The sequence below is a fragment of the Leucopleurus acutus genome (assembly GCF_964270905.1).
Source record: "Leucopleurus acutus genome assembly, chromosome: 5".
Classification (NCBI taxonomy): Eukaryota; Metazoa; Chordata; class Mammalia; order Artiodactyla; family Delphinidae; genus Leucopleurus; species Leucopleurus acutus.
In genome coordinates, this window is record NC_139147.1 from 54,995,888 (window position 1) to 55,140,066 (window position 144,179).

At 41.6% G+C, this 144,179-nt stretch overlaps 2 protein-coding genes across 4 annotated transcripts; one reads left to right on the forward strand and one right to left on the reverse strand.

Annotated features, from left to right (window-relative positions):
- Positions 1–36,447: 36,447 nt before the first annotated feature.
- Positions 36,448–90,244, reverse strand: CD47 (CD47 molecule). Of its 3 annotated transcripts, none has more exons than XM_082839837.1 (10): positions 90,100–90,244; positions 77,138–77,485; positions 66,727–66,816; positions 53,672–53,779; positions 52,390–52,482; positions 51,261–51,353; positions 49,823–49,915; positions 44,217–44,248; positions 42,821–42,845; positions 36,448–40,258 (listed from the first exon to the last, which is right to left on the reverse strand). In XM_082839837.1, exons 1-10 carry the CDS (start codon positions 90,143–90,145, stop codon positions 40,254–40,256), a joined length of 933 nt encoding a protein of 310 aa, XP_082695963.1. In that variant the 5' UTR covers positions 90,146–90,244; the 3' UTR covers positions 36,448–40,253. The 3 variants fall into 3 exon arrangements, with proteins under 3 accessions (XP_082695963.1, XP_082695965.1, XP_082695964.1); XM_082839839.1 differs by lacking the exon at positions 90,100–90,244 and adding an exon at positions 78,413–78,522; XM_082839838.1 differs by lacking the exon at positions 42,821–42,845.
- Positions 70,094–70,543, forward strand: LOC309962194 (mitochondrial intermembrane space import and assembly protein 40-like; the record flags this gene model as incomplete). Its single annotated transcript, XM_082839841.1, has 1 exon — positions 70,094–70,543. The coding sequence occupies one exon, from the start codon at positions 70,094–70,096 to the stop codon at positions 70,541–70,543; it is 450 nt and encodes a 149-aa protein (XP_082695967.1).
- Positions 90,245–144,179: the final 53,935 nt, after the last annotated feature.

Consider the following 144,179-nt stretch of genomic DNA (forward strand, 5'->3'; position numbering starts at 1 on the left):
CCGACAGCTGCCTCCCAGGCTGGAGCCAGAAAAAGAATCTCTCTCTCTACCTCCTGCTCTCATGCAAAAGCCTCCCAAGGGCAGCATCTAAATTGGAACTCTGCTGACAGGGGGGTCTAAGAAATATAGTTTACAGGCTCCTAGCCCTTGTGGTTTGGGGAGCACAGAGAGGTAGGTGCTGAGCATAGCAGGCAGCATGTCACCCAGACCGGTATTGTGGGGGGAGTTGAAACAAGCACCTCCGCACAGACAGGCTGATCTCTGCAGGATGAGACATCCTCGGGCTCGCATGTCAGACAGGCCTGTCTTGCAGCTCTGGGATCATGAGCAATAATAGCAGGAACCATTTACCGGGCCGTTCAGGAAGCAGAGGGTTCTGTGAAGGGCTTTAAACCTCACACCAACAAGCCTGTAGGGAGGTATAAGTTCTGTTTTACAGATAAAAAAAATTAGAGTCAGGGGGACAGGTCACATGGTCACTGAATGGGGGAGCTGGGTTTCAAACCCAGGTCTGAGTTACTTTTCTCTCGGGCTGAACTCTGAGCTTCCATTTCCAACTCACAGTCCTGCTGGGGATTTGATGAGATCCTGGAAATACACCTCTGGTTTTATGTTTCATCCCTCATCCCCAGAAGGGTGGCATTCACCTCTGGCCACTGGCCCCTGCTCTCAGCCAACACCCCTGTGGTAGGCGTGGCTGTGTGGTCACCCTCCCTCTGAAACTCTGCATGGTGGTCTGCACAGAGTGGGTGTTGGTCAATTCCACGGCTGTTTTTTTTTTTTTTTAATTTTTTTAAACATCTTTATTGGAGTATAATTGCTTTCCAGTGGTGTGTTAGTTTCTGCTTTATAGCAAAGTGGATCAGCTATAAGTATACATATATCCTCATATCTCTTCCCTCTTGCATCTCCCTCCCACCCTCCCTATCCCACCCCTCTAGGTGGTCACAAAGCACCGAGCTGATCTCCCTGCGCCATGCGGCTGCTTCCCACTAGCTATCTATTTTACGTTTGGTAGTGTATATATGTCCATGCCACTCTCTCACTTTGTCCCAGCTTCCCCTTCCCCCTCCCCGTGTCCTCAAGTCCATTCTCTAGTAGGTCTGCGTCTATTCCCGTCCTGCCCCTAGCTTCTTCATGACCATTTTTTTTTTTTTAGATTCCATATATATGTTTCAGCATATGGTTCCACGGCTGTTTTGTTCTGGCAAATGGACCCAGTCTTGGACTTTCCCTGAAGAGGGAAGTCGGCAGACTAGGAGGTATTTCTGCTGCTGGGTAATTTTTCCCGTTACAGCCTGCATTAGTTTCCAATGGTTGCTGTAATAAATTACCGCGAACTTGGTGACTTGAAACAATGGAAGTGTATTGTCTCACGGGTCTGGAGGCCAGCAGTCTGAAATCGAGGCGTCAGCAGGGCTGAGCTCCCTCCAGAGGCCCTGGGGGTGAATCCGTCCTCACCTCCTGCAGGTATTGGTGACTCCAGACCTTCCTTCTCATAAGGCCACGTGACTCTAACCTCTACCTCTGTCTTCACACTGACCTCTCTTCTTTGCATCCATTTACTGTCCCTCTTCCTCATTCTCTTAAGGAGACTTGTGATGGCATTTAGGGCCCACCAGGATAATCCAGGATGATCTCCTCATCTCAAGGCCCTTAACGTAACCTTCTCCACAAGGACCATTTCTTGCATAAGGTGATACTGACAGGTTCCATGGCTTAGGATGTGGTCATATCTTTGGGGGCACCATTCAGTCCACTTCACCTCCCTCCCAGGGGAGGAGGGACATTGCAAAGAGGAGCTTTCTGCTTCCACCTCACAGGAGCACATCCTGGGATCCGGGCCTTGTCTCCTTCATTCTGCAGTCACGTCCTCTAGTACCTTTCTGGCAGTGCTATAGAAAAAAGTCAGAAACCTTGAGGCACATATCAAACAGGTGGATACAGCTTTGTGGTCACCTTTAGTTGAGCACCGTTAATAGACAGGCCGGGTAACACTCCCAGGAGCTCCCTGGTCTCCTCCTTTATGGTCCTCACCTCAAAGAAACTGCCCAAATTAGCCTTTCTCATTTCTGGCTTTCTGCTCTCAACAAAAAAAGAGCAAGAGAAGGTTTTCCAACTAACTAACTTATTGCCCTCTGGTTTCTTCTTTCTGGATCTTATTTCACAAAAATGCCTCTTCAGTACCCCCGCCTCGATTTCTCAGTCGAGTCATGTGAATCCTTTGCATGAGAATGGCATCCAAACTTCCTGTTTCCTTCCTCCCAAATCTCCACCCATCCTCCCCCCGCACCCCCAATTCACCACATTTTCACTTCTCACGGTCTTCCGGGGCTGCCATGAATGATGACAGCTCAATGACATGCTCCTGGCCCAGGAAGAAAGGGGGTAATTACCCTTGATTCCCACACAGATTTGGGAGAAGGGGTTTCCACTGTCTGAAACCTCAGTGGGAAGGTGAGTGGCTATCTGCACCTGGGGAAGATGCCCGTGTCAGCAGACTCACCTCCACCACTGGTGTTGATTCGGGGCAGAGCAGGACTTACAGGTTGTCACCCAAGTTGACTCCACATCTGAGGCGGGTGTTCCTCACAGCCCTGTTCACCATTGGTGGATGTTCTCATTCCCTTTATCCTGGGGGCCTGGCCTTCCAAGCCTCATCCATCCTCTAAAGGCCATCTGAAGAGCTTCCATTCGTACAAAACGTCCAGTTATGTAGAACTGCCCGCAGAGCCTTATTTGATCCTGAAGACAAACCAGTGACACAGCTGGCTGCCTGGCCCTGACCTCATTGCACAGATGAAGAGTCTGTGGTGATAGGACTTGTCCCAAGTCACCAGGCTGCATGTGGCAAAGCTTGGAGCCCAGCGCAGGAACTTGACTGTGAAGGTGGTATGCTTTCTGCTTCTGGCCTTTTCCTCTTATTCTTTTTTCCCTATCTTTTTTCTTCTTTCTCTTTTCATCTTCTCTATGTCCCTGACTCAGTTCCTTACACTTTATCTTCCTCTCTATTCTAATTATTTCTGTCACTGTCCTAGACCTGAATTTCTATACTAGCTTCACTACTACGAACTGTGTGACTTTGGGCACATTTCTTACTCAGAGGTTCAGTCTCCTCAGTTGAGCACAGCGATAATACTGACTTCCTTCCACACAGGGCTACGGTGGAGATTTAGTAAGATTATTTATACATAGAGAGAGAGAGGGAGAGAAAGAGATGAGAGAGAGAGAAATAGAGAGAGGAAGGAAGGAAGGAAGGAAGGAAGAAAGAAGGGAAGAAGGGAAGAAAGAAGGAAAGTCTTTGGCACTTGGTTGGCATTAAGCAGACGTTTCCTTCCTCCACTTTTTAAATTTTGTGGACACATGGCTAAGACTGTACACTTTTGTCCCCCATTCACCTGTGTCATCCTTATCATAGAACAGTTGGATTTGATTTATCAGGAGACCCTGGCTGTGCCTCTGTGACTATGAACCGTGGCCAAATGGGAAGAGCCTGATGGATGTGGCCGGCTTGATTAATAACAGCCTGTCTCCAGAGCTCTGAGAATGGCAAGTGACGCGTTGCCCTGATTCCACTTCTAATTCTCTGTTGTCACACACGGTGGTTTGGCCAAGCAGAGGCCCTGTGTCCACAGCACAGTGTCTGGCTGCAAGCCTTGGATCTCCTGGGTCACCAAAACTGATTCTCTGAGTGGAAAAGAAAAGCTTCCGGGCCAGTGGTACATATCCAGAGAAGAGGGCGTGTGCATGGCTGCACTTCTCTCTCTGACGGGACGTTGTGAGCCAGACAGGTGCAGCAAAGACCCACCTGTGCAGGTATCACCCCCCTTCCCGCAATGCTGTTATCTGGTGCTTTCCCAGGGAGAAATTCATCAGCAGGACAATACGCCTAGGAATGGAAGTGCCCAGAAGAAAGATGTGTCTCACTTTCAGACGTTCTGCTGACCTTCATCCATCCTCTGCAAATATGAAGTCATTGTTTTGGAAGCCACGCACTTACCTCCTATTCCGCAGCTCTCCAACTGCCCTAGCATGAGGAGCTTTAAACAGAAGGAAGCTTGCGTTGTATCACTGTTACCTACTAAAGTGAGGATTTTCTCTCCCCACCTTCATGTCTTGAACATTGCTGTCGGGGGTTGGAAATTAATCTTGCGGCAGAGCATTCGCTGATTCCATTCAAGGCGAAAGCAACAGTGAATACGGCTTATTCTTGCCAAGCCAGTGATCTATTTCTTAAGCAATTCTTCTGGGACTGACATCTGTCAGGAACGGGGAAGCTGGGGTCCCGGGCTGTTCCTGATCTCAGCCTAGCCCTGGAGTTGGAGAAAACCCCGCAGTTCCTATTCGAAATTATACACTTGGACGGTGTTTCTCTTGGCTTCAACTATAAAGGCTGGTGCCCAGAGCTAATCTTTGGCAAAACAGAGAAGTTTGAAGTTTTTTTTTTCCCCCTCGAACATTCCCAGTATTCCTCTCAAACACTTTTCTCTTTAGTCCTCTTTGAGTTCCCCAAGATTTCTTTCTTCCTGTACAGCATCCACATGTGAGGTCTGGAAGGATCTGAGACGTATTTTCCATGTGTGTAAGTGGTTGTTAGTGTCTAGAACAGTGCTTCACAGCTTTCAAGTGTTATGCATCTCCGGCAGTGCTAAGATGCAGGTTCTGGTTCGGCAGCCTCAGAGTAAGGGCTGAGACTCTGCAGTCCTAATAAGCTCCCAGGTGATGCTGGTGTGGCTCGTCTGTGGACCGCATTTTGCACTGTGGGTTGAAAATACCTCCAGCCCTCCTCCTGTGTTTCTCCTTTACCCTCACACTACTACTACCACACTCACAACACTTCTGACACCAGATGTGTGGGTTTTCCCCACACCAAGCCATTCTGCCACACCAGCTGGGTGTCCTACAATTTAACTCAATTCTGACACTGTCTACCTGGAGATAGCATCAGATCCCCCTGGCTAAGAGCCCGCTTCCATAAGACTACTCTCCAGCCCCAACGTCAGAGTCAGATCACAAGTAGTAGGTCTCCAGGTTACCCACAACTTCTGTCCAACTTGGCTACAAATTGAAGCTTCCCATGACCTCCTCCCCCTTGGATTCAATATTTTCACAAATAGCTCACAGAACTCAGGGAAACACTTACTGTGCTTATCAGTTTACTAAAAGAGATGGACGAACAGTCAGATGAAGAGATGCATAGGACAAGATATGTGGGAGGGTGCAGAGCATAGGACCTTCCGTCCCCATGGAGTTGGGTGCATCACCCTCCCGGTATGTGGTTGTGTTCACCAGCCTAGAAGCTCCCTGAACCCCATATTTTGGGGCTTTTTATGGAGGCTTCATCACGTTGGCATAATCAGTTATTAACTCCATTTCCAGCTCCTCTCTCCTCTCTGGAGATTACGGGGTGGGGCTGAAGATTCCAAGCTTCTGAGCACTGGTCTAGTGACCAGGGTCATCTGGGAGCCCACCCAGTCTCCTCACTGGAACAAAAGGTGCTCCTAATGCTCTTATACTTCAGCATTTATAAGAGTTTCAGGAGTTCTGTGTCAGGAACTGGGGTGGGGGACAGGGGAGACCAATATATATATTTCTTATTATTTCACAAGTTGCAAAGCCTTAAAGCAATCCTAAAGTGAGCAAATGGGAATAAGAAAGGTCCCTCCTTTCCTCTCTTGTTTAGGGAAGCGTGTGTGTGTCTGTGTGTGTGTGTGTGTGTGTGTGTGTGTGTATGTATGTGGTTTCTCCCCACATTTCCTAGTGACTAGCTTTATCCTTGTGCTGTCTTCAGATCCTGCATAATTATTCGTTTGCTTGATCAAAATTTTAAATGTTCTCATTGATGCATAACCATGAATACAACTTTCAAATTTTTACCTGTAGAAATTCGTCTTCTCTCAAAATACCCTGATCTCTCATTTCGGTAAAACTCAATCAGTTTAAATTGAGTTACGTAATTACAACTTTTTGTCTACTGTGTGTTTAAAGGCAAGGGTGACTAGAGAGGAGTCCAGACATGGGGCCAGAGGAGATGGTCCTGCTTATGTCTAAGCCTTAGCCACCGTTGGGAGTCTACACACCCAGGGGACTGCCGGAAGAAATGATTTGAGTGAGAAATGGAAGAGCCTGCAGATGGGAACTCATCATTGAGGGCAGAACCCAGCCAATTCACCAGACCCAGGGCCAAAGCTTTAGGTCTCAGTAACACAGATGGGTCTTCATCCCAGCCTTCTACTGACTCACTATTCAGGACCTGGAGAAAGAAGTCTGTGAGCAAACATGAGAAGGCTATTTTCATGAATGATTCTCTAAGAAATGAGCTTGCATTGGTACCCTTTTAGCAGAAGGGATGCATAAAGGAGGCCGGTCAACCTCAGGGTCTCCCCACGTCCACTGCACTAGCTGAGTGGTGCCTGTGGAGGGTGGCCGTAGTGCCCAGCAAAGGCAGCAGCAGTGGCTGTGGGATTTAGGAGCAAACTGCCTGCAGCCCAGGAGGGCAGCAAGGGCAGGGAGAGAGGGGAGCAGAGTGGAGACAGCACAGCAGACCCATGTGGGGAGCTGAATGATTTCATTCATGAGCAACTCAGAGAAACTCTCTGGAACCTTCCAAGAATATTCAGGGAAGAGTTGCCTGTGAAGGAGGAGTTTGCTGGGGGCTGAGGCTCTGTGTCACAGATAAGAATAAAAGCCTGGGGCTACAAACCTAATTTATTCAAAATGCCGTGTGTTTAGACGTCCATTCTGTGATCTATAAAACCATGGCACAAGACATGATGAGTGATCGGGGTCTATACACCTGTTTCAGTCTGAGCAGCTCTGTTCCTTCTGTTCTTTCTCATGGGGCATCCATGTATGATTTCATCTGAGGAAAGTATTCCTGGGCTAAAATCCCTGAGCACAGTGCTCTCCAAGGGCCCAGCCAGCACTAGGACCCACAGCTCTTCCTCTATGAACGGGGAAGCAATGGTGGACACTGTGGTGAGGTTTAAGAACACGGCTTCTTGGCGTTTCAAGGTAGTGGTCCAGGAGGGGTTTCCTAGAGACTGAGCGCTTCATACTTAAATAGCTCTGACTGCTGACGAAGTCCAATTCCGTGTAGATACCAAAGCCATCAGGACAGCTGTGGCAGTGTTTCGGGCAGGGAGAGGATCCTTGGGACAAGGGATGAAATCCCTGGAGAAAATGGAGGTGGGCACAGACCTTGCAGGCTATTTTGAGCCAGGAATTAAGAAGCTCTTGCCTACATTCCCAGTGAGCAGTGTTCACATTCAGGTCCCATCACCAGCTGGCCTTAGCAGCTCTCAGTGTCCCCAGGGAAGGAGGCCATTGCTAAACTAACCAGGACCCAAATAAGAGACCTCATTCTACCGTGATTGAAATGTTCCGAGTAATGGGATTTTGAATAAATTAGTTATTCATCATGGAAGAGGTATTAGAGATAAATACCATACCTCATTGCTATTCTGAGCTGTCTACCAGTCATCTACTTTAAGGAGAAAAATAGAAGAATTAATGTGGCTCTGAACAGGGATCTGCTTAATGATTTCAAGGTTTTTATCTGGAGAGGATTTCAATAAACTACTTTAAAAGAAGTGGAATGCAAAAAAAAAAAAAAAAGAAAAAAAGAAATGCCAAGGGCCTGTATGACTGCTGAAAGGTGAGTTCTCTAAGGCTAGAAATCAATGAAAAGGGTGAATGTTACGGAAAGATTTTTAAGTACTTATTCAGGGGAAACTAAATAGAAAATCAATCAGGGAAATAAAAAATTCATAAATCCAGTTGCTTCTAATTGGCTCAGAACATAGTACAGAATTCAAAGTGTTTGCCTATGAGCAGCTCTGTCTCTTGAAATTATGACTCTTATCATAGGAAAGAGCATTTGGGTTACTTTTTTTTTTTTCTATCAAAGAAAATTCATCGGGCCAAAGCAATCCTGCAAATGGCTCAAGCTGAAGAACTCTTCATTATGGACAATCATGGAGAAATTCCTGCTAAAGATTTACTCAAGCTAGAAGGAACATATTTTCCTTTCAAGTCTTTAAACATGTATTAAGCCCCTACTATGTACACAGCATTTAACTGGACCCTGTGGGAGATGTACAGATTAATGAGCTGTGATGCCTGAGTATTCCCAACTTAGAAGGGGAAACAGGCGAATGCCTAATTAACTTTAGGATAAGTACAAATGCAATAAGGGCTTAATAGTAGAGATATCACTACACGGTATGGGAAACACAAGGGGCATAGATGATTTCTGACTAAGGAGATCTGCAAAGGTTTCCTGGAGAAGGTGAAATCTATATCAAGGGGTTAGAAGATATTCCACCCAGAGAGAAGACTTGGAGCTAATGTCCAGTGGAAGTGTGAGCTAGGCTTGGGGAGTGCAGAATATTTTATAATAACTTAGAAGAGTTGGCACAAGGTAAAATCCTGAAGAACATGACAGTTATATTTAGCACCATAACATCTGCCTCTGTGTCTCAAACTTTGGTGGGAGCCCATAATTTATGTGCTGCCCTCATTTCTCTTGTTAGGATGAAAGTGTCCTGATAAACATATACACTCTTAAGTGTTACTGACTTAATAGTTTACCTCTCCCAAGGAGTATTTGCTTTTTAAAAAAATTTTATTATATATTTGTTTAAGGTATAAAAGAACTCAAGATATGGAATTATTCATGATTTAAATAGTAAGGACAAAACTTTAAGAAGTGTCTGGTCCCCTTTTCTTTATCATGAGCATTTTTCAACATTCCAAAGGTTGTTCAGTGTTTGTTTGTGGAAGAGGGCCATGAGGAAAGAACCACACCTTGTTCTAAAGTATTAACCTCTTCCTGGTAGAGGAATTTCAGGTATCAGTGTGAAGACTGTATTTTTTGGGGGGTGGGAGGGGGGGAAGATTGACCAAAAAGACCTCTGGGAGTTACCTTACTGTTGTGGGATGGGCACATATTTTAGAGACACCAAGTCCTGGTCTTAACTCCAGCTCGGCCTCTTGGAGCATTGAGTCTAGGACAAGCTTCTCCACTTCTTGAAGACAAGACCTCCACGTGTGCAAGCTGGAGGTGATCACTGATCCTTTCCAAGCCAGAGAGGAGCATATCATCCCCTCACATCATACCAGGAGGTGGGCTCTGATTTCACCTGAAAGCAAAATCTTTCCCAGTACAGACACATAAGGGTGAGGGGCTGTGAATGTTCCCAGAGCAGCTACAGTTTAGGCCGTGGGGGACCTCGTGCTCCCTAGCTCATCAGGGCCTCATGGCCCTCTCCCACCACCCTACTGAACCCCATATCCCTCTCTTCCTAGTTGTTTCTCCTGGTTGGTCATCTTTCAGATCTCAGAGGACAATTATTTCTTCCAGGAGGCTTTCTCTTGGCTTCCAGACCAGGTTGGATCCAATATATTCTCACTGTCACAGCCACTTCTAGTTTACTAACATTCAATGTCTACATTCCTTGCTAGACTGTAAGATTCACGAGGGTAAGTATCAGAACAATATGGTTTACAGCCTGGCCCTTGGTCGATGGGCTTACATATTCTAGAATGAATTAATAAAGGAAAGGGGAAAGGAAGGAAAGGAGGGGAAAAGGGAGGAGGGAAGGAAGGAAGGAAGGGAGGTAGGGAGGGAGGGAGGGAGGACCCTGTTAAAATTCACTCCATTATCACCATATAGACCATCTAGAGGACTGAAGGATGGTATGTTCAGACTGATGGGGCAACAGCTGAGGAAGAATTAGGAGTAGCTCTGAGTAATATGTTATGATCTTTCTGGAAGAACAAAAAGGCAGCACTGGGGCCCACTCATTCTCACAGATGTCAACTTTGCTCTCAGTGCTATTCTTGCGAATGTTTGAATGCCAACATCACGACCCTGGGGCCTCATGAACTGCACATAATAAATTCCCATGAACTGACACTCTTCTGCTCAACAGAGAAATTCATAACATCTTTCACTTGCTTTGCAAACTGGACTTCTTTTACTAAGTATAGTGGATGAATATTTTTAGAGCCTTTCAGGAAAATAGAATATTCCATCAGAAAACATTCTGCTTCTGTTGGCAATTCAAAATATTTTATGGGATCTAAGAATGGAGAAGCTGGATTATTCCTTTCATTCTTATCTTGACTTCAGATAGTTCTTACAAGGGAGGGAATGAGATTACAGAGAGGTGAGGACACAGTGATAGGAGCCTATTGGCACAGCATTCAATTCAATGCAAGGAACAGCTATGAAGTACTTATTGAGTTGAGTGGTTCAAAGGAATACCAGGTGTTGGACACTGTGTTAATAACTGAAATGTTTTATGCAAGTATTGTGCCGGGTGATGAATTATCTTATTTAATACTATTGAATCTAAAGTTAATATGGTACCACTATTATCCTAACTTTACAGATGAGGAACCAGGCACAGAGATGAATTTTTAAAAAAGAAAAGAGAGACTTCCCTGCTGGTCCAGTGGTTAAGATTCCACACTCCCAATGCAGAGGGTATGGGTTCAATCCCTGGTTGGGAAACTATTCCACATGTCACATGGAGCAGCCTAAAAAAATAAAGAAAATAAAGAAAAAAAAGAAAAGAAAAACAAAACAAAACCATGCCCAGGGACACATAAACATCGAGTGGTGAGGCCAGGTGTCCAACACTGGGATCTAATTCTTCAGTCTTTGTGCTTAGCTGCCGCTGGGAATGGAAGGGCGAGATAGAACCAGGAGATACAGTCTCTATCACTGAGAAGCTCGGGGTCCATAGAGACGCCTCAGAGCAAGAACCCAGATTCCATCATATTTCGTATACTTCTTTGTGGTTCTGGAGGCTTCCTTTTGGAATTGGAGAGAAGGTTATTTTGTCTTGTACCTGCCATCCCTATAACCCTTTCTGTCCCTGAACCTGCCATTGTGCCCACAGCTGATTGGACCACAAATGCCAAAGGAAAGCACTTTCTAGGCAGAGAAAACAGCCTCTGAGAAGTCCCTGAGGTAACTTTTTCCAGGAACTGAGAAAAGGGTGGTATGGAGAGAAAGAGAGAGAGTGTCAGCTGACAGAAAGAGAAAAAAGGGGTGTGCACAGCTGGGCTGAATCACGTCCAGTCTTGCAGTCCAATAACTTGGCACCCTTTAAAGCTTTTTTCTTTAAATATTTACTCGACATTTGCTTACATGAGGGGCTGAGCGCTGCCTGGGAAAAGGGCAGAAGAGGAAGCTGTGCTCATTTATTTCACCATCCTAATTTAGCTCTGACCTCAGCCATCACAGACAACCCAGCCAAGCAGAGGTTCTATGGTAGCTAGGATCTTCCTACTTCGTACTGAGCCTCTCAACTGACCTCAGATCTCACTCTAGCCATCAGCTCTTTTTCCTGCAGTGTACCCTTTGGGGGTCTCATCCTCTCCCCATCAACCATTCTTGAGGGTCATGGTTCCCCTGTCCCCAATCCCAAAGGTCTGAAGCTTCCCCCAAACATGCAGTAATCCCTAAGCAGAGATACTTCTCTGGTAATACTTTGGTGCCTGGTTATATTCTGGTGTCTCTCACAGAGGTTGCTCCAATGGAACTGCTCCAAGCTTGTCCTTAACTTGTCTCTGAGACAAGGACAGGTGAATTGGAGAGTGTCAAGTTCATGATGGCAGGTGGCATTGACCTAAGGATGTTGGGAGCCACTGGAGGGTTTTGAATGGAGTGGTGTGGCTTATGTTCTAAGCAGACTACCCTGGAGGCAGTGGACGGAATCCTAAGCGAGCCATGATTGGTGGGTCTGGAGAACTGAGAGGGGGTAGAGGCGATCATACTAGTACCCCTCAATTTCAAGTCTGCCGAAGTCCCCAGCTCTGTTTCTTTTTCTTTTTCTTTTAAATAGTAATCATTGTTGTCATTGTAATCACCTTCATTATCATGATTTGCAGGGCCCAGTACAAAATAAAAGTGTGAAGTCCCTCTTTTTTTTTTTTAAGTTATCAAGAAGTTTAAGATGATGATAGCCCGTGAGGGGTTTTCTGAGCATGGGGCTGAGAGACTGCACAGGTCACAACCAACCCCCCCCCCCCTCAAGCCTGCCCAGCCAGAAGCCACACCCTCTCTATCCTAACGAAGCCACACCCTCTCTCTCTATCCTAATACGTTCTACCAGGCGACTCAGCTACTCCCTGTTTCAATGTCTCCTTTGACTTTTTTACTGACTCTACTCTGCTTTTTCGGATTTATAGTTTCTGCTTACTGTATGACATTTGGCCTCCGCCTTGCTGCTGACTGATGATTTTCTCTGAATATCTCATTTTCAGACCATACACAAGACAGAGTCTGATAGGTCGAAATGGATACTACACAGATCTCTAGCAGAGATCATTTTTTGTTGGGAAGAGCCCCATCAATAATTCATCTCAAGGTCATAGGCTGACCTTGACTCAGGTGTCCACTCCTGGCCAGGCTGGCAGGTGCACGTGGACAGAAGGGGGTCCTTCTGTTGTGGCCTCTGTGCACCCATGCCTAATCGCATCTCAGAGACAGAGTTTGGGGTGAAGTAGAAAAGAACAGTCTTACTGCTTTGCCAGGCAAAGGGGGACATAGCAGGCTCATGCCCTCAAAACTGTGTGTCCCCAACCCAGGGGGATTTGGTGAGGAGTTTTATAGCAATGGTTCAAATGCAGGGTTGCCGATGAGGATCAGGGTGTGTGCAAGACCTGCATTCCTTTAATCTGGCCTCAGGCAGTCTCCTGATGGGCTTCTGCGGTTTCCGAGGTTATCAAACCATGACCTTGTCTCTGGAATGAAGAATGCTTCATCAAGCAATTAACATCATCCATTTGTTGGGGGTTTTAGTTCTGCAGAAGGGCTCAAAGATATTGTTACGTATATATATCCATTGAGGCAGAACCAGGATCCTGTCCCAAGGCTGCATTATTGTTTCTTCACTGCTCCTCCCTTGTCTCTGCATCCCCTCCCTTCCCTGATTAACAATTGTTTGAACCTGACCTTTAGAACTCAGGGGGGGTCATGGAGGCTGAAGTCTGTTCCCTATGAACCTTAAATGGGGGTGGGGGCACAGAAAGGCGGTTGTGTCCAGGAGCCCCACAGGGTCCTGCCCCGTTTCACTTTGTAGGGAAGGCACAAGTGTATTATAGATTTCTCTCCAGTCAAAAATGTAGGGTTGAGTCCTTGTCCAGGCTCTAGAACTATAACAAATTATAAAAAACTTAATAGAGTCTTTCTTCTTGTGCTCACAGGGCTTATAAATTTACTGGGGAGAAACGAGACAAAAACCTAAGTCATGCTAAGAGGCACCTTTTGGGACTGTGATAGGAAAGGCACTGCACAGGTTATCTGTGCCCCTGCCCCTGTCCTCCCAGGGGTCACTGGGAAGTGGGATTGCCCATGTGGCAGTCCTGGTCCCACCACTCAATTGTCATATGTCTTTGGACCTATTCTTTTATTTCTCTGTGCCTCAGTGTTCTCAGTTGTAAAATTAGGACAATAAGAGTACAGTCCTGATCTCAGAGGGTTTTGTGAGATTATACGAGATCATTTATTCCCTCCTCAGTGAATGATTTGGCCTAATAGTTTCTATTATATATCTTTCTCTTCCTTTTTTCATAAATTTCTCCTCCTCCCTTTCTTGGATGGGCAAATCATATCCCTCTCTATCTAGAAGGTCTATGCTCCTTCCTGCTCCTGTGATTTTGCTTAGAGTGTTTCCACCACGTAAGTGTGTCTTCCCTTCTCTCCCCCCTCCACCCTCCTTTTTAAGCCTGATCTATCTTCACAACCCAGATTCAGTCCAAGGCCTTCATGCAACTTTTCTTGATTATTTAAACCCACATAGGGAAAGGGCTTAGACCTCAGAGTGCAGCTCCTCTTTACAGCTCAGGAAATTGAGGCTGACAGAGCCTGGCCTCTTTTTCTGTCCTAATCTCCTATTTACATCACTCATCTGCACCATGCATCATAGCGCTTAACCATCCACTGCCTCTGTCCCTCCTGCTTCTTGTCTTAACAGGTACTTATTTTAGCCTTTAGATCTTAGTTCAAAGGATTCTTCCTCAGCCTTCCTCTCTCCAGAATAGATAAATCCTACAGGCTGTCCCTTCTGATAGCAATCTGTTCTTTCCCTTGGAAGACGTCATCAAAAAGCAATTCAGGATTTACTGCTGTAGTTAGCTGTTTAACACCCACCTCTCTCACTGGAATGAAAGTGTTTTTAGAAATCAATTACTTATTGGGTGCCTGTTGTCAAACTCAAGTTCCAGTGCCCAACACACAGAAACCAAACAAACCAGAACATAGGAGTTTGGAGAGAGAAAGGTTTATTGTGAAGGCCAAGCAAGGAGAATGGGTGGCTTGTGCCCCAAGGACCCATATTCCCTCATAATCTTCAAGGAAGAGTTTTTTGTTTGTTTGTTTTGTTTGTTTTTTTTTTTGCAGTACATGGGTCTCTCACTGCTGTGGCCTCTCCCGTAGTGGAATACAGGCTCCGGATGCCCAGGCTCAGCGGCCATGGCTCACGGGCCCAGCCGCTCTGCAGTATGCAGGATCCTCCTAGACTGGGGCACGAATCTGTGTCCCCTGCATCGGCAGGTGGACTCTCAACCACTGCGCCACCAGGGAAGCCTCCAAGGAAGAGTTTTTAAAGGCAAAATTTGGGGGGAGGGCTGTAGAGTGTGTGACTTTCTTCTGATTTGTTAGTGATGAGTTAACAGGGTGGAATTCCAGGAATCTCAACCATCAGCCTTCTGGTTCCAACCAGTCTGGGGTCTATGTGATTGTGCTCAGCCTGAAGTTACCATCCTCCACCTGGGCAGGGGCCTTAGTTCCTGTAGAACTCAGAGATATGTATCTGATTGCTATGCTTACCCCTTGAGGAGGAACTAGGAGTTTTTCTTGCTGTCCTATTGTTTCTTGACTGCTTTTCCTTTGTTTCAACATTCCCTCACTTCCCTAATTAGTAACTGTTTAATTCAGGGGAGGTCTGGGAGACTTAAGCCTTTTTCCTACAAACAAGAAATGGGAGACACAGAAAGACTTTTGCACCCGGGAGGGTCCCACAGGGTCCTGCTCAGTTTCCTGCCTACTATGTGCATGGTAGTGTGCTGGTTATTGGGGATTCAGTGGTGAATCAGGCAGATTTGATCACTGCCTTCATGGCTTTTCCATAAAGTTACCAAATTGAGATGTCAGAACGAGTTCTTAGAACTTTTGGGAGCTCTCATGGATGGGAAATAGCTAAAAAAAATCAGCAATACTGGAAATTTTAGCCCCACTAAACTGAAGCAAAATTCTGAAGTTATTTTTACAATCAAACATACGATAAGAGAAATATCTCAAGTACTCCAGGTAGCACAACGAAGAAAACTATTTTGAAAATGAGATACCACCTTCTTTGGGCTAGATTCTTCTCTTAAAGGACAAGAGTCAACATTGACTCTGGTCTTAGATGTCCAAACACTCTAATGCTTTGTGTTTTTCTGACTGTTTGTTTCACAAGAACAGTCTAGTTCCTTTTTATCCAAGAGGCAGAACCCTGAGCACCTGAGTAGTTGTCTTCCTTTGTAAACTAATCTGAGTGCAAACAAAGCACTTCATTTGAAGGTCAAGAGTTTCTTTTGCCCTTTATTTAAAGAAACCACATTCTTGTGAAATGGCACTAAATTATAAGCACCCAATCCATTTAGGAGACTAGTAATTTTCTAGGCTTCAAATTGTCCATTTATGGAAAACACCTTCTGTTGGTCTGTTTGAAAATACTCTCCTTAGAGATTACAACGTTCACACCACCCTTTGACTGCTAGTAGATTTCAATTGCCTAATGTGCATTTCTGCTTAGCTATCTCGTAGGCAACTCAATATCAACAAGTCCCAAATTGAATTATGATCTGGTAACTCCTTTTCCATTCTTAACATCTGTGAGTGACACCTCTGTACTAGAAATCTGAGATGCAGTCTCTTATTCAAATACAAACTCCTGCATTTCTTACCTAAATGTCTCCTGAATTTGCCTCCCAATCCCCTCCCCAACTCTTTCTCCTCCTGCCATCCCTCCCTCCCCTGCTGGCTCAGGTCTTCATCTTTTTCACACCTTCGGGGTACTTGAACTGTGGCCTCCTAATTTTTCTCAGGACTTTACTTCTGTCTTTCTGAGTCTTACACTCCCATTACACCACAGCCATCCGTCTGCAATTCCCAATTTTGTCACTTCCTTGTCTAAACCCCTTCAGTGGTATCCTACTATCACCAGCAGTTTTGCTCAAGATGGTGGGGCTCTTTTGCAAGTTTGGGAGGGACAAGAAGGTCTTCATTGTGCTGGACTATCCATTCACACCGCAAGACATTAAGCATCCCTGTATGCAGGCTACTAAATACTAATAGAAAATCTCGTTGTGATGAGGAGTATTACCAAACTCAGGTTCAGTTGCTTGAGTCTTGAAATCCAGTACTTGAGAGACAAATGCTGGTAGGAATGGAAAGTCACTTTATTCAGAAGGCCAGCTACCTGGGGGGATGGCGGACTTGAGTCCCAAAAGCAACTCTGAAGATTCTGCTCCTCCACGAGTTTTTAAAGGGAGGATCATTTGGGGAGGTGGTGAGAGTCTTCATTATCTTCCACTGTGTGCAGACTTCCTTCTGATTGGTTGGTGGTGAGGTAACAGGGTGGTGTTCCAGGAATCTTGTGCTCAGCCTGGAGTTACCATCCTCCACCTGGGTGGGGGGGTCTTCGTTCCTGCAGAAGAACTCAGAGACATTCTGTTATCTATATATCCCTTGAGGAGGAACCAGGACCCTATCCCAGGGCTGCACTATTGTTTCTTGACTGTTCCTCCTTAGTGTCTGCATTCTCTCCCTTCTCTAATAAGCAAATGTTTGCATCTGCCCTTTGGGACTCAGGGAAGGTCAAGGAGGCTGAATGAAGCCTATTTCTTACATCCAAGAGATGGGGGACACAGAGAGGATCTGTACCCGGGAGGGGCCCACAGAGTCCTGCTCCATTTCAGGGGGAGCAGAATACACCACCACAAAATACGCCATTTTGGCATATTGATTAATTGAATTAAATTTACTTAGGAAACAGCCAGTGTAGGAAAGACACTCTGACCCTCTTTTGTCCGTCTGGAAGCAGGAAATAAATCTCCCATGTGAAAGGTACTCTCCCTGCACCAGGAGGAAGAAAGTTATCTTTATCACCAGAGATAGGAAATATAGGGCAGAGACAGCTATATAAACAAAACTTGTTAATTCTTTACTAATTTACTACCCCAAACTCAAACCCCTTTGTCTGATCAATTCTTCACAAATTTATTGTTTCTTTATATAAAAGATATAAAAGCTGCCTGCTTTGGTCCCTTTGTTGAGTCTCATATTTTTATGAGCTCCTGTATATACACATGCAATTAAATTTGTTTTTCCTCCTGTTAATCTGTCTTACATCAATTTAATTATCTGGCCAGCCAGAGAACCTAGAAGGGAAGAGTTTTCCTCCCCTACAGTGACAACCAAGAAATGTACACACACATTCTCAGACATGCACTGGTACAGTCCCAGCTGCCAATCACCTCTAAGAGAAAAGTCCATACTTCTTACTATGGTCTGCAAAGCCCTCAGAGACCTGACCCCTACCTACACTTCCAACCTCCTTACTGCACACTTGGTTCTCTGTTAACAGTAACTGCTGTGCTCTGCTACCTGCGTGACAGCTCTTCTAGTTCCTCACTCAGCTAACTCCTCATTCTTCAAGGCTCACTTCAGGGTCTCCTCCTTCCAGAAGTCTTCCTTGAATACCTTCCTTTACCTTGTTTCTGTTTGCCTCTTGCCTCTACCCCCATTCCAGCACTGACCGGACAAGAGCTTCTCCTCTGGGTGCACCCTGCACCCTGGGAATACTCTCCCAACATCCGTCCTATCAAGTTACCCGGACCTGTTAATGCTTGACTGCTCCAACATTTTTGTGGACAGTGCAGAAGAGACAGATGTGCTTCCCAGGTCCTTCTTCAAGGAAGAACTTGCTGTCTGTATTAGCTCCCTAAAGCTGCTGAAACAAATTCTCAGGAACTGTTTGGCTTAAAGCAATAGAAATGTATTCTCTCACAGTTCTGCAGGCCAGAAGTCTGAAATCAAGGTTCTCCCTCTGAAGGCTCTAGGGGGCAACTGTCCATGCCTCTTCCAGCTGCTGGTGCTCCAGGCTTTTGTCTGCATAACTCAAATCTGTGCTTCTGTCTTCACATGGCCTTCTCATCTCTGGCTTGTCTGCTCTTCTGTGCCTTATGTGGACACTTGTTATTGGATTTAGTGCCTACCTGCATAATCTAGAATGATTTCATATCATGATCCTTAACTTAATTACATCTGCAAAGGCCCTTTTTTTCCGAAAAAGTCATAACCATAGGTTTAGGAGGTGGACATCCTTTCTTTGGGGGGCCATTATTCAACCCATTGTACTGTCCAGCTGTGAGGAGTGTGCTCAGCAAATAGTCTCCAGCCGTCAGCTCCTCCAGGGGCTGGAGGGTCAGCTTGTAGGAGAGCCATGTTAGACCAGGTTACCTGATGGATGAAAGTTAAGATGGGTCACTGGAGTTAGGTCACCTTGTCACATGGCAATGATTGGAAAATACCCACAGCAAAATTCTTTCCCCTGTCCTTTCATCTCCTTATACCCCCCATGACCCACTTTCCCTGGGTTTCTGTCAACATGAGTATTTATTGAGAACCTTTTAAACGCGTCAGGGAGTGAGATGTTGAGACTGCGACAGAAGAAACCTAATAGATTCCCTTGTCCTCCTGGAGCCAGCCTGCCTGGTCGGGAAGATGGGAAGCAGTGAGAACACAGGCGGGCTGATGACTAAGCACCATGGTGAACTGTAAGGAAAAGTGATGGCTTCAGAAAGGGATCTGGGTCAGGCTCTGTCCGCCTCAATTTCCTGAGCTGCAAAGTGGGGCTGTACTCTGAAGTCCAAGTCCTTTCAACACTCCGTCTGCTTCGGTGAGTCTCTTTATGTGGGGTGAAATAATTAAGGGATGTTTTATGAAAGCCTTGGGACTTAAGTTGGGCTGTGAAGAATAGACAGGGTCAAACGGGAGAAAGAGAAGGGGAGACAGTCCAGCCTGAACAGGAGGCAGGAGGGCCCTGGGCATGTAGAGGGAGAGGGGTAAGATTTGCCTGTTCTTTGGGGGAGGAGAAATGGCTTAGGAATAATGAAGAGGGTCACGGATGAGGCATGAAGCAGCAGGAGATAAGGGTGGATAAAACAGGGCAGAGGTGTGAGGCCTCCGAGACCTGTCTGCTGACAGTGTGGAGTCATAGAGCCTTTAGAGGAGTTTCAGAAAAGGGAAGAGTTGAGATTATAAAAGTGGTATTGGGACTTCCCTGGCAGTCCAGTGGTTAAGACTCCAAGCTTCCACTGCAGGGGTCGCAGGTTCGATCCCTGGTCGGGGAACTAAGATCCCGTGTGCCGTGTTGGCACGTCCAAAAAAAAAAGTGGCATTTGTTTTGAAGAAAAGTGTTTGAGACACAGTATGGGTATGAAAAGGTGAGAGACCAGAAACTGCAAGGCAGCTCAAGATGCCTTTGCGGTTGCCCAAGGTGGGGGACACGATGGGACTTGGAACTCAGAGAGCAGTATTATGAGAAACCCACGTAGGTTGTTGCTTTATCAATTGGTGTGAACTTTAGAGAGAGAGAAATCTTAACTCCAAAGTTAAGATTCTGGGAAACACCCAGAAATAAGAACACTTGGAAGTCGTGGAGATTAAAAAGACTGCGAGCTTGCTCTGGGACCCGTTGAGTTGTGGTAATGTCAGGACATTCAAATAGAAATGTCTGGCTGTTTGTTAGAGACGCCTCATTGCTGCCCTGTCACTGCGGCAGAATTGTCCTGTCACATTCCATCCTAATGGGCTGTCTCTCCACTGCTCCTGGGAAGACAACCTCCTGTTAGCTCGACAAAGGCATTCTCTGCCTTATCTGGAATGTGACTTTTCCCTTAATTTATAATATCTTCTCTTGAATCTTTTGGTGTGTTAACATCCGTTTCCCACTCTCTAGTGGTTCAAAAAGAGGCGTGAGGGGTCATCAGGACAGCATCCATTTATTTATTTTACAATAAGTATTTACTGAGTACCTACTTTGTGCCAGGACCTGTGCTAGGCACTGGGCGTCTAAGAGTGAGTAAAACACCCCTGGTTCCCTTCGTGGTGGGAAAGATGCAGAACAAGGGTGAAGAGTACAAGAAAGGAAAGTGCAGGATTCTTAGAACAAAGAACAGGGAGGTCTGAAGATCCCTGAGGGGTTACAGAAGGCTTTAAAAGAAGCAGCATTTAAGTGAAACCTTGAAGGATGCTGGGGAGCGACTCAGGGCAGCACTGCAGGGTGGCCCAGCTCCAAGGGCACCTTGCACGGCGTGCTCCGTGTGAATGGAGATGCGCAAGGACGTGGCCCAGAGTGAGGGTCAGGGTATATGGTCGGGGTGGGGGTGGGGATGGAGCACGGGACGGTGAGGGACCCCTGATCTGGTCAGCGTTTAGATACTGACACATCCTAAAGAAACTCATGAGGCATTAATAAATATAAACCAGCAGAGCTGTTTGCTAATTTTCATGAGAAATTAGAGTATACATTTGTCACGCAGACAAATGTATTGACAGCTTTGATGTGCTGACTCACGCTAACTAAATTCCCAAGGCATTAATATATGCAAGCCCGCACGCCGGTTTGTTCATTTTCTATGAGAAGCAGAGTGAATCTGTCAAGATTGACAGTTCGTCTTCTCCCTGCGTGGAGGCCCCCTGGGAAGCCCAATTACCCCAGGGTTTCATGGCAAGCCTGGAATCAGAGGAGAGAGCAGTTAGTTACATGACCTGAGGGCTCCAGGACCTTGGGTCTGTGTCTGTTGTGTCCATCTCTTGTCGGGGACAGGCTCAGTGGCTTTGTCAGGGGAAAGAGGAGAGGTGAGTGCTTGGTCCATCCTGACCTCCTTGGCCTCTCTGCTCCAAAGCTTGTTAACCTTCCCAAGTCTCAGTCTTCCTTTAAATGTGTGAACGCTAACTGTAGCTTGGGCGTAACCCACTTACTGCAGCCCTTTATACAATCAGCCGTGCTGTTGATGTTAGTCATTCACTCCAGGAGCACTCCCAGGGCTCACGTCCTCAGTGTCACTTTTCTGCTGTCCTTAGCCCACGTGTACAAGCTAATTTGGTCCCTTGGGTCATTGTAGTAATAGCTACATGAATGGTGTTAGGGCAACTGAATCAAATCAACCTTTAACCGGGTAACAAGCAAGATCAGCCTTGGGAGATAATTTAAGCCAAGATTAGAACTCACACCTCCTGACTTCTCTACCCTCTCCCTGGTGCCTGGTGCAGGCCTAGCTAAACACTGCCCTGCCACTGGGGCAGCCTGGGCCTGGCCTCCACCGGCTTTTTCTCAGTCTGGATCCTTCGTGTGAAAGGCAGAATAAGGGCCCCCCAAGGATGCCCACATCCTAATCTCTGGAACCTGTGAACCAAGGGACTGACATGGTTAAGAATCTCGAGATGGGGAGATTGTTGTGGATCATCTGAACCCAATGTAGCCACAAGGGTTCTTACAAGAAAAACAGGGAAGCAGGAAAGTGAGAGAAAGAGCTTCAATGACAGAAGCAAGAGGTCAGAGAAAGAGAGAGATTGGAAGAGGCTACTCTGTTGGCTTAGAAGGGATGAAGTAGACACAAGCCAAGGCATGTGGCAGCCTCTAGAAGCCGGAGAAGGCCAGGCAATGGCTTGCGCCCTAGTGCATGTAGAAGAAACACAGCCCGGCTGACATCTTGATTTTAGGATTTCTGAAATATAGAACTCTTAGATAATAAGTCTGTGTGCTATCACACCACTAGGTTTGTAGGAATTTGTCATAGCCGCAATAAGAAACTGAAACACTCAGCTTCTCCAGGACCTTCCTGATCACATCCGCCCTCCTGTCTAGAGCCCCATCACTCCGGAGAGCCTGCTGGTGGGAGACAAGTCACCCAGTGCTGGTGCAGGGCAAGGGTTACGCTTCTCAAAGATAGTGCTGCGTTCATAGCTCCGCTCTTTGCTGCCCACGCATAAGTGTTGATTCCGTGCCCTGGGCCCAAAATACAGTTGCGCTGTCACTGTGTGTGCTGTGACACAGCCCTCCTAGGGCGCTGATGAAGGTGCCGCCTTCCTTTGAAGCTAGTTGTTTAGATCAGCTCTACGGGAGCCCCAAGCAAGATGAGAAACAGGTCCAAGGTTCTCATCATGATGCAAGTTTCGTATCAAAAACTCAGTCAACCGACTGGAACAGGAAATAATTAATCAGGACATTACAGAGCAGTTAAGTACAATTAATTCATACAAAAGAATGTGAGTGTGCAGTTTTAGCTGCCAGAGTGATTTTATTTCCCTGCAAATTTAGTTCAAGATAAACAAACATCAGAGTAATCTTTTCAGGTTTTTCATGACTCATGGTTTATTTCCTCCTTTCAGTTACCAAAAATATTATTAAACCCATACACCAACACCTCTAAGTTGATCATATTCTGAAACAACAGCTCCATGCTCCTGGTAAATGGGAAATTAACGCTGACACAGAAATCACTTTCCACACATGTGTGTGTGCGTGTGCGCACGCTCACGTTTGTGTGTTAGGAGGTGGTACTGAATAAAATCTGGAGGGAAATTTGATTTCTGCCCAAATATCTTAAAATCTAAGCAGAAATGCATAAAACATTTATGTTGTGAAAACACTATCTAAGAAAGTGACTTCATCTCAAGGGTAAAGTTATTGATACTGTGTGGGTTTTCCTTTCCTCTTATCCTTTTTTTCCCCTTAGCACTGGGAGCTCTTATAAGGAAAGAGGTGAAACATGTAAGGCAGTATGTGTTGGCTGGAGCAACAAACAGCACTTCTGTTCTTCAGGCCAGTCCTTTTATCATAGCTAAGACATTCAAAAAGACAGGCCTGTAAGCAGGGCTTTATGTAGAGGTGGAAGAATTCATCATGCAGAAAGGTTGGAGGGAATATTTTCTCCCTTTTTGGCTTCAGAGAGCACAGTGAGCCCTGCTGAGCTAGAAAAATAGAGGTGGGTTCACGTGACGGATGATGACTGTTCGGAAGTGCAGATCCGTCACAGCCACAATTAGAGAGGCAGGGCTTCCAGCTGGCTCTCAGGGCGGCTGGACTTTGCTCTTCCTGATAGATTTACTCCCCAGATTAACCTGATCACAAATTACAGCCAAAGGGCTGTCTGGTCACCTAAGGTGGAACTAGTAATGTCCTATTATGTGAAAATATAAACAGCTCCAATTTCTGATCTCATTCACAGTGTAATGATACTCCTATCTCTGAAGAGTCTTCATTCATGCAGTTGGAATCTGTCCACCTTCCAGGAACTTTACTCTGATGTCTTTGATTTCCACCTTTACTGTAGAGGATTTTTTATTTATTTATTTATTTTTATTTATTTTTGGCTGTGTTGAGTCTTCATTGCTGTGTGTGGGCCTTCTCTAGTTGTGGTGAGTGGGGCTGCTCTTTGTTTTGGTGTGCAGGCTTCTCATTGCGGTGGCTTCTCTTGTTGCGGAGCACAGGCTCTAGGTGTGTGGGCTTCAGTAGTTGTGGCATGTGGGCTCAGTAGTTGTGGCATGTGGGCTCAGTAGTTGTGGCTCATGGGCTTAGATGCTCCGTGGCATGTGGGATCTTCCCGGACCAGGGCTTGAACCTGTGTCCCCTGCATTGGCAGGCGGATTCTTAACTACTACACCACCAGTGAAGTCCCAGAGATGGTTTTTTTTTTTTTTTTTTTTGCGGTACGCGGGCCTCTCACTGTTGTGGCCTCTCCCGTTGCGGAGCACAGGCTCCGGACGCGCAGGCTCAGTGGCCAAGGCTCACGGGCCCAGCCGCTCCGCGGCATGTGGGATCTTCCCGGACTGGGGCACGAACCCGTGTCCCCTGCATCGGCAGGCGGACTCTCAACCACTGCGCCACCAGGGAAGCCCCATCGTTGTTTTTTAAAAGGATAGTCTTGGTCGTTTACAAATATATACACATTTACTGATGAAATGCCCTGGCATCTGAGATTTGCTTCAAAATGATCTGGGGCGGGGAGGGAGTGGAGGAGGAAACAAGATCGACCTGAGTTGAAAATACTGACACTGGGTGATGAGAGTTCACTACAATACACTCTATACTTTGGTATATGTCTGAAATTTTTTCAAAAAAAAAAAAAAAATCAGTACCTATTTTATTGAGGTATTTGCCCTTTTAACAAACATATTGAAATCATACTGCTCACTACGTTTTGGGGATATAGAAAAAATTAATGTTCTCCGGGCCAGACTTCTTATCATCACTTCACATTTCCTGTTTCTAAGATGACATTGGTTTTAAGACACACAGTTGTTTTCATTGCACCTTTGATGTCTCCTGACTTAAGGTCAAAGCCTACTTGGGGTGGAGGAGGAGAAATGACAGCCATATTAAATTGCACATTGATTTTCAGATGCCCTGATTTCAGACTATCCAAATGACTTATCTCAGAATCAAGGAAAGATGGGGATTCTTATTTTCTTTTGGTTCTATAGTCAATATTTGGTTGTACAACCTGAAGGTTTCCCAGGAGAAAATTTTATTGTGTTCGGTGTAAATGTGGTTTTGGTCCTTTATATACTTTTTTATCCCCAGTGTGTCAGAATCCAGCCAGCAAGTTGAAATAGGTTAATCTGGTCTTATCAGACGTGTCTCAGTCATCTGGAAGAAGATATTGACACAAGAAGTAACTATGGGTATACTCTTTAGAAACGTGTGTTTGCATCTGGTTTAAAACACTTCCAAGGATTCAAGGTGAATTCAGCAGTCTGAGACCTAAAATGTTTCTGCAGCACCGCCTTCCCGGGCACAGCTGCAGAAAACAGAACCGGGGCTTTGAGCCAGAAGGAACTGGGTTGAATCCTGGTTGTATCAGTTACCAACTGAGTGACCTTGGATGTGTTTCTTACCCTCTCTGAGCCTCACATGCCTCAGGAATAAAATATGTCTGAAGAAACTACTGTTGAGTGTTCTGAGGTTTCCACAGAATAACAACATACAGGAAAGCACGTACTGCAGTATTGGAACATAGAGACTCAAGTTCTTAGCATTGTCCTGGAGCCCAGGTCAGGCTCCTACATACTCTGGATGGAAGATTTTAGCCCAACCTTCTGACTCGTATCCACGGTTAACTGGTCATTCTGCAAAGCAATCATTTGGTGGATTCACTGCCAAAGAATTGAATTTGGGGGATATTTTAGTCAGCTCGGGCTGCCATAACAAAACACCACACACTGGGTGGCTTACATAACAAACGTCTATTTCTCACAGTTCTGGATACCCTGGGAAGTCCAAGGTCAGGGTGCCACCAGATTCCCCAGATTTGCTGTCTAGTCGCAGCCCGCTTCCTGGCTTGCCGAGGCCCTCACCTTCCTCTTTTTATGAGGGCATTAATCCCATCATAAGGGTCCCACCCTCATTAGCTCATCTAACCCTAGTCACCTCCCAAAGGCCCACCTCCAAATGCCATTACAGTGGGATCAAGGTTTCAACATACAAATTTTGGGGAGACACATTCAGGACAGAGGCGGTGAATCAGCTGTTCCACCTTGACTTGGAACTTCAGACACAGAAGCTTCAGAACTTTCTCCAGATCTGATCCATGGTCAGCAAGCAAGCTCCTCTGTGGCTCGTGTGGCCTTATCCAGGGTTGCTGGAGAAACTGTGTATTGTCTGGGTACCTAGCACAGAGTAGGCGCTCACCAGACGGGGATTGAGCGGGTGATTGTAACTGAAGAGAGGCCACCCGGGAATCCACAGCTGGGGCTGTAATTTTGCCCTGTCAACACCAATGCTGCCGGGTTGCTCTTTTGCTAGGGTGTTTATATACCCTCCATGCGTCATGACGGTACTGATCTTGCTTCTGGTCTCAGTTGCATTTCAGAGCTGGGAAGAGCGTTTACCCACTTCCCAATGCTCTCCTGGCTGGGATCCAGGCAGCACTGAGCAGCCCTATGTAGAAAACTGAGAGAGCTTGTGGCCCGTCCTTGTCCATGCCTGCGGAAGGCTCCAGCACCTGGCTCTTCGCCACCAGTATCAGGCGGCGGTGGCTGGCAGGGACCATCCCACGGGCAGCAGGTCCACAGCGTGCAGACACCAGCTGGCTCCTCTCCCGGCACCGCCCCATCTGCTAGATGAGGGTGGCACCAGGAGAGGCTGGGAGAAGCTGGCCGGCTCACAACCTTACAATATGTGTGCGCCCATGTTGAATTTGAACTGGGAGAACAAGGAAGGGTTGTGCTGGAAGGGCACCTCGCTGTCCCCAGGGAAAGAGCAAGGAAAGGTTCCCTTCCCAGCCCCCTTTCTAGACCAGCTGACACTGGGATTCTGTCCTTGGGGTATGTAACTTACCTACCTGAGCCTGAATTTCCTCATCTGGGTCAAAGACAGAGAAAATCATAATAGAAAGCCATGTTGTCAATACCAAGCAAACAAAATAAAAGTTAATTTCCCAAATTCCTACCTGCCCAAAGCCTGATGGATGAGATCTGTTGTTTGCTGCAGATGAGGGATCAAGGGCTAAAGATAACAAGACTCCTGCCAAGGTTAGGTGCCAAGCCCCCCCACCTTGACCTTGCGCACCTCTGGAGGAGGAAGGGCTGCACCAAAGTTGCAGACTATCTGCAGATTCCTATCCCCCAAGTTTTCCAGGGAGAAGACAGGAGGTCAAATGGCTTTGAGAGTCAGGCAGGTATCGTAAATGGATGGAGCATGCTGGGGGTTTGCATAGTAAACATTAACCACAACCCTCACGTCCACAATGATGCTTTCTCTACTTGCTGGTAAAACAAGTGGTCCTCCGGATATGTGTTTTGTTTTCTCATTTTTCGTGGATTCATGATCACAGAAAAATTATTTCACAACTCCAAGCACAATACTAAACTACAGGCTCAAGTTGCACCTGCGGAAGGAGCTGTGGAAACTCGGGAGACTGTGCAACAACAGCCCCTCCCTGGGGGGTGGGCATGGGGACCAGTATGGCCAGATCTTCTACTGTGTTTATTAACAAATGCTGGAAATCCAGATTTTTAAAAAATGTAGAACCTCCTGGTTTTGCTGTTTTGTTTTTTCTCCTTTTCTTTTAATAGTGCAAATGTGGTTTAAAACTTTGTGTACACCAAATAAAACCTACCTGCCTGTGGCCCATTTGTATCCCACCTTCTGCCTAGTACTTGAATCTTGAAGTGTTCTTGCTAAATTATTCCAAATTTAACATTCCACGTGTCCTTCCTCAAGAAGCTGGGACGTTGGGAGGCTTTGGAAACCTCAGTGACCAGGGGAGCTATGTCTTTGACCTTGACTTGGGCCTTGTGTCCTTAGGGGATGCCAGGAGGCTGGTGCAGGCTGGACAGTGGTGCAATCTCCTTTACTCAGCAGAATTTCTTTCCTGGGGTCTTTCTATCGCCCCGAGATGCTGGCCTCTTCTGTGGGCCACCTCCTGACCTCTCCTGGGGTGATATTAAAGAAGAAACACTGTCCAGCTGTCCTCACTGACTTTCTTGGAGAGATGACAGACCAGTAGCGCTAGGGTGAGCCCTTCGGGCATCGAGGTCAAGCCCCTCACTTTACACATAAAGAAGCAGAGATGCAGAAATCTCCCGCCACCTCCCTGGGGTCCACATCTCATGCATGACAGACAGCCAAGGGATGAGATCCTAGGCCTCCTGTCTCAATGCCCAGCACTGTTTACTGTCGTGCACTGCCCCTGCCCGCACTGGGTACGCTCACCCCTCCAGACCTTCTCTGGAGGTTATTGGGCATTGGCGCTGCATAAATGGTGAACTTCAGAGCTGAGGCTGGGAAAAGTGGGGAAGGCCAGAGGGAAACTGAGGAGGGGGAAAATTTGGAATACTCTCTCCTGAAAGTGAGCAGAATTCACCTGAGATCCATCCAAAAAAGGATTCTTGCTTATTTTGTCGCCAGGGTCCGTGGGCACCCACGCCCGTGGAGCCTGTTAGGTCCTGAAAGGCAAATTCGACCTGCAGGCAGCCCTGGCAGAGGTGTTTCACCCACTGGTCTCACTAGCTCACAGAGCTGCTCCCCCAGGACCACAAGGGAGGCGAGCTCGGGCTCTGTGAAGACTCGGGCTCCACATCTCCCAAGGCCTCTCGCTCCCCCCACCCCCGCTCAGAGGGCTCCACTTGCTTGAGATTCAAATCCACACACTTCTCACTCGGCCGAAGGATTTGTTTCCCCCGATGGAATGTATCCTGGGAGGGAAAGAGTGACTTGAAGATTGCTGGTCCTGTGATTTCTAACCTGTGATCTGCTATTTCATCCTAAATGATGCATTCTTTTAAAAAAATCAAGAGCTTCAACTTTCTTTCCAACAACAACCTATTAAAAAAATTGTTACGAAATGGGGAAATGTGTGAATTTAGTTTTTTTTTTCCTTTTCCTGCTTATGATGGGGGTGGGGAAGTAACATTATTAAACTCCTAGTTATATGACACTAGACACTTCCATACCTCGTCTCATGTAGTTCTCAAAATATTTCTTGAAGGTGTGATATCTATTTTAAAAACTTTTTTTCCTATGTTACAAATGAGGGGATCAAGGGTCAGAGAAAGCGAGAAACTTACTAAATATATACCCCACCCTGGAGGGACTGTCTGTCTAATCCCGGCTACTTTCTTAGGCTTTTGCACAGTGCCTGGCTTGATAAATAGTTGCCGATAATGTTATTTCCCTGGGTGGAAGCCAGTGAGTGATGGCATTCATGAAAGATGAAAAAAGACCTTGCGAGATGAAGAAGAAAAGGAAGAGATTTGCATAATAAATAGTGAAATAAGAAATGACTTTGATTTATACCACAGCATCTTTCTTACAAGGATTTTGAGGTATTTGACAGTTATCTCACTTGCCTTTTCACCAGTCCTGGCGATATTCCTGTCAAGTGAGGGGACATGAAGCACCGAATGATTTAGAAAGGGTCACACGTGCAGCCCAAGGGCCAGACTCGGTTACGTCCTCCTCCGCGCGCACGCCAACAGGTCCCACTGGAATCTTCAGGGCACTCCCTCTTCAGGCACCTCTGGGGAAAGGACCTTCTGCCCCTATCCCAACCCCATCACCTAAGAGCAGACAGTCACTAAACTCAGCAAAGAGGAGTAACTTAACTTCACCTTGGGTTCTTAGCAGGTGGAGAGAAAACAACTTAGAAGAATATGGAGAAGCGTTTAGACAACGCAGATGGGGACAACCTCCCAAATCTGTCTTCTTCCCCAAATCTGATCTTTAATGCTTACTGCGATACCTAGAACATTCCAGGAAATTGAGTTGAATTGAAGCAGAACCTCAAGTAAATACTTTGCTGACCATTTCTGTGTTGCTTTTATTACTAGAGAAAAGAACATACCAATAATTCTAGCTATAGTACAGACTTTGCTTATATTAGTTTGATATGGTATCTTTTCATCAGAATCACAAAACGAAGGTTATAGAGGAAGTAGCTTTACAGTCACAATACTTAGGAGATTTCTGTACCCAAACTGGAAATCTAGAGACCTGTGAACTGGAAGGTGAGGGGAGTTCACGAGACTCCTAAGTACACGCTTGTTACTACCTGTCTCAAAAGCTTGTCTGAGACACAGAAGTCTTAATTAAATGCAGATGAAAAGGTATCCTGAGTTGATTTTCTCATTTAACATTAGACTTTCTTGATTTAAGCAGCTCAGTAAGAAATGAGACATAATTGAGTCTTGCTTTTAATTAAACATATAGATATATTTATTTATTTACTAGTTCCACTAAGATATTGCTTAATTTTCATTAATGCTGTTGATTTTTTTTTCTTTCCATAGAGCAATACTCTTGTTAATCTTGCTTGGATGCAGTTAATTGTTCTGTGTTTATCTTCCTGGTTTCACCATTAATTCCAGCGTAGAACCAATTATTTTTATATTTTTCACTGCTCAGAACATCCTTCCTACTGAACACTCATCAATAATGTCATGACTCACAGTATACTGTAATTCTGGGTGGAAGGAATTGAGGAATTGGTTTGGAAGAAGAAATGAGAGGGAGGTGTCTATAAAAGATTCTTCATTGGGAAGCACGGAATGGAAATGTTCCTAATGAAGGACACAAGTGCCCCCTTTTTGATATAATTATGGTTCTGTGATCGGCTTTCTGCATTCCTTTTTGTTCCCTCAGAGACAGATGACAGACTAAGAAAAGACTCCTGCATAGTTATTGCATCTCTAAACCCCCAACAAACATAAACAGCAACATACCTTAATGGACTGTGACATATTGATTCACTACACACCTCTGGCCAAGAGTCAGGAGTTGAAACATGACATATGAGAATAGTTCAGATTCCCTCTCTGTGGAAAGTATATAATAGTCTAAGCGTCCAAGGCTTAATAGAAAACTAATCCTTCAAATGAATCGGGGGCCTTTAATCAAGCGCTCTCTGAAGCAGGTTCTGCACTCCACTCAGAGGACTTCAGCCAAGCGGCCCCACTTGGCTTCTGATTCCCCCTTGAACTGGGCATCACCCGTGGCCGTACGAGTAGGTGGAGAAGGAATAAATAGAAGCCACTTCCAATTCACAGCACGTCTCCAGCTGCCTGTTTTGCTTTCTATAGACACCCAGGAGCACTGGTGGAGCAGAGACTCTAATCATTTTAGAGAAGAGAGTGAGCTGATTACATATAACCTAAGCCTGATCAAAACTTCCCACTGAAATACTTGCATCGGTGAAAGAATATTTACCAGGACTCAGTATTTTCAACATCAACTTTCACTCCTGTGTACTTGGATTTAGTCTCTGCTAGTTATTAGCCTAAAGGCTCTACATTCTCCATCAAATTCTATCTACAGTGATTAGAGGGCCTGCTCTTAACACGTTTTTAGAGCCTCGAGCATCAGCCCCTGACATGAATGAGTAAATGGGTGACTTGAGTATTGCTGGCAGGAGAAGCGGGTTCCAAAGACTCCATGTGCTATGAGGACAAGCTCCCGTCTTCCATTCCAGGAAAGGGCAAATCCACTCATCCGTTGCCTTTCTCTAATGTCACCTCCTGCCCTCTTGTTTCACTGAGGGAACCAGAAGGTGTCCTAACAGAACGCTGTGCTTGGAGGAATCAGGTCTGCAGTGTAGCAGCAATTGCATTAGTTTATACACCAATTCAGTTTATGTTTGATTTGCTTTTTCGGTAATAACCCAACATAGGTAAATCCAAATTCCAGCATATGTTATGTTCATCTCTAGACTATCATGCTAAGTTTTTTCCTTCTGGGCAAAAGTTTAATAAGAAGAGGAAAAAGAGAAATAGTTGACAGTTCCTGAGTGCTTATCTTGGGCCAGGTACTGTGCTAAGTACTTCACATGCATTATCTTTCGTCAGCTTCATTTGTAAAACAAAGACACAGAGGCCCAGAGAAGTTAAGTTACTTGCACAGGGTCACGCAGCTGGTGAAGCGCAGGGCGTGGGCGCTCTGACTCTGTGCGTGTTGCCGCTCCTCTAAGTTCCTGCTTGGGGAGCCGGCTCCAAGGTTTACCAGGTCCTCAGAAGAGATGAAATCTAGAAGCATAGGCAGCATCTCTACTCCACAGAAAAAGGAACTATTGTCAGAAAACACTGAAACCTCTGTGGCCTTCTTTCCAGGGTAAGAATAAATTTGCTGAACTATCCTTTAAGGCACTAATGACTAGGCTGCTGAACACCACCAGCTATTATTATTTTCCAGGCTGACACTTAGCCGGTTCTTTCTCTTCTTTACTTTCAGGCTAATAATTAGATCTAAATCCCTGACAGGACTCTAACCGTCACCCCAGGGGGTTCTAGATTTCTTTACTATTGCTTGCAAAGATATCATTAAAAAAAAAAGCCCTTTGAAACTATAAGTTACACTCAGCCACAGCTTTAAAAAAAAAATCTATTATCTATTTGAGTCTTTTGAAGAATACATGCTGCTGTCTCTCTCCTCATCTTGAGAGATCAAACCTTATTTTTATCGCCAATTTGAAGACTAAAGATCCCCAGGAGGACCAGAGAAGGTAGCCTCGTAAAATGTTTCCATCGGCACCTGTGTCATTGCCAGGTTCACTTGGACAGCATCCAGGCTCTTAGAATGTTATTGACTTGGGTATTTTTGTTTTTGTTTTTAATATAAATTTGTTTTCTACATATAGTGAAAATTATGGCTTTGCTTCTCAGGGAAAAATATAAAACTGGGCTTTATATGAATAAATTTATCTCTTGGCCTCCGCGTGAAGTCGCTTTGAGCAAGAGGGTTAGAGGCAAGGTGTTGCTGTCTAGACCCAGCGGTTGCCCTGCTCTCCTCCACTCCCACGCCTATCTGTGACAGGCGCTCAAGTGGTTGTGATCCTGGAAAGCAGCTTTTCTCTGTGTAAGCATACCTGACCCAAATGGGGCACTTTAAATCCTTTGAGGGGCTAGAGGAGTCACATAAATAAGTAACTGGCTCAGGTGGGGATCGCTGGTCTCATTAACGTCTGTTAAAGAAATTGAGTGGCCTCTCAGGGGACCCAGTCGCTCAGGAAAAATCTGTTCCGAGACCTTCCTATCACTTGATATTATGACTCTTTGGAGAATCCCAGTTCCTTTGAGGAGCGAGGCAAAGAGCTGACTGGTCTCTACTAAGCCTAGTCTATTCACACAATCAAGAAAATGATTCTAGCCAGAAGGCCCCAAAATGATATTTGGTGACTATTCCAGCCAAACGCTTTAGCCAAATATTTTCCGGGAGACTGTATCGAATACTTTTTCAGAGATATAAAATTAATGCAAGAGCATTTAATTTTACTAAACTTGAGCTTCTGAAAAAATTGTTTTGTATAATTTCGAGCACAATTATTTTAAGGCAATTACTAAATGCCCCACAATCCGTCCATCAGCTTAAAGCTTAAAGAAAGATTCTATAATTTTCTAACAACTTTCTTTGAATGGGAGTGAGAACTGATACTTGTTGATGCTTTCAAATATATTCCTGCATAGGACCCAGGGAAATATTTTCTGTTCCACTTAGTAATAGTTGTTACCAGAATCACTCCCTGTTTATAGCTAGACATATAGCTAAAGATATGAGGAGACATGGGTTCTATTGAATTCAGGCTAAAGTTTTAAAAATCCAACATATATGCCTACCAATTCAACTCTGAGAATTGAACAACTGGTAACATTGCAATAAAGAAAGGTTTCTTGGGGTAACCAAATATATGCATCCTCTGACTTACAAGGAGACTTACAAACATTACATTAAAAAAATATCTGGTTGAGCTGGGGGTGTAAACTCCCCAGAAGGCGAGCAGCATCCCTAGAATAAGCTACCTGGGAGGTGCAGTTGGAGTTGTTCCAGCCCAGTGCTCGCGCCTGAGGCGGTGCAGCAGCTATTCCTACAACTGCTGGGAAAGAGGCATAGCAGTGGGGAAAGCAAAGGTTCCAATACTTTCCACTTGCCCTCAACATGAGAGCACGAGAGAAAAATTTCCCCGCAGAATCTACACAATGATTGGTATGTACACAAAATTCACTTCACCCATAATGCAGCCTAACCACAGTACCCCGCCCCCACCCCCCAACAAACAATGCTTTTAATAAAAATGACTCAGAAAGTCTTTATGGACTGACCTGAAGAATTAATTACCGTTTATTTTTAAAATGAATAAGTAGAGCGCTTCCATGGAAGATAAAATCCATGTTTTAAACAAATATGCTTAAACTTTGCAAACAATCCATTTGTTTAGAATGGAAGTCCACCAGATATTATGTTGTCAGTTTAACCTTGAGGAATTTTTCAGGCAATGCAAAGAAAATCAGGAAGCATATGATAGTTGTCTTTTTTGGAAGGCAGGTCTATGATTAAATAAGAGTATTTTTTAAAAATAAATTTATTTATTTTTGGCTGTGTTGGGTCTTTGTTGCTGCGTGCGGGCTTTCTCTAGTTGCGGTGAGGGGGGCTACGCTTTGCTGCAGTGCGTGGGCTTCTCATTCCGGTGGCTTCTCTTGTTGCGGAGCACGGGCTCTAGGGGGTGTGGGCTTCAGTAGTGGTGGCGCACGGGCTCAGTAGTTGTGGCTCGCGGGCTGTAGAGTGCAGGCTCAGGAGTTGTGGCGCACGGGCTTAGTTGCTCCGCGGCATGTGGGATCTTCCTGGACCAGGGCTCGAACCCTTGTCCCCTGCACTGGCAGGAAGATTCTTTTTTTTTTTTTTTTTTTTTTTTTTTGCGGTACGCGGGCCTCTCACTGTTGTGGCCTCTCCCGTTGCGGAGCACAGGCTCCGGGCGCGCAGGCTCAGCGGCCATGGCTCACGGGCCCAGCCGCTCCGCGGCATGTGGGATCCTCCCAGACCGGGGCACGAACCCGTGTCCCCTGCATCGGCAGGCAGACTCTCAACCACTGCACCACCAGGGAAGCCCAGGAAGATTCTTAACCACTGCATCACCAGGGAAGTCCCAATAAGAGTATTTTAAGAGGAGGCTCCCAGCACCTGGTACTATGCCATGGTGTTACAACATCTGTAAGAGAACAGCAGCTGCAGGTTTGTAAATCTGCCAAACTCACCTGCTATCTGACCTCCAGATTGACATCAGATGGCGGTTTTCAGAACTATAAATCATTTTCTCTTCAAATTGGACTCTTTACCAAGCATTCCTCATCATCCAAATTGGGAAAAGATACCTGGTCTTCCACAAGTGACTATTAACAGAGCTGAAAAGCTGCCGTCTTACAGCCAAATGACTAAATCAATAAATGACTGCTGAATAAGTGGAGTTCTAGTGATTAAATCCATGATCACTTCTATGCAGTCTGCAGTGCTATCTTCGGCATTAAATAATCAATCCAATTATCCATAACTTAGGGTTAAATACACTTCATTTCCCTCTGATCTGATGGATGGGTACTTGAGCATGAAGCTTAAATACTCAAACTAAACACTGGGGGTATAGTTCCGGCACAGTCTCACTTCTAACCCCAAACACTGTAAATTGTGCTGAAATCTCTGAGCTACTGGTGAAATCGTGTCCTACGCGGATGGTGTTACCATAATCCATTATTTTCTAAAGCTGTCAAACTTGAGCCCTTGAGCTGGAAAGGTTGCTGCGCAAAAATGAAATCCAGTTGCATCTGGAAGCCTACACCTCCGTGGGAGTTCGAATCAGGTTGAGTGCAGTTCTGTGCTACACAGAACAGCTTTCCGTGCAGGAGGCAGGATAGTAAATGCTTTCTGAACTTCATTAGTTACTCCTGCTGAGAGTGAAAAAAAGTCCGCATAAATGCATAAAAATTGAATTGCCTACGAGGTAAGGAATGAGGCGGTCCTTTGCCGCCAAATATTATTTTCCGTTCAAATGGTTTACGATCACACATACAATGCAGAATCCGAGTACATACCTGCAAGGAAGGTGCCTAAAACCTAACGCCGTCTCGATCCGGCTACAATCCCGAGTTTGCTTCAGTTAACTCCCACTCTGTCCCCCAGCCCCGCCCCAGATGGAACCCACAACTCCATTCCAGGCCAGACAGACATGTGGCTCAGGCTGGCCCAGTCGGGGTGTCAGAGATGCTCAGGCTCAGTGGCTGAGCGAGAGGTGCATGGCCCAGGCAGAGAACCGAGCTGCAATCTGGGGTGGATGGGACTATTCAGAAAGGGGGAGGCACTCTTTTTTTCTCCCCTCTACCCTCCCTGAACTCAGGAGAAGGTGGGTCTGGGATTGAGGTCAGTCATTCTGCCATCACACGCAATCTCTGAAGGAAGGCAACAGGGAGGAGAGAGAATAAAGCTGAAAGCTGGAGAGACGCTGATCCTGAGGACGCTGCTTGGAGACCCACTAGCCAGCTGTACGTCTACATTTTCAGTTATATTAGCCAATAAATCCCACTTTTCTTCGATTTAGGTTTACTTTCATTTGTAATCAAAATAGTCCTAACTGGTAACCAATTGAAGTGGAGAACCATTTCAATGTACATTTCAGTCTTGAAGAGGCTTATCTCATTCTACAGATAAGGAGGCACACTGAGAGGCAGGTAAGTGCCTTGCTGAGGTCCTCTGCTAGTCAGTAGTACAGCCGGGACTAGAAAAGTGATGTTTTCACTCTACCAGGGGGAAAATTAATGCATTGGACTTGCTTAGAGGTTTTCATTAAAACTTTGCTCTGATCAAAAGTTTACTTATTGGATATTGTTATACTTTCAAAAAGAATTTATAAATTAACATTTTAAGTCATCCTTTGCATTGTTACCCAGGATATGGGCTCGAAAATACATTGATAAACTAAATTTCTCGGTAATGCGCCTGTGGTCTGCTGAAGCAGCGATAGAAAGAAGCCCAACGAAAATAGCTTAAAATGTTTTATTAAGTATATATAATATTACAGGGTAATATTTACAAAGTTATGTTTTTTAAATAAAAAAGTATCTTGGCAAAGATTGCAGATATTCAAAGCTTCAAACAGTGATAAATTGATTTAATACATATAAAAAAAACCTTTAACGGTAACACAGCTGTAAAACAACTTTGGTCTTTAAATCACTGCAAAAAATGGCTGACAAATAGCACACCTTTCATTGCTATGGGAGAAAGCCCCCAAGAGAGGATCTTGCACATAGCAACGCTGGAGTTTTCTTTAGAATGGTTAATGGATATTTCTATGGTGTGGGATCTAATTCTCAGCAATGGCTTTTTGTAAATAATGCTCCGTTTAATAGAAACAAAAATGCTTCCCTCTCTCACCAACGCTGACAACAACACTTTTAAGATTCCACTGATGTTGCCTTACAGAGAAGTTTATTACGAATGCTCTCTTTTTTTTCAAAAGGCTAAATTTATGGAAAAGCTGGTCTTAAATGTTAAGAGCTGTCGAAAGCCAAAGACAGGAAAACTTCCTGTTCGCTGCGCATGTTTTAAAAGTTACCTGGATTCTCCTTATTAGCCACAGAAAATGACTTAACAAAGGACCCCAGTGGGTGATGGCAGTCAGTGATTTTGAAAATATGACACATGTAAAACTAATGTTTTTAAACAAACGCTCCATCAAATGACACACAATAAAAAGATAAAGGGTTGCCCAACAATCATTTCTCTAGTTTCCACCAACGGGTAAATAAAGGGGTATGCCATTCCACGCATACACCACAGATGTCGTTTTTGAATACCCATGTTAGGACAAGAGAAATCTAGGTGATATAGAGCTTAATTCGTACTAATGAGAAGGAGGAATAAACTCACCACTTTTTAAGCTTTATTGTAACTCAAGCCACAATTTGGTTGGTCACTTACTAAACTGACTACAGCATCTCGAAAAGAGCAATACTCCCAACTATGGGATAGCCCCATTATTTTCATTCTGACATTCTCAGAAATTTTAACAGATTGGACCTGGGGTTTCCAGGTGAAAAAAATCATCACCTTTGAAGGTTTTCAGAGCATGTGAAATTTGTCTAAAAAGAAAACTCGCTAGCTCACCCTCTTACAAACACGGGGAAGTCTAAATACAGCCTGCTCTCAGTCATCAAACTTACGGAATGAGCGTCTAATATATGTAAAACACTGCAGGAAGAGAAAGGAAGGAAAAAAAAAAGCCTCCTGCTATATACGGAGGAATTTTTTAATTGAACAAGAGGCAAGACAAAAACCCAACAAAGTTAGGCAGAGACACGTGAAGTACTAGGAAAGGTAAGTAAGAGATGAAAGAGGCAGCTGGACAGATAGGCACAGATCGCAAAGGAGAGCCAGTCAGGGAGGAAGGGAGGGAGGATGTTTTGAAGGAGAAAGAAATTTGATTTGGCCGAAAAGGTTGGAAAGGTTTGTTGCCAAAATGACAAACGGTGTCATGCTGAGAACATACAGTAAATAAAACTGGATGGAAGAGTCGATGGAAAAATTGGGATCACTAAGTGAAAAAGCAGATTATGGGGGGAACAGATATATGATGCTCAAAACATTGTTAGCAACTTTAATTTGGTGTGACAGAAAACTTCCTGCCATTATAAGTCTAATTTAAAGAGAATGAACTGGCCCAACGATGCCCAAGTAAGAGGGTTCCTGCTGCTGTGGGTCCCTTTTCCAGAGAAGCTGACGAGGAACAGCAAGGGTGGACTTCATCTGGCGTTTCTCCTGCTACCTCTGTGTGTTGTCTAGGGCAGTGAATGCCTCAAAAGACAGGCAGTGTTAAAGAGAACACAAAGGATGGGTAAGTTCCAAGACTGAACTCCAAATCAATGAGAGCTGACTACATATTAAAGGTTCAACTTTGGTTCATAAAAAAGTTTACTATAAAGATTTCAGACCTGACTTTTTCTTAATAGAGAATAGGAATTTGGATCTTTTTCAAGTCCAACTGCTTTTGCCCTCCTTTCATCAAAGTTGATTTCTAAAGGAACAAACAATATTAGTGAAATATAAATATTTTCAGAAGGAAAGAGAGCAGAGGGAGCCAACAAATTTGTATAAAGGAATACAGCTCCCTCTACGTATGAGAATATTTTGGACAGGAACACAATTAGGGAAGAACTTTTTTTTTTCTTTAAGAAGAGCTGTCTTCATAGTGTGTTCACTTTTCTGAGGCATCAGCAGGTTATAAATTTTGGTTTGCCACGGGCAAACCACTTGGTCCCAACGTAAAATATGACAAGTAATTTGGCATAAAAGAGGCACGTGGGAACATTCAGTGGACTAAGAGATAACTATTGATAATGCAACTACAAATATGAATGTCTTATTACACAAACAGGAAGAATAACTAGTATTTTTAGAGGGCATTGGTGAGCAGTCAGAAAGCTTGGCAAATTACCTAGAATTTTTAAAAGTTTTAAGTGATCAAATATTCACATCAAATATAAGTCCACCCAATAAAGATCTTTGTTTTTAAATGTTTTCACTAAAAGCATGAAATTAACATTTGCTCTCCTGTAGGTACCCCACTGTTGTCCATACAGAAGATACATGTGCCTATCTTATACATGAGCGCATACACACACACACCCACAAGGGAAGAAAATCTAATAATCTAAAAGTACTCCAGGCGATCACAACTGTCAGAATGTTAATTTTCTTCTAATGGGGGTAGGAAACGTGGGTTTTGTTTTACTTTTCAATCTTAGAGTAAGGTGAATATGAGGCAGGACTACAGGAGGAAGATGAGGGGTGTTTATCATGCAACACAGATACAACAGTAATAAAATCACCCGTTCAGGGTTGGCCTGTTGGCCTGACGGTGACACACATTATGTTGCCATGCAGAAGACTCATAATTCAAATCTCAATCTTGGTTTTTCATGCCCCAGATCAGAAAAGAAGCGAAGAAACACTGTAGATTGTGCCTTCAAATCCGAGGAAGGGAATATGTATGTTACAACCATCGCTATTTCTGCTGAAAAGTGTGAACATAGTTCTCTGAGAATAAGTCTGGCTCCTTTCTGCAGTGATGCTACCGTGTCACTGGACCATGTTCAAAGAGGAGAAAAAGTGCTACATCTCATACAGCAGCAGAAGCAAATAACAGAAGGACAAGACAGGATGTAAAGGGTTGTGTGAAGAAAAGAAGAAAACATCCATCAGTAAAATTACCCTCAATCTGGAAAGGGTCTGGTACACTGTATGTCGAAGGAACAATGTGTGAGTGGCAACCCCCAAGAATGAAGACCATGATCCCCATCAGTATCACATCCCACGGATGTTCCCAACCGAATTCCTGTCTGTGCTTAATGTTATTCCCTTGACCTGGAAGTGGCAGACACATTATTCAGCTAACACCATAATTGCCACAGTGGCTGTGAACCTGAATTTTCTAAGGCTTGACGGAAGCCACAGTTTTCATAGATAGCTCCGGGTAACCAGGTTAGTGTCAGGAAATTTTCACCTTGAACCAATTTAAACTGGTGACCTAGAGTCAAGAGGCCCCAGGATCTGAAAGGCATCATTCTTGTAAGTTGCCCACTCTACTTTGCCCCTAATTGAATAAAAATAACAACAGAAAACTGGATATCAATTGGGCACACAACACAGATCATAATTCTTTTATTAACTAAATTAAAAATGCTTTGAATAAAAACTTAACTGTAACAATCATTGAAAGGTCAATTATTTACTTTTTCCCATAGATGGAAACCAGTTACTTTTCTTGTTTTCTTCTCCAAAACAATGAATCAAGGCCACGGTGCTTAAACACAAGTGTACTTCTTTCATGTCGTACTACTCTCCAAATCAGAGTCCATCACTTTACTTCAGTTACTCTGGAAAATTGAAAAATGAACATATAATTGCTATGATGTCTATTTTCTATGCCTTAACAAGTTGCTGTATTTTAAAATTTGAAAATCGTTTCAGGTATATGGCATCTAAAAATAAAGAAAAATTATTTAACCTTAGCTTTGCAAAGGTCACAGACATAAACCAGGCAAATCATTAGCCTTTTTAGTTGCAGTAAGTAAAAGGCCAATGTCAAACGGAAATAAAAACCAACAAAATCTGATAATCTCCGTTTGCTGGGTTGGCGGAGAAGCTAAGAGACATTGATTCTTCCAAAGCAAAAGATATTTATCCTAGAACAATATTCTATCACTTTCACTTTAGATCGACACCATTCATTTAAGGTAAGAGAATTAAAAATGTGATTAGGTATAAGTGAAAGAGGAAATGGAACTGTGGTCCCAAGAGGGTACCTGGAACCTCACTCACCAACAAGGCAGTTACACTATGGGCATTGTGCACTGCCAGTAGGAAGAGCCCACCACAGACATTTGGAAAAAACCCACAAATTCTGAACAGCTAAAAATTAGCAAAATTAAGGGAATTTCAAAGGTCATTATAGATTTCATGCACTATGAACACGCAAAAACTGCTGTCTAACTTCTGATACAATGGTGCAAAAAAAGTCACATCTTAAAGGAAATTAACAAAGGAAGAGGCACTCAAGGTTCTCCTACTGGTTTTCTGAAAATGAAGAAGTGTTTAGTTTTTTCATACAACGACAGAGGAATAACACCACAGTAGAAAAGGAAAAAAAAACAACGAAATTAAAAAATAAAACACCAGAATGCAAACACGGACAAACCATGCCACACTTTCAGGTACCAGTTCTTTTTTAAATGCCATTTAATGTATTCCTGCTAATCATGTTTTTTTTAGGAGGGCAGTGGTTAGCAGAGCATGCATTTTTTTGTAATAAAGGCTGTGACACAAAGTTACAAAAGTGGGATCATTCTGTGACTGCTTACTGAACACAGTCTAAGCATTGTTTTAAACTTAGTCCACTAGACACAGTCAGCGTGTTTTTAATCGTACACAAAAATTAATTGCACTCAGGGGAATACAGCCTCTTGAGATAAATGCTGCATTTTGCTGTAGAGGTGAGCAGGCAGGTCACAGACTTTAAACAGTGAAATACGAAGCAGCCTATTCACATGATCAAGGAATGACTGTGAATAGCAAAGGTATGGAGAAAGTTTTGATAAAATGAAAACATAGTTTTTAAAATGTTAACAGAACTAAGTATCAGAACATGTTAAGGTGAAATCAAAATGAATGCTTACAGCACTCAATATCTCAGACTTACTTATCTTTAAGAACTAATAAATATAGGTCTTTGAAAGTCAATAAAAATTAGAAGTTACTAGCCCAGAGTCCCCCCTCCCAAGAGCTGAAGTGACTAAACATTTCTCTCTCTCTTTTTAAATCCTTTCCCAAAAGGTTAGAACCCAGTTCCTGTTTGGAAAAGCAGAGATATTAAGTCTCCATGGGTTAAATGCGACAAAATCACACAAGCACAAAAGAAACCCTGTCAAGATGATAAAGATTTGTGCCAAATTATCTAGGTGTCGTATAAAAAGCATTTTAAAGTTACAGTCACCAGACATTGCATCTGAAAAATACCTTTTTAAAAAAAGAAGTAATTCCTCTTTGTTGTGAGCAATGAGACTGGTGAGTCTGATCAGTGACACCCTACAGTTTTTATATTACTAGTTTTGCAACTTTTAACAGAGTAGATTGAAGTTTTAGAAACCAAGAAATGTAGGCCTTTATGATTTGACAGTGTCCCTTTTATTTAAAAAAAGCCATACTTTCAAGAATCAATTTTATTTCTTTTCAATGTCCATATTTTAACCCACCTATAATTGTGGGTGCATTTTATACTTACCATCATTCATCATTCCTTTTGATTCTTTAAATGCTAAGAATTAGTAACAAGCCAAGCAGTTAGTAAGATTCCTCAATTAGAAATCATTTCTAGACAAACAAATATGCAGTAATATCATGCCAACTATTCCACAGCTATAAAGCCAAATTAATTTTAAGGTTATTATTTGATTACAAAAGACTTTCTGTGGATCATACCCACAGGCTCCACAAAGGGACACAAAGTTGGGAATACAGATCTAGATTTAGGGAGAAAGAAAGTGAGATGTTTTGGTCTCACTCCAAGATGACAACCTGTGTCTTCCTGAAATTTATAATTAGAAATTGAAATTAACTGAGATTCTTCTCTACCGGGGGTGTTACATTTCATCTTGGCCAATTAAAAAGGCAACAGTCCCCTCACCCAGATATCACCTGGCTAGCACAAGCAACTAGTGGAGAGACACAGAACAGTGCATTTTTCTCAGAGGTGAAAATGTTACAAAAGCAATACTCTTAATTCTTGATGAATAATCAAGAAAAGAGAGGTTAAGGCAATAAAAAAACCTAGATTCTTCCCAAGGCACAGACAGCATTCTAACTACTTTGGGGACCAATTCAAATTATTATGAACTGGTAATGGATCAAGAAGAATTTATAAATTTGTAATAACCACATACCATTAAGGGGTTCCTCTACAGCTTTCTGGAAAATATTTAAAATATATTTACATAAAATAGAATTTATTTCATATCCTTTTCTACTAAAATTTATATATGCTAACATTTAAACTATAAACAGTGAATATATATAGTCAAAAACCAAAGTAAAGCAATAAAAGTTAGTTAGAAAAGCAAAGCTTGCCAAGTCTAGCTATTAGTTTTATAATAACTGAATTATTCTCTTAATATTCTTTTTTTATGCAGAATTTCCCACCCCACCCTGCCTCTCTCAGTTCAAGAAGTCCTAACGGAGAAGCACAGATACAGATAGCAACATAATAAATAATACAATTAAGCCAGAGATGAGAACAAAACAATCATTTTCAAGTCGCGCAAATTGAACTCAGTAACAGGGAAAGCAAAAGTGTTATGATTTTAGGGTCTAATGGCTGGATTACGTCTAACAGAGGCACTTTTAAAACTTCGGGCTGTTTGTGACCAGTGTAGCTACGGCACCAATGTTTTTAGAGTGAACACCTGGGGTAAGGTGCAACCCCACTTCCCTCGCCTCTCGAGCACGTCTGTTGAGGCTTATCAGCTTTAGGGGTATATGTAATCTCCACTTCCTGCCACAGACAGGAGTCTTGCTTTTGGCGTTCCAGACAGAGCTATTATTAATCCTTTATAGGAAGAGGAGTACAATACAGTCCTTTCAAGATCTTATTTCCATAAAGTAGCTCTTGTGCTTGTCACCAGGATGAGTCTCTATCTACAAAGGTTTTTTTCACCCCCCCCCCCTCATTAATCCCTCTCGGTGTATCTCCTAAATTTGCTCCTTTTCTTGGAATTTTCTCAGGTAGCTTATTAAGGTAGCCAAGATAGAGTAAAAACTACAGTACAGTTTGCAGGAAGAAAAATGCTTATAAAATGGGGGAAGGAGGGAAATGAATCAATTCAGAACAGCTATTTTTCGGCCATATTTCCATTTACTTTATAGATTATCATTTTTAATGAAATCAACTTAATATAAACTTCTCTCCCTCATTTTTAAGCCTGAAATATCATTCTGTATATGCACATCAAATGGATCCAACAGGTGAGGCAATATACTGGAATCGGCTTCCTTCCGCAGATAACGACCATTATTCTTACACATAAACTTTTCAGTTCTGGGTGTGAGAAGACAGCACAATCTTAAGGAATCATTTATTCTATCCCATTGCCAGTAAATGACCAAACAGAAGTTTTAAAATAGATTGGATCTATCCATGCAAAGGTCATGAAATGACTTCAGTGTTCTCTTAATTTTATGTCACACCAAGCAGAGAGCAATGGGGTTCAACATCTCAATCACCATTCCTCAGACTAAACCATCAATGACCATACCCAATTCATTGAAGAAATTTTAACTTACCCTAGGAGGTTGTATAGTCTTGTGATTGGAAGCTGATGAAATTAAAAAATAAGAAAATGAATTTAATAAATGAAAGAAATTGAGGCTACATTATGTTTAATTTTAAGATAAAATGTTTACGGCTAAAACTAAAGGTGCCAGAAACTCCACTGAAAGATTTCTGGCTTTGACAGACTATGAAAAAATACAGAACACTCTTAATTATATACATCGACAGAATAAAATGATGCAAATAGTCCACCCCGATCAAATAATAAACACACACACTCTCTCATTTTGCATGCCATATCTCCTCCCAAATCAGCCACTTGTTCCACTTTGTGGTGGAAAAACTTTGGCATCGACTCAGCCCCTCTGTAGGCTCTACACCCCTGCCTACTTGACCCAGCTGGAATGTGGAAAGAATAGGGCAATGACCACTCCATCGCCCACCCAACGAGAGCTCACTGCTCTCGTTCCCTGTAGCCCAGTCTTCTTTTTTTCTTCTTCCATCTTTCCAGTTTTCAAAGCTCCACCTAGCTAACAAACTAAAGAAAATATCAGATCCCTCTGAGTGGAGAGAATTATTCTAGGCAGCTAATTTTAGCTACAATCAAGCCCTTCTCTGTAACCCTTCTTAGATTTTCAAGTTACCCTTCGCTGCTGCTCAACGGATTGGTTAATGAAGATGAAGGAATACAGGGCATGAAGAAAGTGACAAAAGGGAAAAGAGCCGCTCTAGTTGCATAGGAAAGAAAAGAGAACTTCCTTACAAAAACCAAGTGAGAAGGTCCCGGAGCAGCTAAAACCAGTCCTAAATACAGAATCAGAGTCCTACAGATATAAGCATCAAGGGGCAACATCCTGCGAGCGACTCTGTAGGAAGGTGATGCTACTGGATAGTCAGTTCCACTGGTCTATGGATTGGATGATGGCACTGGATTTACTCATGAGCAGACTGAGGCAGGCCCCCAGAACTGCTCTGGTTTTCTGTGCTAATTATGTCCTACCACTCCTCCATGTCCGCTCTACCAAGCTTCTAAAACTGATGGGAAATGCGGGTGACACCTGACCCAAGCCAATTTATAGAGGAGTCAGAAGCAGGTAAGGCTCACTCCAACGGGGGGAATGGCAACTGACTGGCCTGAAAAGTTTCTCTCTCCCATTGGAACCTGGAGAGGAGACACAGAAAGAAGACTAGAAAGGTGGTGAAGGGAAAGAAAGGTGAAAAGGAGACAGAAAGTAAGCAAAGAGAAGCTCAAAGCTTAGAGACAAAGGTAAGAAAATATACCAGTGAGAAGACATGAATAGGATCAAAAAAATAAAAACATTAAGGAGAGGATGAGCTGGCTGGCTAGCAGGTAAAGAACCAAAGAGAGAGGAGCTAAGTAACTACACTGGCAGGAGGGCATCCGCTAACTCTTGTTACTGAGAGGGCAAATGATGACTCAGTCTTTAGAGATGTACTGGATTCTTCCAATTCCTAAACTACTTACTGTACTTACTCTGTGAGGCCCAGTTATAGATCTGCTCTCATGAGATTCCCGTCTCTGTTAGTGTCATGTGTGGCTTGAAAGTAAATCTCCTTTACTGGAGGCACCTGGGGAGTGGTTTGGTCCTTGCAACCAAACAAGAAGGAAACCTCTTTTCAAAGTACTATGGAGTGAAATGTGTTGGGAATATGGGTAAATCACATTTAGCAACCTCCCAAATAAACCAAGCAGAATTACACAACTTTATTAGGGACAATCTTGATAGTTACATGTATATACAACTTACTTTAACTAAACCACGTCCTGTGTCTATGTTCTATCAAGGAAAAGAGCTCTGAACAGCTATGTAAATTTCTGATTGGCAATGTGAAGGGTCAGAGGTAAGATTTTAGAGCTATATTTTCGAGCTCATAAATTATTTATCAGAATTAGTATTAAGAACCGCCAAGCAACTCCTTTAATAACCCTAATAATGTGTAAAGAAGAGTTTCTGAGTTCTGATTCTCAGGTCCAAGGAACATCACATTTGGCTAGCCCATTCTGAAACAAAGATATCTATAAAGAACAGGGATTCAAAGGGCACCAGTCAGCTGTGATTCCTCAAATATTATAAAACCAAACAGTGTAGAAGTGAATTTTGCTTGAGTTAATCCTCTCCAATAGGCATGTGACCTATGTGACTAAAGAATGATTGTGATTTATCTGCTGCTACCATGGGCCTAAGGCATTGACAGCCATGTATATATATATATTTTTAAATCACAAGCCTTAAGCATTCCATATGAGCTCACTTGCAATGCTTCGTCTGGATTTGTTCTTCTCTCCCAGAAACACTTGACCCATGCTATAAATATATTTCCAGGTTTTGAATTTTCAGGGACAACTTTTTCTATTGATTCCAGATTCACCTCTCCTCTACAATGGGGAAGAAATTATCACTGAGTTTTATATACCTATTTCATGTCATTCTAAAATATCTGAGATGTGGTAAATATAGTTTCTGACTGCTAGTATGTTGAGTCATATCAAAACATGACTATATTCCCTTATACTTAACTAGATAGCAATGGCTTAGGAAAATTAAAAAGTATTGACCCTTACGAAGAATGGACATAGGCATCCTACATAGGTAACACACCCAACTTCAATGAGCTTAGTTAGTTCTTTGTAATCTTCTATATTTTCTCACATTCTTATTGTTCTCAGCCCTTGATTTCATTTTATGAAATTTAAATGTTTCAGTAAACAAACAAACAAAAAACCCCAACACAGTTTAAAAAGAACAACAGAGAAAATTAAACTTAAAATCCTACTGTTTAAAGTAATAATTAAGGCTACAAATTTAAACTGGGAAATAATGAAAATGATAAAAGTTAAATCTCTCATAGGGACATAAATGTACTCCAAGATAGCTTGGATTTTTTAAAAAAAAAAACTATCTGAGGATTTTATTACATTTAAATCAAGACACACTCTTTAGACTTTTCCAAAATAGAGCCTCTGCAACAAGTAAAAGTTACATTGGAAGTATTTACAATTTTTACTCAAATTTGCAACCTTAATGTTATATATTTGCTCAAATTTGCAACCTTAATGTTATATATACTCAGATTTACACATTCAGATTATATATGAAAAACACATCAACTTTTCTAGTCTACCACGGTATCTAAAGAGCTACTTTCCTGTACCTTTTCTCTTCTTGCCCTTTAACTGACCGAAGGTATTCCTCTGAACTCTGGTATCAGACAAGTTGATTGGAATAGTTAATTTAGAATAGTCTCAAAATGTAAATAAAACTGGACTAAATTCTTAACTTACATATGGTATATTTATATGTCAAACTATCATAAAGAAAAAATAATCTGGGGAACTTTCCAGGATTTCAGTTTCACTTTGAATTTGATGTGAGAATAATACGGTTGTAATTATATTATACTGGTTTCACAGGCTTCTTAGGGATGTAGCGGTGGAGAAGGGGGGAGAGCAAGGTCAAGGGGGTAACAGCTAGACAATGCCTATCTCCACTGAGTCAGCATCTCCAGACCTGCTGGTCTTCGTGAGACATGGAAGGCATGTGGGAGCATGGGAATAAAAGGGAGCGTGATCCAGATAAGGAGGGAAGAAAAAGAACAAAGACCTGACCATCAGTCAAAGACACCTAATACTACATCACGCTGTATGGACACTGCAGGTCACATACTGTTCTCAAGTATTCATAGGGAGCAACATCAGCAGCAGTGTCATCTTCAAGAACCAGACAAATGGTGATTAGAAGACTCAACAAAAATAGAATCTGTATCAGCATTCATAATGTGATACTCACAATGCCTACAAATGAATGCCATTCTGCTTTAGAAGTCTTAATTGTGCTTTATGGCTTGAACTAAGAAAATTTCATTGAGGAGACAACTCTGATTTATGAACACATAAACTAAAGGTAAGTAAATTTTAGTTAAGTATTTTACTTGTTTATCTAATAAGCATTAATTAAAGGGGGGCAAAAATATACAAAATAATTGAACTCAATGATTAGTCAGCAAAAGCTGAGGTTCATAAATAAAGGTAAAATTTCTTTGAAAGTACTATACAAGTCATGTGGGGAATTCTTTGACTGTAACAATTCAAAGTTTATGTTAATTTTTAGAAACATATAAGGTTTACCTAAAGCAAAGCAGAAAGACTGACTTTTTTACTCCATTAATTTGTAACTTTTGATTATTCTGACAAATGTTTAAGAGTTTGCTTTACTTCATAAATAAAAACCAGAAATCTTTTATTTAAGGGAGATTAATATAACCAGATTGTAGGAAATATCTTTAGCTTAAGTAGGACATCACACTAGTTTTAGGTACTTAATATTAAAGGCATCTATCTCCATAAACATATTAAAAATAAGAATTTACACAGAGATCTGTTATTTGAAAATTGGAAGACTAAATACAAAGTTTAGAAACAATAAGCTAAGTCCACACTTACAACTGATTTTAAGAGTAATAAAAGCCTAAAATTTAAAACTCAATGTTCTGATTATACTGGTTTTAACTAAAAATATTTTAAAGTCAAATGTCAGAGGACACTGCCCTTTAATTAACAAAAGTGACAGATTTTGAATTTCAATTCTGTCTACTAGGGGAGTCAAGGTCTGTAAATAGTCTGCAAGAAGAGCAACAAGACAAATAGGTCTCTGTGAAAGGACTCTACACAGAAACAACGGGCCAATTAAAAATCTTTTCTATTAATTAAAATGAACCCTCGGGGCTTCCCTGGTGGCGCAGTGGTTAAGAATCTGCCTGCCAATGCAGGGGACACGGGCTCAAGCCCTGGCCCGGGAAGATCCCACATGTAGCAACTAAGCCCATGCGCTACAACTACAGAGCCTGCACTCTAGACCCCGCAAGCCACAACTACTGAGCCTGCGTGCCACAACTACTGAAGCCCGTGCACCTAAAGCCAGTGTTCGGCAACCAGAGAAGCCACGACAATGAGAAGCCCGAGCACCGCAAAGGAGAGTAGGCTCTGGGGCTTCCCTGGTGACACAGTGGTTGAGAGTCCACCTGCCGATGCAGGGGACACGGGTTCGTGCCCCGGTCTGGGAAGATCCCACATGCTGTGGAGCGGCTGGGCCCGTGAGCCGTGGCTGCTGAGCCTGCGTGTCCAGAGCCTGTGCTCTGCAACGGGAGAGGCCACAACAGTGAGAGGCCCACGTACCGCAAAAAAAAAAAAAAACGTAGGCCCTGCTCACCGCAACTAGAGAAAGCCCGCACACAGCAACGAAGACCCAACACAGCCAAAATAAAAACCAAAACAAAACTAACAAATAAATAAATTAATTTAAAAAAAAGAATCCTCAACAATCTCTCCTTTTATTTAGTATAAAAAAGTTTATACATTCTAAAACATACAGCTGTTTTCTTTTTAACTAGTTAATAATCTAAACTTTTCATTAGTTCATATGATTTCTACCCTCTTTTATCGCCCCCCAAATAATTCCAAATTTATTTTAAAAATACAGCAGCATTCACTGTATTTTCTCATTTTTGGAGTTACCAATGCATTTCTTTGGTCCTAAACAGTAAGAATTAACCAAAAGCATTTTCCTGGCATAGGCTAATAACAATAAGGTTGACTTACCAACACATTTCATATAAACTAATCCAAGTAATTCTGCTAGCGCTAAAATACCCAAACCTGAAATCAGAAGAGGACCATGTACTGGGGTACACTCTGAAAAAACAAATGAAATTCTATATTAGAAATTCACATGAAATAATTGAACTTTTAAAAAAGAACTAGCAATAACAGTAATAATATTCAGTTTTAAGGAGATTCTTTTTCTAATTATCAAGAAACAAAAATTATCTACATATGTTCATCACTATTAAGTCAGTCAGTGAAATGACTCCCAATTACTAAAAGAAAAAAGCCTTTGTCTGTATAATATGTACCTTATCACACCAAGACTAACGGAAAATAGTGTGTAAAGCTAAGGCTCCAACCAACTGGATGGAGCCTGGTTATTTTAAAAGCTCTCCCACAAATACAGGCATAGCAGTTTGACTGCTGGAACAATCAGCCCACAAGCCATATACAGCCAATATTCTTATGGCAATGTGGAAAGCACTGTTCTCAGTGGGGTGAAAACGAGAGTTCTAAAAGAAAGCTCACAGCACCAAATGGCTGGCAAGGATGTGGAGCGACAGGAATTTTCATCCACTGCTGGTGGTAATGCAAAATGGTACAGCCACCTTGGAAGACACTTTGGCAATTTGTTAAAAAACTAAATATATTCTTAACATACAACCCAGCAAATGCGCTCCTTGGTATTGACCCAAATGGAGTTGAAACTTTTGTCCACACAAAAAAATGCACATGGATGTCTAGAGCAACTTATTCTTAATTGCCCCGAACCAGAAGCAACCAAGCTGTCCCTCAATAGGTGAATGGATAAACAAACTGTGGTACATACATACAATGGAATGTTATTCAGTGCTAAAAAGAAAAGAGCTATCAAGACACAAAAAGACACGGTTACTAAGTAAAAGAAGCCAATCTGAAAAGGCAAAATATCGTATGATTCCAACTATAAGACATTCTGGAAAACGCAAAACTATGAAGACAGTAAAAAGAACAGTGGTTGCTAGGGGTTTAGGGGGAGGGAGGATGAATAGGCAGAGCACAGAGGATTTTTAGGGCAGTGAAACTTTATTGTATGATATTATATCTATGACTGTAATCCACGCCATTATACATTTATCAAAATCGTGGCATGTACAACACTAAGAATGAACCCTAATGTAAACTATGGATTCTGGGTGGTAATATGTCAATGCTGGTTCAACAACTGTAACACATTTACCACTGCTGGGGGATAGCGGAGGAGGCTGTTATGTGGGGTATATGGGAACTCTCTGTACTTTCTACTCAATTTTGCTGTGAGCCTAAAACTGCTCTAAAAAATAAAGTCTATATATTAAAAAAAAGAAGAAGAAAGAAAAAGAAACAGAAAGAAGAACTCTAAGAGAAATCCCTGGCAAGACGAAGTGAGACTAGAGAAGGATGAGACTTTTACCTGAGACACAGAGGCTGAATCCAACCACAGAGAGCACGTGGCCCAGTACTTGAAGGATCAATATGGCAATGGTGAAGAAGGACATCCCCACAGCTGGAGAGAGGAAAAGTGGGTTGAGAGTGTTTAAAAAGCAATCACTCCTACTTGTATTCTGTGCAATCAAGAATAATATCCCATGACCAAAGACTGCCTCTGGAGTTCCTTGTCAGATGGTAGATTCTTTTCCAGTGATCTAAACCTTGCCTTTCCATACAAGCGGTCAGCTCCAGATACCACATTCAGCAATCTCTCATTGTCACAGTGAGTTGAGGTGGACTGGTAGTTTTTACCCCGAATCTTAAAACAGTGCTGCTTTTACCACCCTTGTGCATTTTACCACGTGAATGGCTATTATGCCTGCCTTTGCCACAGGCACGCAGAATTGCTCTGGTGGAGAGAACCGTTACACAAACACGCCACTGTAAGCATCCGAACCTCTATCCGTGTGCCTAGATCTGTGATTTTATAGCAAATCAATACCCCTCCAGTGTACAGCAAGCCAGAGATAGGCTCTAAGGCTGAGAGTTAAACATGTAAACAGAAAAAAATAGACTCTAATGATATAAAAAATACATTAATGATTTACTCCCAAAATGCAGTGAAAATGACATCAATTATAGTTGGATATCTACATCATTTTTTAAAACTACAATGTAAAGATTTGCCAGTAACAACAAAAAAAAATAAATCTATTATTTGTTATTTATAATCCTGTTTTGTAGAATTTTAAACAGAGAGGCTTAGCAAAAGAAGAGAAAGGGCATGTTTAATATCTACTTATAGCTTCAAAAAACTGAAATAAAAATATGAAGATAATCATTAAGAAATTATGTAGCATAATTTTAAAAACCACTGATATCAAGTGTATATGAAAATCATTTTTGACAAGATAACTGAATGCCTTGAAAACCGAAGTTAACCTTAAAATTAATCCATATGGGGAAAATATCACTAAGAATAGCCTGTGAAATCTTTTAATAAACCAACTTCTATTGAGTTGTTAAAAAAAATCATACAAGAATATTTTAACCAAAACTGCTGCTTTATAAATGAAAAAGGTGGGCAAAATCATGCTATAACAAATACTCACCTATCATAAACACACAGTACTGAAGTAATATTAATATTGCTGTAGGAATTACAATTAAACCAAGTCCACAAGCATTCTTTGTTGAATATTCACCTGTTAAAAATTAAAAATACTAATTAATATTTTCCTACGTACTTCCTATTCTTATGGGATATTAAAGTATTTAATTTATTAAATGTATTAATTTCAATACTACTCTTATAAACTACAAAAGGTTTAAAAATATATATTTCCCCAAAAACTTCACATAAAATAAATGACTTTTTTTTGATTATTCAAGACCAAACTTAAGACATTTAAATGTCAACATATAAGTCTCAACACGTCAAACCTTGAATTGGCTCTACCCCCTTCTTACCTACCTTACATAATTCCAGTGAGAAACTCTGGAATCTCTTACCATTCCCTTCATTTGCTATATTCAACCTGTCCCAAAGTCAAAGCAGTTGTTCTTTCAAGTTGTCTTCTGATTCATATCCTTCCTCCCCATGTCTTTACTAACTCCAGTTGCAAACAGAGGTGCCAAATTTATGTTCCTAAACATTACACCTATACTGTATTCTGCTCAAAAAACAACAAAGGCTTTCTACAGTTTACACTTGTGAGTCCCAGCCTGTCTCTGCTGTTCTTTCCATGTGCTGCAGACCCTTATTTCCCACTCACACTGCCATCCTTCACAGGCAACTGCAATTTCAGATAGATCTGCTTCCCACATTTGTCCCCACTTCCAGGTATTGGCCAATGAAGTGTGCCTCTGGAGTGCGTTGAATGGTGGCCCTAAAGATATGTCCACCTCCAAATCCCCCGAATCTGTGACTATTAACTTATATAGTAAAAGATATGATTAAGCTAAGGATCTGAAAGAAGGAGCTTACCCCGGATTATCCAGGTGGGTCCTGAATCCAATGACAGGTATTTTTGTAACAGAGAGACAGAGGGAAATTAAGTGGAGACATGGAGCGGAGGAGGAGACAATGTGACCACGGAGGAAATCAGAGTTATGCTGCCACAAGCCAAGGAGCTGCACAGATTGCCAGATACACCAGAAGGTAGAAGAGGCAAGGAATGGATTCTCCCCTAGAGTGTCCGAGGGTGTATGGCCCCGATAACATCTTTATTTCAGATTTATGGCCTTCAGAACTGTGAGAGAATTTCTATTGTTTTAGAATACCCAGTTTGTGACAATTTGTTACAGCAGCCCTAGGAAACTAATATGCACCTCCCCAGAAATGCCCTCAACCTTATCAATCTTGCTTTCCCTCATAATAACTTTATATCTTACCTGAGATGAAAAGAATGGCTCCAACAATGACAACGATAGTGAGCACTAGTCCAGTAACTAATAGAAAAATGGTTTTCTCCTTCGTATAACTGGATTTATATTTAAGCGCTTAAAAAAAAACACAAAGAATTACATGAACTCAATCACAAGAAGTAAAGCCATTTCTGTAACTTACAAGGTGCAAAGATTAAACTGATAACTTACTACAATTGAATAACCTTTGAGGAACAAGTCCTTCACATCATGTCAAGCCATGTCAAATCTTTTCCACAATATGTCAGTGGCTAAATGGTGTCATGGCAGTATAAATATGGATGCTGAATTTATGGGTGACACTTTATTGCCCTAGAATGAAGTTATATATATCAGGCTTTTTTTTTTTTTTTTTTTTTTTTTTTTTTTTTTTGCGGCACGTGGGCCTCTCAGTGCTGTGGCCTCTCCTGTTGTGGAGCACAGGCTCCGGACGCACAGGCTTAGCGGCCATGGCTCACGGGCCTAGCCGCTCCACGGCATGTGGGATCTTCCCGGACCGGGGCACGAACCCGCGTCCTCTGCATCGGCAGGCGGTCTCTCAACCACTGCGCCACCAGGGAAGCCCTATCAGCCTTTCTTAATCGTGGCATTATTAATATTTTGGGTCAGATAAGTTGTTGTTGTTAGGGACTGCTCTGTGCATTACAGAATGTTTAGTACCATCCCTGGCCTCTGCACACTACATGCCAGTAACAGCCTCCAAGCTGCGTCAATCAAAAATATCTCCCGACATTGTCATATGTCCCCTGAGAAGCAGAACTGCCTCAGGTTTACAACTAATATACACATTGCTGATGAGAAATAACCGGCTAATTAGTAATAGTGGCAAAAACAGAACTTTCTCCACCTTACATAAAATTAGTAAAGCATCAGGAAATCTAGACATTTTGTTTTGAAAAAGTAGCGTAAACATTGGACAAATCACACCCTCTTGAAATCCTGAGGTGGGGGGAAATGCTTTAATTGTTCAAGTAAAACAATTTCATAAAAATAAACTACAAATAGGCCTTAACGTATGTGTTACGCTTTTGTCAAGTATCCAGCTTCCCTAAAAGAATAATGTAATGCATAAGCCTAAAAGTGTTATATTTTTATCATATATTCACCTTTTGGGTTTTGTTTTGGTTAATATTAACACTAATTTTTCACCAAGAAAGTTGTTAAAAGCAACCTAAAAGCAGACTGAGTAGCAGAGAGAAATAGAGTGCATGATGAAATTCTGCTGTTTCCTCTACACACGGTACTCTCCATGCCATTTATCAATGGGCGATGGTCCTGAGGGGGAAATTTTAAATAATTTTATGTTTAGCATTTAATTTGCATCCACTAAAATGACAAACAGATCAATTATAGTAAAAACAACAAATAAACTCCTAAATGACCATGACAAAATCTATGTTTAAGGTATTATAACCTAGGGTTAGATTATAACCTGTGGTTAAGGTACTTAAAGTATAATACAGGCACTTGAATTTAAAACCTCTACTCATACTTTAGATTGTAACCTCAACTTCTTCCTCTTTAGAGGGAGATGGAGGGCCAATCAGTAATCAGTCCTGAAGGTAAGTGAAATCCACATTAATCAGAAAAGAGTGAGAAACAATACAGCAAGCTCCCCAAACTTTCATTTGATCCATCCAGCCTCGAAATTTATGTGACTGTGACTCAGTCATGTCCCTGCCTTCATACAGGGCAAAGATTTGGGGCTTCCCTATTTTCTAGGGTCAAACACTGGCTAGGATGAAATTCAGTGTAGAGGTCGCAAAAGGCACAGACACAGAAAAAGAAACTTTCTCTAGACATGTGTCCATTCTAATCCCATGTTTCCATTTTAATCCCATGTATACTATTATTTAAAGAGAGTCTGAAAGTTCTGCAAAAGGGTTATAAAATAGAAGCTGTTTCAAATGTACTTCACAATCAATCAAACATTCATAAGAGACTCTTCTAGGTTTAATTCAGTACATAAAAGAGCTACAAAGATCAAGCAACAAGAATTCACCTTAGAGTCCCGTATAAATTCACACAAAAAGTCTGACTTACACCATGCTTAAGAAAAATAAGAGTTTGAACCTCATATAAAATTCAATCTCTTCAGGCTTACAAGAGCTGTAGGAGAAAAATAATATCAACAATACAAACAAAAATAAAATGCCACAAAATGCTATTATTGACAGGGTTGTTATCATAGAATGGTCTTTTCAAAACCTTTTGGAGGTAGCTTTCATTCCTGTTGATTGGTTCAACTACTAATTTTCAAGGCTACCTAACCTCTTCCTCAAAATTAAGCAGCAATTTCTAACAAACATTCTAGTGGGGTCTACTTAAGTAACCACAGGCAATGAAAGGTTATCTTCATGTTTTCTTTTGTAAACCTTTAAAAAGGGTTTCTTTTCACTCATTTTCTTTGCTTACAATGGCCACATTTTAGCAGGTCCCATAGCAAGTTTGGAGAAAGTATCTTGTTGCTAGGTTCAGATGTCATGTTTCCAGCTAGCTAAATGGTCAGGAATCTGATATAGATGCCACAGAACCCACTAATCTTAAGGATTTTTGTGTGTGTGTGTGATCTGTTCTTGTCCTTTAATAAGTGGATTTGTTCTTATTTATCAAACCTATCAAAACTTTAAATGTAACAATGAAAATAAATTCAAGTAACTCCCCGAACATTTAGCATTAAGATAATTTAATGTGTTCTTAACTGCAGGCTCTTATCAAACTTCCTGGTATGATTTTCTGGCAAAAATCCCCATGCTTTCAACGATAGACCTTAGCTAAAAGTACTGAAATAAATGCACAAAATAAAATAGGGGAAATACAGTATTTACATTTTTTAAAGACTTTTTTTTAAGCGCAGTTTCAGGTTTACAACAAAATTGAGAGGGAGGTACAGAGAATTACCATATACTCCCTTCCCCCACATATGCATAGCCTTCCTAATTATCAACTTCACTCACAAGAATGATACTTTTTTTTTTTTTTTTTTTTTACTAAGGATGAACCTGCATTGACCCATCATAATCACCCAAAGTCCATAGTTTACATTAGGGTTCACTCTTGGTGCTGTACATTCTATGGGTTTGGACAAATTTATAATGCCATATATCCAATATTGTATATTATACAGAGTATCTTCACTGCCTAAAAATCCTTTGTGCTCTGCCTGTGCATCTCTCCTCCCCACCACCCACTCCTAGCAACCACTGACCTTTTTTTTTTTTTTTAACATCTTTATTGGAGTATAATTGCTTTACAATGTTGTGTTAGTTTCTGCTTTATAATGAAGTGAATCAGCTATACATATACATATATCCCCATATCCCCTCCCTCTTGCGTCTCCCTCCCACCCTCCCTATCCCACCCCTCTAGGTGGTCTCAAAGCACCGAGCTGATCTCCCTGTGCTATACAGCTGCTTCCCACTAGCTATCTGTCTTATATTTGGTAGTGTATATATGTCCATGCCACTCTCTCACTTCGTCCCAGCTTCCCCTTCCCCTTCCCCGATGTTATCCAGTTCTTGATATGAAGTTGAACCTTAATCCTATAAAAACTACAGGTCTCGATGGGCAGCAATTGAAATCATTCATCAAACATCTAAATGATAGAAAATACCTGTTATATTGTCAAAGAGTAAGGAAGGACAACCCTGAAAATCAGCCAGAAACATAATTGTCAGTGCAGTGGAAAACTGAGTTGGTACAGTTTTCAGAACAAAAACAAAATACCTGAAATGCAATACTATTAAGAAAATTGTTACTTTGGTTAAGGCTCAGTGTTTGATTCGAGGATTCTCTGAGCTGTGTGCTAAACATAAGATTCTGCTTAAAAGCTTGTAAGTTAAAGCTAAAGGCAAAGGTATTTAGGAACATTTTCCTGTGAGAGACCTTTGTCTTCAAAATGTGGTCTAAGGCTCACCACGTTTGGGACCCCTTGGCTTGGCTTCCAGAGTTTAGAAGTCTTCTCAAGGCTTCTTTCTCAGTAGGATCGATGGCATCCTGAGATACAGTTCAAGATACAGTTCTGGTATAAAGAAACTCTTTCTCCTCAAAGTGAAAGCATAATCTGCTGTCATAACTGGATGTTTAGCTGACACAGGGTTTAGGTTTTATCTTGGATCACCAAAAAGAATGACACTCAGAGCTAGAAAAACCAGAGAGAAACCCCCTGAGGTCAAGTACAGAAAAAGTTAAAAGGAACTAGAAACTTAGAAAGTCATGGGTCTGAGTTACTATTAATACTTTAGAGCATGTAAAGACTTGATTCAAGTCTTTTTTTTTTCTTTTTGCGGTATGCGGGCCTCTCACTGTTGTGGCCTCTCCCGTTGCGGAGCACAGGCTCCGGACGCGCAGGCTCAGCGGCCATGGCTCATCGGCCCAGCCGCTCCGCGGCATGTGGGATCCGACCGGGTCACGAACCCGTGTCCCCTGCATCGGCAGGCGGACTCTCAACCACTGCGCCACCAGGGAAGCCCCAAGTCTTTTTCTTGATATAAAAAATGCAAAACCAAGCAGCAAGTGGGGAAAAAGGGGGCTTTCCTGTTGGTGGAATCCCCAGGCCATAAACAGGAGGCCTCCTACAAAGCGTACCAAGGGAGAAGTAGATTTAGATTCACATCTATCCTGAAGATGTGACAGAAGGCACAGAGCAGTGCTACAAAGCCAGGGGCAATTTACATTTCACTTCTACATCTCTAGCATACCGCCCAGTGCCTAGTAATCAGTAGGTACCCTGTCAAAAGACATTTATTGAATAAATAAAGTGGGTCCACATTCTACTCTATAAATAACAGTTTCTTTTACTCAGTGTCTATATCCAGATATAGGTTCACCCTTCTTGGGAAAAGAAAACAAAAACACATTCCAAATAATTTCAAGACAGGGAGGCACTATAATGTAGTGGTAAATAGCACTGTTTCAAATCCCAGTACTACCAAGAAACAGTTGGGTGATGGTGGGCAAATTGCCTAACCAATCTGTGCCTCTGTCTCTTGTCTATAAAATGGGAATGATAACAACAGTATCTATCCCCATAGAGTTCCTGAAAGAAGTAAATGTGATTTCAGATGTAGAGTACTTTGCATAGTGCTTATCACACAAAGCAAGAGCTCTACAAATATTTAGGTACTATTATCAAAAACACCTTTAAATGTGAGCGCAGGCTGGGTGAATCAAGTATATAGGTACCTCCTACACACACACACACACACACACACACACACACACACACACACACACACACACTACATTTACTTGTTCTAAGATGAGCCTAATTAAAAAATTGCCACTATGTGGACATATATACACTACCAAATGTAAAATAGATAGCTAGTGGGAAGCAGCGGCACAGCACAGGGAGATCAGCTCGGTGTTTTGTGACCACCTAGAGGGGTGGGATAGGGAGGGTGGGAGGGAGACGCAAGAGGGAGGGGATAAAGGGATATATGTTGAGGTATAGCTGATTCAGTTTGTTATACAGCAGAAACTATCACACCATTGTAAAGCAATTATACTCCAATAAAGATGTTAAAAAATTATTTACAAAAAAAAATTGCCACTAAAATATTTTTTTGGGTTTATGATCACATTCCTTAAAATATGATCAATAGAAGGGAGTTCCCTGCTGGTCCAGTGTTTAGGACTCCGTGCTTCCACTGCAGGGGGCACGGGTTTGATCCTAGGTCAGGGAACCAAGATCCCACAAGGCATGGCCCCCCAAAAAATATGACCAATAGAATACATATAAAAAAGAACATTTACCCTAACACAAAAATGAAAATTAAGATGATGTTTTTTAACCATCGAATTACCAAAGATTTTAGAATTATAATGATGTCAAGCTTGTGAGGTGAAAGACAGGTATTCTCACCTGCAGTAGTAATTGATACAATGGTGCTGGAAAACATGTTGGCAACATGTATCATGAGGCGTAAAATACCGTCTCTGCCATTTCTAGTGTTACATACCTTTAGCATGTACTAAAGGTATGTAACACTAGATACTTTCATAGTATCAAGAAAAATTGGAAATATCCTTAATATCCATCAAGATGAGAGTTAAGTAAATTATAGTACATCCATAAAAGTAGAGCACAGGCAACTACAAAAAGATTTCTGAAAACACGGAAGGCAAATCAGCATTTACAAGTATGTAAGCTATATGAGTCCATTTATGGTTTTTCCTTTTTCAAGAAAAAAGAAAGAAAGGGAAGGAGAAATTCACTAGAATACCTCAATAGTTTATTTCCAGGCTGTGAGACTCTAGATGATTTTTGTTTTTTCTCTAGACTTCCTATGTTGTATAAGGTATCCTAAAGTGATACGTATTACTTTTTTTTAAGTCAGAAAAACAATGGTAAAGCTTATTTTGTAAGAATATGGCTGATAGTGAATACACTCCTGGTTCAGTCCACTAAAAATAATATGTTACTAATGGTAATGTCACGATCAGCACAGTTCAATCAATCCAAATGCAACAAATCACACTTCAGCGAAATGATTTCATGATCTTAGAAAAAGGCTATTGCCTATTTAAATCATATGACGTAGGCCTTAAGGCCTGAGGCTGCCAATAGGGATAAAGACTTTCCCTAACATCAGTGGACAAGGTCTTCGTGCTGTACCAGTCTTTTTCTTAATATAAAAGACTTACTGAAATTCTAAGAAAATTTCCACAAGAATTTTAGACACTGTTTTGAAAGTAAGAGTTGTGAAATATCTTGACAGTTTTCTCCCTTAGCCCTTTCTCCCTCTTTTTTGCCCTCTTATACAAAAGTTGAGAACAGATTTGAAATCACAAAGCATTTCCAGAGTGCCATACATTGAAAAGAATCCTTAGAATACATAATCAGTCATTTCCCTTCCATTTTTATGTATCACTTTAGATACACATGACTTAAACTTCTGAGTAAAATTCATGAAATATATAATAGGTCAATCCACTACAATATTTTACTAGCTTTCATTTTATAAGGGTTGTACTAGTGAATAAAATAAATAAATGAAATCAGCCATTAATTACTCCTTGCCTTATATAAATGTTTACTAGCCTTCAATGACTATTTCAGTGTGCTATAGGGAGATGAGAAATAAATCTTACATTTTAAAAGTTTAAAAGTTTTGGGACTTCCCTGGTACCATGGTTAAGAATCTGCCTGCCAATGCAGGGGACACGGGTTTAAGCCCTGGTCTGGGAAGATCCCACATGCCGTGGAGCAACTAACCCATGCACCACAACTACTGAGCCTGCGCTTTAGAGCCCGTGAGCCACAACTACTGAGCCCATGTGCCACAACTACTGAAGCCTGTGCACCTAGAGCCCATGCTCCACAACAAGAGAAGCCACCGCAATGAGAAGCCTGCGTACCACAACGAAGAGTAGCCCCCACTCACTGCAACTAGAGAAAGCCCGCACGCAGCAACGAAGACCCAACACAGCCAATAAACAAACAAACAAATAAATAAATAAATGAAGTTTAAAAGTTTAGACTACTAAAAGTAGTCCAGTTTCATGCTTTTCCACATACCTGTCCAGTTTTACCAACACCATTTATTGAAGAGAGACTGTCTTTCCCCCACTGTATAGTCTTGGCTCCTTTATTGTAAATTAGTTGACCATAAGTGTGTGGGTTTCTTTCTGGGCTCTCTATTCTGTTCCATTGATCTGTGTGTCTGTTTTTGTGCCAGTAACATACAGTTTTGATTACTAAAGCTTTGTGGTATAGTTTGAAATCAAAGAGAGTGATAACCTGCAGCTTTGTTTTTCTTTCTTTTTTTTTTTTTTTTTTGTTCTTCTTTCTTAAGATTGTTTATACAGGGTCTTTTGTGTTTCCATGAAAATTTTAAGATTATGTGTTCCAGTTCTTTAAAAAATGCCATTGGTATTTTGATAGGGATTCATTAAATCTGTAGATTGCTTTGGGTAGTATGGACAATTTAACGATATTAATTCTTTCAATCTATGAGCACAGAATATATTTCCATTTGTCTGTGTTGTCTTCAATTTCTTTCATCAGTGTCTTATAGTTTTCAGATTATAGGTCTTTCACCTCCTTGGTTAAATTTATTTTTTTTGATGCAATTGTAAATGGGATTGCTTTCTTAATTTCTCTTTCTGATAGTTCATTCTTAATATATATACAACAGATTTCTGTATATTGATTTTGTATGCTACCACTTACTGAACTCATTTACCAGTTCTAACATTTTTTCCATGGAGTCTTTAGGCTTTTCTATATGTAGCATCATGTTATACGTAAATATGACAGTTTTACTTTTGCCTTTCCAATTTGGATGCCTTTTACCTCTTTTCTTGTCTGATAGCTGTGGCTAGGACTTCCTATACAATGTTGAATAAAAGTGGTGAGAGTGGGCATCCTGTCTTGTTTCTAACCTTAGAGGAAAAGACTTCAGTTTTTCTCCATTGAATATGATGTTAGCTGTGGGTTTGTTATACGTGGCTTTATTATCTTGGGTACACCTACTTTGTTGAGTGTTTATCATAAATGGATGTTGGATTTTGTCAACTGCTCTTTCTGCATCAATTGAGGTAATCAAATGATATTTTTCTTTTGTCTTGCTAATGTGGCGTATCATGTTAAATTAATTTGTGGATATTGAAACATCCTTGCGTTCCTGGGATAAATCCCACGTGATTGTAGCCTATGATCCTTTTAATGTACTGCTGAATTCATTTTGCTAGTATTTTGTCAAGGATTTTTGCATCTATGTTCATCAGGGACATTGTCCTGTATTTTTTTTTTCCTAGTGTCTTTGACTGGTTTTAGTATCAGGGTAAATCTGGCCTCACAGAACAAATTTGAGGGTATTCCTTCTTCTATTTTTTTGGAATAGCTTGAGAAGGATAGGTAATAACTCTTCTTTAAATGTTTAGTAGATTCACCTGTGAAACTATCTGCTCCCAGACTTTTGTCTGTTCAGAGTTTTTTGATTACTAATTCAATTTCCCTTCCAGTAATTGGACTGCTCAGATTTTCTATCTCTTCCTGATTCAGTCTTGGAAGATTGTGTGTTTTTAAGAATTTATGTATCTCTTCTAGGTTGTCTAATTTGCTGGTGTATAACTGTTAGTAATAATCTCTTATGATCCTTTGTATTTTTGTGGTGTCAATTGTAACTTCTCTTTCATTTCTTATTCCATTTACTTGGGCCCTTTCTCTTTTTTTCTTGATGAGTATGGCTTAAAGGTTCACAAAATTTTATCTTTTCAAAAAGCCAGCTCTTAGTTTCACTGATCTTTTTTTACTGTTTTTTTTTAAGTCTTTTTTTTCATTTATTTTTGCTCTGATCCTTACTATTTCCTTCTTTCTACTACTTTTGGGCTTTATTGGTTCCTCTTTTCTAGTTCCTTTAGGTATAAGGTTATATTGTTTATTTGAGATTTTTCTTATTTCTTGATGTAGGCCTGTATCACCATAAACTCCCCTCTTAGAACTGCTTTTGCTGCAATGCAAAGATTTTGGATCATTGTGTTTCCATTTTCATTTGTCCCAGGTATTTTTTAATTTCCTCTTTGATTTCTTCAGTGACCCAATGGTTGTTTAGTAGCATGTTGTTTAGCCTCCACTTGTTTGTGTTTTTTCCATTTTTCTTCTTGTAACTGATTTCTAGTTTCATACTGTTGTGATAGGAAAAGATGCTTGATATGATTTCAATCCTTTTAAATTTACTGAGACTGGTTTTGTGGCTTAGCATGTGATCTATCTTGGAGAGTATTTCACGTGCACTTGAAAAGAGTGTGTATTCTGTTGGTTTTGAATGGAATGTTCTATATATGTCTATTAATTCTATCAAGTCTGATGTGTCATTTAAGGCCAATATTTTCTTATTAATTTTCTGTGTAGATGATCTATCCACTGACGTAAGTGGACTATCAAAGTCCCCAGCTATTGTATTATTGTCAATTTTCCTATACTACTTGCTTTATATATTTAGGTGCTCCTTTGTTGAGTGCATAAATACTTATGAATGTTATATCCTCTTCTTGGATTGATCCCTTTATCCTTATGTAACACTTTTTTTTTTGTCTTCTCTTAAAGTCTTTGTTTTAAAGTCTATTTTCCTTGATATGAGAACTGCTACCTCAGCTTTCTTTTTGTTTTCATTTGTAAGGAACATATTTTTCCATCCTTTCACTTTCAGTGCATGTATGTCTTTAGGTTTGCAGTGAATCTTTTGTAGGCAGCATATATAGATGGGTCTTGTTCTTGTGTCCATTCAGCCATCCCGTGTCTTTTGATTGGAGCATTTAGTCCATTTACATTGAAAGTGGTTATTGATAGGTATGCACTTTTATTGTCATTTTGTTAATTGTTTTCTGGTTGCTTTTGTAGTTCTTGTCTGTTCCTTTCATCTTTTAGTCTCTTCCCTCATGGTTTGATGATTTTCTTTAGTTTTGTGTTTCGGTTCCTTTCCCTTTTTGTGTACTTTTTGTGTAGCTATTATAGGTTTTTGGTTTGTGGTTACCATGAGGTTTACATACATGAACCTATATACACAGCAGATTGCTTTAAGCTGATAGTCACTTAAGTTCAAACACATTCTGAAAACTATGTTTTTACTCCCCCCAACCCTGTTTTATGTTTTTGATGTCATACTTACATCTTTCTATTTTGTATACACAAATAACACTTACTGTAGTTATACTTGATTTTACAACTTTTGTCATTTAACATTCACTTTTTAAGTGACAATCCACTGCCTTTACTATATATTTGCCTTAGCAGTGAGAGTTTTCCTTTCATATACTTTCTTATCTCCAGTTATGACCTTGTCTTCTCCACTTAAAGAAGACCCTTTAACATTTATTGTAAGGCTGGTTTATGAACCAGCTTGTAAGGTGGTGATGAACTCTTAGTTTTTGCTTGTCTGGGAAATTCTTTCTCTCTCCTTCATTTATGAATGATAATGTTGCCAGGTAGAATATTTTTGGTGGTAAGATTTTTCCTTTCAGCATTTTAAATACAGCATGTCATTCCCTTCTGGCCTGTAAAATTCCTGCTGAAAAATTGGCTGATAACATTATGGGAATTCCCACGATTGTGACTAGTGTTGCTTTTCTTTTGCTGCCTTTAAAACTCTCTTACCTTTAACTTATGTCATTTTAATCATGATATGTCTTGGTGTGGATCTCTTTGAGTTCATCTTTCCTGGGACTCTCTATGCTTCCTGGACCTGAATATCTCTTTCATCCCCCAGATTAGGGAAGTTTTAGCCATTATTTCTTCAAATATATTTTCTGCCCCTTTCTCTCTCTCTCCTCCTTCTGGGACCCCTATAATGTGAATGTTAGTATACTTGATGTTGTCTCAAAAGTCCCTCAAACTATCCTCATTTTAAAAATTCTTTTTTTCTGTTCAGTTTGAGTGATTTATAGTACTCTGTATTCTAGATCACTGATCTGTCCTTCTGTATCATCTAATCTACTGTTGATCCCCTCTAATGTATTTTTCACTTCAGTTATTGTATTCTTCAGTTCTGATGGATTCTTTTTTCTATTTTCTAACTCTTTGTTGAAGTTCTCACTGTGTTCATCCACTCTTCTCCAGAGTTCAGTAAGCATCTTTATGATCATTACCTTAAACTCTTTATCAGGTAGATTGCTTATCTCTGTTTCATTTAGCTCTTTTTCTGAGAGTTTTTCTTGTTCTTTCATTTGAAACATATTCCTCTGTCTCCTCATACTGCTTAATTCTCTGTTTATTTCTATGTATTAGGTAGGTCCATTACATCTCCCAATCTTAGAAAAGTGGCCTTATGTAGATGTCCTATGGGGCCCAGCAGCAAGCTTCCCTATGGCTACCAGAGCCAGATGCTCCAGGGGTATCCCCTATGTGGACTCTTTGTGCCCTTTTATTGTGTGTGAGGCCAACTCCTGTGGGCACACTGGTGGGCATGATAGGCTCCCCAGCACTGTTGGCTGTGCAACCTGTCAGCATGCAAATGCTACAAGTTGCATGATTGCTGGTAGGCTGTGCCGGTCCCCAGAGCTAATATGCTAGAGGGAGGATTCCAATATGGTGCCCTCCAGTGAAGGTGTTGGAGTGGTAGAACGAGATCACAAAAATGGCTGCCGCCAGCATCTCCCTTCCGGGGGGAATTCCAGCTGCCTCCTGTCTCTCAGTGAGGCTCTCCAAGATAAGCAAGTGGGTCTGACTCAGACACCTGTCAAACTGCTGTCTCTGTGCTGGGACTTGGAGCAAGTAAGTTTCTGTGCACACCTTTAAGAGCAAAGTCTTGGTATCCTACAGCTCTCTGGCTCTCCCAAACATAAGTTCCACAGGTATTCAAAGTCAGACATTTTGGGCACTTGTATTCATGGTTTAGGACCCCCAGGATGGGGAGGTGGATGTGGGGCTTGACCCCTCAGTCCTCGGGGAGGATTTCCATTGTTGTGATTTTCCTCCTACTTAAGGACCCTTAAGTGTGGGTCCTGACAAGACCACACCTCTGCCCCTCTTACTCATCTTGTTGTGGTTTCTTCTTTATATCTTTAATTGTAGAGTACCTTCTCTGTTAGTCTTTAGGTCGTTCTCAGAGACAGTTGCTCTGTAAATAGTTGTAACTTTGGTGTGCCATGGGAGCAGGTAAGCTCAGGGGCTTCCTACTCCGCCATCTTGATCGCTCCTTCTACGTCATCCTATCTTGTCAACACCAATGTAGGCTGTAACCATCTCTTTACCAAAGAAAATAATGTATGTGTAAATGCTCTATAAATATTAAAACCAGTTGAGTCAAAGGTATTGTTATTATCAGGATTCCCAATGTTCATTCTTAAGAAGCTAAGGAAAAAAAAACCTTCTTAGGAATTAAAAGTGAACTGAAGCAAAGTATGAGGAACAATATAGACTTCAAGGAGAATATTAATAGTGACTGTATATTCTTATTTACCATGTTATCATGCTTGCTAATACAATTTGGTTAAATAAAATATTTCACCAGCATTGTCTGCCAGAAATAGCAATTTAACCAGTATAACATAAATGAAAAATAGAAGTAAGTACTTACTCACAACACCAAACTGTCCCCAGAATAGAAGTATAGCCAAAATTGGGAAAATAACAGTGAGGATATTTTCATTTGGAGAAAACCATGAAACTGGGAAAAGAGAAAACAAAAATCACAATTAACATTTACTATAATCACTGTAGCTCCTGCCCACGAATAGTGAACAATATATTTTATTGTGGAGATGGAAAATAAAAACAATTAATTGAAACTTTGGTCTTAGGGCTTCCCTGGTGGCGCAGTGGTTGACAGTCTGCCTGCCGATGCAGGAGACAGGGGTTCGTGCCCCGGTCCGGGAGGATCCCACATGCCACGGAGCGGCTGGGCCCGTGAGCCATGGCCGCTGAGCCTGCATGTCCGGAGCCTGTGCTCCGCAACGGGAGAGGCCACAACAGTGAGACGCCCGCGTAACGCAAAAAAAAAAAAAAAAAAAAAAAAACCAAAAAAAAAACCCCCAAAAAAAACCTTTGGTCTTAAAATAATTAAGTAACAAATTATACATATAATTTAACTTATACAGCAAATTTTACTTATGAAACAAGAAACTAGTTCTTTAAGTGCTTTTCACCACATTTTCCCTAACCTATGACTTCTGGAAGGAGGTAATATGGTACAGGAGCTTAGAACAAGGTTCTGTAGCTATAGCGCCTGGCTTTGAAACCCAACCCTAACTTACAATCTCTGTGATCTTGGACAAAGTCTTAACACCCCTCTGTTCTTCAGTGTCCTCATTGTTACACTGGGATAACTGGACTGTTGTGATAGTTAACGAAGTTAATATATGAAAAGGGCCTAAAACAAATCTTGGCACTTACCAAGTGCTCAGTAAACATTAACTTCAATTATTATTATGTGCTCCTACAGTGAACACCTGTATGTGTAACATGCCAAGAATTTACCTTAAACCAACAATGAAGTCTTTCTGTAAAGAGTTACTCAGGGTATCAAAGTGTGGAAGTTGTACAACTGGGTACCTTCACCTTACTCTGACTAAAACCAAGACAGATGTGAGCCCTGGCTTTTCTCAAACTTACTCTGGAATAGAAGACGTATTTATGAATAATTAGGCTTCAAATGATTGTTTAGATATAAAGTAACATGAGGGGCTTTAGGTATTAAGTGGTTTACAAGTTACCTAGAGAATGATAATATGAAATGATATGTTCTATATAAAGGAAATTGTGATTTTAAGTCTTCAGAAAGATTTGTTGAGAACTTTTGAAAAATTAAGTTTAATTGCATGCTATCAACTCTTAAGACGATAATTTTGCCTGTGAAATTTCTTCTCTAACAATAAAGCCAAGTAAATGCACTGAAAGCATTTCAAAGTTTGCCTGTGAAGAGGGAATGCACTGTGCACATTTTCAAATCTTCCACTGCTCTGCCTCTGTATCAGCATGCAAGAAGACTTGTGGGATTTCCTACAGTAATACTAGCCATGCATTTCTTGTGTTAGCTTATAATGTTAAGCTCTGGTAAATGTTCACAACAATCCACAGAATATAATATTATGAATTCTATCTCACAGATATTGACTTTCCATAATCTAGCATTTTGCACTACACATAGTAGAGACTCAGTTGGTTTGTTGCTGAAGGTTCCGATAGTCAAAAAATAGTGAGTGAATGAGAGTTTTTTGGGGTTGGGGGGTGGATGCTCTCATGGTTGCAGATCTCTACCAAGAGACAGATGTCTTCAGATACTCTGAATTCATATCTTAATTTCCAACTGAATTACTGAGCCTCTTCCTATACCAAAGAAAACCCATTTCAATTCAGTCTAAAATCCTACCAGGAAAAACCTTCATGAATCATCTTTAGTTTTTCGTATCTAACGCCCAGAGGATTTGGTAAAAGCTCAATGATCTAATGACTATTCTTAACCTATTTTTCTCTACGTGCTTTATTATTTTTTTTGAGTTGTGTACATTAACTCCTCAAATCCTCACAACTATTACATGCCTCCTATCATTGAGGAAACTGAGGCCTAGAGAATTAAGGGTCTTAAGTATCTTAAATCTTCATGTCCCAAACTGACTCCTGAAACTCCTCCCCCTACTCCTTCAGCAAACTTACCCTCTCAGTTTTCCCCATTTCAGTAGTGGTGACCCCATTTCTCCAGTTGCTCAAGCTAAAAACCTTGGGGTCATCCTTGACTCCTTGACTTCTCTCACATCTCACTTCTGGCCTGACACTAAATCCTGTGGTTGCTACCTTCAAGATACAGCCAGAATCTGATCTCATGTTCAACATGGGCTGACAATGAAATGTTCTTTCTTCACTGGCCTCCCTCCTTACACAACAGAACAATCTTCAACAGTCTTAGCATATATTAATAGAAATCTACCAGTGAAAATAAGAAGTGTGTTTGACCTGGTCTGACCACTCATTTTTCACTTACTACACAAACATTTATTAAAAGCCCACCATGGGTAGGGTACTCTTCTAGGTACCTGAGATCTAGCAGTGAATAAGCCAGGTGGGGCTACCGGCTTGAGGAGGGGGAGGGTCTGAAGAACAGACTCTTGTGGGTAGTAAGGCCTCATGGGGAGAGGAACTGGCTCTGAGCCTTGGACTGGAAAGAGCCTGCCATGTGAGGACAGGGGAGAAGATATGCCAAAGGAACAGCAAGTTGGAGCAACTGAATGATGGCCAGTGTAACTAGAATTTAATGATACAAGATAAGATGGAAAGAGATTGCTGGGATTAAGAACTCTCTAATTACCTGTTACCTCTCTCTAATTTGTTAAGGTGGGAAAAGTCTTCTCAGCTTTTTAAGAAAGTTTGGATTTTATTCTATAAGCAATGAAAAGTGATCGGAAACCTTCAAGTAGGGAAGAAATGTGACCTGATTTATTTAAAATCTTCTTTGGCAGCCTTGAAGGGAATGGATTATAGAGAAGCAGGACGTACCAGAAAGTTAATGCAGCCATCAGGTAGTAGCAGGAAGGTAGGACACGGCCCACAAATGCAGTCCTGAGTTCAGTTTTACTCATCAAATTTAAAGACATAATAGGGAATCGTCCCAAAGGAAAATGACTAGAATAGGGATGCTGAAACCATGAGCAATGGCTGAAGAAACTGGGGATTTTTACCTTAGAGAAGAATAAACTTGGAAGAGAAATACCATACCTCCTAGTGAGTGAGAAATTGCAGGGTTGCAAGTTTTAGCTTGACTTCAGGAAGAACTGGAACTGCCTGATAATAGACTAAAATCCTCTGGGCAGTAAAAGTCTCTTCCTGTCATGCGCTTAGGTAAATATTTGGGAGGGGCGGGTCCGCGCGGGCCTCCAAGCCGCCCGCCCCTCAGCAGAGAGGCCGCAGCAGAGAGGTCACAGCGAGAGGTCGCAGCGAGAGGCCGCCCCCCAATGCTTCAATCGCCCGAGGTCGGAGCGCCGGGCTGCACCGTGGCCTACTGCTGGCAAGAAGGGAAGGATCGAATCATATTTGTGACCAAAGAAGACCATGAAACTCCAAGCAACGTGGAGCTGGCGTCCGACGACCCCAATGATCCGTACGAGGAGCACGGACTGATCCTGCCCCACGGAGACCTCAGCTGGAACTGCCCGTGCCTTGGGGGCATGGCCAGCGGGGCGTGTGAGGAACAGTTCAAGGCGGCCTTTTCCTGCTTCCACTGCAGCACAGAGGATGTCAAGGGGTCGGACTGTGTAGACCAGTTCCGGGCCATGCAGGAGTGCATGCAGAAGTACCCGGACCTCTATCCCCAGGAGGAGGAGAAGGAGAAGCCAGCGGATCGATTAGAGGAAATGGCTGCCTCTGAGGCCATCACAACCAAAAAAGAGGAGGGCTCCAGCTGATGAAGGCCCCGGGGCGCGCTGGGCTCCAGACTCCTTCAGAGAGGACGAACCTCTCCAAGAAAGTGTCTCTCCCTCTGTTGTTCTGTGCACTGTACTCTACAAAATAACGTACTGTGCTGATCAGGGGTCTTGGCCCCTTGACATATACACTGAAAAATGGGTTGTGAGTATGTGTGTCTCACATAACCTATCAGCGAATGTAGCTGCCACTTTTGAATTCTCTTCTCATATTGTCCTGAATTTTGCCTCTTTGAAATAACGTGCTGAATAATCTCAGCAACCCAAACTCATTATCTGGGAGTGTCTCTTGTGAGTGAGCAGATTTATTGTGATTCCTCGTATCCCTTTTAGTAGACTTTATACCTAGTTGGAAAGCGAAAGAGAAACATCTTCCTTTAAAGATGCTGGAGCGGGGCCATTCCTTGTAGAAGAGGCAGGACGATCAGCCCTTGAGTATTTGACGAAGCGCTATGCTTCATTTCTGATATATTTTGCTTTCCAGTTTGCATTGAGCTCCAGGTTTTCTACATTTGGAAAACAGAGCTTTGTACCCTCTGAGTGACTCCCTTTGTAAGTGAAGAGAAAGGCTGTTTATTTCTGTTCTTGTTATTCCAAAAGCCCTGGTTTGGGGTCTGTGTTCACATTGGCTCTGTCTCAGCCTGTTCAGATACAATGTTCTTGAGAGGTGGGAACCTAATCATTGCCAAAGTAGCACCCGAGAGACGAAACGGTGTCAATTAAAAGGAAAGCATGATTTTTACCTGAAAGAAAAATTTTTTTGAATGACCAACTACCTGGGGTGTGATAGAAGTAATTCAGGAATTATATGGGCAGATAGACTAGATGACTAATAGCTGACTCTATACCTCTATGCAGAAATAATAATAAGAGCTATTTCAAAGACAGAGGGTGGGATTATAGAACAAAAAATATTATTGTCTAAGTGATTCTTAACTGGAGCTTATCAGAATTACCTGGAGTTTATCCAAACGCCACATACTCTCCCCTTTCAGCTTCTACCCCAATAACTGTGTGTGTGTGTGGGGGGGGCAGGCGTGGGGTGACCCACGAGACTCTCAATTTAAAATCACTGCTGCATCTCCCTGCTGTAATTTGTCTTCTCTCACTGACATGAACATGTTACCTCTCTCTAATTTGTTACGGTGCAAAAAGTTTGAGGATCACTGAATTGGATCTTTGAGTAGCAAATGAGATGCTAGGGAAAAACCCAATGTTTTATATAAAACTATGTATATGCCCATTAAGCTACTGATTTGTTAGAGTAATTAGTACTGTCAGACGACTAACTCTTTGTCTCCCGAGGGGAGAGGGAGACAAGATACTTCTCTAAGGTCCCTTTCAGTTCTGAGTTTCTATGGCACTAAGAAAATAAATTAAGCTTAAAATGGACTAAGAAAAATATTAGATATTTTTCCAGTCCAGGATTAAGAAAGACGATCCAAAGTCAGCCAAACTCTTACTCCACCCAAGCTACCTCTGACAACTATGCCCATTATTCTCCAATTCCTGGGCAGGTAGAGTGGCTCGCAGGAAAATAAACTTACTAGTGGAAAGGCAATGAAATGATACTAAGAGGATGTGGTCTGTGGATAAGTGCTTACATTTTGCTTCCAAGTTTAAACATTATAAAAACCTAGGACCTCATTTCTCTTATCATTGTATACAAAATGGAATGACCTGAAAGAGCCAAGGAATCACTCTCATCCATTAAGCGTGCCTCTCCTTCAAATATATACAAGCTATACCTCCATGCACAGAGAACACATTTCCACAGAGAATGATCACGATAAAATTTCTGACACTAAAATTCAAGCCAAATTTTTACTTGATGCTTCAGGACTGTGATGGGGTTTTTTTTTTTTTTTTTTTTTTTTTTTGATGTATTGACTTGGCTAGGGTATAGTCCCCAGTTATTTAATCAAAGCCAGAATTCTAAGGTAGCCCCCAAACACCCTGCCCCCTGAAAGCAGCCTTTTTAAATTCCCTCCCCTGGAGGGAGGGATGGGACTGTGAGTATGATGGATTTCATTCCCGTGATTATATTGTTTCATATGGCAAAGAGATTTTGCTAAATGTAATTAAGGCCCCCAATCAGTTGACTTTGAAAGAGTGATTATTCTTGAGGGAGAGGGGGCAGACCAAATAAGAACTTAAAAGGGTTTGGGATTGTTCTAGCAAAAGAAATTCAACATGTTCGAGAGGGATTCAACAAGAGGAGGATTCTCCTTAGCTGGCTTTAAATATGGAAGAGGCTGTGTGGCAAGGAATGGGAGCAACCTCTAGGAGCTAAGAGAAGCCCCCATCAGACATCCAGCAGAGAAACAGGGACCTCAGTCCTACAATCACATGGAATTGAATTCTGCCAAAACCATGTGTGCTTGGAACAAGACCCAGAGCTCCTGATGAGAACACAGCCTGCTAATATCTTGATTTTAGCCTCGTAAGATTGGAGAACCCAGTCATACCATGACCAGAATTGTGATCTACAAAGTGGTGAGCTAATAAATGGGTGCTGTTTAAAGCTGCTACATTTGTGGTTGTTTGTACATGCACTTGAAAACTAACACGAGGATCTCAAAATGCCTTCATGTCAACATTATGAACATAACGTATCTCATGATGATGGTAATGGAAATGGCAACTTTGCTAAACTTGAACAGACCTTTTAAAACAAAACCCTAATAGCTTACTCAGAAAAAAGTAAAATTTTAAGCCTCCAAGTTTTTGTATCATTAATACTATAAGTATAAATATTAATAACACATTTTATAACTATTATTATTTACATTTAGTAATCTTGTTGTTTACAAGGTGTTTCCACAGAAACTATATACAGGGGTGGTAAACATACTGGTTTTAAAGACAGACAGATCTAGGTTAAAATCCTGGCTATGACTCTGGTCTTGAACAACTACCCTAAATCTCTCATGCTTCCTCATCTGTTAAATGGTAAGACCTATACCTACCTCCTAGAGTTCTTGAGTTCAGGACACAATATACATAAACTGTCTGGCACATATACATAAACTATCTGTACCCTAATAAATGTAAGATTATTTTACTGTTCTTTTGTACTATCACTTCCTTGAAAGTAGGGATTATGTCTTCATCATCAATGAATCCATAGTGCCTAACATAGCACCTGACACATAGTAGGTGCTCAATAAATCTTTGTTAAGTAAGCAAGATATTTTGAACAAACCTGTGATGGAAATGGTATTCCCATCTTACAGATAAAAAACAGAGGACCAGACAGGTTGAGTTTTTTTATCCAAATTTTCTTAAACTAGAAAATGGTAATGTATTGAAAAAGCTTTCTAAATTCAAGTCCTGTGCTCTGTCCATGGTACTATACTATATGTAGGCACCAGAGGTATATAAAATCTCATAGAGAGGTATACTTATCTCACAGGTAGTATTTCTAAAATACTGTGCTCCAAAAAAAGGGCACAAAGAATGGCCACTCTTAATTCACATTCTACTAAGTGGAATTCTCTATTACACAATTTCTATTCCTCACTTATGCCTATATTTGTGAAAAAGTACCACATTGTAAAAATGGTTTCTATTGCCTAAATCCCCAAAGTCCCCATGATGGGTAAGTCTCATTATCATAATACATTTGTATTCCACTACAAGAGCCCTGCTCCAATTAACTTTTTGTGCAGAGAGAAGGTTTTTTTTTTTTTTCCCCAGTAAAAAATGGGTACAAAATAATGACATGACAACAGGAGATGCTGGCAAGGATGTGAAGAAACTAGATCACTCATATGTTGCTGATGGGAATGTAAAATGGTACAACCACTCTGCAAAACAGTTTGGCAGTTTCCTTCACTTTGTTATACAGCAGACACTAACACACCATTGTAAAGCAATTATACTCCAATGGAGATGTTAAAACAAACAAACAAACAACTAAGCATACACTTGCATACAGCTGAGTAATTGTACTTCTGGGCATTTGTTCAGCGGAATGAAGATTATGTGCACCTAAAAACCACTATATGGTAGTTCACAGCAACTCCATTTGTAACAGCCAAAAACTGGAAACACCCAAAATGTCCTACGATAGGTGAACAGTTAAACAAGCTGTGATATACCCATACCATGGGATACTACTCAGCCAAAAAAGAGAGAGAAAGAGAACAAACTATTGATACAGGCACAACTTGGATAGATCTCAAGGGTACTGTGCTGAGTGTAAAAAGCCAATCTCAAAAGATTACATACTATATGATTCCATTTACATTACACTGTTGAAATGACCAAAGTATAGACATGGAGAACAAATTAGTGCTTGTCAGGTTAGCATGAGGGAGAGCTTTGTGCAAATGAAATAGCTTTATATGATTATGGTGGTAGTTACATAAATATACATATCATAAAATGACAAAGAATATACGTACATTGTACCATTGTCAACTTCCAAGTTTTGATTTTTTTTTTTTTTTTTTTTGTGCAATACGCGGGCCTCTCACTGTTGTGGCCTCTCCCGTTGCGGAGCACAGGCTCTGGACGCACAGGCTCAGCAGCCATGGCTCATGGGCCTAGCCACTCCGCGGTATGTGGAATCTTCCCGGACCAGGGCACGAACCCGTGTCCCCTCCATCGGCAGGCGGACTCTTAACCACTGTGCCACCAGGGAAGCCCCAGGTTTTGATATTTTAGTATCATTATATAAGAGGTAACCAACCACTGGGGTAACTGAGTGAAGAGTACCCAGCACCCCTAAGCACCACTCTGTTCTATCTTTGCAAATTCCTGTGAATCTATAAGTATTTCAAAAAATAAAAATGAATGCAAAGCCAAATGTCTGAGACCTCTGGTAGAATTTTCTACGTTCTCTACAGTGAAACAGTACTTCCTCATTTGAATGGTCCCAGAGTAAACACAGTTCATATTTTTATAGGGTACTTTGAAAACAAAGAAAGATGAAACAATCACACACAAAATTATAAACTTTCTCTTCATCTCAGATGTTGGCATTACTTTCTCATCCATCTTCATTCCATCTTCTGGCCTTTCAAGTCTCATATCTTGAGTTTACCGCTCAGTGACCTACACTACACTAAAAAATTACTGGTCCCTATGCCTTGTTTTTTCATTCCAATGAAGCTGTACATTCCTTCAGAAATTTCAACTAGATATTCGGTTATCCAACTCCAGATTAGACTCCTGATGAAAGGTATACTCTAAAATAAAGAAAAAAAGCTCTTCAGCCCAAATTAATATCAAATTAATAAAAGTTACAGTGTAAGAGAGATTTCTGAGCAGAAAAGCTTTCCAGATTCTGCTAGCCTACTCTAAGCCATCTCCTGCCCTCCCTCTCACAACACCCCAGGCCAGCTTCAGCAACCTGATACCTTCCTTCATAAAACAAACACCCCCAAAACACAATTTACATCTGCAAAGCACTTTGGTTCACAAAGCACTTGTACACAAGGGATCTCATCTGGTGCTCATTAGACTGTAGAATACATAAAAGCAAGTATCTATTTTCATTCCCATTTTAGAGATGAGGTAACTTGACTTGGCAAAGTAACTTCTCCATACCATAAAGGTGAACAGTTAAGTTGCAGAATAGGGGATATAACTCAGATCTGTTGATTCCTAATCCTAAGCAATGTCAAAATATTCTATCAACCTAAGCACCCCATTCCCAATGTGGTAACAGATATTTAGTAACAGTAAATGCGAGAAGAACAGAGGCAAACAGCAGATCCAATTGAACTGATCTGATCCCATTGAAAGCAGAGGTTCTTAAAGTATGATCTAATCCTGAGATCAGTAATATGTCTAGTGATTCTAAATACAGCTTTTAAAATAGGAGGTTGAAATGTACTTCTATGTGGTTGAAGAACTCAGCTGGCACAGCAAAGAATAGAAACAAAGGAGACTTTAAATTTACTCCAGGTAACTACTGCTTTATGCAACTCACCAACTCAAGTTTGTCAAGAAAGGGCAGAATAACGGTGCTATAATTTAAGTAATTATAAATAAATAAATTAAATTGGATCCCTAGCTCTCCCACATCTTGGCCAAGGGAAAAAATAACAAAGCAAGGCTAAGCACAGGAAACCTCAAGGAATCATCTATGATAACCTGATTTTTAATATTCTGATTCTCCTCCTAATCTGTTCTTTCCAGAGGAAGCATGGCTGGGACTTGTCAACCATTGATCAAAGCGTAAGGTTAAAAAAAAGGCAAAATAATTGGAAAAAGCCTTGAAAATTAATCACATGAAAGAAAGTACTTTTGATGGCAGCAAACAGAAATGCAGAGGAGATGACCCCCCGGACTGCTCACCGCAATATAACAGTCCTCAGACAAAAAGTTTGAGAACCACACAATGTACAAATTAACCAACAACAAAGGAGATTTACTGTGAAAAGCAGAAGAGCATATAAGATAAAACTCGTGATCTTAAAGCTGCTAAACATTCCATCAACATTTATTATTAATAGTCTGCTTTTTGATTCAAACGAGTTGGTGGCCCCATGTTACCCCCCCCCCTTTCTAACAGGATCATGTTGCTTCAGGAGAAATAAAAGGGAAACTTTATAGAAGTCTTACCAACACGATATTTTAGTTCTACGATGGTTTCGCCTTCTCTGCTTAATTCTGTTACTTCACAAGTGTAGTTTCCTAAGACGGCTTCACGTTTATCCATCGTCAAAGAGGCAATGCCATTTAGTAATTCTGATGGTGAGATTTTTGCACTAGTAAAGATATCGCTGGAATTGGACCTTTGCTGAACTCCATTAAAGATGAAAATGTCTTTTCCTTTAAATTTCCACCTGACATACAATTCAGCGATGCTCTTCGCCTCCATGTTATTAACAAAACATGGGATGACAACAGTTTGATTGCAAACGGTGTATTCTACAGATTTGGTTGTATTGAATAGTAGCTGAGCTGAACCTGGAAAAGAGAAATAAAATGGTTTCATTTCATTACAGAATTCTATACTATGAGATTTTACGTATGTTACAAATCCTTAAGATAAAGAGAAATACTTCTATTGTTCACTTAAGCAAGCAAGCAGCTATAGAGAAGAGAAGATGGGCAAGGTTAAAAAAAGAAACAAATTATTTTAATATTAACATGCACAGCTGATAGACAATACTGTACACTTCTTGCTTATTCATTCCCAGTAAAACAAAATATACATTCTCACACATCTTGGGAATAAATTCAGCAACTGTGTTAGAACATGCAGGTGTAGTATCTGGCTTTGGAAGCTTTGAAGTAATCATTACTGTCTTCTGATATATGTAGAAAAATACTATCCTTACTATGAGAAAATTTTAAACAGAAAATAAAACCAAATATTATATTCAGTCTTAACTTCTATACACTCCTCCAAATAGAACTTGCTAAACTGATATGAAGTTTATCTCTATCCCTATGTTGCATTTCCGAAAATGGTGTCAGGCTCTACTGTACTTAAATATAAAAAGTAAATCACATGAGTCACATCACATCTTTCCACTAGGATGGAAAGTCTTAGAATGCTAAGGAGAAAAAAAACATTCTCTATGGTTATTTTCCCTTTGCAAAATACAGACAGCAAGAGACATTTTGTATGCAAGTATTATAAAAGATTGTACACAATTGAATGGTATTTTCCCACTCCCACATTTCATTGAAACTAAGGAACAACTTCCAAATGTATATTACAGGTATCCCTTCCTTCTAGAAACCAAAAACCACCCAAAATAAAGCTAAGATGCAAGTTGAAACCAAGAGCAGATACTGCTAATAAGTAGCATATATTCCATCAACTCTTTTCAATAGGATAAACTACTGGTTGTTGCCTTATAAAAGAGGGATTGAGAAATGCATCACCTTTCATCTAGAATGTGTAAAAATGTGGAGAAATTGTAGTTGTCTTCCATATTCTTCAGCCATTTATCAACTCTTTCATCTAAGTAGTTCCTTGGTGTTTCTCTCAAAAAAAGCACTAACAAATATAAATAAAACCTCAAGTTTAATCATTCATCTTTAAGATTTTTTCCTTCATCGGGGGCATAGGATGGTATTACTCTAGGAACATAATTACTATTCAATAAATGCCCACTGAATTGAATGCTAGGATGCAGAGTGGAATATGAACTGAACAATGTTCAAGAAGCCTGAGAACAAATCCCATCTCTGTCAATTTTCAGTATGCGACCTTAAGCAATTCACTTAACTTCTCTATGCCTTGGTTCTCTTACTCTCTGTAAGTAAGAGGATCAAAAAGGGCTTCCCTGGTGGCGCAGTGGTTGAGAGTCCGCCTGCCGATGCAGGGGACGCGGGTTCGTGCCCTGGTCCGGGAAGATCCCACATGCTGCGGAGCGGAGCGGCTGGGCCCGTGGGCCATGGCCGCTGAGCCTGCGCGTCCGGAGCCTGTGCTCCACAACAGTGAGAGGCCCGCGTACCGCAAAAACAAACAAACAAACAAACAAAAACGAACACTGGGCTGCTTCACAGAATTGTGGTCAGCAACACAGGAGAAAATATATTGGCAAGTGCTCTCTAAACAATACTGTGCTATAAATATGTAGGATGATACTATAAAAACTAAGCACTATACAGCATTTTAATGTAATGTTCCAGACCTTCTCTGACTGGCAGGTCTAAATTGTTACATTTCTGGGAATCTGCAGTCTGAATCAATCCCGTGGGCCTCCATAGCTCACCTCTCCCTAGTTCTTTATATTTCTAGCCACCCAAATATCAGGAAGCCCCAGGCAAAACCTGGACTTCCAACTGCATTCTTCAAAACCTTGGAGTTGTAAATTATTTCCCCTGAGAAATAAGCATTAGTGGGAGACTACAGTGTACAAGGAGAGAAGAAAAGTGGCTATGATGTTGGAATTAGAAAGGAAAGAAAGTGTCAGAAAATATGGTCAACGATTTTGAAATGGACAAAAAGATTACCGGGAGTCCTTTCAGCGGAGTGCTGGGCACTGTCTGAGAGATGCGAGTGCTGGGCACTGTCTGAGAGATGCTTTTGGAATATCTGATTCTATAGGGGCCTGTGCATTTTGCTAAGACTGGGCTGCTTTTACAACTTTGTAAGTTGTAGAAAACTGATGGTAATGCGAATGATTCAGATCCATAGAGATACAAATAAACTTTGTTCTGCCATTGATTTCCACCTGGTGGAAGAGAGGAATTTAAACAATTACATTTTAGGGGCTTCCCTGGAGGTCTAGTGCTTAAGACTCAGTGCTTCCACTTCAGGGGGCACGGGTTTGATCCCTGGTTGGAGAACTAAGATCCTGCATGCCTTGCAGCGTGGCCAAAAATTTAAAAAAAAATTTTTTTTTTAATTACATTTTACTGCGCTGAGGACACTGACCAATTTTGCATTTGCTCACAAATTCATTTCACCATTCCTGATTTCCCATATGTACATGTGTCCATTCTTCGAATTCTCTTTTAAAACCAAGATGGTTGTACCGTCTTGCTGGTTTGCTTATTAATGTGAAATAAAAACTTTGACACATGTTCATTTTATATTTGTTTGAGTCAAGATTTTACCTTCTAAAAATTATCCTTTAATTAAAGAGATACAAGTGAAGAGCTAAGTTATCCCAGCGATCTTTTTTAGAAGTGGTAAGACCGCTTCTAAGTAAGTAAGAAGCAGTCAGCAAGCACTCCACGATTTCATAACTTATGTTTAGAAAATGAATTTTCGAAAGAATACAGAAAGCACTGATTACACTGTTATTTGTTGTAATATTAATGCAAACATTTTTATAGCTGAAGCAATTTAAGTAGAATAAATGCTGTCAATAAACTTCAAAGTGAAATTGACCTGGATAAACTATAATTTGAATAATCCTTGCACTAATAATTAATAAATATAGTCCAAAAATGTTGCTCCATCAGCTGTTAACTACAACTTCATCCTCTATAAACATTTGTTAAAAAGCTATTAAGCAGTAAAATTATCTGATTTGGTTTTTCTCTATTTTGCCTACTGCCTTTTGATGAAACAGCAGAGTGAAGAAATGATCTAAAATAGAGCAAATAAAGGATCATATAGATAATTATCATGAATAAGTAAGTTCTGAATAATCAAGAAATGCCTACAGCAGTCTAAATCAGATAGAAATTGATAAGTATAACCATCAGCCATGCTAGAGTTACAGATAAATTAACAAATGAAATGAGAAAATTAACTTATATCAAATGCCAAAAATATTGGACCTTACAACCTCTGTGAATACAGACCACCAACTCAAACCATCTCATAACACAGCCCTCAAAACAGCTGCTATACACTTTCACAAAAGGCTTAATACATGATACAGTACACAGGTCTAGGTCAGAAATGCTAACATGCAGCAAATGTTTATTGAGAATTACCTGATCTGAAACACTGTGACAGGATGTGGGGATACATTAATGGAAAAAAATGTAGGAATTATCTTTAAGAAGCTTAGAATTCTCACTTGGGGGACTGATACATACTTTTTATAACCCAAGGTCATAAGGGCTGTCCTTCCTGTATGAAGTGCTATGGATGGGCAGGAAAGTAATCAGTCTTACGGATTTCAAGGAAAATATTTGTTGGGTCTTCCCTGGTGGCACAGTGGTTAACAATCTGCCTGCCAATGCAGGGGACACGGGTTTGAGCCCTGGTCGGGGAGGATCCCACATGCCGCGGAGCAACTAAGCCCATGCGCCACAACTACAGAGCCTGTGCTCTAGGGCCCTTGAGCCACAACTACTGAGCCCGTGTGCCACAGCTACTGAAGCCCATGTGCCTAGAGCCCGTGCTCCACAACAAGAGAAGCCACCACAATGAGAAGCCTGCTCATTGCAACAAAAAGTAGCCCCCGCTCACCACAACTAGAGAAAGCCCATGCACAGCAGCGAAGACCCAACGCAGCCAAAAATAAAATAAAATAAATAAATTTATTTAAAAAAAAAAAGAAAATGTTTGCTGCTACTAGGGGAACAACAGAAGATTGCCATAAACCCTGACCATTTAGGCCTTCAATCTTTTATCGTTTCACATGTTCCACATAAAAGTTCTCTCCTTTGTAACAACTCTGAAATCACTCTCCTTTTGGAAGAGGTTATCTTATATTCTCTGAAGGAGCCCTCTCTTCCTATTTCAAGTTGAGTCCTCCAGATAAGAAACCAGAAGCTTCCAATACTTCCACCTATAAATTTTCCTGCTACCCCAACTATCCACACCTCTCTTCCCCTCATTTCCTCCTCTTCAGAAATGAACCCTGTCACCTGAGAGCTAGTTTACATTTCTGCCCCACGCTCATCAATCTCCTCGAGAACTTTCCCTCGTTGACTATCATCCTCCGACATCCCTCAAGTTCATTTACAGTAGGTTTAAAAAAACTTTTGTAAATGCTTGAATATTAGCCAACTGAAAAAAAATCCCTTGTACTTGTCTCTGTTTCCTAGCATCCTAGAAAGATAACCTACATGCATTTCTTCACCTCTTATTCACTTCTTAAATCTCTGCCACCTGGCCTCCACCCTGGCCTTTTTCACTACAACAGCTCTTGCCAAAGTCACCAATCATCCCCTGTGAAAACGGAATGCACATGGTTCACTCTCTATCTTGACTTCTCTACAGTTCTTGAGCCAGTGGGCAGCTCCTTTCTTGCTCTTGTCTCTTGGCTTCTACGTCTCTGGATTTCCTCCTAGAGCCTTCACCACCTCGTGGCAGCATTTTTTCTTTATTGAAATCTATTCCTTGACTCACAATAAATATTAGGTTCCTAAGGACTTCCTGTCCAACGCTGCCCCCCACCCCTCCCCGCCCCAGTATTCTCCCTCACTCCAGGTTTTAACTACCCACTCATTTTATTTAACTAGGCCTCACCTTTCTCCTTAACTGTAGACCTTGGAAAGCCAACTGGCTGCTATGTGTTTCCACTTGGATGCACTACAGTTACTTCAGAGTCAACATGTCCAAAAATCTATTTACCCTCTGCCTACCTTCATTCCAAATCCTCACTTCCCTAAAGTATTTTCTATTATCTACCAGTCAACCAGACCTGGACCTACGAATCACGCTGGATTCTGCCCTCTCCTTAGCCATGGAGAGTTCTTGTTAGGCTCAGCCTCTTTAACAGTTCCTAAATCCAATGTCTGTTGTATGAATTAATTAGACATTCATCATTTCTGCCTTGAACTATTGCCATACCCTCCTAACTAGCTCCCTGCCTTCAGCCTCAATGTTTCCCCATCCCAGCCATGTATTTTCCACAGTTCCCAAAATAACTGTTCCAAATGCAAATATACACTCTTTTGCCTAATATACTTTAACAGCACCCGCCGCCCCCCGACTTTCAGGCTAAATTCTAAGGGTATTAGCATGGAATACAAACTAGGTCCTTCAAGATCCTGTCCAGCTCCACTTCCTGTACTCCCTCATTTCCAAACTAAGCTCCAATCATAATGACCTTGCAATTCCATGGATATGCAAATGCACTCTCTTCTCCATGCCTTTCCCCCCACACACAAGCTGTTCCCCAGCCTAAGGAGGCCTGTACCTTTCACTGGGTGTTCAGGTAAGAGCACAAACTTTGGAGTCAGACCTTGGATGGTGACTTAGCACTTTCTAAGTGTATAACCTTAGGCAAGTTACTTAATTTCTGTATCTCAGTTTCCTCATCTATAAAATGTGAATATTGATAGTGTACACCTCATAGAGATTTTGTTAAGATTTAATCAGATAAAGAACATGGAGTTCTTATTTCAGTGCCTTTCACGTACACAGCAAATGTTCAATAAATGGCAGCTACAGTTCACTAACTTTGGCTCTTCCTGAAAGCACGGTTGAGATGTTCAACCCTGTCCCCTTCGTTGCTACTACTCAACTGTATTCATCCCTTCTTATTGCTCCCACTGCCCCCTCTTCAAGTGCTGTCACTGCATTTACTATCAAATCTTGTAACTACTGTTTTATTTTACTGATCTCTCCTTTAGGATCTAAAGATAGTAATGCACGAACCATGTCTTCATTTGGTATCCTATGGATCTAACCCAGGGTCCAGCAAGTAGGACTTAATACATTTCTTCTGAATGTAAAAATTTAAAGTATGAATCCCAAGAAAGGAAAATCTAAACATCATATCAGGGAAGATTCACTCTTGTTCCATATTTCAGAAGAATGCTCCACTGTGTCTTACTTCTATAGACCTGATTACAGTATCGTGAAGCTACATATTTTAATGAAAAATCTAAATCAAGTCAGTTGCAGATTGGATGGAACAGTTCCTTTAAAATTACTTGTAGTGTCTAAGAATGCTCTTCCTACCAGGTGGTGTTTAAACTGGGTCTGGAAGGAGAAGTAGGAATGTTATAGAAAAGTAAGAGCTTTCTAGGCAGAGTACACAATGAGTACAGAGGAATGAAGAAAGAGAATAACCGCAGGCTGGTGATTATTCAGGTGAGCTCTAGGAAAGGGGGCTGGACAAGATGGTTAAGAAGTATTGTAAAGGCTTCCTTGAATGTCATGCTGAGGAGTGTGGAGTTGAAAACACAAGCAGTAGCAAACCACTCAGACTTACTTACATTAAAAAAAATAATACAGCAGTATGAAGGGTGAATTGCGGCAGGAAAGGAGATGGGAAAGAAGATACATTAAGAGATCACTGCAGTAATCCAGGCAAATGACAACTGAAAAGAAGGCAAAAAATTACAGTAAAAAAACAAAAAAGGAAAATCGACATAAGTCAGATGTGGGAGGTAAAGGAGAAGAAGAAAGAAGAATTGTGAAGTTGTTAACTAAAAAACAAACAACCCAATACAAAAATGGGCAGAAGACCTAAATAGACATTTCTCCAAAGAAGATATACAGATGGCCAACAAACACATGAAAGAATGCTCAACATCATTAATCATTACAGAAATGCAAACCAATACTACAACGAGGTATCACCTCACACCAGTCAGAACGGCCATTATCAAAAAATCTACAAACAATAAATGCTGGAGAGGGTGTGGAGAAAAGGGAACCCTCTTGCACTGTTGGTGGGAACGTAAATTGATACAGCCACTATGGAGAACTGTATGGAGGTTCCTTAAAAAACTAAAAAAAATACCATATGACCCAGCAATCCCACTACTGGGCATATATCCTGAGAAAACCATAATTCAAAGAGTCATGTACCACAATGTTCATTGCAGCTCTATTTACAATAGCCAGGACATGGAAGCAACCTAAGTGTCCACTGACAGATGAATGGATACAGAAGATGTGGCACATATATACAATGGAATATTACTCAGCCATAAAAAGAAATGAAACTGAGTTATCTGTAGTGAGATGGATGGACCTAGAGTCTGTCATACAGAGTGAAGTAAGTCAGAGAGGGAAAAACAAATACTGTATGCTAACACATATATATGGAATCTAAAAAAAAAAAAAAATGGTTCTGAAGAACCTAGGGGCAGGACAGGAATAAAGACGCAGACGTAGAGAATGGACTTGAGGACACAGGGAGGGGGACGGGTAAGCTGGGATGAAGTGAGAGAGTGGCATGCACATATATACACTACCAAACGTAAAATAGATAGTGGGTGGGAAGCAGCCACATAGCACAGGGAGATCAGCTCTGTGCTTTGTGACCACCTAGAGGGGTGTGATAGGGAGGGTGGGAGGGAGACATAAGAGGGAGGGGATATGGGGATTATGTATATGTACAGCTGATTCACTTTGTTATACAGCAGAAACTAACACACCATTGTAAAGCAATTATACTCCAATATAGTTGTTAAAAAATTAAGAAGTAAAATAAAATAAAAATAAAGTTGCTAGCTAAAATATCAATAGTATGCATAACTAGTTAGATTGTGGATTAACTATAGAGAAAAGAGATTTAAGAGATTTAGGGGTGAATGTTCTTTCAATATTTAATAGGCTGAGTATTAAAGGTACCTGTGGTGCAATGAAATGGAGATGTCCAGTAGATCCCAGGATATATCAGTTTGGATTTAAGAAGAAAAGTCTGAGCTACAAAGACTTGGGAAATACCAAGAATATAGGTGGTAATAGAAACTGTGAGCATAAACAGGATCACCCAGAGAGTCCTTGCAAAGCAAACAGAGCAGGTACCAGAGAATAAAGTGTTGGCGAATACCAATATTTATGGAGCAAATAGTTAAAGAGGAGCAAACCAACGATGTGGGAAAAAGAAGTGATAGAAGTAGGTGAGGCAGCAAAGAATGCCACTGCAGACACCAAGGGTCTTAATATGGACAAAACAGATGTCAAGCAGGATGAGTAAAAACAGCCTCTAGAGATTTAAAAATTCACCATTAGCTTCTTTACCTGCAGCAATGTCAGCAGACTAGGGACTCGGCAGTATAAGAAAGCAGAGAAAGAAGGCAGTAATGGAAAGAGCGTGGAGCCTGGGACAAGGCCAAGGTTTTTTTGGTTGTTCTTCTTGTTTGTTTTTAATATGGGGTGAAACTTGAGCATGTCTGCTAGCTAAGACGAAGGAATCAATGAAGAAGGAAAGATCTAAGGTTCAAAGCTTAAGGATTAAGGTGATTAGGCAGGTCTCCGAGATGGTGGAAGTGAAAGAGCTGTAGACAGGGGATCCTTTCCTTGGAAAGTGAATAGGAACACTTCTGACACTGGGTGAAGGAGGAGAATGAGACGAACGTTGCCTAAGATATTATGGACAAGTTTAGTAATGGTGGGCGGGAAGTTGAGAGAGTCCACACCACACATCACTATTTTTTGCAGTAGAGTAGGAAGTTAATTATTTGCTTGGAATGGATGTTCAGGATTGGGGTAAGAAGCCCCAGCAGTCACTAAGGTGAATGAAGCAAAGCTTGTTGAGTAAAGACGCCTGCAAGAAATGAATCCTACTAATATTTGCCATCAGGCTTGGTCTCTGGTAGGAAGAACTGGAGTCTCAAACTGAACTGGGTTAGAATTAGCGTCAAAAGGAGGATTTAGTCGGATCTCTCCTCAACAGAATCTAAATAAAGTCTGGGGTAAAATGGAGGTGTCCACACCTGTTTAGTTCTAACTCAAACTAATCTCCCACTCGGTTTTAAAGTGGCCTCATAGGAACAGAAATGGTCAACCTAGAATTTTAAGGCCCGGGGCAGTTTAAAGTCAGTAACATCCAGAATTACAGCCTTATCAAGCACTTAAAATATATTAAGTATTACTGCGGTATAAAAACAAAAAACTACACTTTAAGTTATTAAGAGGCATACAGTCCGAAATTTGTCTGTATGTCCAAGAGGGCCTTGCAAAATGCTTAGAGCATAACGTGGGCTCATACTTGCTTGAAACAGGAAAAGCAATTTTGATAGACCCTGCACTTGCCAAATCCCTTGCCTTGCTTTTTAACCTGTAAGTGTGACATGTATTCAGATATGCACTTATTCTCCTAATCTAAATCTTAAACCCTGGGATTGACCAGATTCTGAGTCTTATACAACTGCTCCATGGAGATGGAATAAAATATTCAGAGCAGGGTGTAACTTCTAACTCCTGTTGCAACTCCATGTAACCACAAAGAGGGAAAATTCAGGTTCTACTGTCTTAGTCTAGGTATATCAGAATCAAATTTCCTGGGTGCTCTATATTTTTTTTTACTTTACTACTACAATGAGTTTAGCAAAATTGATCCTACACTATCATTCTTGTTCTTTTATCATAGAAGAAATATCGGCACTAGTACACAAAGTGAAAGTTGCTTTATCACAACCCAAGAGTGCATTATATTAGGCTGAGGCACAAGATATAAAAATATAGAAATTTTTCTCTTGTATAAAAAGAGAAAAAAATTTTCTCTTGTATAAAAAGGTATGAGAGCAAAAACCTAAAAGATGGGTAAAATGGTTATATGAAAATTACATCACGAAAAGAACATAAATGTATAGTAGCTAGAGTTGAATTAACATCAAGGAACGCAAACTTAGTTTTAATAATGCATTTTGGATTTAGAATGTTTATCAGTTTTGGGAAAACCACCTATTTTTCCTCTTTAGAACCTGGCCTTTCAAATCTCCATTAACAATTCAGTGGCAAAGATAAAACATCTGCCAAAATACAGATGACAGCATGAGCAAATGTCCTAATGGTAGGCATTTAGTGTAATGCTTTAGCATACTGCCTCTAGACTGCTGGGCGGCCCCGGAAATAAGTATTTTTAAATAGGCATTTACTTCCTCAAAATGGCAAATTGTGGTTAAAAGTAATATATTCTTGAGGAGAGAAGAAAACATTTTTGTTTAAGCAAGCCAAATGACTACTAGACTTACGCAATAAAAATGTTTTTTTAATCATGTGTACCTTTGATTTTAAAAACTCACTTTGAACAAAGAAAAATCATTCAACCACTGATAAGACAGTTCACATCACTGTCCTTATGTGAGTAGCGTTTTATTTACCAGTTAGTGAATACCACTGAAACTGCTGATGTGCTTTTAAACAATGTATAATTGGACATATGGGGGAGGGGGGAGGAAAGGAGAATAGTAACTCATTCTACATCTTGTAAACCAATAAAAGAGGTTGTATTTTTCCTGTAATTAGAAGGAATGGGCATTTTAGACAATTTCCTTTACTACAAAGATCAATGGAAACTGTAGTGGTTACCAGGAAGTAGCATTTGATTAACAATCATTTATAAACGAAAATGAAAGCAAATCAAACCTGAGTACAAATAAACGTACAAATCCATGACTTCCTTACTCATTTTAGAATCTAATTTCAGTCTCCCAAATACTTTGGTTTATAACTACTTGTGTTGTGAGACTGTTAACATCTCTTCATACATGTTCTTTTAAAACTACATATTAAACACACATGCATAAAAATCCATTGTATCCTATGACAAACACTATCCCTTCCTGTTTTATATTCATCAAATGCATAATGCCTCTGTTTTGTTTTTTTTTTCAGGTTATTATTAACTAAGTACAATGAAATACCATAAATTCTGAATTCTAAGACTCTGTAGGGACTTGAGCACACTACTATTGTATGTAAATGAGTGCTAATTATATGTGATCATACCTATTACTAAAAGAGGCCTAACCATTTCTATCCCCAAAAGTACCAATCTAACGCTTCTTTCTAATCTACTTGAAAATAGGACCCCGTTTTTAAAACAGTACATGATTTACACTTTTTACGCTTCAAACTAGCTTTGAGACCAACGGTCTGAATTAGTAATATTTTATTACAAATTCATAATCGGGTTCAATATAAGGCTTTCTGATCATACAACAGGTTTCTGATAGCAGTATTATTTGAGCTATAATGATAGTAATGGGCAGTAAGCCGTTAAGAATGATAACAGAAAACACTACCTTACCTAATATCAACCCTTCAGGTAACAGAGATTGATTATTAGCAGCTCCAACATTCCAGGCGGCTTCAGAGTGAGGAAAGAGAGCTAAGCCGGAACTTAAGGGCATTTTGGAAATAGCTTGAAGTCACAAGCCTTTATGAATGGCACAGTGAGGCGAATAACCCGTTTAAAATGTAATTAACTTAGCATTCTAGAATAAAATGTAACAACTGCTTGTTACTGTTACTCCAACTCAATTCTGAATTTTACAAAAAGTTCACAAGAGGCTCTATAGATGTGAAGTGTGACAGGCACTGTACAGCCACGAAAATCCCCATTCCTTCCTCAGTTGTTATAGACGAAGCACACGTTTTAAAAAAGAGAAATGGATTCCAAAAGCTTGGGGGGCCAAAACGCCTTTGGCGTCGAAAGACACTAAATCTCACTCTGCCGCAAATATGCTTTGACTAGAGGTTACTGTCTTCATACTTCAAGCGAAATCTGGATTACTTTTAAAATGGTTCCCTAAAAAAAGTAGGAAAACTTGAACGTGCAATTCGGACTGTATTAAAGTGGTTGATGGGGCGTGGGAGTAGCGAGAAAGAGTTTCCATCCAGGAAGCTTATATCTAGGGTATTAAAAAAAAAAAAAAAAGGCAGCCAGAAGAATCTTCTGATTAAACGCTGGGCTGGAAATGAAACTTAACTGTGTCCTTTACGTCCCCTTAACTCCTATGTTCAGGTGGGAGGGCAAATAGGAGAAATCCCTTCTTTCAGACTTCGCCAAAATGCGCACTTGCATCGCATGAGGCTCGGGCCCTCCCACTCTCCCTCCTTCAACCCCAAATGCGTTTAAAGCACTGAGGAGGGTGCGAAAGAGGGGGGACCCTAACAGCTGCCAACCCCTCTCCTCTGATCGCGCCCTTTCTCTCTACAGCTAATTTTTGCGCGAGGTGCACGGTTTGGAGTCTTCCTCAGTGTGTGCATCTGGAGGTGGAGAACAGGGGAAGATAAGCCCCGCTCTCACCCAGGGGAAGAGGAAGAGGAGGCAAAGGAAGCAAAGAAGGGGGAGCAGATTACCCGCGGGGCCCTCCCACGTCCGCACCCCGGGCGTGCAGGGCCCGCGTGCCCCGCGCCCTGGCCACCCTCTCCAGGGAGCCGCCGGGCCAGAGGGGGCGCAGCCCACACACCCGCGGGGGCGGTGAGACACTAGCCGCAGAGCCAAGAGCGAGTGACCACTCACCGCAGCGCGCCGAGCCCAGCAGCAGCAACACCACCAGGGGCCACATCTCCGCCCCCGCCGCGGGGTCGCCGCCGCCGCAGGTGTCTGGAGCAGGCGCCGCCGCCGTTACAGAGAGGACCAACCGCCGCCTCCCGTCACAGTCAGGACCGGGCGCCCAGGCGGCTTGGCCGCGCGCAGGCGCGCTCCCGCCGCCCCACACCCGCTCCCCCTCCCGCGCGGGCCGCGCACGCGCGCTCGGCCTCGCCCCCGCCCCGCCGCGACTGCTGTTAACGCGTCGCCCTCACGACTCGCGGCCTCGAGTTCCCACTCCCGCCAGCTCCCCAGCGGTGGCGCGCGGCGGGCTTCCCGGTCCCGCCCTGCCGCCCCAGTCCCCCGCCCTCCTGTCAGTGTCCCCGAGGCTGAGTGCGTATTCCCATGGTCACCGGGGCCTCATTACCCCTGTCCCTGTCTGCTGTTCCCTTTTTGCCTCCCGCACCGCCGTGGGCCCCACTGTCCTCGCTCCACTCGTCCTCTCCTGCTTTCACTCCCATCCTCACGCTTCAGGAACTACCGCCCCAGGCGCTGCTCGGCCGGACCGCAGAGTCCCGGCCCCTCTCGAGCCCAGGATCACTCGCCTCTCCCGGGGTCCGACGTTCTCCTGCGCGCTTGGACCTTGACGCCTCCACGCCTCTCACTTCTGCCCGTTTCCCCCGAAGCTCCGCCGCCTGCCGCAGGAGCTCACACCGCGTGGGGGCGTCCCTACGCTTCCCCCAGCGGGCAGCGAGCCGGGGGGCACCGCTCCGAGGGCAGACAGGTGGCGGGCGCCTGTCTGCAGGGAACTTCCCCTCGCCCGTCGTGGGCGCTCCTCGGTTCACCTGCCCCCAACTGCTTTTGTTTTCCTAGCGGCTCTCGGGTTCTCAGCTCTTTTTCTCGCCTTGTTCTATAGTGTTTTCAACCTTTGAACAGGATTGCTCAAACAAGTTCCGCTCGCGGTGGTAAACACTTCGAGATGTGGTTAATTCTGGAACCCTAGGGGCGATCAGGCATGGTCACAAACGTTAGCAGAAGTATCCAAGATGTCCCTTCCTGCACAGTCACTGGGCCTGGTTAGTGATCTCGCCCTGAGCACTCCTCTGCTCAGTTTGGGTTTAGCTTGCTTGAAAAATGGGTTCAAAGTGTGGCTCCAAGCCACAATATGGACAAGCCCTTTGAATAGCTCACCGAATCACACAGGCCACATCATTCATGCTAAAGCAAAAGCGCTTTTAGAACTACCTTTAACATTTACCCTAAACGATGAAAACTCTTGTCAAAAAGTCATGCTCTGGTGACTACTCTGATGGCGTGCATATCCTGTCCGCTCCCTTGGTTGTTTTTCTCTTACGCCGTGCAAAGCAAAGCAATTTCCCACCGCAATATTCCACTCCTCCAAATCCTCTACCCATGGCACTTCCTCCATTGCATCCCCATGGTAATAACATCCAGGAAATAAAATTACCACTCTGACCCTCTGTAGCAGTGTACTGTATAATATACTGTGTAACTCTTCCCTATGATTATTTTTTGTGTAGACCTTTTCCCCGCAGCGTTATCAATTCTTTAAAATCAGAGAGAGTATTTTAAGTATTCCCTTCTCCATGACTTTCTGTTGAACTGGGAAGACAGAAGGGGTTTTAAACAACTTGTTGATGTGACTTGAGGCAAGTGTTGCTCCAGTGAAATTTGATAGTTTTTTAATGATTAAAGAAAAAAAAGGAAGAGAGAGAGAGAGAGAGAGAAAGAAGAAAGAAAGAAAGAAAGAAAGAAAGAAAGAAAGAAAAAGAATTGCCTGGCAGATATCTTATTAAAACAATGGTTAATAATTATGGTAGTAATGATTTAAATGGCAGCCTTGACACCCTGAGGCTACCAAAGAGACTGATGGATTCTCCTCCCATTGCTGCTTATGTGGATACAAAAGAATCATCCATCAGACTTTGAGCATTTGGGACATTGTGTATCACAGAGCAGCTGGTTGGCTAAATAAGGTTGTCTGCTGTCCCTGAGATCAACCAACCCCCCTAAAGCTGAAGAGTGACTGGGAAGGACTGTCCCCAGCTTTCAGAGGTACAGATCAGTGATTCTCTGGGAGCTGCTGAGGCTATGTGCTTAATGTAGCTTTGTGCAGAAAATGGAATAGGCTTAAGTCAGGTAAAGGAGAGGCCACCTGGGTGACCACCTCTGCTCTTAGGAATCTAGCTGGGATAGGGTTTTTTTTGTTGTTTTTGTTTTTTGTTTTTTTTTTTTTTTTGCGCGGTACGCGGGCCTCTCACTCTTGTGGCCTCTCCTGTTGCAGAGCACAGGCTCCGGACGCGCAGGCTCAGCGTCCATGGCTCACGGGCCCAGCCGCTCCGCGGCATGTGGGATCCTCGCGGACCGGGGCACGAACCCGTGTCCCCTGCATCAGCAGGCGGACTCTCAACCACTGCGCCACCAGGGAGGCCCTGGGATAGGTTTTGATGGTGGGGCAGGAGGAGGCCTGTTCCAGGAGAGACAATCCAAAGCAACCTACGTGGGTTTGATGATCTTCTCTCTGGGATAACCTTGGGCTCCTTTCTCTAGTATCTAACCACCTCACATTTGTGTTTCCCTTGTAACATTTGCAAGCATTTTTATTTGGATTTTGATCTCATCTTATCTTTATGTGACAGGTTTTCTTGGATGGAAGACAAGGGAGTAGTGCTTAGAATGTTTGGAACAGAGGTAATACACATTAGGTATATTACCTAAATTAATCTTCATACCAGCCTTAGAATGGGTATTATGATCTTCACTTTAGTGATGACAAAGGGAAAGAGGGACGATGAGCACATTGCCTATTCTGTGTGACACTTATCTCTCATTTGCATCTAACTCCCTTGCCCTCTTCTTCCTACATTCTCTTTTCACTCTGTAATGTCAAAGATGTTATAGTTTCCCCTTTGTAGATGAATAAACTTACAACCCCCAAATAATTGCTGCCCTTTACCATTATCAACACCCTTATAGGTGAGGAAAGTGAAGCTTGCTCACAAGCTCAGGGAGGGGATGGTGGTTGGTCTGACTCCAAGGCCAATGAAAATGTTCACAAGCTTCCCTTCTGAATTCATGGTCAACTTCCGTTTCTTTCACCTTCTATCTTAACAGTACATCTACTTTTATCTTCCTCCCCAAACCTACGTGCTACCACATAGCTCATATTGATATGATATCGTCTAAAAATTTATATTGATACAGTTGTATCCTTACTGTAATTTTTCATTCAACTAGACCTTTTTTTTGGCCCCATGTTGGAGTGCCATGCAGCGCCATGCATTGTCCCCGATACTCCTGAGAGCTAGCTCAGGACTGTACCTGCCTAGCTGTGCAAGGCCTGTGCCTTGTGCAGAGCCAGATGAACCTTTCTACATAAGTGGCCCCATGTCAAAGGATCCCACAGTAGACCAAAGCCCAGGATAAGCCCAGTGTAAGTTAAGTCCCCCTTTTCTGTATTTTTAGTCATGTTTGGTGCATATGAGTTACCTTATCATACTGAAAGTACCTGTTTGTGTTGCTGTCTTCAAGTTCAATAGCGACTCCTTCCTAGACTGTAAACCCAATGAGGGGAGAGACCACGTGAGTCCTATTCATTGCTAGTCCCATTGCCTGGCATATCATAGGTAATCAACAAGTGGTTGTTAAAAGGGTGAATGAAAGAATCATAAATAACCTCTCAAGGCCAGGAACTCCATCTTCTATGATTGTCTGGCAAATTATCCATCATAAGGGGATGTTCCATTCTGAAATTCTGTGAACTGAACTACTGAGCTAACCCTGGTGCTCATCTGGTGTACCAGAGGTTTTTATCACCACTAAGTTCCAATTTTTTGGTTTATCAATCATCAAGCTTGTTGCAGTACATGATGAGTATTATCTCTCTTCTTAGCATCTCTGAATATGATTTTTTCTTTTCGGGTTCATTTTTTGTAATGAAGATTCTTGTATTTTTAACACTTCTGGCCAGTGTGATACTAGCTAACTTCTGTGCCCTGGTCAGGCACTTTACACTCGTAACATTGGACTTTTCCATGCCGAGACTTTTCTACTTTCAGGCTTCTGTGCTTCAGTCATGCTGTTCCCTCTGCTTCACACGTCCTTCCCCACATTTTCTTCTTCTCTCTCCAACCCAAAGAATTCAAGCTCATTCTTCAAGGCCAAGATCAAATTTTACCTCCTGCAAGAAGCCTTTCTCAACCCTACTTTTCCTTTTTCGCATAACTCTCCACCATTTTTCAGGTCTAATGACCTCTTCCATTATATTATACTTTGTTCATGCTGCTAATAAAATGTGTCAATATATATTTCTTTCTACATACCTGTCTCCTCTTCTATCATGTTAGCTAGAAAAAAAGTGAAATGTTTCTGAGTATATTTGTATCTCCAGGGTCTGGCACAGTGCCTGGTTGAGATCTAAGGCTGTGTGTGTGTTAAATCAATCAAGAGAAATCAGTGTGCTATGTAGTATACAGAAACACTTTAGCCTAGGTTTGAGTTACAGCCACGTACTACCAGTTAACCTTGGACAAGTTATGTAACCTTTGTGAGCCCTAGTTTCCTTTCCTCATTTTAAAAGCTAGATGATAGAATGATAAAAATAATAGAAATTAACTCTTCAAATTGCCTTGAGAATTTAGTGTTAATACTTTTACAGTTACATAGAGCTGTGCCTGGTGCACAGTAATCACACAGTCAATATCAGCTCTTTTTATTACAATCTTCTTACAGTGAGATGGGTCTCCTAGATGGGCAGTGAAGAGTATTTCAGAAAGATCACCAGTTACTGATCTGGAGCCCTGCAAAATTACTGTGGGTTGGTGAACTATCTATAATTTTGATTTAAGCTAGAGGCACATGTCTGTGCCCAGTGGGTAGGCCTTAATCCTCTTGCTCTTCTGCACCCCGTGTTCGTGATTGAATGCTGAGGGACCCACATCTCTGTTGCCTGGCTCAGGGCCCAGTGTCCTAGGATGTTATTTCAACTTGACCCAGTTATTAAAGCATAGGAGTCCCAGTCATTAAATAAAGCCGTGTAGCAATGAGGGTCTGTATTCTCCGGGCAAGGACTGGGGTTGGTTGGTTAGGCAGCTGGAAGATATCGACGTATGACTGGGGAGATGGACTTGGCTTAGGGAAATGGAAGGAAGGCTCCAGCAGCAGGAAATGACCTTCTTCCTCGCCCATGTTTCAATCAGGGGCAAATACTCGAAATAGAAACTGCTTCTCAGTAGGAGGATGGTAAGTAGGACTGAAGGTTTCTGATAAGAGATATCCTACCAGAGAGATGACAACCTGATCTGGTGTGAATTTCCTTGTGGGTGTCAGATGTGCACAGGCTTGTTTTGCCCGGGTCCGGGAGAAGCACAGCGTGTCCTGCTCCTGCTGCGGCTGCTGCTAGCCGCTACCCCTGTGGGGGGCCCGTACTCAGGACAGCGAGAAAGCACTAGAGAAAGGCAGCTTCTACTTTAGGTTGTAAAATGGCCAAAGGCTTATTTCTTTAAGAGCACATAACATTTGGGGTCCTGGAAAGGCCCCTTGTATCTTGCCTAACTCTCCTCTCTGAGGGCAGGTAACATACATATAGCAGGTCACACTATGTACCAAGACCTCACCATGCTAGTGTGTCATTTTCTATGGCCGCCAGAACTAATTACCACGAATTTAGGGACTTAAAATAACACCCATTTATTATCTCACAGTTCTGTAGGTCAGAAGTCCAGTGGGCTCAGCTGGCTTCTCTGCTTCTGGTCTCACAAGGCCAAAATCAAGGTGTTGACTGGGCTCCTTTCCCTTCTGGAGGTTCTAGGGGAGAATTTATTTCCAGGATCATTCAGGTGATTGGCAGAATTCAGTAGCTATAGGACTGAGGTCCACATTTCTCTGCTGGCTGCCATCTAGGGGTGCCCCTTAGCACCTAGAGGCCTCTTTTGGGTCATTGTGTATAGTTGCGTGTCATCTCAAAACATGTCAGAGCTAGCAATGGTACACAAAATCCTTTTTTTGTTGTCATATTTCTTCTGTCTCCCCTTATTCTGCCACATGTCTATGACTGACTCCTCTGCCTTCCTCTTCTACTTTTAAGTGCTCAAGTGATTAGATTGGGCCCCTCAGGTAATCCAGGATAATCTCCCTATTTTAAGGTCTGTAACCTTAATCACATCCACAAAGTCTCTTTTGCCATGTAAAGTAACATTCCCAGACTCCCAGCTATTAGGGCCTTGGAAATCTTTGGGAGGCATTATTCTGCCTACCACAGTTAGGTTCTTTTATATTTATGTCCCTCAATCCTCATCACAGCCCAATAAGGGAAGCCTCATTATACCCATTGTGCATGTGTAGAAACTGAGGTTCAGAGAGGCTTATATCACAGGTAAGAGATAGTGGAGCTGCAGTTTGAATCTTGCTTCAGAGCTCACACTCCTTCCTCCGCTAGAGGGAAGGAATTGTGCGAGCAAAGCAATTGCATGATCTGTTGCTCTTGCTGCAGTTCCCACTATTGTTTCACTAGTGTTGTTTCTCAACTTAGTGCGGTAGTCACCACTGTGTCCACCAAACTTCCAGTTCTCTTCCTAGGTCCCAGGTAAGTGTATCCACTAGGCATCAGCAGAAAACAGGTGGTGCACTCTAATGAAGTGATTTAGAAGAGATAGATTAGGTGGTGGTCCCCACCCCACTGGCCGTGGACTGGTATTGGTCCGGCTGGTTAGGAACGGGGCCGCACAACAGGAGGTGAGTGGTGGGCGAGCGAGCGAAGCTTCATCTGCCGCTCCCCATTGCCCCCCATCTCTCGCATTACGGCCTGAACCATCCCCCGCAACCCCATCTGTGGAAAAATTGTCTTCCACAGAACTGATCCCTGGTGCCAAAAAGGTTGGGGACCCCTGGATTAAGGGACTGTTTGCAAGGATGTGGGTGGGGTTAAAGGAAACAGACAAGGAAAGGCCAGGGCTGTTAGCTAACAATAGCTATTGCTCCCAGGTCCCTAGGTCTGGAGGTGCAAGAGGAGGAAGTGGTCACCAGAAAGGGAAAGGAGAAACTGAAGGAGGGCTTCCAGGCAAGAGCTGTGGCCTTCAATAGAGGAACACAGCCACCACCAGCCTGCTGGAGAGGAAGGTGTCAAAGTCAGCCTTCACTCCCTCCCACCCTCTGAATTCCTGCTGTGGGCAATTCTCAGCTAGAAGCCAGGGGGAAAAAGCTCTGCTTAGGCAGTTCTTGAAGTTCAGCTTTCCAGGCTCAGGAGAGTATGGAAGGGTGGAGAGTTGACCTGAGGGAGAATATCCAGCACACCACGACTATCCTTCCCTATCCCCTTGAAACTGGGTAAGACTGACTTTGCCCAGTGTATTAGTTTCCTAGGGCTGCCCTGACAAATTACCGTAAACGAGGGGGCTTAAAACAAGAAATGTTTATTCTAGAAGTCTTAAGTCAAGGTGTCAGCAGAGCCCTGCTCCCTCTGATGGCTCTAGAGAAGAATCATTTCTTGCCTCTTCCTAGCTTCTGGTAGATGCGGACAGTCCTTGGAATTCCTTGGTGTGAGCTGCAACACTTCACTCTCTGCCTCCATCCCCATATGGCCTTCTGCTCTTTCCATATGTCCTCTCTTCTTACAAGGACACCAATCATTAGGTTAGGTGTCCAACCTAAATTTAGTATGATATCATCTCCAGATCCTTAACGATCAATAAAAACATCAGCAAAGGCCTTATTTCCAAATAACGTCACATTCTGAGGTACCAGGAGCGGACGTGAATTTGGAGGGGAGACTATTCAACTCACTGTAGCCAGTAAAGTGTGTTAGCTCTGGGCATGGGATTTGCTGCTCTCTCTTCCCTTCCCCAATAACAATTAGCAGTGCTCCAGACAGCGGTTGCTCCCTCAGCCTGGGTCCTGGAGTGAAGATGGAGCAAAGCGGAGCCCCAGCTGATCTACAAGGGAAACGCAACAAGAATAGAAATAAGTGTGTCATCTCTCCTGAAGGGATAGCATCTGAAGTATTTAATGACCACAGTCCAGCCCTTCAGAGATATTTCCAGCAGCTAATGCAGCTCCCCGTTTCCTTCCTTACATACAAAAACACCCTTGAATGCTGGCGTTAACCAAAACCACTCTGTAGGCTCACTGTTCCTCTTAGCTCCAACTCCACTGGCAACATTTTACTGCTTATCATTCCTCTTTGGGGCCAAGGTGTAGGAAGAAGTGGATTTTAAAGACAGCCTTTTGTATCCTTAGATGGGCAAGTTTTCTAGAAAAAAAAGAATGAAGGCTAGAGCACATGGGTGTTCTTTGAAATTAGCTGCAGAGAAACTGTGTACATTTCAGGCTAAGAGTCTCATCTCCAGTTTCAGAAGAATTCCCCACCTGCAGCAGCTGGGAATGTCTGCTAAGGAACCTTTGTTCTCCGCCAAAACCAGGGCTCCCTACGTGTGCTCCTCCCCCCATCCCCTACTATGGCCACAGCACAAAATTACTCAAGACACTGTGCCTCATGAGGTTTGCTTATTGATGCTACATGAGTTCCCTGGGTACATCTGTCAATTTACTTTTCTCTAATACTGGTCTAATTGCTATGGGTGTGGGCCAGAGACTCAAACTGTCATCAGATGGGCTTTAAAAGTGAAGTGGATAAACTAGGATCAAACTGCCAGACAAGACAGATGTACATATTTGGAATCATGAGAAGGGTTTCCTGATTCCATGTGCCTTTCACCTCACTTATCTGTCTGTCTTGAATGGCAGCCTGGACTTGAAGTCTCCCACACACCAACTGCCACTGCTGCTGCAGCTGCAACTTCTACTCACTTTCTCCCAATCATAGGTCCCATGAACCCCAATAGTAGGAGGAAAAGAAAAAGTTATTGCAACACTGTGCTTAGAGGGATGGTTCTCTAAGCATGGTATCTGGTTCAACAGCATCCGTAGCACCTGGGAACTTGAACCTTACCCCAGAAACTCTGGAGTGGGACCTAGCAATCTGTGTTTTAGGGAGTCTTCCAGGTGATTCTGGTGTATACCAAAGCTTGAGAGCCACCAGCTTAGGGTTTGATCTCAGAAGTCAGGTGGCCTGCCTAGGAGGTCATCCATCTTGGTAAAAATATCATCAGCTCCTCTGTCCCCTTTGATTTGCTGGGAAAGACCCAGATGTAGTACAGTGGAGAATCCCTTGGAACCCCGGTTATCTCCTGGCCCTCTGGGCATTTTGTATTTGCCGTAGGTCACAAGTTCTACCCAGGCTGTGGTGGTGACCTGGAGACAGAATCATGACGGCCACAAGAGAAGCATCTCACATGGGAGCAGGGCTTCTCTGACGTCTCATGGTGAAGGAGTACATATCCCACCTCGTTCTGAGAGAAACAGATGTGTGCTTTAAAGAGGCTTGAGGATCTCTTCAGTTCTATATTTAGTGAGTTTAGCAATAGTTTAAGAAACTGGTTTTATTGTAGTTTACAAACGGCTTTCTTGTGTGTCCATCAAAGTACTTAGGACCTGAAATCTGTGCTAATCTCTTGAGTTTCCACTACAAGATGCCATTTTGATAAAATGTAGAAATCTTCCATATGGTTATGTAATTGTGCTTCTTTGTCTAGAGAATGAAGTAAGTGAAACCGGGGGATCCCCTGGAGAAAGGACAGATCAGTACCCATTTCACCAGATGACAAATTCAGAGGCACCCACAAGGCAGCATGTAAAGTAGGGGAGAAACGAGTCGTACTCTATCATAATTTAAAAGAAAATGATGTGTTCATTTTAAACAGTCACAGGGGCTAGACCACCTGGAGTTGGCTCTGATAAACTAAGGTAAAGGGCTCGTCTTAGCCTGCTCAATCGCTGGGAGGTACGTGGCATACTTGTCAGGGGGAATGCATGAGCGCTCCTTCCTCTGGAGATGAGAGAAGGGCTCCTGATGGACGAATCAGTCAGATCTGCTAATGGATATATTCCTCTCCTTCAGTTGTTCAGATGATTCTCTTAATTTTGTCAGCAGTACTGGATTGCCTAAGAAAGTCCACTGGTTTGCTCGCACAGCACAAAATCTGGTGAACTAGGAATTTTATATTTTGCCCTTTTTTGGCGAAAAGGTTGCATTTCTCAAGCTCTTCCTCCTTTCCACTCTCAGAACCCTCACTGTGTTTTGGAGCATGGTAAATATGGTCCCAGAACCCTCACTGTGTTTTGGAACACGGTAAATATGGTCCCAGAGGCCAACTGAACATGCTTGTGACTTGTGCTCCAATAGTCACCTCCCCTTTCCCTGTCTCCTCTCTTTGGGGGGCTACGTCTATGCCTATCCAGCTTCCTTTCCTTCCCCAAGAAGTGGCTTTGTGCCAGTGGAACTGGAAGCTAGATGAAAAGCTATCAAAGCACTAAGGGAAGGAATCCATGGTAAGGTATGTAAGTGTGTGTATATATCACAAGTGACAGGCTCATTTCCATGCAAGTTAAGGTATTCCCAGTGCCTCTAATTGATGCCCTGCATATCTGTGCTCACACACACTCTGATGGGGATATACATGGCTGGATTCACCCCGTAGAGGCAAAGTGGGCAGCTGCCCACGGGCCGGGATTTCATTTTGCTCTAGGACCCTCTCGGTGGCTACCCCCGCTGGCCCAGGCCCTTTGCCTGTTGGGAATTCCCACATCACTGGCCTCTTTGGATTCAGGCACTGAAAGTTGTTTAAATGCAAATGATTTTCTGGGTGGTAGAGACATTATTATTCATTAATATTTGGGTTTTAATGAGTTTATCAGCTTAGAAGAGAACGGGCCAGAGTCTTTTGGTAATAGAAACCAGAGAGATATGTTTTAATAACGATAGGTGGAAAAGAAAGAGTGAGATAGGAAATACTATAGAAGCTATAGCCATAGGCTCAAGGAATAGCACAAGGACACTAGTTACACGGTAAGGAGTAAGATGGAAATAGGAAAGTGGGAAATAAGGTGGCTCCTTGAGTCCACAGATCATTTCTGCCAGGAGCTCCTAGAGGTTCTTTCCTAGGCAGGAGTGGTTGTAGGAACCCTTGCTGAGACAATGCTAAATTTCACATTTGCTTTGGCATCACTATTTCCAAGGGTTTATTTAGTTATTTAAAGGTATTTATTGAACACCTAGTACATACCGAGGCACTGTGGGTGTATCAGAACAACAGACCAGACAGAAGCCAACACTCAAGGAGCTTGCCTTTTAGTGTGGGCTGCAGGGGGTGGGCAGAGACAGCAGACACAGTACGTAAGGGAAGTGTGGTAAGTTAAATGTGATAGAGGCTCTGGAGAAGAAGAAACCAACGAGAGGGGCTGGGGAGGGAGTGCCATTTTAAATGAGGTGGTCAGAGAAGGCTCACTAGAAGCTGACATTTGAGTAAAAAGTGAGTAGGGAGTAAGGAAGCCACACAGATGTCCACGAAGAGATCATTTCCAGCAGAGGGGAGAGTAAATGCAAGGTCCTGCATCAGGAGTCCGGCTGGCTTGTTTGAAGAAGAGCAGGGGTGTTGGAGGTAGGGGGATCTGTGGGTAGGGCAGTGGACAGTGTGGTCAGACAAGACTGAGCACAGGGGAGAATAGTTGGGGATAAGGTCAGAAGACCATGGGGAGTCCAGTTAACTGGACTTAACAGCACCTTATAAGACTTAACTTTTACTCTGAGTGAGAGAGTTTTGGGGGGCAGTGTCATTAGCCAACCTTCAATTTAATAGGCTATTGCTGGGGTCGGCCAGAGTTGGCAAATATTCTTAGTAGGTCACGAGATCTCTGTTGCCACTCCTTGACCATGCTATCATAGCACAAGGTAGACTAATGGGTGTGGCTGTGTTTCAACAAAACTTTATTAACAAGAACGAGAGGCAAGCCAGATTTGGCCTGTGCTGACCCTAGAGTTGTTACAGTAACCCACCGGAGAGATGAAGGTGGTTTGGGCCAGGGTTGTAGCAGTGAAGTTGGATCAGATTCTGGCTACATTTTGAAGGTAGAGCCCACAGGACTTGCTGTCAGACCAGACGTGGGGTGTGAGAGAAACCAAGGAAACCGAGGAGAGAAGCCAAGGGTGACTCCAAGGTTTTTGGCTTGAGCAAATGGGGTCACCACTACGGAAGTAAATGGAGAAAACCTAGTGGGGAGGTTCAGTGTGGGATTGAGGGGAGGGTATCAGGAGTCAGTTTGGGAAATGAAAATGTAAGACGCATTTAGGATAAAGGAATTGGATCATATGTTCCCTTACTCTCCATCCAGCCCTAATATTCTATCATTCCACAACTGTGAGAGAATGAACATCTACCCTAGTGGCTTCTGCGGTAATTGTGCTCTTCAGGGAGACCTTCCACGCTGCATTACTCCATCTTTCCCAAATGCAATTGGTGATTATGCAAGCTAGAGATCAGTTGCTGGAAGGGAGGAACACTGAACGGGAGGCAAATGCCAGCTGAAGCTACCAGGGGGGGACTTGGAAGAGTGGCAGGAATGGCGTACGTGCCCGGGCAAATTCCTGTGTATCTTAGTTTCCTGGAGGTTATTCATACTGGAGGGCTGTCAGCCCACCAGGCTAAGAATGTTCAGTTTGTTTTCAGAGAAAAAGCAAAGCATCTTCTTCGACTTCACCTCTGCTCCACTCTCAAAACGGCCGCGCTTCAGACACACTCACCCTCTGCATAGATACCCCAGAGCTGGGCGCTGGTCCTGACGGCCCGTGGGGACCCGCGGGACACAGACAGGGTCTTTGCCATCAGTTCTGCAGGCAATTTCCTCCCTCTTCTTTCTCATCTCTCCTCCCTGGGAGATATGTCTTCTGTCTGCCCAAATTCTTTCCACCTCAGAAGTGGCTCAGTGCCAGTGGGGTTGTTTACTGTGTGGGGAGCTGGCAAACCACTTTGGGAGTGAGCTGATAGTAATAGATTTAAAATACGAGCATTTATCAGAGCAGCAGATGGAGGCAGCAGAGTGGAGCTCCTAGAACGGAGGGCAGGGAGTGTTTCATTCAAGTGTAAAGCGCGCGCCATCTAGACTCAGCTGGCACCAGCTCACGAAACCAGTGAAGAGAAGGAGGAAAACAAAAAAGGCCACCTTTGTGCTAGGTTCCGGAGGTCACAGCATTCCCTCACCGCTCGTCCTCCGTGTCGCAAAGACTGCATTCACTGCAGCATGGGAAGGAAAACCCTTCTTGGTTGTTTTCCTTAACATATTTTACTTCCCTAAAACTTACTAATTTTAATAAAAATTCCGAAGCTCAGAACAAATGGAAATATAGACCATTTCATTTATGTATGTGTGTGTTAGTTCGTTCGACAAACACTTATTACCTGCCTAGACATGCCAGGAGCTGTGGCGTACTCTGGGACAGAGAAACAGACAGATGTATACGTTGTTGTTGTAATTCTTAAATATTACAACTGTCAGAAGTATTTTCATTTTAATTTTTTACCACCATCTCCACAAAACACCCTAAAACTACAAATACATTCAAGACCTATTCTATTTACTGTTGGAACTAAAGGAGTATATTTTTTAGTGCTAAATTTCCTTAGGGCCCAAGTACTATACTCAGTAGGTTAGTGGGGAAAAAAACCCCATGATATTAATTTCAAATCATCTGTTTGAGAAGCGTATTATTATTATTTTTCTTACATCTTTATTGGAGTATAATTGCTTTACAATGGTGTGTTAGTTTCTGCTTCATAACAAAGTGAATCAGTTATACATATACATATGTTCCCATATCTCTTCCCTCTTGCGTCTCTCTCCCTCCCACTATCCCGATCCCACCCCTCTAGGTGGTCACAAAGCACCGAGCTGATCTCCCTGTGCTATGCGGCTGCTTTCCGCTAGCTATCTACCTTACGTTTGGTAGTGGATATATGTCCATGCCTCTCTCTCGTTTTGTCACAGTTTACCCTTCCCCCTCCCCATATCCTTAAGTCCATTCTCTAGTAGGTCTGTGTCTTTATTCCTGTCTTACCCCTAGGTTCTTCATGACTTTTTTTTTTCTTAAATTCCATATATATGTGTTAGCATACAGTATTTGTCTCTCTCTTTCTGACTTACTTCACTCTGTATGACAGACTCTAGGTCTATCCACCTCATTACAAATAGCTCAATTTCATTTCTTTTTATGGCTGAGTAATATTCCATTGTATATATGTGCCACATCTTTATCCATTCATCCAATGATGGACACTTAGGTTGTTTCCATCTCCGGGCTATTGTAAATAGAGCTGCAATGAACATTTTGGTACATGACTTTTTTTGAATTATGGTTTTCTCAGGGTATATGCCCAGTAGTGGGATTGCTGGGTCATATGGTAGTTCTATTTGTAGTTTTTTAAGGAACCTCCATACAGTTCTCCATAGTGGCTGTACCAATTCACATTCCCCCAGCAGTGCAGGAGTGTTCCCTTTTCTCCACACCCTCTCCAGCATTTATTGTCTCTAGATTTTTTGATGATGGCCATTCTGACTGGTGTGAGGTGATATCTCATTGTAGTTTTGATTTGCATTTCTCTAATGATTAATGAAGTTGAGCATTCTTTCATGTGTTTGTTGGCAGTCTGTATATCTTCTTTGGAGAAATGTCTATTTAGGTCTTCTGCCGAGTTTTGGATTGGGTTGTTTGTTTTTTTGTTATTGAGCTGCATGAGCTGCTTATAAATTTTGGAGATTAATCCTTTGTCAGTTGCTTCATATGCAAATATTTTCTCCCATTCTGAGGGTTGTCTTTTGGTCTTATTTATGGTTTCCTTTGCTATGCAAAAGCTTTAAGCTTCATTGGGTCCCATTTGTTTATTTTTGTTTTTATTTCTATTTCTCTAGGAGGTGGGTCAAAAAGGATCTTGCTGTGATTTATGTCATAGAGTGTTCTGCCTATGCTTTCCTCTAAGAGTTTGATAGTTTCTGGCCTTACATTTAGATCTTTAATTCATTTTGAGCTTATTTTTATGTATGGTGTTAAGGAGTGTTCTAATCTCATACTTTTACATGCACCTGTCCAGTTTTCCCAGCACCACTTATTGAAGAGGCTGTCCTTTCTCCAGTGTACATTCCTGCCTCCTTTATCAAAGATAAGGTGACCATATGTGCGTGGGTTTATCTCTGGGCTTTCTATCCTGTTCCATTGATCTAGCTTTCTGTTTTTGTGCCAGTACCATACTGTCTTGATTACTGTAGCTTTGTAGTATAGTCTGAAGTCAGGGACCATGATTCCTCCAGCTCTGTTTTTCGTTCTTAACATTGCTTTGGCTATTTGGGGTCTTTTGTGTTTCCATACAAATTGTGAAATTTTTTGTTCTAGTTCTGTGAAAAATGCCAGTGGTAGTTTGATAGGGATTGCATTGAATCTGTAGATTGCCTTGGGTAGTAGAGTCATTTTCACAATGTTGATTCTTCCAATCCAAGAACATGGTATACTCTCCATCTAGTTGTATCATCTTTAATTTCTTTCATCAGTGTCTTATAATTTTCTGAATACAGGTCTTTTGTCTCCTTAGGTAGATTTAGTCCTAGATATTTTATTCTTTTTGTTGCAATGGTAAATGGGAGTGTTTTCTTAATTTCAATACAATCTTACCTTAAGAAACAGGAAGCATCTCAAATAAACAATGGGCCCAGCTGCTCCGCAGCATGAGGGATCCTCCTGGACCGGGGCACAAAACTGTGTCCCCTGCAGGTGGACTCTCAACCACTGCGCCACCAGGGAAACCCCTGTTGGAAGATTTTTAATCACAGTTTCAATTTCAGTGCTTGTGATTGGTTTGTTCATATTTTCTATTTCTTCCTGATTCAGTCTTGGCAGGTTGTGCATTTCTAAGAATTTGTCCGTTTCTTCCAGGTTGTCCATTTTATTGGCATAGAGTTGCTTGTAGTAATCTCTCATGAACTTTTGTATTTCTGCAGTTTCATTTGTTACTTCTCCTTTTTCATTTCTGATTCTATTGATTTGAGTCTTCTCCCTTTTTCCTTGATGAGTCTGGCTAATGGTTTATCAGTTTTGTTTATCTTCTCAAACAACCAGCTTTTAGTTTTATTGATCTTTGCTATCGTTTCCTTCATTTCCTTTTCATTTATTTCTGATCTGATTTTTGATTTCTTTCCTTCTGCTAACTTTGGGTTTTTTTTTTGGTTCTTCTTTCTCTAATTGCTTTAGTTGCAAAGTTAGGTTGTTTATTCGAGATGTTTCCTGTTTCTTAAGGTAGGATTTTATTGCTATAAACTTCCCTCTTAGAACTGCTTTTGCTGCAACCCCTAGGTTTTGGGTCATTGTGTCTCCATTGTCATTTGTTTCTAGGTATTTTTTGATTTCCTCTTTGATTTATTCAGTGATCACTTCGTTATTAAGTAGTGTATTGTTTAGCCGCCATGTGTTTGTATTTTTTACAGATCTTTTCCTGTAATTGATATCTAATCTTATAGCGTTGTGGTCAGAAAAGATACTTGATACAATTTCAAATCTCATAGTGTTGTGGTCGGAAAAGATACTTGATACAATTTCAATTTTCTTAAATTTACCAAGGCTTGATTTGTGACCCAAGATATGATCTATCCTGGAGAATGTTCCATGAGCACTTGAGAAAAATGTGTATTCTGTTGTTTTTGGATGGAATGTCCTATAAATATCAATTAAGTCCATCTTGTTTAATTTCAAGCTTGTGTTTCCTTATTTATTTTCATTTTGGATGATCTGTCCATTGGTGAAAGTAGGGTGTTAAAGTCGCCTACTATGAATGTGTTACTGTTGATTTCCCCTTTTATGGCTGTTAGTACTTGCCTTTTGTATTGAGGTGCTCCTATGTTGGATGCATAAATATTTACAATTGTTATATCTTCCTCTTGGATCAATCCCTTGATCATTATGTAGTGTCCTTCTTTGTCTCTTCTAATAGTCTTTATTTTAAAGTCTATTTTGTCTGATATGAGAATTGCTACTCCAGCTTTCTTCTAATTTCCATTTGCATGGAATATCTTTTTCCACCCCCTCACTTTCACTTTCAGTCTGTATGTGTCCCTAGGTCTGAAGTGGGTCTCTTGTAGACAGCATATATATGGGTCTTGTTTTTGCATCCATTCTGCCAATCTGTGTCTTTTGGTGGGAGCATTTAGTCCATTCACATTTATGGTAATTATCAATATGTATGTTCCTATTCCCATTTTCTTAATTGTTTTGTGTTCATTATTGTAGGTCTTTTCTTTCTCTTCTGTTTCTTGCCTAGAGAAGTTCCTTTATCATTTGTTGTAAAGCTGGTTTGGTGGTGTTGAACTCTCTCAGCTTTTGCTTGTCTGTAAAGGTTTTAATTTCTCCATCAAATCTGAATGAGATCCTTGCTGGGTAGAGTAATCTTGGTTGCAGGTTTTTCTCCTTCATGACTTTAAATATGTCCTGCCAGTCCCTTCTGGCTTGCAGAGTTTCTGCTGAAAGATCAGATGTTAACCTTATGGGGATTCCCTTGTGTGTTACTTGTTGTTTTTCCCTTGCTGCTTTTAATATGTTTTCTTTGTATTTAATTTTTGACAATTTGATTAATATGTGTCTTGGCATGTTTCTCCTTGGATTTATCCTGTATGGGACTCTCTGTGCTTCCTGGACTTGATTAACTATTTCCTTTCTCATATTAGGGAAGTTTTCAACTATAATCTCTTCAAATATTTTCTGAGTCCCTTTCTTTTCCTCTTCTTCTTCTGGAACCCCTATAATTTGAATGTTGGTGTGTTTAATGTTGTCCCAGAGGTCTCTGAGACTGTCTTCAGTTCTTTTCATTCTTTTTCCTTTATTCTGTTCTGCAGTAGTTATTTCCACTATTTTATCTTCCAGGTCACTTATCAGTTCTTCTGCCTCAGTTTTTCTGGTATTGATCCCATCTGGAGCATTTTTAATTTCATTTATTGTGTTGTTCATCATTGCTTGTCTCATCTTTAGTTCTTCTAGGTCCTTGTTAAAAGTTTCTTGCATTTTGTCTATTCTATTTCCAAGATTTTGGATCATCTTTACTATCATTTTTCTGAATTTTTTTTTCAGGTAGACTGCCTATTTCCTCTTCATTTGTTAGGTCTGGTGGGTTTTTATCTTGCTCCTTCATCTGCTGTGTGTTTTTCTGTCTTCTCATTTTGCTTATCTTACTGTGTTTGGGGTCTCCTTTTTGCAGGCTGCAGGTTCATAGTTCCCATTGTTTTTGGTGTCTGTCCCCAGTGGCTAAATTTGGTTTAGTGGGTTGTGTAGGCTTCCTGGTGGAGGCGACTAGTGCCTGTGTTCTGGTGGATGAGGCTGGATCTTGTCTTTCTGGTGGACAGGTTCACATCAGGTGGTGTGTTTTGGGATGTCTGTGGACTTATTATGATTTTAGGCAGCCTCTCTGCTAATGGGTGGGGTTGTGTTCCTGACTTGCTAGTTGTTTGGCATAGGGTGTCCAGCACTGTAGCTTGCTGGTCGTTGAGTGAAGCTGGGTGCTGGTGTTGAGATGGAGATCTCTGGGAGATTTTTGCCGTTTGATATTATGTGGAGCTGGGAGGTCTGTTGTGGACCAGTGTCCTGAAGTTGGCTCTCCCACCTCAGAGACACAGCACTGATTCCTGGCTGCAACACTAAGAGCCTTTCATCCACATGGCTCAGAATAAAAGGGAGAAAAATAAAAGAGAAAGAATGAAAGAAAGAAAGAAAGAAAGGAAGAAAGAAAGGAAGGAAGAAAGGAAGGAGGGAGGGAGGGAGGAAAGAAGGAAAGAAAGAAAGAAAATAAAATAAAGTAATATAAAATAAAATAAAGTTATTAAAATAAAAAATAATTATTAAGAAAAAAAATGGATGGATAGAACCCTGGACAAATGGTGGAAGGAAAGCTATACAGACAAAATCTCACACAGAAGCATACACGTACACACTCACAAAAAGAGGAAAAGGGGGAAAAATCATAAATCTTGCTCTCAAAGTCCACCTCCTCAATTTGGGATGATTCGTTGTCTATTCATTCATTCTGTATTCCACAGATGCAGGGTACATCAAGTTGATTGTGGAGCTTTAATGCACTGCTTCTGAGGCTGTTGGGAGGGATTTCCCTTTCTCTTCTTTGTTCTCACAGCTCCTGGGGCTCAGCTTTGGATTTGGCCCCGCCTCTGCGTGTAGGTCGCTGGAGGGCATCTGTTCTTCGCTCAGACAGGACGGGGTTAAAGGAGCCACTGATTCGGGGGCTCTGGCTCACTCAGGCCAGGGGGAGGGAGGGGTACGGAGTGCGGGGCGAGCCTGCGGCGGCAGAGGCCGGTGTGACGTTGCACCAGCCTGAGGCCCGCCGTGCGTTCTCCCGGGGAAGTTGTCCCTGGGTCCCGGGACCCTGGCAGTGGCGGGCTGCACAAGCTCACCAGAAGGGAGGTGTGGATAGTGACCTGTGCTCGCACACAGGCCCCTTGGTGGCAGCAGCAGCAGCCTTAGCGTCTCCCACCCGTCCCTGGGGTCCGCGTTGTTAGCCGCAGCTCGTGCCCGTCTCTGGAGCAGCGCTCTTAATCCCCTCTCCTCGCGCACCAGGAAACAAAGAGGGAAGAAAAAGTCTCTTGCCTCTTCGGCAGGTCCGGACTTTTCCCCGGACTCCCTCCCGTCTAACCGTGGTGCACTAATCCCCTGCAGGCTGTGTCCACGCCGCCAACCCCATTCCTCTCCCTGCGCTCCGACTGAAGCCCGAGCCTCAGTTCCCAGCCCCGCCCGCCCCAGCGGTTGAGCAGACAAGCCTCTTGGGCTGGTGAGTGCTGGTCGGCCCTGGTCCTCTGTGCGGGAATCTCCCCGCTTTGCCCTCCGCACCCCTGTTGCTGTGCTCTCCTCCTGGCTCCGAAGTCCCCCTCCACCACCCACAGTCTCTGCCCGCGAAGGGGCTTCCTAGTGTGTGGAAACCTTTCCTCCTTCACAGCTCCCTCCCACTGGTGCAGGTACCGTCCCTATCCTTTTGTCTCTGTTTATTCTTTTTTCTTTTACCCTACCCAGGTACGTGGGGGATTTCTTGCCTTTTGGGAGGTCTGAGGTCTTCTGCCAGCGTTCAGTAGGTGTTCTGTAGGAGTTGTTCCACGTGTAGATGTATTTCTGGTTATCTGTGGGGAGGAAGGTGATCTCCACGTCTTACTCTTCCACCATCTTCCTCTCGTCTCCGAAAAGTGTATTATTTTTATCATGTCAGGGTAAAGTCGATAAATTAGAAAACACTCAATTGTTGTCTAATCTCCAATCTACATGCTCTTAGAGTTGTTCTTTTTATTTATTTATTTATTTTTGTTTGTTTTAAAGTCATTCATTCATCAACCTTTGTTGAACATTTATTCAGTTTCAGATTGTGTGATTCCTTGGGCAGGTATGAAGGTGACTGATAGACATTCCTGCCCTGCACACCTGCCCTCCTGCACTACAAGGGCTTGGACCAGAACTATATTCAGGAGAGCTAAGGACCATGGAAGGAAAGAGCCAGGGAGCACCAGGGTTGGAGAGGGGGACTGTGGTGAGGATGATCGAGGCTTGAAGGAAGGTCTAGACTGGATTAAGCTGACCAGCCGTTCTCAGCAGGACAGGTATTGCTCCTTCCAGGAGTTTGAGAATCTTAGGGGGTGTTACTGGTGGTCACTGATGGGAGGCATTTAGTGGATGAAGGCCAGAAATTCTAGATGTCCTGCTATACATGGTTTGGTCCTATATTGCAAAGAATAATCCTGCAGCCAACGTGATGTTTGAGTGTCCTGCCAGACATTTATCTGGGTGAAAATTTGGTTATAATTATCTGAGCCTAAAATCCAACTCATGTCATATATAAACACAAAGTACACTTTGCACGGTTTTAATAAAAATTGCATTTCCAGGAATATGACTCTCTATGAGTCAAAGATTGCATTCTGTTCTTTTTGGAATTTTGTCAAGAGTCAATCACCATCCTGAAAAGTCACATCACTGACTGTCTCATTGATCATGGTATTTGTTTTGCCGATACAATACACCTGAATTGGTCCATTTGTATCTCTCAACCCCCAGTGGTTCTAGGCAAACATTTGTTATGTCTTTGAGTGTAGTTGTGCCCAAGCATTTACATACAGAAACACATATTTTGTTCTGTACTACTTGCATTTTTTTCCTATTATAGTTAAAGTATTATTTTGGATTTTTTAAAATTATGAGTTATATGTTACCCATGACATTTGTTGCAAGATAGTAAAAAGCAGGTTACTTTTTAAAAATATATTAAAAACGGGTTCTAAGGTGAGAACCAGTGAGATGGGCAAAGCAGGTGGAAGAAGCATTCTAGGCAGTACTCTAAAATGTGAATAAGAATCGCCTGGAGATTTTGTTAAAATGTGGATTCTGTTTCAGTAATAAGCTCCTGGGTGATGCTGATGCTGCTGGTCCATGGACCACACTCTGAGTAGCAAAGGAGAGGAGATTGCAGGTGTGAAGGTATGAAGTCTTGGAAGAGTTTTACCAGGAACTTGGTATAATCAGAGCACAAAATGCGAAGGGTTGTATGGTGGGAGATAACTTAAAGAAGGAGGCAGGGTCAGAACAGGGAGGACCATGGCCACCCTATTTTGACTTCCTTTTGTAGACAATAATGTGCCCTGAAAGGATTTTAAGCAGAAATGTGTAATGTTACATCTCTGCCACCATGTGGGACGGCCCTTCTGGATGTAGGAAGTCCAGTGAGAAGGCTTTTGCAATTAAGTCTCGTGAGAACATAGAAATAATAAGGACCTGACCTGAGGAAGCCACAGCAGAAGTGGAAGGAAGAACACAAGCTTGATGATTTGGAGTTAGATTTACTAGGACTTGGTGATTGACTGAATGTGGGTGGTAAAGGACAGGAAGGATGAAGAATGACTTGCAAGCTTCTAGCATGAGCTCTAGTTGTATGATGATGCTATTATTGACCAGCACTGGGAGCAGAGGAGGGCATACAAGCTTGGGGGCAATATATAAGGAAATTGATTTTCAAATAAATGAATTCCCAGCGCCTATATCCTATCAAAAACTAGAAAGGTGTCCGGTTGGGCTTTGATGTGAGGACTTTTATTGAGCATACTGTGGAGAAAAAGAACCCTGTACACGGTGGGAATGTAAATTTGTGCAACCACTATGGAAATTAAGGTTTGGTGTTTCCTCAAAAAATTAAAAATAGGGCTTCCCTGGTGGTGCACTGGTTGAGAGTCCACCTGCCGATGCAGGGGACACGGGTTCGTGCCCCGGTCCGGGAGGATCCCGCATGCCGCAGAGCGGCTGGGCCCGTGAGCCATGGCCACTGAGCCTGCGCGTCCGGAGCCTGTGCTCCGCAACGGGAGAGGCCACGACAGTGAGAGGTCCGCGTACCGCCAAAAAAAAAAAAAAATAAATATATTAAAAATAAAATATTATATGATCCAGCAATCCCACTTCTGGGTATATTCTCAAAGGAATTAAGATTAGGGTCTCAGAGAGATCCTGCACTCCCACGTTCATTGCAGCATTATTCACAATAGCCAAGGGATGGGTACAACTTAAATGTCCACCAACAGATGAAAAGATAAAGAAAATGTGGTATATACACACAATGGAATATTTTTCAGCCTTTAAAAAAAGAGAATCCTGCCATTTGTGACAATGTGGATGAACCAGGAGGACATTATGCTAAGTGAAATAAGCCAGACACAGAAGGACAAATAATGCATGATACCATTTATATGAGGAATCTAAAAAAGTCAAACTGAGAGTAAAATGGTGGTTGCTGGTGCTGAGGGAAGACAGAAATGGGGAGGGGTCGTCTAAGGGTACAAAGTTTCAGTTATACAAGATAAACAAGTCCTAGAGATCCACTGTACAACAAAATGCTTACAGTTTACAATACTGTATTATATACTTAAAAATTTGCTAACATGGTAGCTGTTACATGTTATTACAAAAAATTAAAAATAATAAGCGAGAGGGCAGGAGGAAACTTTTAGAGGTGATGAATATATCTATGGCATAGATTGTGGTGATGGTTTCATGGATATATACGTATCTCCAACTCATAAAGTGGTATACACAAACTACCTACAGCTTTTTGTATATCAATCAAACCTCAATCAAGGACTTCCCTGGTGGTGCAGTGGTTAAGAATCTGCCTGCTAATGCAGGGGACGGACACAGTTGGAGCCCTGGGCCGGGAAGATCCCACATGCTGCGGAGCAACTAAGCCCGTATGCCACAACTACTGAGCCCGCGTGCCACAACTACTGAAGCCCGCACGCCTAGAGCCTGTGCTCCGCAACAAGAGAAGCCCCTGCTCGCCGCAACTAGAGAAAGCCAGTGTGCAGCAGAGAAGACCAGAGCAGCCAAAAATAAATAAATTAAATAAAAAGATTATTATAATAATAATTTTTAAAAAACCCTCAATCAAGTGGTTTTTAAAGAAGTGTATTGTATTTCACTCTAATGGGCATCAAACATACGGGTGTTCTTTTGCCATACTCTAGTGGATTTCTGAAGGAGTGGGGGAGGAACATGTACAGTTCCTACAAGCTCCGTGGTTGTCCAGGACAGGTGTTAGGATGAGAAGAAAAGGGGCAGTACTAACACACTTATTTTATTATGAAAGTGGATGAAGTATAATCATCTGGTAGGTGTCAGAGAGCAGAAGACACAGATGGAATGAATTCCTGCTTCCCAGGGTCGATCTCTGTCTGTCTTCGTCTCTCTCTCTCTCTCTCTCTCTCAACACACACGCACGCACACACACACACACACACACACACACACACACACACACACATGCACACACCAAAGTTCTGTCTTTGTGCTGTTGCCAGTTTACAGACATTGGCATAGCAGGGAATTTGAGGTGGTCGTGTATGGTCATGGGCCTGGTATTCCCCTTCTTGTGTTTAATTGTACCAAACTCCACAAACGCCATGAGCAACTAGTCTTCTTTGAGTGCTCAGGACCAGTCCTTGCCCGTAATCTTAAATTGCCTTATCTCATTTGATTTTCACAATGACTCTAAGAATAAATTTTGTAAACGACGAAACAAGCTCACAGAGGTCAGGTAATTTGCCTAAGGTCACACAGAGAGAAGAAATTACAAATCTAGCTTTGATCCCATTTCCTTTCTTACTCAAGCTGTGATTCATTTCCTCTAACCTCTCCCAGTTACACTGAAATAATCGCTGTTCCTCTAACACCCCATGTTGCTTTACACCTCTGCACACACTGCGTACTTCTGCTTGGAATCCTCCTCTCTGATATTCAGCTGTCAAAATCCTACCTAGGGCCCCTCATGTCTGCGGAGATTCTTCTGAGCCTCCTGCCTTGATGCCCTGTACACATTCCCCTCTTGTATGCATCACGCTTCACTGTAATGATGTGTTTACACATCCCTCCCTGTCTCCAGGCTGTGAGCTTCTGGAGGCAGGGCCAGTCTTAGTGTTCTTGCCTCACTGTGTCCGGCAGATATTACTGTCCAGTAAGGGCTTTTGAACTAAACTGGTGTGTACAGTCCCTGGTGGGTTCTCAGTAAATGTCACTGGACATAATAGTGCCTGGGAAGAACAAACCAGTTTCTAGAGAATGTAAACACTAGTAATGGGAAAAAAAAAGTGGCTTGGAAAATCATAATCTTTGAACGCATTATTTATGTATGAAACTTTTAACGATTGTCTTTCTCTCCTGTAATCCTTCACCATTAATATTAGGCTTACTTATTAAGTTTAGTTTATTGGGAGTCAATATTTAATTTAAAAATGTAATTCTTATTAGGGTTTTAATAAATAACATGTAATAACTGCCAATGATATTTTAGCATATAAAACACTTAATTTTTAACATAATCAATTTTTAAAGAAAATGTAATAGAAAAATTACTCTGCATGCAACTCTACACCTTGACCAAGTTTTAGGTCTAATCTTATCTTTGATTCTCTTTGTGTTTCTCATTCCACAGCTTTCTCTCCTTTTTTCTTCCTATTATTTCTTCAGTAAGGTTTACGTGAAAGAAGATGGACTTTCTTCAGGGCTACTGTAACGTGGGGAAAACAACACTGACTAAAGAAAGACAACAAAATATAGTTACTTTTAATATATAGGAAGATATAAAAATGTCTACAAATAAACATTTTTGGGTTTAAACTTTAAAATTCCATTTTTCTATAGGCTGTGGTTAATTTTATTATAAATTAACAAGTATTTAAAACATCTGCAGTGCTGCCTGTCCTGGCTTTTGTGATTCAGAAGAGGTTCTGGGGTTTTGGCTTACACACACACACACACACACACACATTAATATATTTCTAAAAGCATTTGATTAACAGATACACACAACTATATATAAAATAGATAACCAACAAGAACTTACTTTATAGCACAGGGAACTATATTCAATATCTTCTAATAACCTATAATGGAAAACAATCTGAAAAAGAATATATATATGTGTGTGTGTGTGTGTGTCTGTATGTGTGTATATATATATATATACACAAACACACACACACACATATATATATATATATATATATATATAACTGAATCACTTTGCTGTACACCTGAAACCTTGTAAATCAACTATACTTCAATAAAATAAATAAGTAAATAAAACAAAAACCAAACCAAACCAAACCCAGATGCAAACTAATATCCTTAGCAAGACAGCTCAATTAGTAAATTGTAAACTTTCACTGTCAACTCTAAAAAAATAGAAAAATATTCCCTAAAAGCATCTGTTAGAATCTTCAGGGAACAGTCACTCAGATAACCACAAGTAGTGTTAGTTTATCATACAACCATGTTTCTCAAACTGAGGTCACCACACCTCCGAGGATTACATGAGTTGCTGGCCAGGAGTTTACGGAAAGCAACTGAAAAAAATTGTGGCACATCTCCTTAAGTTGTTAATTTAAATTAATGGATTAAACATTATTTTTATATAAAAACCAGTACAGATCTCTTGAGGAGAATGCAAATTTCTCATGAAATTTTAAAGATAAAAATAACGAGAGACTGCAAAGAAATGTTGAACTTGTGATAAGCTGCTTGGGCTGTGTCCCAGACTGCTAGTAGTACACAGGATTTTCTTTTCTTTAGTTAAGTGGAAAGGTCAGAGAAGTATTGTATAGGATTTACATAGAAACAAGGACAATAGCAAGAACTGCACAACAAAATGCTGGAAATTGGAATGTTGTTCAAAGAACAGAGCAAGCTAAAAAAAAAAAAATTCCAGGATGGCTCTAGAAAATGAATTATCTTGACATCACCTCAGCAGGTGAATGCTTCATCCTCTGCCCTTAAGATAACTCCATCTAGGGTCTATATGACTGCTTTGACAGTTCTTACTGCCACCAGCCAACCATGCTCTCCATTCCTTTATATATCTTTTGCTTTCTTCTTTCTTATTGCATTTGCCTTCTAATAATTTTAGTATATCCAGTAGTCTTTCATATCCTTTCCAGCCGACTCTCTTTCTGGGTATCTTTTCTTCTGCTCCATCTTTCAAATGCTCAAACCAATTTGTGTATTACGTGTAAAACTCTCCAAAGAGGGAAAGTAATTCCTTCATTTAATCACCATTATCCCTATTTCGACATAGATTTTGTGCCAAGCTGCCTCATAGAGCACCAGCCAGCCTACATGTTGTTTGCCCTTGAGTTCAGTTCCCACTTCTGGGGAGGTTGGCTGTTGTTGTGTCAGAGGAGTACCACAGCTTAAGGATTAAAATCACATCAGTTGAAGGATTCACCTGGGTCAGGTTTCCTCTGCAGGAGACTGTGGAAGTGTGTCATGGACACTCTAACTCTTGCCTTCTCCAAAACAGCCCCTCTAAAAGATGTCAGAAATGGATTCCTTTAGAATGAGGCACAGCTGATATAACAAGATAAAGATCTAAAACCCTTTCATTGACACCAGAAATCTGGATAAAATTATATAGAAATTTAAAGAACAAAAACTTTGTTTGAAAGGACCACATAGGTAATGCAGGTATTCTTTCTTATTTATTTTTCTTTTTGTTACTTTTTTTTTTTTTTGTATCTCAGTTACAGAACATTGAGTTGACCATACTCAGTTCCCAGCCCACCATCACTATTGGTCCGAGCAAGGCCTCCCTTTGTTGATTGAGTGATTAATTGGAATCCTCTCCACAATGTCTCTGACAGACATTTTAACCTACTTCTGGAACTCACTATCTCTAAAGGGAACAGATAATAACATATACAGAGCCCTCCAACTCTTAGATAATTCTTTCTTACATTATACCAAAAATAACTTTCCTATAAGTTTGCCCCAATGTTCCCAGGTTTTTCCTGTAGAACCATACAAAAAAAATCAATTCTTTCCTCAGCTGATAGCCTTTCAACCCTACAAAGTCAGCTATCATGAAGAAGTAAATTTTCCCTTTTCTATGTGAAACATATTCTATTTCTTAATTGAGTCTTCATATGATGTGGGTTTAAGACAGTTTACTACCTAGTCACCTTCCCTTGGACAAACTCTAGTTTGACAATGACTTTTTAAAACATAGGTATTTAAATATTTTGAAATTGATGTGCTCTGCCAGTGCAAAATATGATGGGTGCAACCCTCCCCCCCTTCCTTAATTTCAGTTTCTATTAATGTATCCTAAAATTTGTATTCATTTTTTAAAAATAATACCATATTTTTGACTCTCATTGAACTTTAAATCTTTTTCAAGTGAACTGCTGTCAATCCAGAGCTTTTCTACCTTGTATTTAAGTAGTTGATTCTTTGAACTCAGATGCAGAACTTAACATTTAACCCTATTAAATTGTATATCGTTAATTGCATTCCACCTTTCTCCTTTGTCAAGGTCTTTTTCAAGTTTGATTCTTTAAAATGGTTTATCCGTTTTTCCTCCCACTTTCAGTCATCTATTAATTTGATAGACAAAATTTATGTTGGAATTCACCTAACTTACTGATTAATATGTTTAGGGTTTTAGGAAAGATGGCAGAGAACTTTAGAGTGGCTCTCAAATGTTAATGTACCAAAGAATTATCTGGGACATTTGTTAAACATGCAGATGACCAAGTCTCATTTATGGAAATTTTGATTCAGTAAGTGTGGGATGGGACTTCACATGTGCATTTCTAACAAGCACCACATGTGATTCTGATGCTTTGGGTCCTAGGCTACACTTTAGAAACATATTTAGAAATTTCTTTAAGCCGGAGTTAACAGTAATGTGTTCATTCATTCTAATAGGGTGGTTGTCTACCACAGTGCTGAACACATGGTTAATACTGAATGAATGAGTGAAGGGATGAAGGAATGAAGAATGGGAAGGAAAGCTTAGCTGATAACCCAGTTTATATTTTTCCATGTTAATCATGATACCAATATGATTGACTTTTTCAAATAATTTGTTGCAGTTAAATTGTATCTTTGATATTCCCCACTGGGGAAGGTGTATTTTGCATGACTTATTCTTCATAACATATGTAGTCTCCTAATGGTCGTGTCCTTTCTAAGTGCTCACACATCATGCATTTAATTCCTCTAAAATTTCATTGAGAATTAAAGGGTGTTTTATATTAAAACCCAGAGATCTCCCTCTACTAATTCCTGCTTGACTTATAAGAAATTAGGGTGTGTTTTTAGTGTTTGACTTATTCGTTCCCCTTCAGGCCATGTTGTTCATCTTTTGTTTTAACATCTTTGCAGATATTGGGTTGGCCAAAAAGTTAGGTGTTACAGAAAAACCCGAACGAACTTTTTGGCCAACTCAACAAATAAGAACCTAAGTGCCAGACACTTCAGCATGGAGCAATTTCTTACTTTTCCCCTGAATTTATAGTTTTGAAAACTATCAAAGTCCACAGAAAGACTCAAAGACTAATACAATGTTCTTTACCTAGATCAACAGTTGCTAGCATTTTGCCACATTGGTTTTTTTGTATCTAGTTACAGCTAGATTTCTTTCCCCTGAACCAACTGGTCACCATGTTTCTTTAGTCTCTTTTAGTCTAGAACAATTCCTCTACCCTGTTTTCTGCATTTTTGGGGTGGACATCTGAATTATCTAAGTATGCTTCTTGTTTGTGTTTGTTTGTCTAGTATTTTAAGTGTTGGCTTTCAAATCACATAGTTTTATGTATTCAAAAAATAAAATTAAAGAGTATTTTTTTTAAAGCTAACTTTAAAATTTGTTCCTAAAGGGGGATTGGAGTTGCATATCACGGAATTCAACACAAATTTTAAGGAATCAGATCCTGAGTACAGGAGAGAGGGACAGAAAGCTGGGTGGAAGCATCCTAGACCCTGTGAAATTTAAGAAAACTTCAGCAAAGCCATCGGGATTTCTCCAGACAAAATCAGCCATCAGATCAGGAAGAGACCTGCCTTAGCATCCTGATGGATTTCAGATCCCAGCCCTGGGTCTGTGGGAGGAGACCTGAGAGGTGACACGAGGCTGCCACACCAGGGTCATGCCCTCTTCTTGGGGTGGTCCTCATTTGGTTGATTGCAGGGCTCTCAAGGCGAACTGCCCTCTCACCCCAACTCAGGACAGATCTGGAGGGTACCCACCGAGGCTCTGTCAAGATTTCATCACAGTTCAATGTCTCACTCTGCTCAGTCCTGCTTCCTTCCTTTAGCTACACCAGCTGAGGATTTTAAGAGCATTCTCTAATAAACCCCATGCTCGCCCATCTCCAAGCACGGCTCCAAGCTCTTATTAGCTATGAATGTATGTAATCCTCAAACACTATGAGGTAGGTACTATTAGCATCCCTATTTTATATGTGAGAACACCGAGGCACGGAGAGTGGCTAACTGATCACCCAAAGGTACAAAGGCATGACTCACACACAGGCACCTGACAGCCCTGTCACTCCCTGAGCTCTCCTCTGTGACAAGAGACGGCTGTTGGCACACACAGTATCCTAGTTCTATCATATTTTCGAGATGCTTCCTAAGCAAAGATGTAGAAAAACTTCCTGTAGATTTAGCAAGGGAGGGGATTTGTCCTGATCATGTAAGAAAGGCAGGTAAAGGCAGTCTAACCAGACTGCCTTCCAGAGGGCTTTAGCCCTAACTGTTGTTTTCCAGAGGGCTTTAGCCCTAACTGGGAGTACACTTCACCCTCTGAGCTGACTCCCTGGAGCTCAGTTTTCCTCTGGTGACATGATACACCTGCCACTCCCACTCTTGCCAAAGGAAAGAATGTGCACAGCACAAAAAAAATGAAAAGAGAGATAAATAGGCTTCTCTTCCCAGAGACAAGAGGTAGTTAACCTGACCTATTTGGGTAAGCATTCAGAGCTTGTATAATGTAGCTTAACCAGCCTATTTAGCATTTATGCAATCTGCTCTGCTTTCAACAAGCTCTTTAAGATGTGACTTATTTAAAAATCTTCATAAATAATGCAAGGTCAAAATAGCCACTTCTATCTATAGGAAGACTCAAGGAATTATCAAGACTACTTTTGCAGTTCACAGTTGGGAAATCTTTCCACTCCAGTGATTTTTTTTAAGCCAAAAATAGGATGACCAACTGTCCTGCTTTTGCCTGGGCTGAGAGGGTTCCCAGGATGTGATATATTTTCTTTGCTGAAACATGTGAGTTGATCACACTACAATAGACACTTTATGACCCAACACCATTATGCTACAGGAAATGCCTGTTTCTCTATTGCAGATACTTTCTATTATCTCAAAAATATTATATTTTATTATTAAACTAGAAAATTTAGAAACCATGGAAGGAAGTAAAAGAGAAACTAAAAACCACACAAGTCCATAATGCAGAGATCACTATTTAAACCTTTCGGCACGTTCCATGCATTTTTCTGTGTGTGTGTGTGTGTGTGTGTGTGTGTGTGTGTGTGTGTGTATACGTATATTTTACAAATCTAAATTGTGCAGCACAAATAATTCTGTGTCCTGATTTTCACTTAGCATGAGCATTCTACCATATCAGTAAATACTTTTTGAAAAGATCATCGCTAATTGTTGTATAATTTCCACTGAGGATGTGCTATACTTTACTTAACCATTCTCCTATTGTTCAGCATTTAGGCTAAATTTTTTTCTGTTAAAGGTAATGTTGTATTGAACATCTTTGGTTTTCTAATGATTTCTCTTGCAAAGGTTTCCAGGACCGAACTGGGTGAAAAGTTATGGGCTTAGTTAATGCTACTGAATCCTATCTCCAAAATGCTTCCAGAAAAGGTTGTACATCAGCAGTGTTTACACCTGCCCCACTCAACTCCTGCCAGCACTGAGAATTTTTTCAACCTTCATCAATGTTACAGGTTAAAAAAAAGCTACTCTAAACAATCTACATTTCTTTGTTTGTTAATAAAGCTTAAACCTCTTTCATATCTTTCTCCTTTGAACTTTTCTGTAAATTGTTTGTTCATATAGTTTCTCAGATTTTGTATTTCATATCTTGCTTCTCAGTTTATATGAATTCCTTACAGTCTAACTATAATAACTCTTTTTATGTCATACTTGTTTCAAATACTTTTCCTGATTAAATGTTAGATAGACGTTTTTTAAATACCCTTAAAACTTCCCTGGTGGCACAGTGGTTAAGAATGCGCTTGTCAATGCAGGGGACAGGGGTTTGAGCCCTGGTCTGGGAAGATCCCACATGCCGCGGAGCAACTAAGCCTGTGGGTCACAGCTGCTGGAGCTCGCGCGCCTAGAGCCCGTGCTCCGCAACAAGAGAAGCCACCGCAATGAGAAGCCCATGCACCGCAACGAAAAGTAGCCCCCCACCTCGTCGCAACTAGAGAAAGCCCAGGCGCAACAATGAAGACCCAGTGCAGCCAAAAATAAATAAATAAATTTATTTTTTAAAAATACCCTTAGAACCTTAGATGTTAATGACAGTGTAGCAAATTCTGCACACATGCATGGGCACACATACAACACCTGGGAGAGGTCTACACTTTCCTTTAAAAGTCTATTTTTTTTAACTCAGCTTATCAGACTTCAATTATTTTGTAATATTTGAAAAGAATATGTGTAATATATATGTAGTTTTGAAGAAAAATGGTAAAACAAAATCACATGAATTAACCACCCAACCTAAGAACTAAAACATGCTAACTACTCAGTGTTCCTCCCTGTGATGGCTAATTTTGTGTGTCAACTTGACTGTGCCCTGGGGTGGTCCAGATTAAACATTATACCCGAGTATGTCTGTGAAGGTGCTTCTAGATGAGATAGCATTTGAATTGGTGGACTTAGTAGATTGCCCTCTTCTGTGTGGGTGGGAATTATCCAATCTGTTTAGGGCCTGAATAAAACAAAAAAGTGGAGGAAGGAAAAATGTGTCCCCTTTGCTTCCTGCCTGCCTGTGGAGCCGGGACATGGGTCTTCTCCTCCCCTTGGACTGGGGTTTACCCCACCGGCTCCCCTGGTTCTCAGGCCTTTGGACTGGAACTACACCACTGACTTTCCTGGGTCTCCAGCTGGCAGATGGCAGATGGCAGATCACAGGACTTCCCAGCTTCCATCATATCATGAGCCAATTCCTTATAATAAATCTCTTCCTATACGTATCTGATTGGTTCTGTTTCTCTGGAGAACCCTGACTAATATGCTCCGCAATCTCAGATTCCTGTCTTTCCCAAGATGTAGCTACCACCTGCTTTTGCCTTTATCATCCCCTTGTTTTTTTTTTGAAAAAACCGTTTGATCCTGTATATGTTTGTACCTCTAACCATATGTTTAGTTTTCATATTTTTTGAGCTTTACAAAAATAGATTCATCTTTTAACTTATCTTCTCAGTCTCGCTTTTTTCCCCCATTAAGTACTATATATAAGATTTATCCATCTTTTATGCGAGTGTATGATTCATTCATCTTCACCCCTGGATAATATTTCATTTCATGAATTATATATATTATACATACACCTATACATACAGGTATATACACAGTAATCGAATGGCTGGGCTGAAGTGTATGTTCATATTCAATTTTATAAGCTATTGCTAAATTGTTTTCCTGTGTGGTTGTACTAATTACATTCCCAACTGCAGAGTATAAGATTCTTGTTGCTTGACTTTCTTGCCAATACTTTGATATTTTCAAGTATTGAAATCTGGTAGCCATTTTTTACTCAGGAGATTTGCACTCACTTTTTTAGGCTTATTTGTCCAAGTTCTTAAAGTCTGAAAATTAGTTCTCAAAACAAATCCAACCTCTTTGGATTTGGGCTTCTAGTGTCTCCTTGAGGTCAGTCACCTTGGCATGGTGGCGTTACAGGAAAATCCTTAACAAGCTGTTCATGATGTGTCTTGCCGGATCTAATGTTCAACCCTTCGAAAAAGAGGCTACATCAGTTCGGACAAGTGAACAGCAGATGGAGATAGGGATTGGGAAGACTGGCTCTCACTTTGTTCTGCCCCTGCAACTTTGCAGGGCGGGCATATAAGTCACGTCACCTCTCAGCATCCTATCTGCTCACTAGGCAAATTGGAGCTGACCTTCCTCCCTGCCCTGCAGTGAGGATGAAATCCCGTTGTGGAGCACTTTGAAATCTTTGGATGAAAAGCCCGACAGAAGCGCCAAGTGTGATTGTTACCCGTGCCAGCAACACTAGAAGACCGCATAAAAATAGGAAGCAAAGAAAATTTCATTTTACAAAAGCGTCAGGGAGAAAATTGGCTGGTCAGAATGTCAGTCCCTGTTTTTGGTTCACATAGACATTGGCTTTTATAAAATTAGAAAAAAGAAATAAATGTACACATGTTTGTCTTTGCCAGGCAGAAACCCTTAGATCGTCGCCATCCCTGTGACATCAGGTGAGTCACTGATGCAGAAGGGAGATTAATACATTAGGAGACTCTGTGAAATCACTTCTTCGTAGTTACCCCCCAAATCTCACCTTTCATTACAAGGCACTAAAGCCATAAAGTCTGAGGGGATGTTTTATATATATATATATATCCTTCAGCTGAAATGGAGACCTGGCCTCTGCTCAGATGTTCTCAGACGCTCTCAGACCCCTATCCTGCCCTTCACATGAGAACATGAGAGATAACAGATTTAAATTCTCATAGGGGACCTTTGTAACAGACTTTGATATATTAGGAACCCCCAAATAAAGTGAATCATGCCAGTTAATGTGCAGGTTCATTCTAAAAATGACTTAGGCATAATTTTAGTAGCTTAGACCCATCTTTGGTATAATGCTGCAAGAGACTTGTGATGAGCTGTAATCACGTTACTTATGAATCGGATGGGCTGTGGAGACAGTTCCAAACCACAGAGGCAACAATTTCAGACCCTGATCTTGCCACCTATTATGACACTCAGAGAATTTAGAATAAGAGCTTTTGATTCTTCTGCCATTTCTTTATTACCCAAGGTTTTTATGTTGGAATTTTAAAAAGTCAACCCCCTAAAGGGTGGTTTGGTTGCTGCACCCCACTGAGAAGTTGAGAAGTAAAAGGTTAGAAGGTGTAGCCATGGGTGTAAAGGGGGATGTGAGTGACATGAGTCCACCCACAGCAACTGTTCCATGAAGTTATGAATCATTGTGTTCAGCGCCTAATTTCCACCCAGGAAGGCAAAACTACTGAGCCTATGGAAATGTTTTGTTCAGAATTTCTCAGAGAGAGGGTCCTCACAGTGTTTCATGGAATAATTTCTATTCTAAATGGCATAATTAAATTATTTCCCTAGAATTGGCAAGGTGTGACTTTGGTAGAAACACTTTCCATTAGGAAATACCCCTTACAAAAAAAAATGTTCCCTGTAGCACCCAGTCACCTGGCAATCTCTATTTATTCTATTCAATAACACATTGAGAAGGGTCATTCACACTGGATTTTCAATTGCTTACCTGAAGAAATTAGTTGAAAAGTGGAAATCCAACCTGCTCATAGTTTCTTTATCTGCCCACACCTAATAATTGGTTTGACTGATTTTTCTTTTTAAATTGACAGATTATTTTTGCCTCTGTGAATTACAATGTTACAAGGGTCTTCCTTTAAAATATTTTTTTTGGATGTTAGAACTGTTCATAGTCAGGGTAAAATTCCATTCCCATCTTCATCACTCTTGTTTGTATAATATGAATTTCTAATAATGGCGGACAGTGGATAATTCCACATCCTGGAAGTATCACGTTGATTAAGACAATGGAGCACCATAGGGAAATGATGGCATGTTAAGGGAAAAAGAATATGAAATTGTATCTGTATCATGATTTCAAATACACACGTTGTGTATATATGAGCATGGACTGAAAAAAGAATATGGACAGAGGAAAAAGGCGGTTGATTAAGATGGTGGGATTATGAAAGTTCCCCCCAGTTGTTTTTAGTTCTCCATTGGCACTCTTACAATATCGCATGTGTAGTAAGTACAGTTATAAAAGCATTCAGTTGGGTGCAGGAGAAGATACACCAGGAACCTAGTAAAGTGTAAGCTGCAGTTCCCCTCACTTACCTGGGCCCAGTGAGAACCTGAGTTGCTGGGCTCTGAAGAGTGTTCCAGGTGGAGAGAAGAGCTGCGTGACAATCAGAAGAATTTCTATGTCAGCATTTCTGGTAAACTGCCTGAAAAGATCTCAGAAGAAAGGGACTTGATTCTCCAGTGCTCCTGAAATTTGTCATTATCTATTTTCTCATTCAAAGTAAATATTCACTTCCATGCCTAATTTTGTATTTGTAAACCTGCATCATTGTTTTTCCTTAAAGAGGGCTCTTGTAATTGTATAAGCTTCATGCTTCACAAACCCTTAAGGTGCCTTTGATTAGCTGGGTCCTCAGAACATTAACTGAGGACTGCCAAGTGTGAAGTCTGCCACCGGAGTCCATCCCTGACTTTTCCTAAGTACCATTTAGAAAGTGCTGTTGTGTTTGGGTCACCACACTTCTGATTCCACTCTGTCTCCTCCTAAGCTGATTTCGGTTCTTATTAATGGGAAAAGCAGCTTGGATATACCAGCTCAGAATCTCAGGGTAGGAAGGGCCCTACCTGAGAGTCAACTGCAGCCACTGCTCTGCCGCTCCATTCTCCTCTTCAAGGCATATTCCAGCCCGAGCTTCAACCCCGTGCCAGAGGCAACGCACTACTAAGGCTTTTTTCTCGTCTTGTGTCAAACCTTGTGGCTGCTGGTATGGCTCTGTTCTCATGGGTTCAGTAGAACAAGTCCAGCCTTTCAGATGACAATGGCAGAGAGCAGGGACAAGGAAATAACTCAGTTCTTCCTCAACTTCCCTACTAGGCTCACTGGGAAGGGTTTTAATACAGTGTTGACTTAATCTTCACAGTAACTCTCTGATTTAGGTATTATTATTATTACCTAGGGTTATTAGATTTAGTAAATAAGATAGAGAATGCCAGTTAAATACAAATTTCAGATAAAAGCAAGTAATTTTTAATGTAAGTATGCCCCTTCCCCCAAAATGTGAAGTGAACTTGTCCTTGGAGAACAGCTACCAAAATGCCATACATTTTACTGGCAACCGAATTATTATGCCCCTTTTGTAGTGGAGGAAACTAAAGTTCAGAGTCTGGCAAGAAGCAGAGGTGGAATCCAAGCCCAGGTCTTTGGTTTTAAAGCTGTTTTTTTCCCCTTCACCATATGATACAATTATGCAAAATCTCCCTCTGACCCACTCCAAGCAAAACGTGGAATTAGTTCTAGAGAAGAACTACCAAAGCTATTAAAACAAATAAGCAAACGTGAAACAAAAAAAATAACAAACCAAAACTCAAACACATTTTCAGCTAAGAGAAGACAACCCCCAGGAATCTACTGCTCCATTTATTTAACGTTGTGGGCAGAATTCCTGGTGAGAAACCAGTAAGAGCTGTAGCTTGAAGTGAACGCTGGCAGCGTGGAGTGAACAACACTGGGAGGTGCGAGGTGACCCTGAGAAACAGAAGAGAACTGTGGGCTGGAAGCTCCTTCCACAAAGCTGTTTCCAAGGTCTCTGGAAAGCACCCTCCTTTGTCATGGCAGCGATGGAAAAGGGGAGGTTGGGCCCCTGCTGCACGCCTTTCCACCTGGGTGTCACTGGAAACTGATGTCCTAATCATATTTCCCTGTCACCTCTCAGCACTGATTTACTTTCTCTTCCCATTCTCCATGCAGCAGAACTAATTGGCTGCCTAATTGCCAAAACTAATTGCTGTGACATTCATTGTTCATCTGCTCTCTTCTCTGGCTTGAGCTCAGGCAGGTGGCTTACGCAAAGGCAAGGATGGAATTATTTCTGGGTTGCTTTGGGGACAGGGTGCTTCAGAACAATGTCCCAGCAATTGCTTCTGTCATGTAGGTGGACCAAGGAACCAGCTTCCTTGCTGCAGAGAGGACGATGTTTGTTAGCAGAGGTACACCTTCTTCTGGCTTGAGATGGTGTTACTCTGACAGATTTTGAGTCCATTAAATCATACTTCTCAGGGAGTCCTTTTCTCCCATTTAAAGATTAGAATTAGATTTGTTGATTAAAAAATTCAGAGAGATGAGCCTGCTTTTCTCTGGCCACACAGTTAGTTAGAGGCAGAGCTGAATCTGGTGCTGGGACTTCCCAGTTCCCACAATGATCTCTACTGCACCTCAACTATTAAAGATGCACTCGGGGTTTCCCTGGTGGCGCAGTGGTTGAGAGTCCGCCTGCCGGTGCAGGGGACACGGGTTCGTGCCCCGGTCTGGGAGGATCCCACATGCCGCGGAGCGGCTGGGCCAGTGAGCCAGGGCCGCCGGGCCTGCATGTCCGGAGCCTGTGCTCCACAACAGGAGAGGCCACAACAGTGAGAGGCCCGCGTAACACACACACACACACACACACAAAAATAAAAATAAATAAATAAATAAAGATGCACTCAATTTTTCTTTTACATTTGTTTATACATTTTTATTAAAACACTGTCAAGTAGTTTCCTCATTGGTAGCTGTTAATATTTATAACTGTTTAATAATAATATTTATTTATAAATATTATTTATAAATAATATAATATTTATTTATTATTTATAAATAATAATACTTATAACTGTTAATATTTATTGAGTTGTTATGAATATTAAGCCCTTTCCATGCATTATCTCATTTAATCCTCAAAAAAAGCAGCATGAGCAGGTGCTATCAGCACCCTTATCTAACAAATGGGGAAACTGAGGCAGAGGAAGGTTAATAACCTGCTTGGGTTTGATGCCAGAGCCCATCCTCTGGCCAACACAAGGTCATGTGCAGGATCCTGATGACAGCTTCTAGATTCTGATAGATGGAAGAACTTCTGAAGATGGACTGAAGGTTGGAGTTGGAGTAGTTTGAAATTAATCAACAAAATTATGCAAATTAGCATTAAAATTTATTGTTAAGCCAGGAGTCATGAAAGTCATCCTCTTTCCTCCATATTGTTGAGACAAACACAAATGGACCACAATCCTGGTTTGGGATGAACTTGAGGAGATCAGGAGGAATTCCTGAGACTTATCGGACAGTGGAAAAGGCAGTGTGTCGAGAATCAGAGGCCTGAGGTTGGGTTCAGTATCTGCCTCTAGCTAGCTGTGTGGTCCTGGGAAGACCTGGTTGCCTCAGTTTCTTCTTTTGTGAAATGAAGGGATTAGACTCCGTGGTCTAGGAGACCAAGTCTGCTGCCATTCTACGCATCTCGGGTAGCATGTCCAAGATGGAAGCACACAATAGCAGAGGCCTGTAATAACTTTCAAGACAGCTCTCCAGTGGCTGGAAATAAAAGTCTTATTGTTTGGTTCTTGATCTTTTGCCCCCTCGGTGACAGGAAGAATAATAAAAGCAATAACACTATTGTGTGAAATAAGAGTTTTCTCATCCAGAAGTGAACTACAACACATACAATAGCAAACTATTTGGAAGCTGAGAAAATAATTATATAATTGATTGAACAGCGTAGGAAAAACGAATTAGGATAAGGGAAAAGGACTAAGAGTTTAAAAAAGTTTTAGAATTTTGTTTGCTAAAAAGTGTGCATTGTCATGGCCGCTGAGCCTGCGCGTCCGGAGCCTGTGCTCCGCAACGGGAGAGGCCACAGCAGTGAGAGGCCCGCGTACCGCAAAAAAAAAAAAAAAGTGTGCATTGTAAGGTGACTAACATGTAGAAAGAAAGAACTATTTCAGAGAATTTTTAAAAGGAAAGCCTAAGCACAATTAGAAAAACACGAGGAAGGAAAAAAGAGAAATTTAATTTTATCTGAGGAAAACAAAAGTTGTGTTCATGAAAAACAAAGATTTTGAAACAAAGACTTCTGTCTTCAGTTGCCTGTTTTAGAATTCTTCTGGGTAGTTTTACGAGGCCCTTGTGATCTTGCAACATCTAAATGCCTCTTTGAGGGAAAGGTAGTAAGGCATGAATTTAAAAATTAATTTTCACGGTATACATTTTACAGTAGAATGCTCCTTAGCAGGATGTACCATGGAAACCTGGTAGAAAGACCCCTGGAGAACAGGGCAGAATTCAAGTTCCCAATCTGCTTCTTCCTGCTGTGTGACCTTGGGCAAGTCCCATCCTCTCTCAGGGCTTCAGTGCCCTCCTGTCTGCATGAAGTCATTGGATTGAATGCCTCCAAGGCCCTATTCTGCATGTTTGCATTTCTCATCATAGAACATGGTTAAAGAACCATTTTGTAGTCCTTGGTCTATAGGCTACAGACATTAGGGTAAAACCCAGAAAGTCTATTTTTAAAATTCGGAGTGTTGGGTCTGGTGAAACATTCATATTTCGGACCAGGAAATTCTGCTGATAGAATGATTCTAGAGCAGTCTGCCTTGTTCGCAGGCCAAAGAGGAAGTGAACACAGGCTCTTCTTTTTCCTGTTTCCTTCTTTCCTCAGGCAAGTGTGCACACTTTTGTGGGGAGCCACAGCAGCAAACCATTCAAGAAAGCACTTGAGCAATTCAGTGTGGCCGTAACTACAGCTCCTCCCAGAGGACCTCGCTGAGCCGCTTGGGGTTAGGGACGCCGTGTGCCCTGCATGGCCATGGGGAGCCAAGTTAGAGCTTCAGCTGCAGCCTGGGAGTGACAGGCAAGAGGCTGTCTTGCGGTGGGGTGGGTGGTGACAGAGCCACCTATCAAATGGAAACACCTGCCACAGAGGGTTCTCTGAAGCCTGAGAAATAAATGTCCAGGGCTCTGGCCTCCACCATTATTCTGGTTAGAATGCACCTATCAGATCACAGTGCCATGAAGGAAACCAAGAAAACCACTACTGTGAGCACTGGCCTGCAGAGATAATGAGCCATTGAAATAATTCTGAGATGGCAGCCAGAGGGGCAGGGATGGAGGAGAAGTCAGGGAGTGGGAATGGGGAGATAAGGGGGGCCAGACACAGTAGCCTAGGGGCTGGTTTCACTTCAGATACATGACCTAAGATCTGCGTGTGTGTGTGTGTGTGTGTGTGTGTGTGTGTGTGTGTGTCTTTGTGTGTGTGTGTGTGTGCATGCGTGGGGGGGTGGGCTGTCACTGGAGGGGGAAGCATGGGGAAAGGGACTGAAAAGAGAGCTGTAAAACCATGACAGTATAATAAGCATCTGAAATATTTAATTACTACAAAGTGTTCTGAGGCTTTATCTACAGCCAGAGTTTCTGTACCGCAGGTTGTACCTTGCAGACGTTTGTGAGATCAATTTGGTCATGCAGGGGTTCTTAACCTGGGTCCACGGACACAGTCCCCTCTCCCCCCAGAGGCACAGGCATAAGACTGTATTTCAGTATAATTGATTTCCTTTGTAATCCTATGAGTTTTGTTTTATGCATTAAAAAACATTAGCCCAAGAAGGGATCCATGAGCTTCACCACACTGAGTAGAAATGGCACCAAAAAAATAAAAAAGGTTAAAATCCCAAGATCAAGACCAGTATTTTAAAAAAGTTATTATGATAGACTAGATTAAAATGAAAAAGAACAATTTGAGCTCTGTATGTGATAAGGGTGAGTATTATTTTGTGAAACTTTTGTTTCAGATACATAAATAGGTGTGTGTACACATACACATATGTATATATATGTGTGCATGTGTGTGTTTATACGTATACATATTTATTTATAACAGTAGAGTATGGTCCAAAAAATTGGTAGCCACCAATCTATTGGCTTCTAGATATTAGGGTAAAAACTTAAAAATCCCATTTAAAAATTATGGCTGCAGAATGTGGTACAATATTCATATTTTGGATGCAGACATTTGACATTGGACATCCATCCGCTTGGTGGAGGGTCACCAGCTGGCCCTGACCACGGCTTGGAAGGCACGGCTACATCTCTTTCTGCCTTGTTGAGGCCTGAGTTAATCTGAAATGATGAAACCTCTCAGAGACACATGTTGATTCCTGTGGCTACCAGGCACCAAGAAGTGTTAGAAACAGAGGTATTATATTATTTCCTGAGAAGTGTGTCTTCCTGTTATTTCTGCCAGGAAGTTTGTTCTTTCCTGCCAAAACACCAAAGCCATCTGAAGACACAGAGAGAGCGGCTCCCACTGAGGGTGACAGCAAAAAAGGAAATGTGAAAGTGAAGACAGAGAAATAGGGGGCAGAGAGGTGAGCTGTGGCAAATGTTCAGGGAAAGGCGGGGTAGGGTCATCAAGGAGAGAAAGGCAAAGAGAAAAACAGCAAGTGTATAAGGCAAGGAGCGGGCCAGCTGACCCACAGCACAGTAAAAAGCTATCGCTCTAGTCTGTTAGCCCCCTGCAGGATTCACAGCATCAAGGATGGTGAAACTAAAAGAAGGAAAAGGCAGTTCAGCAGGAAAGATCAACAAAGACAAATCCTGGGACTAGACCAAACTGGGATTACACTTGAACCAAGCCAGAGATATGGTCTCCCCTGTTAGTGAGCTAATGCTAACTTACTAGTATTTTAAAAATGAAACTCATATTTACTTGGTTAGCGTAGAAAATGTAAGCTTCACCAGAGCAGGTGGACTTTTGTCTACCTCATTTCCTAGATCAGCACTAGTGTCCTGGTAAAGGCACAATCAATATTTGTAAAGGAATGTTAATTGATCAGCCGGTAGTTGCTATTTAAGATTACTTGGAATAATAATAATAGTGATAACTAAAATGTATGCAGTGCTTAATAGTTTAGAGATCAATTTCATGGATATTATTTCATTCAATCCTCACACAGTCCCATCAGTTATCACCACTAGCAACCTCATTTTAAAGATAAGGACACTAGTTTAATGCCATTCGATGGTAAGTGTCTGGGATTTTAATCCATATCTCCGATGTCAAAGCCAATACAGCACTTTGCCTCTTTTGGAATGTTGTACACTTAATGTAAAAGCCTTGTAAATGTAAGTAGCCATGCTCGTGGTAGGTATGTGTATAAGTTTGGGTCCTCCAGGAAGCTGCCACTCTGATGGAGTGTGGCAGGAGGAAGAGGAAGTACCACATGCGAAAGATAAAGAAGGAGGGAGCGGGATGGGGCAGGGATGCAGATCTTGCATCCCTCCTCGTGAGAGAAGAGGTGGAAGGAAGCAGACTCAAGCTGGGAGTGCCTCAGACCATGTTACAGATCTGATGAAGTCTTAACCAATATGAGGGGCATCCCTGAGCAAAGATTACCTGTAGTGGAGCCTCACGTTGGATAGAAATGGCCAGGCTCTGACCCCTCACCTTGCTCACCAATGTCTGGGTCTGCCCAGGAAGCATGTGTCCTTGGCTTGAAGGTTGAGGCGGATTCTGCAGGCACTGCAGCTGGATGTTATCAGCTAACTGCTCTTCTTATAGCTGAGTGACAAGTTCTTTCTTAAGGGGAGAGGCAAGCGGTGCACCCCCATGGTCAGTACAGCAAATATTGAATGTTAGTTAAGATATGACATTTTCTCTACAATTACAGTTTAGGTACGCTAGCTGGATATTGTTTTACGTAGAATACTTTGACTTTCTAGTTAGTAAACTATGGCCTGCGTAAGGACTAAACGTCTCAGTTTGAAAATACTAAATTCCTACCTACAGGGTTAAGAGAAGAAAAGGGGTTACACTAGGTTGAGCAATTAAAATCTGATACACTGGGTCAGGTCAACTGTTACAAAAATAGGGTGCTGCCACTCCATTTTTCACATTCATGGGGCCTTGGCCTATTGATCACAACACTCTTCTTCGTGAGTTGTGTTGTCTGCCTCAAAATTATTCTCAGCATAGTGATCCAGACAGCCACTGACAATTTATCAATGTTGGCATCTGAGATGAAACCAATTTATCAACCCAGCACTAGGTAATAGGGACAAATATGGGTCTTTGAGCAGGTGTGTGTGCACAAATGTGTGTGTGTGTGGGTGCTAGGGAGAGCAAAGAGTTGAGGGAGATGTAACGAAAATGAACACTTGAACCTGTTTATTAGTTAGGGACTTAAGTTTCAAATACTTTTTAAAAAACATTTTTATTGAAGTCTAATTAATTTACAATGTTGTGTTAGTTTAAAAACACGTTTAAAACTTTTTAAAAAGTCTGAACCCAGAATACTTTGTCCCCCCAGAAGCAATGTTATAAATAAGAATTATACACAAAAGTCAGCACCTAAATTCCTACTTTCCCATACATAAGTATTAATAGAGATGCTTTTGGATCCTAACAAAAAACTCAACACTCATTGACCTTATCGAATAGGGGTTTTCTTTTTCTCCCATAGTAAGAAATTTGTACATAGGCAACAGCCAGCATGAGTTCAGGGTTTTCACAATGCATCCCTGTGTTTCTGTTGCTGCTTTCCTCATAGTTACAGAATGGTTGTTTTTGTTCCAGATGTTGCTTTCAATGCCAGAAGAATTTGGAAGTGGGGTTGCCCTGCAAAGAATGAGGAAAGAACGAGCTCTCTATGAAACCTCCCCTAGAAGACTTCCATTTACATCTCATGGGCCAGACAGGATCACTGACTGTCTCTAGCTTCAAGAAAAATGGGGAAAGCACATGTTTTGTTTTTCAGCCTCGATAGTGGGAGGTGGAAAGAGACAAGGGATTGGGAGCAGCTCATAAACAGCTAACCAGCTGTGAATGACACACCTAGAGGATGGTAACAATTGAATTCTACGGGTTAAAGTGACTCTCAGACATTCTTGGGCACAGGTGGAAAAGACTGTTTACTATTCTACTCATTTCCACTTTCCAAATGAAGGCCATGTACAAGTACATTTGTTGGATGAGGGTGGATTCTACATATATGTGCATTAGCAAAATAAATGCTTATTTTGCTCTTCAAAGAACCTATGGCTTAATAACCTATGGCTTAGGTAATTTTGAGCCCAAATATTATGGATACATCATTATTCACTGTAGGATTAACCCAACAACTCACTGCAAACTAAAACAAGAATTCTAAAATTAAAGTAACAATGAATTGTAATTAAAGGTAACAGTAATTTCAACAGAAGTTGAAGTCTCCCGCCCATCATGGTAACAGCACTAAAAATGTAGAGCATATTTACTCAAAATTACAGAAGTTCCAAACTATCTCCATGCCTTTAAGGAGGTCACATGCCAAAGATGACAATCCTTTGGTGCTATTCAATCTTCTTAGTAGAATGTAGAATTAAGTCCTTGGTAAACGCTAATAGTGTGTTATTTTAGATCACAATACCATATTTTAGTAATCCTTAGCAACATACTTTGTTGGTTATTAGAAAGAAGCTCTCATTATATGTAAAAAAGAAAATCTAAGGCATTGTATGTCATGTATGTCGTTTACTTCCAAGAACTGGAGGAAGGAAATTTTGGGGATTCGTTTTTGGTCTAGTTTTGGATAATACATTGAACGCTATTTTAAAGAATCATGATGCAGTAGAAGACAGAACTGGTTTGAAGTCAGCTCCAGGATTTGAATTGTCATTCCACCTCTGACTACTTGGGCAATTCTCTTAACCTCTCTAAAGCCCACTTTCCTCATCAGTAGACCAGCTACGAATACAGAAACTCTACCAACAATCAAGTTGCAAGTGAATCCATTTGTCGGAAAGTCCAAAGTGACTAAACTTGCAGTCCCAAGTGCATTTCCAGAAATAGGAGCATGAATCAGTTCTGTAAACTCTTAACTAAGGCTAGCAGTCTTATTCATACATGTGCTATGTCGTGAATGCCTAGATGAGACAATAGAGCTTGGCACACACAAAATATTGAATAAATATTTTTTGAATGATTGAATGATCTATTTTCTCCACATCATCCTTGTTTGTGTCTACTGGAAGTCTATGCAGGCAGATAACTGCTCTCCTTGGGAATCTACCAGGGTTCTGAGTTGTCCCTTAGCAGCTAGTCACCATCTTACCACCTCCCCACTTGGGTGGATGTAAGGCAGATTGGAAGAGACTTTCTCTTTGGCTAGAGACAAGAGTTTCAGGAGTAGGGCCCCATCAGCTAATCCTTAAACTTCTCCAATGCCTGGAATTAACCCAAGGCTCCTACCCACCCCTTGTCTAGCCGCGCACTCAAATAGTGTTCCACTGTGTCCCTCTTCCCTTCTCTTGACGATATTGTCCATTGCAACAAGCACAGCATCTTTATATGTTACATGATTTGCTCTTTGTCCTTCAGAATCATTTCTACTCTTGAATAATACATTCTATATTAACATGAAACATTCCTACTTTTCTCACCACTTTAAAAATTTAAAAATCTCTTCTGTTTCCATGGTGATTGTATATCTTGCAAAGACTTTTAACACTCAGTGCTCTTGGACTTACTGGACCTGATGTGGTTAATAATGTTCGGGAAAAGTGTCTTAAACACAAACACAGCAAGATGCACTGATGGTAAGTAATGCAGTTTTAGAGTCCAAAAGGCAGCAGCCCACATTCCAACATCAACTGCTGGTACCATGCAGTGTGTTCTCACAGGAGAGTTCTGTTTTTATCTGTGCACATCCATAGGTTGAAAGTCGGCAAGCAGAAGAGTGACTGTAACTAATCTACTTTCTTCACAGTTTTGTTGTTGGAATAAAGTGAAGTGAAACTGTGAAATGTTATTCGGAGCTTTTGTTATCATTTCCATGAAACATGCCCCATTTCTGCACTTCCATGTTGGGACACCAGGGCCAGATCTTTGTCCCACAGCAAAAGTGGGAACTCCAAGCTCAATCCCTCTTTATTTCAAACATATGAGCATGTGTTCAGTCATCTTCAATTCTCTTTTTTGTTTTCTTTTTCTTTCTCTTTCTTCTCTCTCTCTCTGTCTCTTTTACCTTCTTTTGTCTTGATGATATTTCAAGTTAAAGAACATTGTTGATGCTGTTACACATCAATATATATGGACCAGTGGACCAATAAAGAAGTTAGTATATAAAGTGGCTAAAACCCAGTAAAAATATCTAGCTTCTACATGTCTATTTCAATCTGAGGGTGGTACATGTTTTATTTACACACACACGTACACACACATGCAGTCTCACTTAATTCTCCTAACAGCACAACTCTATAATAATGTTATGCCCAATTTTTGGATGAATAATCAAATTAGATAAGTTGCTTAATACACACACGCGCACGCACACACACACACACACACACACACACACACACACACACCCCACTATCAGGAGAGGTAAGGTTCCTGGTCTGCAGAGTTTTCATCCCCTACAGCAGGAGGGGGAATAGAGGCAAAATTCCTATTTGCGGATAACTTGCAAACTCTCTTCATTTTCACAAGGAAACAGTTCCTATTATTTACTTAATGGAAGAAGGCAAATCATTTGATAAATGTTTTGAATTGGACTAAAAAAGGACACAGATTGAGATTAGGATGAAGGATTTTTATTACATCCCAGAGCACCAATATAAATTATGTTGCAGTTATGTTTAACTGAAAGTTTTTCTAAATAATAAAGAGGAGACTCACTGGCATTTTTGAAATGCTATAGGAATGAGGAAGTGGAGATGCCAGCTCATGTTCATGTAATGTAATCAAATAATGAACGACCAATTTTTATGTTAAGTTATAGAATCACACAGTTATAAACAATTTACATAGAAGGAGGGGGTCATAGAGATAACCTATAGGAAAACAAGATGGATTTTTCCAGCCAAACTTGTCTTGGATCACAACTACCTTAGACATATTGTTAGATTTTATAAAGATATTTTTCCTCTCACACTTCACTTTCACTATCTAGAAGCCAAGCTGAGGCATTTTCCTTGATGAGGGGGATTTGTAAGGACTAGCTCAAGAGTGGAGTGGGCTTTAGGCAAAGCTAAATGCAGGGGAAATTATTGCTGTAGCTGCACCTAGTTTCAGTGTTTGAGCCCAAGCCCTATCCCCTCCCAAGCACCTCGAATTCCTGCAGACACAAAATCCACCACAGAAGTGGCTCCCTGCTCTTTTTACCAGTGCCCTGGGCTTAATTTCTCTTCGCCACCATCCAAAATTTAACAGTTCAAATATTTATTTCTTCAGGGCCTCAGTTTGTGAACATTAATTGGTACCAATACCCATAGTTCTTATGATGTAAAAGTAGTTTTCTTCCGAGTACATAGTTTGCATTTTAACAAAGGTAAAAACAAATGCCTTGGTTCAAAAGACTGGCATCATAGGGTTGTTAAAATTTAACTTCCTCCAGGAAGTATCCCCTGTCTCCCTCCATCCCCACAGGTTAAAATGTTATAGAAAGGCTCCCGAGCAAAGCGTACTTTTCCTGCCATGGCACTGAGCACCAATTACTGTGATCACTGTTTAACTGGCCCCCTTCTGGACCCACTGTGAGTTCTGTGTACGTTGCAGCCTCATATATATTCATATACATATACTGCTCTATGAGTTCCCACCACCTAGTTCTGTGATGAAATACTTGGAGGACCTCAATAAATACTTGTGGACTGAAGAATGAATGAAGTGCTGAGGATTTCAGAAGCTATAGAAGAGTGAGGGGAGAGGAGGGCAGCATTTTCGAGGCCAGATGGTTTTTGTTTATGCTTCCTACTTAGTTATTTTATGAGGCTAGAAGGCCCTGCTGACCAACCTCAGAAAACGGCACTTGAAGATAACAGACACAGATTTCAATATCACTTTATGTGCTTTTAGAAACCCACTCAGCATTGGATGTAAATGGTTAGTTAAGGGGTGCAGTCTTAATCTGTTACAGCCAGAGGTACTGTTCATATACAGAAATTATACAGAAAAAGTCATGGCATCCACCTTTTACTCAATGAGGGAATTCATTGTTCAGGTTGAAACCAACAGGAAAATTACTCCCTCCACCAACAGGAGCAGAGAATGAGAAGAAAAACGAAAGTAAAATCTCCCCAGTATGACCTAGAATACAGCATACCCTCCTTATCTGCTGTTTTGCTTGCTGAAATTTCAATTATCCGCAGTCAACCTTGGTCAGAAAAGATTAAATGGAAAATTACAGAAATAAACATTTCATAAGTTTTAAGTTGCACGCTGTTCTGAGTAGCATGATGAAATCTCGCTCTGTCCCTCCCGGGAGGTGAATCATGCCTTTGTCCAGTGTATTCCGCCAGGTAGTCACCTAGGTTATCAGATAACTATTGCAGTATCACGTTGCTTATTGTCAAGTAACCCTTATTTTACTTAATAATGGCCCCAAAGTAGTGATGCTGGCAATTCAGATACGCCAAAGAGAAGCCGTAAAGTGCTATCCAAATTTAATGTAAAGGTGAAAGTTCTCAACTTAATAAGAAAAAAAAAAATCATGTGCTGTGTTTGCTAAGACCTATGGTAAGAATGAATCTTCTCTTTGTAAAATTGGAAGAGGGAAAAAGAAATTCACATTCACCACATTAAGTGATAAGTGCTTAGTTAAGATGGAAAGGGTATTAAATCTGTAAAATAAGATATTTTGAGAGAGAGAGACCATATTCACCTAACTTTTAGTACAGTATATCATTATAATTATTCTATTTTATTATGAGTTGTTGTTAATCTCTTATTGTGCCTAATTTATAAATTAAACTTTATCATAGGTATGTATGTATAGGAAAGAAAACGTAATATACATAGAGTTTGGTACTATCTGTGGTTTCAGGCATCCACTGGGAGGTCGTGAAACATATCCCCTGTGGAAAAGGGCAGGGGGCTCCTCTGGCCGGATAAAAAAGAGAAAAAAGCTTTGAGGGAAACAAAAATAAAAAGAGGAGTATTTCAATGATATCCCAAGTAAATAGTGGCTAGCATTCTGATTCAGTCTCTGGAGAGTATGAGACCTTCCTTAGCAATACAGTGATAAGAGCTCTTCTCAAAGTAAAGCAAACGTGGAGCAAGTGAATGAGAAAATATTGAGAACAGGGGCCAGCTATTCTGCAGCCTCTCAGAGCAGGCGGGGAAGGCTTGGCTGAAAAAGGAGGAAAGGAAAGTTTATCCTAGACCAGAGACTACTCTATTTGTCTTGCCCGTGGGAGTCTTCTTCAGTTCTCAGTGAGGAGGAATTGTGAGTTATATCAGAACTCCACTGTACGGAACATACAGTTTTTTAGTACAGCTATGGCTAAGTCAACTGCATGTAGCTCTCAGTAATATGGCATTTCAGTCATTTTCAATTCTTCTTTTTCTTTTTCCTTTCTCTCTCTCTCTCTATCTCTTTCACTTCCCTTTGCAGTTACGATATTTCAAGCTAAAGAACCTCTCTGATGCTATGATAGATAAGTATATGTGGACCAGGTGGACCAATAAAGAAGTTAATATATAAAGCAGGCAAAGCACAGTAAAAGCATCTAACTTCTACAGGTTTAACATCTAACAAAACATGTGACATGTTCTGTTTATATACACACACACACAATCTCATTTAATTCCCCTAACAGCACTACTCTATAATAATTTTATGCCTATTTAAAAAAATTTTATTGAAGTATAGTTGATGTACAATATTATACGTTACAGGAGTACAGTATAGTGAGTCACAATTTTTAAAAGTTATATTGCATTTATAGTTATAAGATACTGGCTGTATTCCTCATGTTGTACAATATATTCTTATAGCTTATTTTATACCTAATAGCTTGTACCTCTTAATCTCCTACTCCTATGTGGCCCCGCACCTGTTCCCTCTCCCCACTGGTAACCACTAGTTTGTTCTCTGTATCTGTGAGTCGGCCTCTTTTTATTGTTATATTCACTAGTTGTATTTTTTAGAATCTATTCCATTTGGAATCTAAAAAATGCCTATGTTAAGATGAATAAACAAATCAGGTAAGTTAAGTAGCTAGGTCAATAACTAGAATGTGGAGCATGAATTCAAAGCCAGATTGTCTGGCTCCAAAGCCTTTATTCTTTTCCCTGCCTATCTTGGGAGATAACATGTACAAAGTAGGACCAAATGAGTGTTGCAATTACTGCTTAGCTTAGATAAAGATGTAATATCCTCCTTCATAGGGAATACATTTCCCTAGCCTTGAAGACGAAATTGCTTTAAAGCTACAAGATACAACTGAAGATTCAGAAGCTATCCATGCACAAGTTTTTAAACACAGCATCTTCATGGTTTCCTCCTTCCTTTAGCCTGGGTCAGTGGACAAAATGGCCATGTTCCTGGCGTAGAGATCTCATCCATTGTAGATGTTCCTGAATAGGTGCCTGAGGCTCCAAGGCTTAGGGGAGTCCCTCCAGGGTCCTGCACACCTTCCACAGGGCACCCAGATGAGTGGCATGTCCTGGCACCGGTTCAGGAGCTACCACTTCTACTTCTCCCTATTTGACTTACAGTATGACCTAGTACAGGATCAGAATGTTGATATATTTTAATTTGCTCATATGCCAAATTGCAGTGTTTATATTTGCAACTCTGAAAGTTGATGGGGAGAATAAATAGAATTGGAATTCATAAATATGAACGCCATGAGGTACTTTGAGCTTCACTAAAAGGGGAGATACACAAGACATTACACTGAGAAATTGTTTAGGAGCAGCAAATGGAGAGAAGCAACATTTTGTTTTAAAAAAAAGCCCCACATCACAACCCTTTCATTATGTGCAGCACATAATTTAACAGGTGTGTGATTTATTCATTTATTCACAGACTCATGGACAAACCATTCCATCACAGCACTATTGTCTGTGAAGCAAAACACATTTACAACAAACTGTACCAGCTTCTTCAGAGACAGTGAATTAGCTGATCTCCAGAAATCCTTTGCTGCCAGTTGAAAAGAGGGTTAATAATCACCAAAATGGTGAACATGAATAATTAAACTTGACCTCAATAAACTCTTTTCCATCCTGGGATTTCTGGGTCATCAATAACCAGTGCTTGATATGAAAGGAAAAAGTATTTTGGTGTATTATTTCCACTGGAGAAATAATGAAAAATAACAGTTTCTCTACATGCTTCGGAATGGTCAATGACCCTGGTAGGAAATGTTCTATAGCCCTGCCCTTCCCACCTTCCTCAGTTCTTCTCTTGGAGGAAGATGGTCTTCTGATTGGTGAGACTAGGGAAAGTGTCCCACCTACTCGCCACATTTCCTTACTGGGCAAAGTTAAGTGTTGATAGGTCACTGTTCTTTTTCTCCTGGTTTCTTAGACCCAAGTGCTCCTAGGAGCTGCACGTGCCTATCTCAAGTCTCCAAGAGGTTAGCTTGTCACTGATGGGTCCAGCTAAGTGATTTGTTCTTGCTTCTCCACTTGCAGGTGGGTAATAAGTCATGGTCCAGTGGATCCCCAGGTATAGACACTGAACAGAGAACTAGGAGGTCCGGGCTGAACTTCCGCGCAGGTTAACAAAGCGCCCTGTGTTTTCTCGCCCTATCAGAAAACTGATCCTCTGCTTGGACGTCACAGTGTTACCCTATCCGGCTTTACTGCTGGTAAAGCTGATGCTGTGCTCTGGTTCTCCAGTTGCTCCTTTTGCCAAGTTCTTAACTGCGTGGAATTGGAAGGTGAGGATTGGATGAGTGATTTTTACCCTGCCCCCCAAACTCCAATAGAACGGGAGCATCCCTGAAGAGAGGCAGGGCAGCAAGGAGATGGGAGGGGAGGATATCGTGGAGGAATGGGTGTGCCTGTGGGTGTGTGTGGAGAGATAGCTGCTTTTCACGTTCTGCCTGCCTTTAATACATTACAGTGTCCTAATATAAAAAACTAAAAAGCTATGTTCAAAACTGATCCCGGGGACTAGGATGCTGCTGGCACAGTGAGGAACATGCAATCGATAAGTAAACAGACCATGTCAGCCTGAAGAACTTTCAGAACAACATTTCTACTCCGGAAAAAATAAATAAATAAATAAAAGTAGATTGAGTCTATTTAAATATTCCCCAAGATCTCTGTTAAATTTCAGGTAATAATGTTTCTTCCTTTGAACCTCATTGCATGTTTGCCTTTGACTGAAAATAGCCTGAGCTAGACACCATTTGATATTCACCCTGTGACTATTTTAGTATTGGGGCTGGACCAAAAGAAATTCATGCTCACTGAAATGATTTTCACTTACTGAAACGAATTCACTTTTTTCTTCCTTCAGCAATTCATCAATCTAATGGGAGAAACAGAAGCTATCATAATAATGAGAATAGACTTCTAGGAGCAGCAGCCAATATCAATACTTTAATAATGCAAATTCGATTGCTATATATTTGGCTTCAATTTTTAATTAAGTTTTTTGCCATTGCATGATCCTCTCTCTCTCCACACACACACACACACACAAACTTTATATATATATATATATATATATATATATATATATATATATATATATATATATATATATATTTTATAGCACAGGTATCACATTTGACCAGATCCTATTATCTCTGGACAACATTAATAATGACATGGAGGATATCACTATTATCATCATCATTATCATCATCTTGATAAACATTTTTAGAACGTTTTGAATGTGGCTGTGAACTGCGTTTTGGATAAAGTAAATACCTCCTGTACGATATATCCCAAAACAATAACAGTAATTGAAAATTATAGAGAATGTTTTTTAAAGTAACATATTAACATCATATATAAGTATCAGAATTTCATAATGTGTCATGGCTTAACTTATATAACACAGGACACTCTTAAACTAGAAGGGCTACCAAATTCTATTATTTCATTGTTTATGTATAGAACAATTTTAATTATTTTTAGGGGTAAGTGGTTCTGAGCAGCAGGCATCTATCTACCTAAGAATGGTATGAAATCCTGTGGCTTCTCCCATCTTGTCCCTCTATCTTCAGTAAGATGCTCTGGGCATCCCATAGTTAGCAGGCAGTTCCCAGTCTCTCGCTCCTTCATTTCTGACCTGTTCCTGGGCTATTTCCAGCCTGTTCCTGACTCTGCTTTATTGTCCCCTACTCTCTATCTCCTTTTATTCCTTGAACCAGGCCTTTGATTTTGGGTTCCCTTCAAGGACTCTTGCCTCCCTTTCTATCTGCTTGAAAAGGGATAACCCACCCCAGCAGACTCCAGATACAGCTGCTGACCTAGTTTCTCTGGTGGGTGGATTTGGACAGCCCAGATTCAGACTGTAATGCGGTTGTTCTTCATCCTTCTGTATCCAGTCATTAAACATTGGATTTCCACAAGGCTTAGCCCTGGGTGGAAGAAGGAAAGTCTACACTGGTTTATAAAATAGTTACTAGATTCTGAGAACCATGCTAAGAGTTTTAAACTCCTCATGCCGTTTCATATTCCCAACAGTGTTATAAGGTAGGAAATATTATTGTCTCTGTTTTATAGATAGGAAAATTTGGTTTAGAGTATTTGCGCCATTTCCTCATGGGTGCACAGTTAGGAGGAAACCGAGCTGGGCTGCAAATCCAGGCAGTTTTACTCCAGGACCCCTGCCCTCAATCACCACTCTGTATTGCATGGGTTACATGGAATCTCTAAGTGATCTCATCCACACTTACGAGTGCAATTACCATCAAAGCATGATGACTCCTGAACTTCAGGTCCCTCCTCCAGATCTCCATTCGGATGTCTCAGAAACACTTCAAGCTAAGCATATCCAAAAGTTAACATAATTATTTTCCCCTCCAAACCCAGTCCTCTTAAGTGTTCCCTCCATCAGGGAAGGACAGAGTCCTCCATTTAGTGGTACGAGCTAGACACCTAGGCATAATTCCTGACTCATCCCTCTCCTCTCCTTTAATCCTGTATCAAATCCATTATTAAGTACTGTCACTGATACCTCCGAAATGTGTCTCAAAGCAGTCTTCTTCTCCCCATCTCCACTGCCACCCGCTTTGCCCAAGCCACGGTTATCATTCATC

Bases quoted from the DNA above. Each gene is read 5' to 3' on its own strand.
- CD47 (XM_082839837.1), bottom strand. From the start codon at position 90,145: ATGTGGCCCCTGGTGGTGTTGCTGCTGCTGGGCTCGGCGCGCTGCG. The intron at 77,486-90,099 runs GTGAGTGGTCAC...TCTCTTTTCCAG, and splicing joins GCTGGGCTCGGCGCGCTGCG to GTTCAGCTCAGCTACTATTC. The intron at 51,354-52,389 runs GTGAGTATTTGT...TCCTCTCTCCAG, and splicing joins GTACTGTGTGTTTATGATAG to CTGTGGGGATGTCCTTCTTC.